The sequence below is a fragment of the Scyliorhinus torazame genome, chromosome 12 (assembly GCF_047496885.1).
Source record: "Scyliorhinus torazame isolate Kashiwa2021f chromosome 12, sScyTor2.1, whole genome shotgun sequence".
NCBI classification, from domain to species: Eukaryota; Metazoa; Chordata; class Chondrichthyes; order Carcharhiniformes; family Scyliorhinidae; genus Scyliorhinus; species Scyliorhinus torazame.
Window position 1 is genome coordinate 25,075,976 of NC_092718.1, and position 144,179 is coordinate 25,220,154.

The 144,179-nt window shown below is 49.2% G+C and overlaps 1 protein-coding gene, 1 long non-coding RNA gene and 5 pseudogenes across 2 annotated transcripts; 3 read left to right on the forward strand and 4 right to left on the reverse strand.

The window, feature by feature from the left end:
- The first annotated feature begins 17,296 nt into the window (after positions 1 to 17,296).
- LOC140387447 (UDP-glucuronosyltransferase 2A1-like) lies at positions 17,297 to 22,519 on the forward strand. The gene is made up of 3 exons (XM_072470566.1): positions 17,297 to 17,373; positions 19,074 to 19,139; positions 19,298 to 22,519. Exons 2-3 carry the CDS (start codon positions 19,133 to 19,135, stop codon positions 20,710 to 20,712), a joined length of 1,422 nt encoding a protein of 473 aa, XP_072326667.1. The 5' UTR covers positions 17,297 to 17,373; positions 19,074 to 19,132; the 3' UTR covers positions 20,713 to 22,519.
- A 12,305-nt stretch (positions 22,520 to 34,824) lies between these two features.
- On the reverse strand, positions 34,825 to 50,071 carry LOC140387451 (UDP-glucuronosyltransferase 2A1-like; annotated as a pseudogene).
- LOC140387452 (uncharacterized) lies at positions 35,792 to 88,607 on the forward strand. The gene is made up of 3 exons (XR_011933873.1): positions 35,792 to 35,952; positions 51,365 to 51,492; positions 86,826 to 88,607. It is a non-coding gene; the product is annotated as an uncharacterized lncRNA (long non-coding RNA).
- On the reverse strand, positions 68,981 to 84,686 carry LOC140387449 (UDP-glucuronosyltransferase 2C1 pseudogene; annotated as a pseudogene).
- A 20,913-nt stretch (positions 88,608 to 109,520) lies between the features above and the next one.
- Positions 109,521 to 112,171, reverse strand: LOC140387446 (UDP-glucuronosyltransferase 2C1 pseudogene; annotated as a pseudogene).
- Positions 112,172 to 129,987: 17,816 nt separating this feature from the next.
- Positions 129,988 to 132,242, reverse strand: LOC140387450 (UDP-glucuronosyltransferase 2A1 pseudogene; annotated as a pseudogene).
- A 10,565-nt stretch (positions 132,243 to 142,807) lies between these two features.
- The window catches only part of LOC140387444 (UDP-glucuronosyltransferase 2A2 pseudogene), a 9,329-nt pseudogene continuing 7,957 nt past the window's right edge, over positions 142,808 to 144,179 (forward strand).

Here is a 144,179-nt window from a genome sequence, read left to right on the forward strand (position 1 = left end):
GCGAATAATTCAGCCGCTTGGGCAGACGTTCCCGAAGGCAGAGCAAAAGTTTCCACTATCTCGAATGGAGTTACTATTGCATAGCCAGCCAGGAGGGTTGTATCATTTGGTCGGTTCGTGGACCCATCAGTAAAAAAAATGATGTCTGGATTTTCAAGTGGGTGACTCAATAAATCAGGGCGAGGGGTTGTGGTGGCTTCAACCAATTGTACACAGTCATGATAAAACAAATGTTCTTCATCCGAGGGCGCGGGTAAGAGTGTAGCAGGGTTGATAGCTGGCGCTCGCTTATAGACAAAGTTAGTCTTCGAGAGGAAAAAACATAAAAATTACTTTGTACCCAGTGTGTCGAGCCGCAGTAAAATGCTGCGTTGCGGATGAATTAAGCAGGAGCAAAATGGATTTTTTTCTACTATGGCCGCTGTGGCTGCTACTGCTCTTAAGCAATTTGGCATACCCTTTACCACAGCACATAGGGCCACCGAGTAATAGGCAAGGGGTCTTTTCCCTCCTCAATGCTCTTGCATCAGGACCCCTGTTGCAAATCCCCCTGCTTCATTCAAATAAATAGTAAAGGGGTTTGCCGAAATTAGGAAGTCCCAAGGCAGGGGCGCTAATCATGGCTTGTTTCAAATTACGAAATGCTTGCTCCCTCTCTGGGATCCAGTAACAACTGAAGGGGCATCCTGAAGGGTAGCCTTTCGCAATGCTGTGTCCATCTCTCTAAAGTCCGGGATCCACTGCCTGCAATAGCCCACCATGCCGAGGAAGGTAAGGATTTCCTTTTTCGCACGCGGAGTTGGAACCCTTGCTGCAGCCTGTGCGCTTTCAGACCCAAGCCTCCGCTGTCCTTGCTGAAGCTGAAATCCCAAATACTGAACTGTCTCCTGACAGAATTGCAGCTTGTCCATTGAGACCCTATGCCCTCTTTCTGCCAGATGTGATAATAACAAAAGAGTATTCTGTTGACAAACAAGCCCTCCCTCTGAGGCTATCAATAAATTGTCATCATATTGAGGGAATGTTGAGCCTGCAGACAACTGGCACTCGTCCAAATCTCTTTTAATACTGTTGATTCCGATATGTAAAGGCAAATAGATATTGACTTTCCGGGTGCAATGGTATGTAGAAAAAGGCTGAGAAAGTATCCGTTGTTGGTGGTATAGAAGACAAATTGACATTTGTGTCCGGCACCAATAGAGCAATAGTGATAACAGTTTTGTTGATGGCTCTAAGATCTTGCACAAACCACCACTCGTTGGGTCTTCCTACCTTTGGAATGGGGCATATAGGGGGGCTATGGGGGCTTTTTGTTCTCTTCAGCACCCCTTGCTGTAATAGTACATTGATCACTCCCTCTATCCCTTTTTCTGTTTCCGGTGCCAACCTGTATAGTTTTAAGCAGGGCAGGGCAACGTTCTTATGTAACTGCACCCTATGCACTGGGCAGAATGTACTTTTCCAACATGATTTTTATGTTGGGCCCATAGATGTGCCAGTACCTGAGCCAGGAATGAAGGGAGTAAATGATGGCTCTCTCGGGGAGGTTGTTGTCTTTCAAATGTAGCGGGCCCTTGCTCCTCTTTCCAGGTCACTTTGCCCTCCTGTTTGCCATAAAATTCTATCAGGCAATTTCGTCCATCCATTTCAATATAAATCGCTTGTATTACTTTTTTCCTTTGGTCTCTTTGATCACTTCTCCTATTTGCTTTGCCTTAGCGGGATGTCTTACGGCCAATGTTAAATGGGGTTCTGAAGTTAAACCCATCCGAAAAAGGTCCCTCTGACTATAGGTCAACTGTACTAACATTCCTAATCCCACAACACCGAAAAATAAAAAGGAGTGACATGCAATGATGTCTGCTGTCCTAAGTGACTTTGTGTTTATAAATTGTATGCGTGCTCATCCTCACGAGCATACCAAGCCGTGCAGTGGGTCACTATGCTCTCTCGGCTGATCTCCATCAGGTGTTTTAATAACTGCACCCAAGGGTCAGTAATCTTTTGCAATGCTTCCTGCAGTTGTTTAAAAATTGTGCTGTAAGGGTTAAAGTCCAGCTGCCAGCAATATAACACAGACACAAAGCGATCTGGCTCTTGGTCAGAAGCTATTAAATTCAACAACTGATGAGCGCGTATTTGAGGCAGTTCCATAAACATGCCTTTGTTCGTGCAATGAATTATTGCCCCTAATTTGCAGAGGGTCTGCCTGCCAAGCAAAGGGAGGGGCGTAGTTTTTGAAATAATCATAGTATCGACCAAGGGGATATCGTCAATTTCCAGGTTAGTCGGGCGTGATAATGGCTCAGTCATGGGAATGCCGGCTACTCCCACAGTGACAATAGAGGGCTCACCGGGGATTAATTCCATGGAGGGGGGCACAGACGACAAAGTAGCGCCGGTATCGACCAGAAGGTCCCAAAGTGATCTCCTATTTTAACCGTTGTCATGGGTTTGTCTCTTATTGAGTCTGATCATAGCCGCCTGTATCACCTTTTCTCCGTGGCACCCCTATTGGTTTTGGTTAGGGTTCGGGTCAGTGTACGTAAATGGAGGTGGGGGAGGGGGCATGTCTCCGAGTGGGGCACATCCTTCCTGGAGATTAAAGTTATAATCACGAGCCCAATGTCCCTTTGCCCCACATCGCCTACATTGATCCTGGGATCTATCTCTTCCTTGCCACTGTCCTCTGCCTCTACCCCAACCTCTCTGCCCCCTGCTGGCCTGCTGACCACAACCTTGCCCACCCTTCCCCTGGTAGAATTGCCCTGTGATTCTAGGCTTTTGATCTTTGGGGGCCGTGAACAGTCCTTTCCGGCCCATGTTCACCAAGGAGGTAACCACTGTCGTTCATGGCTGTGTTTGCCAGGTGAGATTAATCAATTTGTAACTTTGTGCATGCTCTGGTAGCATGCAAGTCAATAATGTCTGCACCTTCCTGGGGGTTAAATGCTCCTTGGCCCCTTGCATGATAGCCTCTCTCCCCCTATTTGTTAACCAGTGTTCAAGGGACTCATTTCCTTCATTTAAATGAGCATCATTGTAAGCCCAGTCCCCGTTTATACCAGGTGGGACTACGATTCCGTCTTTTAAAGCAGGCCAAGATGCAGCATAAGAGTATTTTAAAAGCAGCAAAACATCTCCTGGGAGGAGGCTATAAATAGCACACATTTAAGTCCATTTCCAATGATTGATTTTATAGGCATTAGCTATTCTTAGAGACGTATATTTTTTCTTGTCAATTCAGAAAAGATCAACTGTCTGCTGAAATGGTTAATGTTTCCTGCAGAATCTAAGGGGAGGAGAACTTGGCATGATGCCATTTACGTTTTTTCACGTAATCTAAAAACTTATTCATATTCAATTACTTTCATTCGTAAAGGCACTTTCTTTCTTTTAAACTGATCGTAATTTCCAATGTTTCCGTTCATTAGAGAAAGCTCAACAAAAATCACTTAAGTTATAATCTCTGACTCACAAAGACAGACGATAAAAAATACAACCCACTTCATGCTTTGACTAAAATTAATTGGTTAAACAAAACACACAGATTCTCACAGCTCACAAATATCACAGTTAACCGTTAGCCTTATCTCACGGCTACAGAAAATCTGAATTCCCTTTCTTTCCAGGAACTCATCTGTTACGCTTTTACCTTAATCTTCTATTTACTTTTACTCCCCTTTTTTTTCCCTGAGAGGGGGTCAGCTTCATTAGGTTCCTATGGGGGACATATAGGTTTTCCTATCTCATTCCGTTGCTTTACGATTGTTTCTTTTCATTTTCTTACTCATTTTGACTCCCTTATCTGTCCTCTTTAAGGAGTTCACCTTCTTTCTCGCTCCGGATATCTTTAACGAGGCTTCGGGACGACCTGTGAGGGAGCAGCGAGTTTAGTGCTCATCGTTCCTTCTGCAAAATACTTTAGAACATATGTATAACAATAACAACAACCGCGGAAATTGGAAATCATTTACAAATACTACAGGGAGCGCACACCGGCGTTTATCCTTTCATGAACCTCGAAGTCTTTTTTAAAATTTTAGTCTCTAAGGCACCTTTTTCTTCCCATGCAGCTATCATTAATTTATTAATTAAGCTAACTCTCCTAGCATGAGTCACTGGCCAGTAATTAAGGCTGCCGAGCCGCAGACCCCCCCTTTCAGCTGGGGTCGCACTATGGCTCTCTCCCTTTCAGCTGAGAGAGTCCTGTTTAGAGATCTGTTTCGGGGTTCGCTTCCCGTTAAATTAGTGAAACTGCCGACTACGCCAATTGTTGTGGAAAAAACTAGCCAGCACTTCGAGGTTTCGCAAAAGGTCTTTTATTATAACAAGAAGTTCGTGGAGGGAGTTAGAGTGACCACCGTCCTTCTAATTGTCCCCACCTTACAAGAGTATAGCAGTACTTTATATGGTTTAATAAGCAATATTTAGAAAAAACAAGGCATTCCTTTGATAAGCCCAGACACAGAAAAGCGAGCAGTGTTAAACAACAGGCCTTGAATTCCTAGCCTAAGAACAATAATAATTGTCTACTCTCAGCAAAATGTGCAGCTGTGCACTTGTTTACATAGTCTGACCTTCTGCTTATTACATGCAGAACTTCTTGACTGAAATAAAGCTAATATATCCATCATGCTTTGCCAAGTGCCTATTGCCATGAAATATAGTCAAGCAGCCAGTTAAGAAGGAATACAGGGTATTAAGGCAACTAATCCGCCAACTAAAGTTCCTTCTACATCTGCTAACTGCATTTAAAAGTGGATTGTGACTTGAAATGGTTTTGTTGTTTGAGTGGAAATTAAGATAGCAATTGAGGGTTATAGTGTCATTGTATTAATCAGCATTATTTAAGGGTAATTGTAAGCTTATTTTTGTGTGATGTTAAAGATATTTTAATATTGTGTTAGTAACAAAGTTTGTTTTAATATACCATATAACCTATTTTGTGCGAAATCAATCCTGGGGAGGCATCCTTCCCTCACAGTCTTACAAAATTAAAATAAAATATTGGGGTTTCTGTCCATTATCCTAGCCACTGTTGGAGTCTGGTCCAGGATGGTAATACAAGGATATCAATAGTGGTGGTGTGTTTGGTGTTTAACTGATTGGCAGCTACGAAAATGTCCTGGTGAATAGAGGGCCAAAGGCAAGCCTGCCGTGAATTTGAAAGTGCCTTAGTAAGTGATTCTGGGGAACTTGTTCACGAGTACGAACAGAAGGAAATGTGGTTGGGAGAAAGGCGGGGGAATCGGGATTTGAGTGCAGGTGGATAAAAGAAAGTTATTGGACAAGACCTTATCTATAAATGACATGATGGGAGCAGAGAGGCCAAAGGGGATGACAAGGTTGAGAGGCTGGCCCTGAACATGAATAGGAAAGATCACATGGAGACTGTGATTAAGGGAGAGTAGGAGAACAGTGAACTCGAAGGAGAAAAGGCATGAGGAGTTGAGATGGAGAATTAAATCATGGAGGATGGGCAGTCACTTGGTTTCGAGGCTGAGGGGAGAAAACAGTGGAGATACGGTACCCTAATGAACAATTTGGCATTGTCGTTGAGTGGGTAGTAGAGACGTGAATTTTAAAAGATAAGCACAAGAGGTAGAGCATCTGAGATGCGCAAAAGTGGAGAAGGGGGCAACCAAACAATGTGTAGTTTGGTGATAAAGGCCACAAAGTCACCAAAGCAGTCTACTCAGGGCAAATGGCAGAAACGACAGCCAGATGAAGAGGCTTTGTTGAGAAGGATGGTGATAAATTAAGTTTTCATTGAGTTCATGATGTTGATGCAATCATCCACAATAAACACTTGGATGGCAAGGGCTTTGCTGAGAAATGAATGGTCATTCTGTAGGGTAACCTGCTCTGGGAGGGGTGGGTGGGACAGGAATGGTTATGCTTGGATTCGCCTCCGGTCGGAGTGCTGGACGGGAATACTGCCAAAAAGGTGGTTTGGGGCATCTGGGTTTGGCGTTTGATATGAAGCATCAATGATTGGGGCCCATTGGAGGACACAAAATGGAGGTAAAGAGGAAGGTTGGTGACTTATCTCAGCGTCAGTGAAGCCTGGGTTGATGACAAGATCGTGAGAACGTCAAGTTAGTGAACGGCTGGGGTAGCTACATGCAGGGAGAACAGTAACCCAGACAATAGAAACGAGGGTGTTGCTCTTTTTTTTTAAACCACAGTGTGTATTTAACCCGTATACGGTGGCCAAATGATCACACAAGTTGCTTGGTACAATAATAGTTTATTAACGTACACAAGGTTATTTACTTAATCAATCACACGTTCATGCACATTGGACTATAAACTAATACACTTAAATGACCTTAACTTAACTTCCAGGTGACCTGCAAATACAGAGCAGATATGGCCTTATCTGAATTCTGGTAGTCTGGCAGTGCTGGAGTTCTTGTAGGTGGTCTGTGTCCTCTGTTCTGCTCCCTCTGTGGCTGGCGGGGGCTCTTCTTGGCTGGTGGTGGATTCACCGTTGTTGTTGGCTGTCGATGCGGCAGTCGAGAGAGCGCTGTAGTCGAGAAAGTTTCAGATGTTGTCCAGCGCCTTTTAACCTGCTTGGATTTCCATGCCCCTTTTGTGGGCGGTCTCTGGGTCATTGTCAATCAATTGATCAGGGCTCCATCACGCTGATCGATCAAGTCCAATCAGGGGCTGCCACATCGATTTTGGGGTGGGCACTCAGTGGCCTTGCCTGGAAGTGTTGTGAGCAGGGATTTGGTGCCGCTGTGTCTGGTAGACAATGAGATTGACAGGATAGTTCTATTGTTCCTGGGAAGACCTTTTAATGGCCTTTTTCCTCTGTTAGTTTCTGCATAGGTCTGAGCTACAGCTTTGTATATTTGAAGGCTGCAACCTGTCAGACTTGGGCAAATTTCCCAGCGTTCTTTGCAGTTGGCCATTTTAGATGACCACATGGGGAGATGTGATGATAGGAGTGACGGGCATAAGAGGGGTAAAAAGAAAGAAAGAGGAAAGAGAAATGATAGCCTTAGGTTGAAACGAGAGCCATGAATGAACACAGGGAAACAAAAATTGCAGAACAACACTAGGATAGATTGAGCTGGTAATTAAAGAGAAATAGAGAGGGAACAATAGGATGGAGAACAATGTTCAACTGAAAACAGAAAATGCTGGAAATATTCAACAGGTCTGGCAGCATCTGTGGAGAGAGAAACTGAGCGAATGTTTTAGTCGGCGATTTTGTTGTCAGAACAATCCACAGTGCAGCATATTGATTCATTCCAAATGGTTCACAATGAATATTAAACTATTACCAACTACAAACATATGAACGTAGGAATTAGGAGCATCAGGTTAGGGTTAATTAGCAGAGTTACCTCACCACCTTTTCCTAGTTTCCCATCTGTAATATCCCGCACGGGACCTGCAGGGTGGAAATTATTATCTTCCCCGTGGTTCTCGCGGAGTACGAGCTCCCCTGCTGAGGGGAGGGGAACTCCATTCAGCATTGTATAAAAGGTCAGCCAGTAAGGCATTGACCAGGAAGAGACCCGGTCGGGATCTACTGGAAAGTGTAAATAAATCTATGTTCTTTATTTTACTCAGTGCGGACTCGCCGTGTCCTTATTAAACTATCCTTCCGAAATGTCAAATACCCTTGCACGGTAGCACAAGTGGATAGCACTGTGACTTCACAACGTCAGGGTCCCAGGTTCGATTCCCTGCTGGGTCACTGTCTGTGCGGAGTCTGCACGTTCTCCCCGTATCTGCGTGGGTTTCTTCCGGGTGCTCCGGTTTCCTCCCACAGTCCAAAGGCATGTAGGTTAGGTGGATTGGCCATGATTATTTGCCCTTAGTGACCAAAAAGGTTAGGAGGGGTTATTGGGTTACGGGGATAGGATGGAAGTGAGGGCTTAAGTGGGTCGGGGCAGACTCGATGGGCCAAATGGCCTCCTTCTACACTGTAAATTCTCTGATTCTGTATGTTCCATGTTTTATTCAGGCCCCAGCCATGGTCACCTTGAAGCCATGTCTCTGGAATGACAGTCAGGTCACACATATTTATTTCTATCTGTGCTAACACTTCATCTGTTTTGATATGAATGCTACGTGAACTCAGATACAGAGCCATCAATTCTCTCTTTTTACTGTTTTTGCAAAATCGAACCTTATCCGCTGGTGCAGTCTTTAATAATAATAATAATGATCTTTATTAGTGTCATAAGTAGGCTTACATTAACAATGCAATGGAGTTACTGTGAAAAGCCCCTTGTCGCCACACTCTGGTGCCTGCTCGGGTACACTGACGGAGAATTCAGAATGTCCAATCACCTAACAAGCACATCTTTTGTGACTTGTGGGAGGAAACCGGAGCACCCGGAGGAAACCCACGCAGGCACATGGAGAACGTGCAGACTCCGCACAGACAGTGACCCAAGCCGGGAATTGAACCCAGGCCCTTGGCGCTGTGAAGCAACAGTGCTAACCACAGTGCTATAGTGCCGCCTTTAGTTTATACACTGTGTCCCTTCCTGCTACACTCTGGTTATTGTTACACAAGTTATTGCCCTGAACTAGTGCCTGTCTTTTCCATTTAATTTATTACAATTTCCCTCACTTGATCCCTCCCCCCACTATTCAGATCAAAGCTCTCTTTACTGTTCTCGCTCTATGACATTACAGAACAGTGAGTCCAACACGGTTCAGGGGAAGATGACCCCCATCCAAACATCTCTGAATTTCACCAGTATTGCTGCCAGTGCACCAGTAATCGAAGCTCATTTCTCACACACCAGTCTTTGAGCCACACATTTTACTCTGTAATCTTATTTACCCAATGCCAATTTGCTCATGCCTCAGGTAGTAATCCTGAAATTATTATCTTTTTAATTTAGCCCCTCACTCCTCATAATCCATACGCAGAACATCTCTCCTCGTCCCATCTATCTCTTGGTACTCAGGTGGAATGTGACCACTGGATCCTCCCCCTCCCTCTGCAAGTTCCCCTCCAGCCCTGAGCAGATGTCCTGAACCCCTTGAATTCTGGAACAAAGTGTTCAGGTAACTTTACCCCTCCCTGATTCATCGCCGTTTCCGTAGCTCAGCCTCCAGCTTTGAGCCGTAGTATCTCGAGCTGCAGACACTTACTGATGTGTTGATGCTTTAGATCACACTGGGGTCCACCAACAACATACAGCAGTTGCGTATTTATTGGCCTGCCATCCTTATTTTGTGCTGATCAATTAATTAATTTGAAAATCCCTCTATTCACCAACTACTTATCAACTTAAATCCTACTATTACTCTGACCTTAGTGACACTGGTTTGTTCCAGGAAAAATCTAATCTTAAAATCTAAACCCCGGAATGTAAAGGGTGGCACGGTGGTCAGTACTGCTGCCTCACGGTGTCAGGGGCCCAGGTTCAATTCTGGCCTTGGCTGACTATGCGGAGTTTGCGCATTCTCCCCATATCTGCGTGGGTTTCCTCTGTGTGATCTAGATTCCTCCCACAGTCCAAAGATGTGAAGGTTAGGTGGCTCAACCATGCTCAATTGCCCTTTAGTGTCCAAAGCTTAGATGGGGTTACGGGGATAGGGCATGGGAGCAGGTAGGGTGCTCTTTCGGAGGTTGGTGCAGACTTGATGGGCCAAATGGCCTCCTTCTGCACTGTAGGGATTCAATGATTTAGTGATTTTTGCTGTCATCATAGAAAGTCTTGGGCGGAATGATTAGCATCCCTGCCTCTGGGCTCCATTCCTACTTCAGAACTTGATGCCCAAGGAAGGTGTGCTCATAACAGGGCCAAACAGGGGTATAATCAACCTGTAAATCCTTCTGGCAGGTAGTAAGAGTGGGATGTTCTCCTGGTCAACAATGCTTGATATGGGATGGCACCCTCAGGATGGCAGCAGGCCATGATAAAGTAGCCACGGAAACACATTCCTTGTCTCATGTGCCAATAGCCATGGGAAAGAAATAAAGATAAGAATTCTGATTAACATTACACCTACAAATTACACGTGGAATTAGGAGGGCTAAAAGAGGCCATAAAATGTCTTTAGCAAACATGGTCAAGGAGAATCCCAAGGCATTTTATGCATATATTAGGAGCAAGAGGGTAGCAAGAGAAAGAGTAGGCCCACTCAAGGACAATGGAGGGATGTTATGCATGGAACCACAAGAAGTTTCCGAAATCCTTAATGAGTACCTTGTACTGGTATTCAGCAGGGAAAAGGACATGACTGATGTTGAGGTCAGGGAAAGGTGTGTGAACGATCTTGAGAATGTCAATATAGCAAAGATTTGATTTGATTTGATTTATATTGTCACATGTATTAGTATACAGTGAAAAGTATTGTTTCTTGCATGCTGTACAAACAATGCATACCGTACATAGGGAAGGAAGGAGAGACTGCAGAATATAATGTTACAGTTATAGCAAGGTGTAGAGAAAAGATCAACTTAATACGAGGTAGGTCCATTCAAAGTCTGATGGCAGTCGGGAAGAAGTTGTTCTCGAGTCGGTTGGTACGTGACCTGAAACTTTGGAATCTTTTTCCTGACGGAAGAAGGTGGAAGAGAGTATGACCGTGTTGCGTGGGGTCCTTAGTTATGCTGGCTGCCTTTCTGAGGCAGCGGGAATTATAGATAGAGTCAATGGCTGGTTTGCATGATGGACTGGGCTACATTCACAACCTTTTGAAGTTTCCTGCGGTCTTGGGCAGAGCAGGCTCCATACCAAGCTGTGATACAACCAGAAAGAATGCTTTCTATGATGCATCTGTAGACGTTGATGAGGGTCGTAGCTGACATGCCAAATTGCCTTTGTCTTCGGAGAAAGTAGAGTCGTTGGTGGGCTTTCTTAACTATAGTGTCGGCATGGGGGGACCAGGTCAGGCTGTTGGTGATCTGTACACCTAAAAACATGAAGCTCTCGACCCTTTCTACTTCGTTCCCATTGATGTAGACAGGGGCATGTTCTCCACTACGCTTCCTGAAGTCGATGACAATCTCCTTCGTTTGTTGACATTGAGGGAGAGATTATTGTCGTCACCAGATTCTCTATCTCATTCCTATACTCTGTCTCGTCATTGTTTGAAATCCGACCCACTACTGTGGTATCATCAGCAAATTTGAAAATCGAGTTGGAGGGGAATTTGGCCACACAGTCATTGGTGTATAAGGAGTATAGTATTGGGGGTTGAGGATACAGCCTTGTGGGGCACCGGTGTTGAGGATGATCGTCGTGGAGGAGGTGTTGTTGCCTATCTTTACTGATTGTGCTCTGTGGGTTAGAAAGTTCAGGATCCAGTCGCAGAGGGAGGAGCCGAGGCCAAGGCCACAGAGTTTGGAGATGAGCTTCGTAGGAATGATGGTGTTGAAGGCTGAGCTGTAGTCGATAAATAGGAGTCTGACATAGGTGTCTTTGTTATCTAGGTGTTCCAGGGTTGAGTGCAGGGCCAGGGAGATGGCGTCTGCTGTGGACCTGTTGCAGCGGTAGGTGAACTGTAGTGGATCAAGGCAATCTGGGAGGCTGGAGTTGATTCGTGCCATGACTAACCTTTCGAAGCACTTCATGATGATGAATGTCAGGGCCACCGGACGATAGTCATTAAGGCACGCTGCTTGACTTTATTTGGTACAGGGATGATGGTCATCTTCTTGAAGCAGAAAGGGACCTCAGATTGTTGTAAAGAGAGGTTGAAGATGTCTGCGAATACCCCCGCCAGCTGATCCGCGCAAGACCTGAGTGCTCGTCCGGGTACCCCCATCCGGGCCAGTGGCTTTCCGTGGGTTGACCTTCGAGAAGGCTGCTCTGACGTCTGCAGTGGTGATCTCAGATACAAGTTCATCCGCGGCTTCTGGGGTGAGGGGCTCGCTCTCGCTGACCTCTTGCTCAAAGGCGGCTTAGAATGTGTTGAGCTCATCAGGGCGGGGTGCTTTGGAGCTGACGATTTTACATGCCTTCATCTTGTAGCCCGTTATGTCTTGCAGACCTTGCCATAGACGGCGGGGGTCCGTGTGGCTAGCCTGCGACTCGAGCTTGGTTCAGTACTGTCTTTTGGCGTCTTTGATGGATTTCTTTAGATCATATCTGGCTTTCTTGTGTAGGTCAGGGTTGTCTGACTTGAACGCCTCATACCTAGACTTCAGCAACCAGTGGATATCCCTGTTCATCCAGGGTTTCCAGTTGGAAACATGCGGATTTGATTCTTTGGCACACAGTCTTCTACACACTTACTAATGAAGTCAGTTACTGTAGTGGTGTACTCGTTCAGGCTGGTCGCAGTGATTTTAAATACTGACCAGTCCACTGACTCCAAGCAGTCCCGTCGGAGATCATCCGATTCCTCAGACCAACAATGTACGACTTTCTTTGACGGATTCTCCCACTTCAGTTTTTGCTTATAGGCCGGGAGCAGGAGCACAGCCGTGTGGTCAGATTTGCCAAAGTGTGGGCGGGCGATAGAGCGGTAGCATGTTTGATATTTGTGTAGCAGTGGTCCAGGATGTTTGGGCCTCTGGTGGAACAGGTGACATGTTGGTGGTAACTTGGTAGTATGCTCTTGAGATTGGCCTGATTGAAGTCCCCAGCTACAATGAACAAGGCCTCGGGATGTTTCATTTCAAGGCTATTTGTGGTGGTGAATATTTCGTCCAGTGCAATTTTCACATTGCATGGGGTGGGATGTAAACTGCCGTCAGGATAATGGAGCTGAACTCCTGCGGAAGGTAGAAGGGGCGGCATTTTAGCGTCAGTATTCTAGGTCCAGGGAGCAGAAACTCGCCAGTGTTGCTACATCTAGGCACCAGGAGGGGTTGATTAGGAGGCGGACCCCACCTCCCCTTGCCTTGCCTGAGGCCATCGTACAGTCCATTAGGTGGATTGAGAAGCCCTCTGGTTGTCGGGCACAGTCCGGTGAAGCAGGAGTGAGCCATGTCTCCGTGAAACAGAGCACACAGCAGTCCCTTAGTTCTCTTTGAAAAATTAGTTTGGCTTTAAGTTTGTCTAGCTTGATTTCCAGAGATTGGACATTAGCTCGGAGTAAGCTGGGCAGAGGGACTTTGGGGCCGCGTTGTTTCACTCTCACCTGCAGGCCTGCACGTTTTCCATGCTTCCTGGAGTGACTGGGAGATGGTGATCATATGCAGTGTTAAGGGAATAGTTGTGTCCAATGAGTTTATTCACTCTGGTCAGTGTGTGGATGGAGGATTTGTTGCCTTGCATGCAGTTCCTGCGTCGGTAGGTGGGTCTGCACGATCGAGCGTGCCGGGTCACTGTCGGGCTGCGGTTTGGCTTCACGGATCGGTGGATGTCCAGACCACACTCCGGCGTGGATGGGGTGAAGGCTGGTAAGTGGATGACGTCTCTGGGATCGCGGTTGCCGATGAGGCAATGGCCGGGTCCGTGTGTTGGGGTCCGCAGCGTCCTTTCCAGATCACGGTCTTCCTTCCGAGGACAGAGGATCTCTAGACCTGCAAGTAAATTTAAAAGAGCAGTATTATTGATTGTTAGGCTGTGGGAGTTGATTTTTAGGAGTGTGGGGCGACTGTAGAGGGGGGCGGGGGGGGGGGGGGGGGGGGGAGTCGAAGGAGTGCTTGGGGCCTGCGGGAGGTCGCAGCTCTCCGGGTCAGAGGGGTTGGGAGCTGGGGTGGGGGGGGGGGGGTGGGGGGGTGAGCTGGGGGAGGGCTTCAGCTGCTGCGATGCTGGGCTGGTCCTTGGAGAGCAGCAGAGTGGAGGTCCCGACTTCTGTGGTGTTTTCCAGGTCTCTGGGAGCTGGTAGAGTGAAGGCCTTGCCTTCTAAGGCATTTTCCTGGTCTCTGACAGCCGCTGTAAGGGAATTCCCAGGCTTGGGACTGCAGCTCCGGCAGCTGCTCACACGTGGTCGGCTGGTCCGGCTCGATTTCAGGTCATCAGTTTCAGGTGTCTCCAGTGTCCTAAAGATCGCTAAATCTGTAAGTAATTGAATTAGAACATTGTTTGAGAGTTTAAAAGCGTTAGAATGAAGTTTTAGAAGAATAGAACAAGAGTAAAAGATAGAATTAGAGGGTATACTGGCCACAGCTTGCAAGAAGTCGCCTCGCTCCGGCGCCATCTTAAGGAGGAAGTGTTGAGTATCCTAAATTGCATTAAGGTGGACAAGTCCCTGGGGCCAGATGGGATCTATCCCAGGTTACTGCGGGAGGCAAGGGGAAAAATAGATGGGGCCTTAGCAGATACCTTCCCACCCTCTTTGACCACAGACGAGGTTTCAGAGGACTGGAGAATAGCCAATGTTATTCCCTTTTTTAAGAAAGGAAGCAGAGATAATCCAAATTATAGGCCAGTGTGCCTGACATCAGTGATGGGGAATCTTTTGGAAAAGGTACTGAGGCACAAGATATATGAACATTTGGAGAAAAATGGACTAGTTAGTGACAGGCAAAATGGTGAAGGTCTCATGAACTTGATTGAGTTTTTTGAAGAGGTGGCAAAGAAAACTGATGAGTGAAGGGCTGTGGATGTAGTTTGTATGGACTTTAGTAAGGCGTTTGACAAGGTCCCACATGGCAGACTTGTACAAAAACTAAAACCACATAGGATCCGGGGTGGGCTGGCTAGATGGATACAGAACTGGCTTGGTTATAGAAGACAGAGAGTAGCGGTGAAAGGGTGTTTTTCAGAATGGAGATCTGTAGCTATTGGTGTTCCGCTGGGATCAGTGCTGGGACCTATGTTGTTTGTAGTATATATAAATAATCTGGTGGAAAATGCGGGTGGTCTGATTAGTAAGTTTGTGGATGACACAAAGATTGGCGGAGTTGCTGATAGTGCCGAGGATTGTCAGAGGATACAACAGGATATAGATGGGTTGAAGACTTGGGCACAGAAATGGCAGATGGAATTTAATCTGGACAAATGTGAGTATTGCATTTTGAAGGATCAAATCTAGACATAAATTGTACAGTAAATGGCAGAACCCTTAGGAGCATTAACATACAGAGGGATCTGGGCGTGCAGGTCACAGTACCCTAAAAGTGGCAACAAGGATGGCCAAAGTGATTAAGAGGGCATGTGGCATGCTTGCCTTCTTCAGCCTTGGCATTGAGTACAGGAGTTGGGAAATCATGTTGCAGCTGTATAAAACCTTTTGTGAGGACGCATTTGGAGTATTGCGTGCAATTCTGGGCATCACATTACCAGAAGGAAGTGGAAGCTTTGGAGAGAGTTCAAAGAAGGTTCACCAGGATGTTGCCTGGCCTCAAGGGTGTTGGCTATGAGGAGAGGTTGAATAAACTAGGATTGTTTTCACTGGAAAGACGGAGGCTGAGGGGAGACCTGATAGAGGACTACACAATTTGGAGGGGTATAGACAGGGTGGATAGACAGAGGCTTTTTCAAAGGGTGGAAGAGTCAATTACAAGGGGGCACAGGTTCAAGGTGAGAGGGGGAAAGTTTAAGGGCGATATGCGGGGTAAGCTTTTCACGCAGAGAGTGGTGGGTGCCTGGAACGTGCTGCCAGAGGATGTGGTGGAAGCAGGCACATGAGCAACATTGAAGAGGCATCTGGATGGGTACATGAAGAAGGAGGAAATAGAGGGATACGGGCCAAGTAAGGGCAGAAGATTTTTTTAAAATTAGGACATCATGATTGCCACAGGCTTGGAGGGCCAAACGACCTGTTCCTTGCTGTACTGTTCTTTGCTCTTTATTCTTTGTTCTAAATAAGACAGAAGATTCAACAATTACTTATGTTTCTCCCACTGGCATTTCTTTATTATGATGTGGAGATGCCGGCCATGGACTGGGGTGGGCACAGTAAGAAGTCTTACAACACCATGTTAAAGTCCAACAGATTTGTTTCAAATCACTAGCTTTTGGAGCACTGCTCCTTCCTCAGATAGATTCCAGAAACATATATATAGACAAAGTCAAAGATGCAAGACGATACTTTGAATGGGAGCCGTTGCAGGTAATTAAGTCTTTACAGATCCAGAGAGAGGGGTAACCCCAGGTTAAAGAGGTGTGAATTGTCTCAAACCAGGACAGTTGGTAGGATTTCGCAAGTCCAGGCCAGATGGTGGGGGGGTGAATGTAATGCAACATGAATGCAAGGTCCCGATTGAGGCCGTACTCATGTCTGAGGAACTTGGCTATACATTTCTGCTTGGCGATTCTGCGTTGTCGTGTGTCCTGAAGGCTGCCTTGCAGAAAGTTTACCCGAAGATCAGAGGCTGAATGCCCTTGACTGCTGAAGTTTTCCCCGACTGGAAGGGAACATTCCTGCCTGGCGATTGTCGCGCAATGTCCGTTCATCTGTTGTCGCAGCGTCTGCATGTCCTCGCCAATGTACCACGCTTCGGGACATCCTTTCCTGCAGCGTATGAGGTAGACAACGTTGGCCGAGTCACACGAGTATGTACCGCGAAACTGGGGGGTGGTGTTCTCACGTGTAATGGTGGTACCCATGTCGATGATCTGGCACGTCTTGCAGAGATTGCCATGGCAGGGTTGTGTGGTGTCGTCGTCGCTGTTCTGAAGGCTGGGTAGTTTGCTGCAAACAATGGTTTGTTTGAGGTTGAGCGGTTGTTTGAATACAAGTAGTGGGGGTGGGGGTTGACCTTTGCAAGATGTTCGTCTTCATCGATGACGTGTTGAAGGCTGCGAAGAAGATGTCATCGCTTTTCTGCTCCGGGGAAGTACTGGACGATGAATTCACCCCCACCATCTGGCCTGGGCTTGCGAAATCCTACCAACCGTCCTGGCTTGAGACAATTCACACCTCTTTAACCCTCTCTCTGGATCTGTAAAGACTTACCTGCAAAGTCTCGCATTCAAAGTATCTTCTCTGCATCTTTGACTTTGTCTATATAAATGTTTCTGGAACCTACCTCTTCAGTCACCTGAGGAAGGAGCAATGCTCCGAAAGCTAGTGATTCGAAACAAACCTGTTGGACTTTAACCGGGTGTTGTAAGACTTCTTACTATTTCTTTATTAATTAGGAGGAAACTAATTATGCAAATTAAATCACAATTTTTGTCATGTAATTTTTCATTTAAAAAAAACCCTATTCTTTACACACTCTGATAGCTGCAGAGTCATCAGCTCTTTACACCCACCCTCCCCCCAAGAACAGGTACTTAACAACCAATCCAATGTTAATTTTATTTTCAGCGTCGGGACGTCTGACGTGAGTTGCTGCAAAGTGAATGGTTATTGGCCCTGGCAAAATGCAGAAATAAAGACAGCGTTGACTCCCCCCAAGTCAAATAAGAATTAGTATAATACAATCAGGAACTCACTTAGACCTTGGACCTACAAGCTCAGTGACTGTACTCTTCATTGAAGCTGAAATCTCAGCTCACGGCAATACAAGGCTGACTGCAGCGCACAACTACTTCACCAGTAAGTAAACGATGATAACTTTACCACAAAGAGTTTTATAAGCTACAAGTTAAAATCAATCTTTTAAATGTGAGAAATAGATACCCTCAGGTCAGATATGCAGAAGTGTTTTTAGTTTCTGCAACAATATTGCAGATAGCCTGACTCTAATCGTCCAAAGTTCACGAGTCCAGGAAGTATTCCTCTACATTGGGAAATTGCATGCCAATCCACATTTAAGAAAGGTGAAATAAAAGCGCATTATCCCAGCATATATAGTGAAATTCCTGGGGTGAGAATCTCTGTCCTCCCCGCTCGGCTATCAATGGAATTTCCCATTGATTCCACCCTATCTCGAGGGTTTGGGTGCGCCATCGGCCGGAGCGGAAGATCCCGCCTGTGTGAAACCTGGAAGGTCTCTCGAATTATGCATAGAGGATGGGATTCTCTGGTCCGCCAACCGGCCCGATCGGCAGCAGATTCTCCGTTCCCGCAGCCGACCAATGGGGTTTCCCAGTGTGGCCACCCCACGCCGTTGGGAAACCCACGGGCGTGGGACACTGCTGGCGTACCGGAGGCCCCACCAATGGGAGAATTCTGCTGAGAGTGTGTGAGGAACCTGTTGCTCCTGGTGGGACTTGCTGCTCCCTGCTCATCCAACCAAATGCAACACAATCAGCTTCAACTGTATCCAAAACATTTGTTTCTGTATGAGAAGGCATTCAGCCCACAGGTCAGATTTGTTTAATGTATTGCCAAATACAGACACAACTCTCTATCAGCTGAGGCTGAACTAGTGTCTTATACAAGTTCAACATAACCCCCTTGCTCTTGTATTCTGTGTCGCTATTCAAAAAAAGAAAGCTGTTTGCTTTATTGACTGCTCTCTCAATCTGTCCTGCCACCTTCAATATTTTACGCACATATCCACTCAGGTCCCATTGTTCACACACTCCATTCTGACCAAAATGAAACTCTTCTCATTTCTCTGCATTGAACTTCGTCTGCTCATTCCATCAATTTGTCTATGTCCTTTCGAAGTTACACACTGCCCGCCTCACAGTTCACAATGCTTCCATTTGGATATAGAAATACATTTCATTGAATACCGACAGTACAGAAGGAGGCCATTCGGCCCATTGAGTCTGCACCGGCCCTCTGAAAGTGATCCCCACCCAGGCCTACTCCTTGCAACCCTGTAACATCACCTAACCTACACAACTTTGGACACTAAGGGACAATTTATCATGGCCAAGCCCTCACCGACCCTGCACATCTTTGGACTGTGGGTGGAAACCGGAGCACCCGGAAGAAACCCACGCAAACACTGGAAGAACATGTAAACTCCACACAGTCACCCAAGGCCAGGATCTGGGTTTCAGGTGCTGTGAAGCAGCTGTGCTAACCACTGTCCCACCGCACACTCCAAAAATCTGCAAATGTTGAAATTCTGCCCTGTGCACCAAAGTCGGGGTCATTCAGAGAGGGTTGTGAATGTTTAGGGTTTTCTACATCAGATAGTTGCGAATGTTCAGACTTTGAGGCACAATCAAGACTGTGAAGCAAGGGAAATTGGGATCAGGTGGGAAAGTGGAATTGACGTAGAGCTTCCAGCATGATCTTACAGAATGCCGGAGAAAGCCCCTTCCTGGTACTATTTCTTAAGTTCTGAAGATTTCCAATGAATGTTGTAATACAGATATTTTTGTTCAATTCTTCAGCAGTATCTGGATATCCTTTCCTCTCAATATGGAATATCTTGGATGGAAAAGAAGATTCCATGTTACGTATGTTCTAAGTATCATCATCATATCATTACCAATAACCCAGGGAGCTAATATATTAGTTGTACCTGCTGAGGGAAGTCACTGGGTCAATATGAGAATTCTAATGGAAGAACTGAAACTTCATGGGCACAACATCACTGTGCTTTATTTCTCAACAGCTTGGTATGTCAACGAGCGGCCTGATCTATATCGATCAATCATTGTTGAACTGCATGGAGAACTTGCAAAAACTAGAAGTGAAGACATTATGCGAGGATTTACACAAAAGGCATTGGATATTTTTCAGAATGATTCAACAACATGGGGCTTTGTTAAGTGCCAATATGAACTAATGACTTCTATCCACACCGCTCATATTTATCTGCGAAATCTTAGCCACGCACTTTTTCAAAACAAGAATTTGTTAACCCAACTTGAAAATGAGCACTTTGACTTAATACTAGCAGATCCTTTTTTACCTGTAGGTCCAATACTTGGTTATTATTTAAAACTGCCATTGGTGTATAATGTTCGCTGGCTCTCCAGTGGAGATGCGCATTTTCTCTTTGCCCCATCACCACTGTCCTACGTTCCAGTGCTTGGGTCAGGATTCACAGATAAAATGAGTTTTCTCCAAAGAACTAAAAACATAATCATAAATCTTCTTCAAAGATCTGCTTTAGCATTTATCATTCATCCCATTTACAATGAAGTCTGTCATCAGTATCTGGGCCCAGACACAGATATTGAGATGATTCTCCTGAGGGCAGATGTGTGGCTGATGAGAGTTGATTTTATATTTGAATTCCCGAGGCCCACCATGCCAAACATTGTTTACATTGGGGGATTCCAGTGTAAACCATCCAAACCTCTAGCAGCAGAGTTTGAAGAGTTTGTCCAATCTTCAGGGGAACATGGGATTATTGTGATGTCTCTGGGGACCATTGTCAGCTCTTTGTCAATGCAAATTACAATGAAAATAGCAGAGGCCTTTGCTCAAGTACCTCAGAAAGTTATTTGGAGATATGATGGAAAGATCCCTCCCAACATAGGAAATAATACGCTACTGGCAAAATGGATCCCTCAGAATGACCTTTTAGGGCACCCCAAGACACAAGCTTTCATTTCCCATGGTGGCACCAATGGAGTTTATGAAGCCATCTATCACGGGGTGCCAGTAGTTGGCATCCCTCTGTTTTTTGACCAGTTTGACAATATGCTTAGACTTGAAACCCGAGGTGCAGCAAAAGTGATAAATATTGCAACATTGCAGTCATCAGATCTATTGCAGACAATTAATGAGGTAATAAATAACGCATCCTATCGAGATAACATGCAGAAACTCTCTGCTCTCCACAGGGATCAACCAGAGTCTCCAATGGAGAGAGCCATTTTCTGGATTGAGTATGTTGCTCGACACAAAGGTGCAGCACATTTACGCTCAGAATCTTACCGACTCCCCTGGTATGTTTACCATTGTGTAGATGTGATATTTTTCCTGCTGTCTCTGTTCCTCATTGTCACAATGCTAACTGTTCTACTGTTGAAGAAAGTTTACAACGCTGCTCGGAGAAAAAAAGAAAAAATCCAGTAAGAGTTGTACATTGTACAAGCCAGCTTCACCAAGATCAATCATGTTATCAATCTTATGAAGTTCACACAGCAATCAAATAAACATAGTAAGCCATTTAAAAAAAATTACGGGAAATTTAGCGTGGCCAATCCACCTACCCTGCACCTCTTTGTGTTGTGGGGGTGAGAACCATGCAGATGCAGGGAGAATGTGCAGACTTCACACGGACAGTGACCCGGGGCTGGGATCGAACCCGGATCCTCAGCGGCATGAGGCAGCGGTGCTGAACACTACACCACCGCGCTACCCAAATAAACATAGTCGGAATAAATAATGTCATCTTTTGAATTGGAAAAGAGGCTTTGACTCCTTTCACAATCTCAATGGACATTTTAATCCAGTGTCTAATCCATTCCTTTCCAGGTGACACTGATTTGAATAAAGGATTGAAATGAAGTATCACAGGAGTGGTACGTCAGTCAATGGTGGTCCTTGTGGGTAGATATGGAAATGAAAAATACTTACATTTTATGGAAAAGAGCTGCATTGTTCAACGCGAGTAACCTTTTCTGTTCACATGTCGCAGTGAAGGTAAAAGAGGAATATGAAACATTTGGGATTCACTGACACAGATGCCTGTTTCCCCCCAATTATCAGAACTACCCTCTTAGGGTCAAAGGTTTCCAACCAAGCTTCACTTGGTTTGGCAGTCTGTTTGACCTAATTATTGATTGGTATTGGTAAAGTTCTGGAAATGGGAAGACAAGCTCCCCTTTATTGAACTTCCACACACCTTGGAATATTTCCGATTATCACAACTAAACTCAGATAGGATGGTCTCATTTACTGACAGGCAGATATCACTCGAGCTGAGCACCAATTGCCGTATTACACATGTCGGGCATCCAAGCGACTTATGCAATCACTTCCTTCATTTGGTAGTTTTGAATGTATGATAGGCGTAAGTCGTAGACCTCAAAGACGCTGCTGTGAACTCCATTGAGTGCCGGAATATTATGCACGAAAAGTGTTATATAAATCGGAAAAACAAGGGTATCAGTAATTCTGCTGAAGTCTGTGAATTCAGACAAATTTAATTATGAGAAACATTTTTGCAAAAGAGCATAGGGAGGACAAAGGATCTTCTACACACTGTCTGTTTCCTATCAATGGTCAAAGCTGGAAACATTCGGCTTGTCAAGGTGCAGGGTCATGTTCGTTGAATAAGCCAAAAAAAGCAAACTCACACTGACCACAATTATACAAATCAATAGTAGGTAAAGGTCTGAATAAAGCAATGTTCCTGTACAATGTGTCTGTCTTTGATAATTTTGACAAGTAGAGGTTAACTTTTACAAGCTGCGGCCTAATTAGGAATTGGTAGTATAATTTCGCCTAGTTGACGTAAGGCAATTTTCTTCATCAGATGAAGAGTCTGTTGACTTGAAACATTTCTTTCTTGATAGACGCTGGCAGACCTGTTGAGTTTTTCCAGCATCCTCTGTCTTGTTTCACATTCCAGGATCCACATTAATTTGCCTATTTTAGTTTGTTTCTGAACCTTCTTTTTGTAATTCCACATCAGAATGGAAGTCTTTGAGAGGTTGTATGTTCTGCTTTCATTAAAGTGATAAAAATTCCTTGACTGGATTTTTTATGGTTAAAAATGTGTAAGGAGGTTGTAGTCAAGAAGGTTATTTACGGGTGCACTTTTGACCAAGCACGTTTTTTGGTTCTGTAAGGCGATTTTAACTGTTGTCACTTTCACCTTGCCTACTTAAGTCCTTTTCTTCTTTCCAATAAATCTTTTGCTTTTTAAAACTCAAAATGTGCTACTGGAGTCCTATGCTTTCGCGGTCAGTAGCTCATCCCCTGCACGTTCATAATAAAAAAAAGGTTCATAATCAGTGAGAACTCACTCCGGGGTCTGTCTTCCCAGCAATAACATCTGCAGTGGTTATAACACTAGGAATAAAGCGATATGGGGTAAGAACAGGAAAGTGAAGTCAAAGTAGTAGTTCAATCATGATTGTATTAAATACAGAGCAGACCTGAAGTGGTGGCGGGGTGGTGGTGGTGGTGGTGGTGCTGGTGGGGGTGGGGGTGGGAGGGGGGGGCATTGATGGTTATAGAAATAAAACGGATGTATCAGAAAGCATACATGGAAGAGGAATCTGACTGTATACCAGAATGTTATTACCTTAAAAATGATGTCTTGATGAGAAAATGGAGACCGCTACATATTCATCAAGTGGTATTGCCGGTAGGGTATAGAAAGGAAGTGTTGCAAGTAGCACATGGGGTACCAGTAGGAGGTCATTTGGGAGTAAGGAAAACTCAAGCTAAAATACTAAAACATTTTTATTGGCCTGGACTACATAAAAATTAAAGATCTAGTCAAATTTTGTCGATCATGTCACACATGTCAAGTGATAAGGAAACCTCAAGCGGTGATAAAACCAGCACCCTTAATACCCATTCCAGCATTTGAGGAACCTTTTACAAGGGTCTTAATTGATTGTGTAGGACCTCTTGCTAAAACAAAAAGTGGGAATCAATGGGCGGGATTCTCCGACCCCCCCACCGGGTCAGAGAATCCCCAGGGAGCGGTGTGAAGCCCGCCCCGCCGCTCAGACGGCGGCTGCCATATTCTCCGGCGCCGGTTTTCGGGCGGGGGCAGGGACCACGCTGGTCCGGGGCCATTGGCAGCGCCCCCCCCCGGCAGTTCGCGGGGCCCCAATGGGCCGAGCAGCCGTCGGTTTCTGGCTAGTCCCGCCGGTGTGGATTGGACATGGTCCCACAAGGCGGGACCTGGCAGGTACATTGGCTGGTGCGGTCCTCAGGAGGGAGCGGGGGGTCCGACCCGGGAAGGGGGCCCCCATGGTGGCCTGGCCCGCGATCAGGGCCCACCGATCTATGGGCGGGCCTGTGCCATGGGGGCACTTCTTCCTTCTGCGCCAGCCGCTGTAGGGCTCCGCCATGGCCGGCACGGAGAAGGCACCCCCCTGCGCATGCGCCAGAATACACCGGCCTGTGTGCCCATGGGCTGAACCACTGCTAACTCGCGCAGTCCCTTCGGCGCCGGTCTAGCTCCCGGAATGCAGAGAATTTCTCAACTTCTGGTCGGCCCGACACCGGAGTGGTTTGCGCCATCTTTTATGCCGGCGTCGGGCCATGGCGCCGGAATGGGAGAATCCCGCTTATTATCTTTTGACTGTAATAGATGTGTCTACTAGGTTTCCAGAAGCCATTCCATTGCGCAATATTACAGCTAAAAAGATTGTGGGGGAGTTACTTAAATTCTTTACTCGATATGGACTACCCACGGAAATACAATTGGACCAAGAATCAAATTTTACGTCAAAGTTATTCAGAAAGGTTATGGATAACTTAGGAGTAAAACAATTTAAATTAACCGTGTACCATCCAGAATCGCAGGGAGCATTAGAACGGTGGCAGCAAACGTTAAAGTCAATGTTGAGGGCTTATTGTCAAGATTATCCAGAGGATTGGGATAAAGGAATTCCATTCGTATTGTTTGCAATTTGGGATGCACTTAATGAGTCAACCAAATTCAGTCATTTTGAACTAGTTTTTGGTCATGAGGTAAGACGATCACTTAAATTGATTAAGGAGAAATTGGTGAGTGAGCAGTCTGAAACTACATTATTGGATTACATGTCAAATTTTAGGGAACAGTTAAGTAGAGCAGGTGAATTGGCTAGACAACATTTAAAAGTTGCACAGCATGCAATGAAACAGGAAGCGGACAAGAAAGCAAATGTTTGTAGTTTTGCCAGTGGAGATAAAGTTTTAGTATTGTTACCAGTGGTAGGTGAACCTTTAAAAGCAAGGACCTTATCAGATTGAAAGGAAATTGAGTGAGGTGAATCATTTGGTAAGAACAACATTTAAAAGTTGCACAAAATGTGATGAAACGGGTAGCCGATAAGAAATCCAAAGTTTGTAGTTTTGCCAGTGGAGATAAAGTTTTAGACCATAAGACCATAAGACATAGGAGCGGAAGTAAGGCCATTCAGCCCATCGAGTCCACTCCACCATTCAATCATGGCTGATTTCAACTCCATTTACCCGCTCTCTCTCCATAGCCCTTAATTCCTCGAGAAATCAAGTGTTTTAGTGTTGTTATCAGTGGTAGGTGAACCTTTAAAAGCAAGGTTTTGTGGACTTTATCAGATTGAAAGTAAATTAAGTGAGGTGAATTATGTGGTAAAAATGCCAGATAGAAGGAAAACTCACTGAGTGTGTCATGTGAATATGCTTAAAAGGCATTTTAAAGGGAAGGAGAGCAAAAGGAGGAGGTTTTAGTGATTCTAACTCAAAGTGAAGAACCAAATCCAGATGACTCTGAATTTGAATTTGATATTCCTCAAATTAATTTGGATAACGAGGATGTTCTTAAAAATTGGGATAGATTACTGAATTTCCTTCTAGAGGAAAAACAAACTGGCCTGAAAGAATTATTAATATCAGAGGGGCAAGTTTGTGGAAATAAGTTGGGAAGTACTAAAATGGTTATACATGATGTAGCTGTGGGAAATGCTGTTCCAATTAAACAATCTCCATATAGACTTAACCCTCTAAAATTGACATAGGGTCAAAAAGAAATTGAAAGTATGCTTCAAAATGGCACGATCGAAGTGGGTTGCAGCGAGTGGAGCTCATCCATAGTGATGTGATTGTGTATGGACTATAGAAAGGTTAATGCTGTTACAAAACCAGACTCTCATCCTATCCCACCGTTGGAGGACTGCATTAAGAAGGTGGGACAATCAGCTTTGATCTCCAAACTGAATTTTCTCAAAGGTTACTGGCAGAGACCTTTATCTGAAAGGGCGAAGGGGATTTCAGCTTTTGTGACTCCAAATTGTATATACCAATTCAAATGGGTGACATGGTAGCACAGTTGTTAGCACTGTTGCTTTACAACGCCAGGGTCCCATGTTCGATTCCTTGCTTGGGTCTCTGTGCGGAGTCTGCACGTTCTCCCTGTGTGCGTGGATTTCCTCCGGGTGCTCCGGTTTCCTCCCACAAGTCTCAAAAGACGTGCTGTTAGGTAATTTGGACATTCTGAATTCTCCCACCATGTACCCGAGCAGGCGCCGGAATGTAGTGACTAAGTCCTTTCCACAGTAACTTCATTGTTGTGTTAATGTAAGCCTACTTGTGACAATAAAGATTATTATTAAGTTATGCCATTTGGCATGAAAACACCCCCGCCACATTTCATTGCTTAACTAACAAAGTCATTTCAGGATTACCCAATTGTGCGTTATACATAGATGATCTGGTGATTTTTAGACAGACATGCAAAGAACATTTGAACCATCTGATGGAGTTATTTTTAAAAATATTTAGAGTACCCAATTCATTTTTTTTTACAATTAAGCAGCAATTTAGCGTGGCCAATCCACCTATCCTGCACATCTTTTGGATTGTGGGGGCGAAACCCACGCAAACACGGGGAGAATGTGCAAACTCCACACGGACAGTGACCCAGAGCCGGGATCGAACCTGGGACCTCGGCGCCATGAGGCAGCAGGGCTAACTCACTGCGCCACCGTGCTGCCCTGATGGAGTTAGTTGATCAGCTTCAGGAGCTGGGTTTGGTGGTAAACCTAGTCAAAAGTGAGTTTGGAAAAGCCCAAGTCATGTTCCTGGGTATACAATTGGACATGGCCAAATGGTCCCACGGGATGTGAAATTCAAAGTTATTGGGGAGTTCCCAATACCCTCGACACAAAGGAAAATAATGAGATTTCTTGGCATGAATGGTTTTTACCATAAATCTGTGCCAAAATTTAGCAGTGTGGTTGCTCCACTGACGGACTTGCTGAAGAAGGGTAGCAAATTTCAGTGGATGGCGGACTGTCAACAGGCATTTGATGACCTGAAGGCTGTGTTAACCACTCCAAATTACACAAAACCATTCAAAGTGGCTGTCGATGTGAGTGATGTGGTCGTAGGTGCTGTGCTCTTGCAAGAAGACAATGAAGGAACAGAGTGGCCTATTGGTATTTTTCCAAAAAATTTAATGATCACCAGAGGAAGTATTCAACAATTGAAAAGGAGACTTTGCGCTGGGTGCTGGCTTTGCTCATTTTAACATTTATGTTACCAGCAATTCGTCTGAAACAATTATACACACTGATCATAATCCATTTATGTTGTTGGAGAAAATCAAGAATAAAAATGCCGGAATGTTTCGATGGGGTTTATTAATACAGCCATTTAATTTAAAACTTATACATGTGGCAGGATGAGAAAACGTGATAGCCGATGCTTTGTCACAAATGTGATGAAGAGAAGCCGATTCGATGGTGGAAGGCAAAGAACTAAAATGGACTGTATTATTGCAAATGTTTGCCTGTTTTGATGTTTTAAAATGTATGTATGTTTACTGTCAAGTGTTAGGAATGGGCAAGTGAAAAGGTGAAAAATGAAACCATCTTTGAAGTTGATGGTTTTTTTTTCTTGGGGGAAGGTGTCATGTGAGTGTCCCTTTAAGAAAGATCTGGGGCGCGATTCTCCACTCCCACGCCGACATGGCCGCGCCATCGTGAACGGCGTCGAGGTTCACGACGGCGCGGAACGGCCCCGGTCCCGACTGATTCAGGCCCTGACAATGGGCCAGGATCGGGGCCGCGTCATCCACACGCGCCAGGCCTTGTCGCCCGCGTAAAAGCCAGATGAGGAGAATATTTTTATCTCAGAGGGTTGTGAGTCTTTGAAACTCTGGCTCAAAAGATGATGGAAGCAGAGTCTTTGAATGATTTTAAAGAAGTTAAAGATTACTGGGGTAAATCGGAATGTGGGGCTGATGTTACAATCAGAGGAGCCATGATTTTATTGAATGGTGGATCAAGCCCGAGGGGCAGAGTGGCCTCCTCCTACTCCTCATTTGCATATCCATTTGTGTGATATGGCCGTCCTGCCTGTCCCTCATAACCTTGAACTTCTTTGTTGATCAGAAATCTGGTCTATCCAAAGGCTGACAGAATTTCTAATTGTCTAATATTAGTCCTCACAAAAACACAAGAATTAGGAGCAGCAAGGGGGCTATTCAGTCCTGAGAGCCTGCTGCACCTTCATTTAAATCATGGCTGATCTGATTGTGGCGTCAAAGAGCAAAGAACAATACAGCACAGGAACAGGCCCTTCGGCCCTCCAAGTCTGTACCGGTCATGATATCAACCTCGGTCAAAACCCTCAGCACTTCCTAGTGCCGAATCCCTCTATACCCATCCTATCCATATATTTGTCAAGATTCCTTTTGGACGCCGTTAATGTATCTACTTCCACAATCTCCCTTGGCAACGCGTTCCAGGCACTCGCCACCCTCTGTGTAAAAATCCTGCCTCGCACATATCCTCTAAACTTGCCCCAAGGACCTTCGACATATGCCCCCTGGTGACTGACCCCTCCACCCTGCGAAAGAGTGCCCTACCCTGGGACTGCACTTTCCTATCATCCCCATAACCTTTGACGATCAAAATATATTGAACTCACCCTTGAATATATTCAATGATCCAGCCGCCACGGCGATCAGCGAATATTCAACATCACATGTTCTAATTTGGAATGAGTTTTATCGCAGATGAACAGCATTGTGTCATCAACTGCAATCAAATGGTAAAAGATGCTCGAAAGCATTGAGAGCGTCAAAGTTGTTCAATTCAATCAATAACAGCATTGAAAATACAAGGAAATGAATTACTTCAATAATATCTGAAATTATTAAACACTGTTTATTTAAGCCAAAAGCCCTTCCCACTATACTGTACATGTTTGAGAACTCCCACCAGATCCCCATCTGTTCTTAATTAATTTTACACGCATGGTCCAACCTATCCACCCACCCATCCCAAGCAGGACATACACCCTCTCCCCCCACATTTCCTCCCTCACTTCCACCCCACCCCACCGACACCAGTCTCAGGATCTAAACCCGCCCTCCCCCACCCCAATCTCAGGGTGTAAAATCTTCCCACTCCCCAGCCCCCTCCAGTTTACAAACTCTCACCCCCCTCCATCCCTTCACTCTCATGGCCCTGCCGAACCTCAAACTCTTGAACCTTGAACAGCAGGCCCACCGAACCTTGAACTCCCGACCGCGCCAAACCACGAACTCCGGACCCCGAAGAACCTAAAGCTTCAGGCCCCACCGAACAACGAAATACAGCCCACTGAACCTTGAACTCCAGATCCCACTGAACCTCGAACTCCAGATCGCACTGAACCTCGAGCTCCAGATCGCACTGAACCTCGAGCTCCAGATCGCACTGAACCCCGAACTCCAGATCGCACTGAACCTCGAACTCCAGATCGCATTGAACCTCGAACTCCAGATCCCACTGAACCTCGAAATCCAGATCGCACTGAACCTCGAACTCCAGATCGCACTGAACCTCGAACTCCAGATCGCACTGAACCTCGGACTCCAGATCGCACTGAACCTCGAACTCCAGATTGCACTGAACCTCGAACTCCAGATCCCACTGAACCTCGAACTCCAGATTGCACTGAACCTCGAGTTCCAGATCGCACTGAACCTCGAACTCCAGATCGCACTGAACCTCTAACTCCAGATCCCACTGAACCTCGAACTCCAGATCTCACTGAACCTCGAACTCCAGGTCCCACTGAACCTCGAACTCCAGATCGCACTGAACCCGAGCTCCAGATCGCACTGAACCCCGAACTCCAGATCCCACTGAACCTCGAACTCCAGATCGCACTGAACCTCAAACTCCAGATCCCACTGAACCTCGAACTCCAGATCGCACTGAACCTCGAACTCCAGATCGCACTGAACCTCGAACTCCAGATTGCACTGAACCTCGAACTCCAGATCCCACTGAACCTCGAACTCCAGATTGCACTGAACCTCGAGTTCCAGATCGCACTGAACCTCGAACTCCAGATCGCACTGAACCTCGAACTCCAGATCCCACTGAACCTCGAACTCCAGATTGCACTGAACCTCGAGTTCCAGATCGCACTGAACCTCGAACTCCAGAACCCACTGAACCTCGAACTCCAGATCGCACTGATCCTCGAACTCCAGATCCCACTGAACCTCGATTCCAGATCCCACTGAACCTCAAACTTCAGATCCCACTGAACCTCGATCTACAGATCCCACTGACCCTCGATTCCAGATCCCACTGAACCTTGATTCCAGGTCCCACTGAACCTCGAATTCCAGACCCCACTGAACTTCGATCTTCAGATCCCACTGTACCTCGATCTGCCGATCCCACTGAAGCTTGAGCTTTGGGCCCTCACGAAGGTGAAAGCCCAGGTACTGATGAGCTATTATATTTATGTGCGCCTTCCAGCCGCAAAATACTCACCTCATTGCCAGCGCCATTGCTACTCCCATCCCAGCTGCAAAAGTGAAACAGTGCTGGCTTTGATGTCATTTCTGGTTCCAGACAGGGAGGTGAGGGGCATCTCGCGTATTTGATGGGGAGGCGGAAAGGTGGGTGTGGTGATATGCATGTACATATCAACATATGTAGTTGTTTATCAATGTATATAGTTATCGGATCAACCTCCGACCAGCAGGTGGAAATAGAGATCTATCATGTGACTTGAGACACCCGCCAGTTGGTAGCAAGTCGTACAAGAGGGTAGTTGCACTTAGAATGGCGCCAGGAGAATTCACTGAATTAACTTAGTAGACATCATCTGTATTATAGTCCATTAGTTATCTTTCCACATGTTTGTTTATAAATCATCTTTATAGTTAAGAACATTAGAACTAGGAGCAGGAGTAGGCCATCTGGCCCTTCGAGCCTGCTCCGCCATTCAATGAGATCATGGCTGATCTTTTGTGGACTCAGCTCTACTTTCCAGCCCGAACACCAGAACCCTTAATCCCTTTATTCTCCAAAAAACTATCTATCTTTATCTGAAAAACATTCAATGAAGGAGCCTCAACTGCTTCATTGGGCAAGGAATTCCATAGATTCACAATCCTTTGGGTGAAGAAGTTTGTCCTAAACTCAGTCCTAAATCTATTTCCCCTTATTTGGAGGCTAAGCCCCCTAGTTCTGCTTTCACCCGCCAGTGGAAACAACCTGCCCACATCTATCCTTCAGAATTTTACATGTTTCTATCAGATCCCCCGCTTCCTTCTGAATTCCAACAAGTACAGTCCCAGTCTACTCAACCTCTCCTCGAAATCCAACCCCTTCAGCTCTGGGATTAACCTAGTGAATCTCCTCTGCACACCTTCCAGCGCCAGTACGTCCTTTCTCAGGTAAGGAGACCAAAACTGAACACAATGCTACAAAACTCCATTTGCCTTCTTAATCACCTGTTGCACCTGTAAACCAACTTTTTGCGACTCATGCACCAGGACACCCAGGCCCCTCTGCATAGCAGCACGTTTTAATATTTTATTATTTAAATAATAATCCTTTTTGCTGTTATTCCTACCAAAATGGATAACCTCACATTTGTCAAAATTGTATTGCATCTGCCAGACCCTAGCCATTGACTTAAACTATCCAAATCCCTCTGCAGACTTCCAGCATCCTGTGCACTTTTTGCTTTAAGAAGCCATCCCCTATGGACAAGCGCTCCGTATACACAGGATCTGCTCAGACGAGGAGGAGCGTAACAGACATCTACAGGCGTTGAAAGATGCCCTCGTACGAATGGGATATGACACTCGACTCATCGATCGACAATTCCAACGCGCCACAGCGAAAAACCGCGCCAACCTCCTCAGAAGACAAACATGGGACACAACCGACAGAATACCCTTCGTCGTCCAGTACTTCCCCGGAGCGGAGAAACTACGTCATCTTCTTCACAGCCTTCAACACGTCATTGATGACGATGAACATCTTGCCAAGGTCATCCCCACACCCCCACTACTTGCCTTCAAACAACCGCGCAACCTCAAACAAACCATTGTTTGCAGCAAACTACCCAGTCTTCAGAACAGTGACCACGACACCACACAACCCTGCCATGGCAATCTCTGCAAGACGTGCCAGATCATCAACATGGATACCACTATTACACGTGAGAACACCACCCACCAGGTACGCGGTACATACTCGTGCGACTCGGCCAACGTTGTCTACCTCATATGCTGCAGGAAAGGATATTCCGAAGCATGATACATTGGCGAGACCATGCAGACGCTGCGACAACGAATGAATGGACATCGCGCAACAATCACCAGGCAGGAATGTTCCCTTCCAGTCGGGGAACACTTCAGCAGTCAAGGGCATTCAGCCTCTTATCTCCGGGTAAGCGTCTCCAAGGCGGCCTTCAGGACGCGCGACAACGCAGAATCGCCGAGCAGAAACTTATAGCCAAGTTCCGCACACATGAGTGCGGCCTCAACTGGGACCTGGGATTCATGTCGCATTACATTCATCCCCCACCATCTGGCCTGCGAAATCCTACCAACTGCCCTGGCTTGACACAATTCACACCTCTTTAACTTGGGGTTACCCCATCTCTTGATCTGTAAAGATTTAATCCCCTGCTAATGGTCGCATTCCAAGCATTGTTTGGCATCTTTGAATCTGTCTATATATGTGTTTCTGGAACATACCTCTTCATTCACCTGAGGAAGGAGCAGCGCTCCGAAAGCTAGTGACATCGAAACAAACCTGTTGGACTTTAACCTGGTGTTGTAAGGCTTCGTACTTTTTGCTTTGCCGCTCATCTTAGTGTCGTCTGCAAACTTGGACACATTGCCCTTGGTCCCCAACTCCAAATCATCTATGTAAATTGTGAACAATTGTGGGTCCAACACTGATCCCTGAGGGACACCACTAGCTACTGATTGCCAACCAGAGAAACACCCATTAATTCCCACTCTTTGCTTTTTATTAATTAACCAATTCCCTATCCATGCTACTACTTTACCCTTAAACAACTATATATTCTGTGTACGTCATTATAACGGTCATAACACAGAGCACAACAGTGGGAGAAGAGGGGAGAATGGAAGGAGGCAGAGGTGAGGAAGGGAGAGGGGGCTGGGGGGAGGGGAAAGATGGAGAGCAGGAGGGTGAGTGTTGGTGGAGTGGGACATTGTTGTTCAATATGAGTTATATGTCACCAAGAAAAGCATAAAACCAGCTTCTTAAAATGCATGCTAAAACAGAGTCTCCTTTTTCTGAAATTACTCAGTTTCAGGATGGTTGAAGTACTCGATATTTGGAAATATGGAAAATAAACTCTTGTGAACTATGATTGCTCTTGAGCGCAACAAATGTCAAATAAGTGCAAATGAATGCGGTTGAACGGAGATGAAGTTAAAACGTGCGAATAAGTCTCCTCATATTCCCAGTACTTTTCAAAGCCCATTTTTCTCTTTCAGTCCCTGGAAAAAACTCTCTTCTGAGTCACTTACAACGGCATTTTCAAATTCCCAACTCTCGAGACATCCATTTGCCCTGACAATTTTGCCGATGAGGCATTTAGTGAAGAGAATTCACCTCTGATCAGGAGGTCCAGGCAGAACTTTCAAATTGTCGAGGTAAGACATTCAGGAGGTGACGCAAAGCAGGTTTACACCAAAGGAAAGTGGAAATCTGGATCTCTTTTTGCCAAATAAACTCTTGCAACTGAATGAACTGAATGTTTCATGACTGAGACCGATAGGGTTTTACTTATTCAAAGGTATTCAGGGCTATGTAACATAGCGAATAGATGGAGTTAAGATACAGATCAGCCATGATCTAGTTGAATGAGGAAACAGGTTCAAGCAACTGAACGATTGATCTTATAATAATAATAATCTTTATTAGTGTCACAAGTAGGTTTACATTAACACTGCATAGCAGTTACTGTGAAAATCCCCCAGTCGCCACACTCCGACGCCTGTTTGGATACACAGAGGGAGAATTCAGATGCCCAATTCACTTAACAGCACGTCGTTCGGGACTTGTGGGAGGAAACTGGAGCACCCGGAGGAAACCCACACAGACACAGGGAGAACGTGCAGACTCCGCTACAGGCAGTGACGCAAGTAGGAATCGAACCCGGGAACCCTGGCGCTGTGAAACAACGGTGCTAACCACTATGCTACCATGCTGCCCTATTTCTGTTCATGTGTCCCTGGCAGTGTAGTTACTTAGAAGGAGGTGCTATTAGGGAACACAAAATTCTAAACTACTTAAAACTGTCACAAACCATAGAACATTTTTAAAGCAAAAACCATCAGGGAAGCCATCTGGAACATTACTGGCCAGCATTAGTGAAGATTCCGAAACCTTTAAATGTGGCTGATTTGAATTGTCTGAGAGTAGCTGATCTATAATTAAGTGATCAACACAATATTAAGATGAATGTATGAAAGAGTCAGCCTCGACTTGACAAAATCATCACAGAAGTCAGACAAAATATCCAGCAGCATTTCTTTATTAATGTCTGTGATTGCATAACTAACAGCATTTTAAAATCAGCAAGCACTTTGTTCTTGTTCAAGAAATATAACCCTCCAATTAACCCTGTCGACCCCGCGTGTTCCTAGATCTGATTAACAATGAAAAACTGAAAGTAAGTGTGGAAGATTTTTTGTCTTCACGGCTCTGTTTTAGAACAGTACATAGAAACGTAGAAAATAGGAGCAGGAGAGGCCATTCGGCCCTTCAAGCCTGCTCTGCCATTCATTACAATCATGGCTCATCATCCAACCCCATGTCCTGATCCTGCCTTACCCCCATATCCTTTGATCCCCTTTGCCCCAAGTGCTATATTTAAATGCTTCTTGAAAACATGTAATATAATTAAGACCTTCTGTTATCCCAGATTCGATCAGAATTATTGATGGTTCTGTTTTGCCCAACTTCTACTTACATTTTCAGGCATTTTTAGCAACATTACGTTGTTGCACTACATATAGTTCACTGGTGTATTCTCCATGGCAGAACCTCCACCAATCAGAGTCAATGTGCCAGCCAATCAGCACTCTCCTCTCAGACAGTACACTGTTGCTTCCCTGACATTGGTAATCTTGTCATTGTCCTGATAAGTGCAAGGTGAAAAACTTTGACAAAATGACTGTTTTCAGCAAAGGTCAATTGTTAAATTGAAGGAGTTCAAAGCTCCCTCCCCAATCCAAACACATACATCTTACTGAGTTTTTTGCTTTTTTTTTTGAACGCTGTCACAACATTTTTTCAACAGTAGAACTGTCAGCACTGTAACCATTAGTAACACAGATAACAGGACGATCAACACATCTACACAATAGTAAACATACCAGGGGAGCCGGTAAGATTCTGAGCGTAAATGTGCTGCACCTTTGTGTCGAGCAACATACTCAATCCAGAAAATGGCTCTCTCCATTGGAGACTCTGGTTGATCCCTGTGGAGAGCAGAGAGTTTCTGCATGTTATCCTGATAGGATGTGTTGTTTATGACTTTGTTAAGTGCCTGCAAAAGATCGCTTGACTGCATGGTTGAGACATATATCACCTTTGCTGCACCTCGGATTTCAAGTTTAAATAGATTATCAAACTGGTCAAAAAGCAGAGGGATGCCAACTACTGGCACCCCGTGATGGATGGCTTCATAAACTCCATTGGTGCCACCATGGGCACAAAGACTCGTGTCTTGGGGTGCCCAAGAAGGTCATTCTGGGGGATCCATTTTGCCAATAGCGTATTATTTCCTACGTTGGGAGGGACCTTTCCATCATATCTCCAGATAACTTTCTGAGGTACTTGAGCAAAGGCCTCTGCTATTTTCATTGTAATTTGCATTGGCAATGAGCTGATCATGGTCCCCAGAGTCATCACAATAATCCCATGTTCCCCTGAGAATTGGACAAACTCTTCAAACTCTGCTGCTAGAGGTTTGGATGGTTTACACTGGAGTCCCCCAATGTAAACAATGTTTGGCATGGTGGGTCTCGGGAATTCAAATATAAAATCTACCCTCATCAGCCACACCTCTGCCCTCAGGAGAATCATCTCAATATCTGTGTCTCGACCCAGATAGCGATGGCAGAGTTCATTGTAAATGGGGTGGATGAGAAATTTTGAATTATATATTGGAATAAGATTCACAATGACATTTTGTGTTCTTTGAAGAAAATTCATTTTATCTGTCAGTCGTGAGCCAGGGATTGGGACGTTGGAAGGAGGCGATGGTGCGAGGGGAAAACGTGCTTCTTCACTACTGAGCCATCAAACATTATACACCAAAGGGAGTTTAAAAGAATAAGCAAGAATTGGACCAATAGGAAAAGCAGGATCAGTAAGTACTAAGTCAAAGTGTTCATTTTCAATTTGTTTCAATAAACTATTGTTTTCATAAATTGCAATGATTAACTCTCGAGTCCTAGTGTGACAGATTTGCATAAAATATGTCATTTCAGAATAGAATTGGACCCATGGGGCGTCATTCTCCGCCAGCGGGAGTCTCCGTTCTGCCGGCACCGGGGGGTTTCCCGACGGCGTGGGGCTGCCCCACAATGGGAAACCCCATTGACCGGCCGGTGTTACGGAGACTCCCGCCGGCTGGTCGACGCAGAAATGTGGCGGGGCGGGTAGGAGAATTTCGCCCATGGTATCCAACCAGTCTGGAAGGCATATAGTGCCTTTTCAACCAAACGTTGCACAATATCTTCAGTTGTATTTTTCCCAGCGGATTCTGGCATTTCAACCACAATGGATTGATATAGATCAGGCCTGTCTTTGATGTACCAAGATTTTTTTTTTTTTTAAGTATTTCTTTCCCAAACAACAATTTTTCCCCTCTTACAAAGCAAACGCAACAATAACAATACAGAAATTTTTAACAATACACAAGTAACAAAACCCCATTATCTTTGACTTAAACTAAACTAAACCTCCCCCCCCCTCCCCCCCCCCTTCCCCCTGGGTTGCTGCTGCTGGTCATCTGTCTTCCCTCTAACGTTCCCCTAGGTAGTCGAGAAATGGCTGCCACCGCTTGGTGAACCCTTGAGCCGATCCTCTCAGGGCAAACTTTATCTGCTCCAGTTTAATAAACCCCGCCATATCGTTTACCCAGGCCTCCAGTCCTGGGGGTTTCGCCTCCTTCCACATGAGTCGGATCCTGCGCCGGGCTACTAGGGACGCAAAGGCCACAACGTCGGCCTCTTTCGCCCCCTGCACTCCCGGCTCTTCCGCAACTCCAAATAGAGCTAACCCCCAGCCTGGTTTGACCCGGGCCTTCACCACCCGCGAAATCACTCCCGTCACTCCCTTCCAATACCCTTCCAGTGCCGGGCACGCCCAAAACATATGTGCTGGTTTGCCGGGCTCCCGCCACACCTCCCACATTTGTCCTCCACTCCAAAGAACCTGCTCAATCTTGCTCCCGTTATGTGTGCTCTATGTAGCACCTTAAATTGAATCAGGCTAAGCCTGGCGCATGAGGAAGAGGAATTTACCCTGCTTAGGGCATCAGCCCACATACCCTCCTCTATCTCCTCCCCTAGTTCTTCTTCCCACTTTCCTTTTAGTTCGCCCACCGACTCCTCCCCCTCTTCCCTCATCTCTCGGTAAATCTCTGACACCTTGCCCTCTCCGACCCACACCCCTGAAAGCACCCTGTCCTGTATCCCCTGTGTCGGGAGCAACGGAAATTACCTCACCTGTTGTCTAGTAAACGCCCTCACCTGCATATATCTCAAGAAATTTCCCCGGGGCAACTTATACTTTTCCTCCAATGCTCCCAAGCTCGCAAAAGTCCCATCTATAAATAAATCTCCCACCCTCCTAATTCCCAACTGGTACCAGCTCTGAAATCCTCCATCCATTCTTCCTGGGGCGAACCTATGGTTGTTCCTGATTGGGGACCCCACCAGGGCTCCCCGCACCCCTCTCTGTCGCCTCCACTGTCCCCAGATATTCAATGTTGCCGCCACCACCGGGTTCGTGGTAAATGATGTACCAGGATGATGAGGCATAAAGCACACTGGCAGTGTGTCCACAAAGTTTCAGTTCTTCTATTAGAATTCTCATGTTGACCCAGTGGCTTCCATCAACAGGAACAACCAATATATTAGCCCCCTGTGTAATTGGACAGGACAGGGTGGCAATGATACCTAGAGTGTACGCAACCTGGAACCTGCTTTTCCATGCACGATCCTCCATATTGAGAGCAAAGTGACATCCAGGTCCTGTTAGAGAATTGAAGAGAAATATTGGTAATACAACAGAAATTTTAAGACATATCATAAAATAAAGGAGCTGATTTAGGCCCGGGACCCGGCCTGTGACCCAGCTCTGTCTTTCAATTAGGAAATGGCTGAATTACCTCATCTACACTTTCCCTTAATCCCCTTAGTGCTCCAAAATCTGTTGAAGCCGTTCTTGAATGTATTTGATGCCTGAGCATCCACTGCCCTCTGGCTGGAGAGAATATCAAAGGTTCATAAACCTCGATGAAGAATTTTCTCCATATTCTGATACAAATCCTGAGTTCTCAGTGCTCTAGTGATGAAACAACCTTTCAGCATCTTCGCAGACAAACCCTCTAAAAATGTTGGGCGCGATTTAATGGAAAAGTCTCTCAGTGTGGTAGCGAGCGGGAACTGCCGCGAGCTTCCTGACGCTTGGCCCGGCGAGGCCGTCAATGCTATAAAACATTAATTGGACCACTTAATGAGGCCCCACAGGCTTCATGCCGCAAATGACTGTCCCGCCGGCTGATTCGCCAGGACCGCGCTCACCAGCCGCCTGCTAACAAGGGAAAGCAGCACTTAAACCGCTTCTGCACAGTCAACCCCACTTAGCTCACAGCCATGTCACCAAGGAGACCAGCCCCATGATTTGGGGATGCCAAGCTAGCCAGACAGTTGGACGCAGTAGAGGTCAGACGGGATGTCCTGTTCCCCTGACGTTCTCGGAGGTGTAGCCATCTGGGATGGCCACGTCCCGATTACAAAATGGACACTTGCAAAGAATGCAGGGAAAATTGGACAATGCTAAGAAACGAGCAGGTGCAAGGTCTGTCTGTTGATTAGAACCTTAAGCTCTCAGACAGGACAGAAACTGCTAAGCAATCTACATACTAATGAGCCATCTCCGGGGACAAAAGGGAAACATTTAGATACACAATGTTAAGGCAGACACCGCGGTGCCAGAAGAGACTAAAACAAAGCAGACCAATAGTCACCTAGGACATGCCCAGTGATCAGGGAACCACCCCTCTATTGGAGGAAGATCGATACGAATGATTGGGGAAAGACCCAATTAATTGAGGCCAAGTTCAAGGCCCGCCCAAAAGCGCACAAAGCCCTTTTGAGTATACAAGGTATTCCCCAAGGGAGAATCTTCCGCCTTTGGCTTTGGCTCTCAGTGAAGAGAGAGACCTGCCTAGCAGCTACATCAGACCAAGTAAGTTCCAAGTCAACGCACGCTACGATATAGATGCTCCTAGTTGCTACCCTGTAAACAGCTCAACCCAGCAGCCTCAGAACTGAGCAACGGCCATTGTTCCTCTGACTGAGTGGGCACCCGAAGCTAAGTATAGGCTTTAGTAATAGTGGTAGTTTAGTTTGTAGAGTTTGTGCATGAGTAGATTTGACTGTGTGTAAATAAATGAGCATTGCTTTTGAACTTACTAACTGGTGTATCGAGTCATTGATCAATATTCGGTTCTGAACCTTGTGGCGGTGTCGAAAGATACCTGGCGACTCTTGAGCAAATGTAATTAAACAGAGCTAAATTAAGAAACAGCTAAAGTTAGCAATAGAGGGTCAACCACAGGGAGAGCCAGGGTCACCTGGGAGTTAGTGGCAGCCTCACTCCCCCTTATTCCCCACCCCCTATACTGTCCAACCCCCCACTGCTCCCTATCCCTTCATAATCCCCATTCCCCCCTTACTCCCCACTCCCCCTTACTCCTAGTCCCCTATACTGCCCAGCTCCCCATGCTCCCATTGCCTCTCCCCCCCACCAAAACCCCTACCCTTGCACCGCCGCGATGAACAACGCATCCTGCTTATGATGCCTCCCCTGTGTCCCCGCAAGAGAAGATGGCCCACGACATACTGGAGAAGGCCCAGACGGGCGGCGGGGTGCCGGACATCAGAGTCCTCACCCCCCTATGAGTAATGGGCCCTGGAGGTCACGGGTGGCTGAGGACAGATCTGTCACTGCCGTAGAGGTACGGTGCAGAGCTGAGGTTACACCGGCCCCCATCTAGGTGACCTGCTACACGTGAGTTGTTAATGCCATACAGGCTGACCCATCCCTCCCACTGTCTCTCGCAGGATCCTCAACCGATGGTGCCGGCCCATCTGGGGTAGTTCCCCCCACCCCGCATCCCATGAGAACGCCTCTGAGGGGAGCTCCGAGGAGACCACCATATTCACGGCACAGCTGTCATCCCCACCCTCCACGCAGAGACACGTACCTCGGTGGGCGCCAGCAGAGGACAGGCTTCCGGGGCACAATCTGGTGGCGCAAGGGCAACCAGAACTCAATCCAGCTGCCCCTCTGTCGTAAGGTGAATTCCAGGGCCTTAAAGTCATTGACTGTGAAGAGAGGCTGGATGCCTACCCAGAGCCAGCTTACGGAGTGGGGACGACAGCCACCAGCTCCCCTGATCCCCACCCCCCTGACAGCGTCTCGGAGTCAGCAGCCAGATCAGGGCGGTACGGTAGGGCATGTGCCGCCAGCAAGTGTTCTGGGGCCCTCCGGCCTCAGCGACCCAGAGGACGCCCACCAGAGACATCGAAAGCCATGGGATGCAGTAGGCAGTAGGCTGCCTCCTCCTCTGATGTGCATCCTGGGAACACAACTGTACACAGAGGTAGAGCCCGCAAGGCTAAGCACGTCGAGGATCACTGAGAGCGCACTGGGGTGAGGGGGGTTGGGGGTAAGGGGGGGGGAGGGTGTGATGGAGGGAAAGTGATAGGTGGATGGGTTGCGGGGGTGAGGAGAGTGGGGTGGCGCCATCAGGGGATGGGGGCAGTTGGCGACACATGAGCGCAGCATTACAAAACGTTGCACTTGAGAAATATGACGTTCCGGGGAGTCGCAGCCACAATGACCCTGCCAGGCAAAATCTGTGGGGAATGTCATAGTAAATTTCAGAAAGAACCTTCCTTAGTGATGCCACGGCAGCAGAAGCGTTCCTCGGAGGAAGCCTGGGCATCACAACAAAAGTCGAGGCCGCTGCTAACTGGGTTCCTCCCCTGAGCCTCTCCGTTTATTGCCTTAGGTGTCGCCATCTGGTGGAAATGGTCAAACAGCAGAGTGGGTGCAGAGTGTCATAGAATCAGACCCGACAGTGAAGAAGGAGGGCATTCAGCCCATCGAATCTGCACGGGCCCTTGGAAAGAGCACCCGACTTAAGTCCACGCCTCCACTCTGCCCTCATAACCCAGTAACCCCACCTAACCTTTTGGATACTAAGGGGCAATTTATCAAGGCCAATCCACCTAACCTGCACATCTTTGGACTGTGGGAGGAAAGTGGAGCACCCGGAGGAAACCCACGCAGACACAGGGAAAAAGTGCAGACTCCGCACAGTCAGTGACCCAGGTTCCTGGAGCTATGAGGCAGCAGTGCTAACCACTGTGCCACCGTGCCGTGCTGGTTGTGAAAAGTAATCCCCAGCCACTTGTTTCCTGCCAAGGGTTCAAGGCAACCCTCTCGCTTTTCATTGCGACTTCCATTAGAATTTTCTCTCAGTAATTCAACCATTCTGCTTATCATTTCCATTGCTCTCCAATTGTGTGGTGATTCAGCATTTGAAGGCAATACTAATTTATTCTGAAATGTTTCTATACACAATACATTTATATATGTATATGACATTTAAAAGTCATTGCTGTACCACAATTGATACAATGTTTACACCATTGGAAGCTAATGCTGCTGATGCTGAGGGGAATGATGAACAATACAGATGGGAGCAGAAAGCTGCAATGGGACACCGATAGATTCAGTGAGTCGGCAAAACTGTGACAGATGGAGTTTACGTGGGGAAATTGTGAGTTCAAACATTTTGAAGTTTAAAAAGGATGAATCAGGGTATTTTCTAAATGTTGATGACAAGGTAGGAACTGTGGGGTGTCATGGATTTCAGAGTTCAAGTACAGAAATGGCTGCAAGCTGGGCTTCAGGACGGCTCATTAGTTTGTAGATCCAACTTTTGCAACTCTCTCCTTGGCCCTCTGTGCCGTCCTTTTCCCTTTCACCCCCAGTCTCTTCTGATTCACAGTTTAAGTTCCTCTGGCTCAATCTACAAAGTTAAGCAGTATGTTTCAGGTTACCCGGGCTCATGCCCATTTCCCAGCTACATGCCAACTCTTTGTTTTCATCAGTGAGCACCGGATCTGAACCCACCTTTCACTCCCAAATTCCTGAGGGGCGATTCTCCAATATGGAGCCCAAGTGTTCGCGCCGTCGTGAACGCCGTCGTGTTTCATGACGGCACGAACCGGGCCCGGGTCCGATGGATTCTGGCCCCCATAGGGGTCAAGCACGGTGCTGGAGCAGTTCATGCCGCTCCAGCCTCCTTTCGCGGTGCCAAATGGGCACCGCGCCAACCTGCGCATGGCCAGTTGGGCCGTGCCAACATGCACATGCACGGCGGACCTCTTTAGCGCGCCGGCCTTGACTCAAGATGTTGTCGGTGTGCAGGGGCCCGGCGTGCCAAAATTAGGCCCCGGGGGGGGGGAGAGGCCGGCCCGCCGATCGGTGGGCCCCGATCGTGGGCCAGACTCCATCGGAGGCCCCCCGGTGAAGGAGCCTCCCTCCTCCTCCTCCTCCCCCCCCCCCCCGACCCCCGACCGTACCCGCAGAGTTCCCACCAGCAGCGACCAGGGGTGAATGACGCCGGCGGGACTCTGTGGTATCAGCGCGGCCGCTCGGCCCATCCAGGCTGGAGAATCAGCGGCCCTGCCGATTCCAGCGACCCGCGGGCCAAACGCGCCGACGCAAATGGCGGCGATTCTCCGCACCTCGGAGAATCGCGCGCCGGCGTCGGGGCGTTGGGGCGCGGTTACACCGATTCTCCGGTCCGGCGTGGGGCTCGGAGAATCGCCCCCCCTGGACTTCTGAATGAAATTAAATGAAATGAAATGAAAATCGCTTATTGTCACAAGTAGGCTTCAAAGGAAGTTACTGTGTAAAGCCCCTTGGCGCCACATTCTGGCGCCTGTTCGGGGAATCTGGTATGGGAATTGAACCGTGCTGCTGGCCTGCCTTGGGCTGCTTTAAAAGCCAGCTCTTTAGCCCTGTGCTAAAGCAGCCCCAGTCAAGTCTACACAACTGCTCTGTGTTACACAGTAAACACTGAGCTACTGCGATCAAACTTTTATTCAGTTGTTTAACTTTTATTGTAGCTTTGTCTAATCCACAGCCTACCCTCCACTGCTGCTGTTACCCAATCGAGATAATGACCCTCCTCCTAGTTCGACTGGGTGTTCAGCTTTATTACAATTTTCCCTCAACACATGTGATTGGCCCAGAGCCGGTCACATGGTTCAATGAGGCCACCCCCTTAAAGGGGCTGCCCTACCTCATCCCTCTCCGTTTAAGACCCTTATGGCAACGACACAAAAAACTAAATACAGAAGTTACAAACATTATAAAAGACAACAGGTGCAAGAGGGTTCATCCAAAGTCCATCAGACCGGAGACATCCAGGTCCTTCCGGTCTTCCGCAAACCAATCACCGGCTTGGCAAGCTTTTGGGTGATTGAATTGTCAGCACTCGATGACACCTCAGGAGGCACCGTCTCAATGACAGGCAAACTGGCCTTGCCGGCCTCAACAGATGCAGCTGGTTGAGTAGATTCAGGAACCCTCTGCCCCCCTTGGCCAAATGAAGATACAGGATTGTCTATGATACTGGTAGGACTTAAATTAAGTAGACAGGAAAACACCTTTCCATTGGTGAAGCGATCAATGACCAAGGGTCACAGGTTTAAGGTGAGGGCAGGAAGTTTAGAGGTAATGTGAGGAAATATTTTCACCCAAAGGGTGAATGGAATCTGGAACTGACTGCCTGAAAGGATTAAAAAAAAAAACATTTAGAGTACTCAATTATTTGTTTCCAATTAAGGGGCAATTTAACGTGGCCAATTCACCTACCCTGCACAGCTTCTTTTTGGGTTGTGGGGGTGGGGTAAGACCCAAGCAGACACGGGGCTAATGTGCAAACTCCACATGGTCAATGAGCCAGGGCTGGGATCGAACCAGGTCCTCGGCGCCATGAAGCAGCAGTGCTAACCACTGCGCATCCGTGCCGCCCCCTAACTGCCTGAAAGGATGGTGGAGGCAGAGACCCTCATAACAAGGCATACAAGGCTATGGGCCAAGTGCTGGACAATGGAATTATTGTAGCTGGATGGTTGTTTTTGAACAGTGCAGACATGATGGGCTGGAGGGTCTTTTCAGTTCTTTAGACCTCTATGACTCTACGACTCTATAACTGGAGGTGCGATGACCACATTGCTGGCAAGAAGTGCAGTCCAGAGAGACGTTTTCCCTTTTGAGTTCAAGCTAACATCGTTTGAAAGTGTTCTGTGAACATTGAAAAGCCAAGCCATCATGGAGATGGGTTGAGCTTCAGAAGGTTCTCTGGCTTCAATTTATCGGTGTTCTTGCTGGGAGAGGAGAGTTGGTGCAGTTTGCTCCTTTCTGGCCAGGAACAAGCCTTTATCCTGAGGGGTCTTGACAGGGTGGATGTGGAGACGATGTTTCCTCTTGTCGGAGAATTTATAACTCGGGGCCACTGTTTAAAAATAAGGGGATGGTCATTTAAGACAGAGATGAGGAGAAATCAGTGTTGGGGCCACAGCTGTTCTCTTTATATATTAACGATCTAGATTATGGGACTGAGGGCATTCTGGCTAAGTTTGCCGATGATACAAAGATAGGTGGAGGGGCAGGTAGTATGGAGGAGGTGGGGAGGCTGCAGAAAGATTTGGACAGTTTAGGAGAGTGGTCCAAGAAATGGCTGATGAAATTCAACGTGGGCAAGTGTGAGGTCTTGCACTTTGGAAAAAAGAATAGAGGCGTGGACTATTTTCTAAACGGTGACAAAATTCATAATGCTGAAGTGCAAAGGGACTTGGGAGTCCTAGTCCAGGATTCTCTAAAGGTAAACTTGCAGGTTGAGTCTGTAATTAAGAAAGCAAATGCAATGTTGTCATTCATCTCAAGAGGCTTGGAATATAAAAGCAGGGATATACTTCTGAAGCTTTATAAAGCATTAGTTAGGCCCCATTTAGAATACTGTGAGCAATTTTGGGCCCCACACCTCAGGAAGGACATACTGGCACTGGAGCGGGTCCAGTGGAGATTCACACGGATGATCCCAGGAATGGTAGGCCTAACATACGATGAACGTCTGAGGATCCTGGGATTATATTCATTGGAGTTTAGGAGGTTGAGGGGAGATCTAATGGAAACTTACAAGATAATGAATGGCTTAGATAGGGTGGATGTAGGGAAGTTGTTTCCATTAGCAGGGGAGACTAGGACCCGGGGGCACAGCCTTAGAATAAAAGGGAGTCACTTTAGAACAGAGATGAGGAGAAATTTCTTCAGCCAGAGAGTGGTGGGTCTGTGGAATTCATTGCCACAGAGGGCGGTGGAGGCCGGGACGTTGAGTGTCTTTAAGACAGAAGTTGATAAATTCTTGATTTCTCGAGAAATTAAGGGCTATGGAGAGAGAGCGGGTAAATGGAGTTGAAATCAGCCATGATTGAATGGTGGAGTGGACTCGATGGGCCGAATGGCCTTACTTCCGCTCCTACATCTTATAGTCTTAAATGTTTTCTCTCAGAAAGTCGTGAGTCACTGGAACTCTTCTCCTCAAAAGGCAGGGGAAGCAGAGCCATTGGATATTTTTCAGACAGAGGTAGATAGATTCTTTTTCCTGGACCAGGATGATTTTCCGCTGTTCGTGCCGACAATTCGGCAGTGGGGGCGCAATTCCGGTGAGGCTTTGAACTGCATTACATTGACGGGATGCAAATCAGTTTCACTCCAGCCTCTGGAGGAAATCGCAACCCAGAATGGCGGGTAGGAAACCGATGTTTCAGCTCCCGTCTCAATGTCCCTGCCCCACCCACCCACCATGGGGAGGGGTGTGTGGGAGCGACTAGAAAAATTCCAGCCAACCATTCGAGTTGCCTTCCTGCCTGCTTGTTGTATCTGCATGTTATCTTTATACAACTATACAACTCATGTCAAAGGACACCCAAATACCTGTGAATCCAAACTATCTGCGAGGGGGGGGAGGGGGGGGGGGGTGGCGGAGGAGGGGGGGGTGGTTCATGTGATGTATGCGCGGGTGTGGCTGCATGTTTGTGAGCTCTGGCGGTACTCCCCTTTCAATCCTTTTATTTCATTGATTTCATAGAATGTACAGTGCAGAAGGAGGCCAATCGGCCCATCAAGTCTGCACCGGCCCTTGGAAAGTGCACCCTACTTAAGCCCACACCTCCTCTATCCCCATAACCCAATAACCCCACCTAACCCTTCTGGATACTAACGGCAATTTATCATGGCCAATCCACCTAATCTGCATATCTTTGGACTTGGGACCGCAGCACCCGGAGGAAACCCACGCAGACACGGGGAGAACGTGCAGACTCCGCACAGACAGTGACCCAAGCCGGGAATTGAATATGGGACCCTGGAGCTGTGAAGCAACAGTGCTAACCACTGGGCTACCGACCCGCCCAGTTTCAAACACTGATCCTGATGTACAACCCATTATTATTTAATCCTGAAGTGTATACACTGTGCTATCTTCCTGGAAGATCCTGGTTCAGGTTTTGGGGACAAGGAGCCGATTTAAGTCACGAAAATCCTTGTTTGATTGAGGCGGTCAGTTTGGCCGGGGTGGGGCCTTGCTCGCGACGGCAGTGTTTGCTGATAAGCAGCTTACAAGCATCGAGACGGTGACTGCTGTTGAGAGTAAGGTTGTGGACGACGGCCTTGTCTCCCTGGCACAGATCACTGGCGCTCACATTGATGAACTGCAAAATATCTGTAAGAAAATGGGTGAAGCGGAGATCAGAACCCTGTCAGTTGAGAGCGGAGTTTCCTCGGTGGAGGCTCACCTTCAATCCTTGGAAATCCTGCTGCATTGTGTGTCGAATATCCTGGTTAATTTGAGGAGGTGGGGCCGGAGGAGGAGTGTCCGTGCGCTCGGTCCGTCGAGAGGAGCTGAGGATGAATTCCCGGCTGAATTTGGAAACTGGCTGCCATTCTTTTACAATCTCGCTTCATCAAAAAGGGCTGGAGGCGGCCGGAGGTGACGAGGCCTCACCGTGTGCTGGGGCCTGGGCCTCTCTTCACCGGGTCTTCTGGGCAACGACACGGCGATGGTGCAGAGGCTTCACCAAATTTCTGGCTGGATCCTGCATGTTGCTCGACATTCCTGTCATGGCTTTGGCCATGTTCAAGCTCCGTGGATGACTATATTATCCTGCAGTTCATCTTTAATCCTGAAATATTTCCCCTTGTGATTGAACTCCTGGTTTTATGATGTTGTCTTTTATCCTGACAAGGGTGAGTGATATTCCAGCACAGAGACATATGCCACCTGTTATCCTGCCAATCCTGTTATCCTTTGCAGACCAGGCACGTCTATTTACCTGTGATGGAACTTATCCACTGGTGGGCTGGGTTGGTTTATGCCATTAGGGTTTTGCAAAACTAACCCAGTTTTCTTTTTGTGTGGTAATGCTTACATTTTCATTGAAGGAATATTTTTTCCTGGTGTCCTTTGCTTTGTTTATGGATAAGATGAATACTGCCACAGCATGGTAATGGGCAGGTGGCATGATATAGAGGTGATGGGTATGGCCTGAATATGACCTTATAGTGGGTGAGGAAAGCCCCGTTCGATCTTATGGTGTCACGTCTTTTTTGTTGTACTTTTGTTATTTTGGTGCGAAAGAATCCTTCATAGCCTTCTGTGCAGACAACTGGTAGAGCGAAGGGCTGCGGCTGCTGGGGCGCCCAGGATCGGGAATGGGGGCTGCTTGAAGAGCAGGCTGGATGACACCCCATGAATTGGCGTGTCCTGCATCGGTGGATGTCCAGCTTGCAGTCAATGCCGTCCGTGATCTTAGAATGGTCATGCTTGGCCCAATATCACTCATGGTCTTGAGGAGCACAGAGGTGCAGTAAACTCCAGTCTGAACACACCTCTGCTTGGACAGAATTTCACATTGGCCCCAAGCCCTGAACCCTCCCTCGGAAGGCGGAGGCCCACACCCCGAGCTACATCATGGGAATGCCGTCTGTGCCTTTTAGCACAGTACAGAGCGGTCTGTTCTATGTGCTGCTGCGGCGCACTTTTCACGTTCTTGCCCTCACCCGACACCTGGACATGTCTTATTGCCATCCGGCGGTGACTGTACCTGGTGGGCATCTTTCTATGTCGGAATGCCCCCCTTTATCATTGGGAACCTGAGATCCAGGGTGTTGCACACACCAGTCGCATACAACCGTAGGATGCATTGGTTCATAGATTCCGACAATGTTTACACTTTCTGCAGACTCATGGGGGCCCTGAAACAAACGTCTATAAGTTGTTATGGTCTGCACCTCCTTTTAGTTATATGAAAAATCTTTTATTACAGTTTTGATTGCACTTCAGTCCTACGCTCCTGATCTCCCGACCCCGATACAGAGAGGGGCCGGGTAGGTGCAGGGCCTCCTTGTGAACCTGCTCCTGGGCCTGGCCAAACTCACCATCCTCAGGTCCAGGCAGTGGGCTATCGGGAGTGTTGTCTGGCCTGACTGTCTGACCCTTCTACCGTGGCTACAATCATGGCCTGGTGGACTGGAGGGGGGGGGGCACACTGTGTCTGTTGGCACCATTGAGTCCTTCCAACCCCAATGAGCACCGCAGGGTTTGGCATTGTCCATTGACCCCTTTTGTCACATTTTGGTTTTCATGTTTTATGTTTTCTTTGTGAGTTACTTTTGTTTGAGGGGCTGCTCCTTGAATTTGTTCTTCAGGTTGTTTATTTTGGTTTAATTGGTTCAACCAGAAACAGAATAAATGTTATCAAGTATTACTTTCCTTTCACAAAAATGTTTGCTTTCGAAGATCAACCTGGATTGGAAAGATAAATCTCGTATTCCCTCTCACTACCCAACCTCCCAATCCCGCCCCCACCCCCCACCTACCAAAAGTAAATCTGAGGTGCTCTTGTCATGAGTTCAGCTAACTCTACTGTTTTTTTTTGTGTTTGCAAATACTTAATCATTTCTGGATAATGGAACCCTATTGATTCCTTTATTTCCTATTTATTTTATTTTGTTGCTATCATTTCTGGTCCATGGATCTTTAATGGAGACAAAGCTCTAAGTTGAGCAGAGAAAGTGTGGAACTCAAAAGTTGCAAAATAGTACACTGTGCTATGAAAGTTTTGATTTTGCACAGAAGAACTCAGACTTTCTGGCACCCGAGAGATTGGAGGAAATCAGTTTGATTGGTTGGCTGCTGGCCAATGGATTGGCCAGGGACAGTATCCTGCCCTGCAATAGGCAATGATTGGGTTCTGCCAGGTGGCATTTTCAGAGGACCCAGCAGGAGAAAGCTGCTGGACTCTGAGAGGAGAAGCTGTGTGTTGCTCTCTTTCCCCAATGTTTCCTCATTGCTGTTTCTAAGTCTGCAGGGAAGTCTCTATCTGCAGATAAGTCTCAAGAGCTTGATGAGTCTACAGTGAAAACCATTACAGAATGAAGGCAAAGGTATCATCCAACAGAAGGCCTAGACTGAAAAGCGTATCAAACTGGAAGACATGCATCTGAAACAGAGACTTTTATCCTTAATAATATCAATTTTTTTACATGCCTCTTTCCCCTCTGTGTTTGTTTGCCTTGTGTATGTTTGTTGAGGGTGAAGGCGAGTTAAAGAGGCTGGGAGGTTAGAAATTGTATAGTAGTTAAACAATTATATTTGTTGCCTATTTAATTATAGTTACTGTTAATAATAAAAGTTAATTGTGTTTAAATTTACAAACCTGGTGCCTGTAATTATTGGGCTCCAAAGACCAAAGACTTTGGGTATTTTTAAAAATTAAAGGCTAATTTCAACTGTGCAGCGACTCTGGGTCAGGTGGACCTGGAATTGATGGTGCATTAGCCCAGAGTGTCAGGACAATCATTTATTTTTGTCTTCCCTAACCACGTTCTTGGAATGTCTGTGTATTTGGCATACGCATTTCAATTTCTAATTGCTCTTACCTTTATATTCATCCAGGATGCACCATTATTGCTTAGTTTTCTCTTGTTTAAAGATATCCAAACTAACCTCAGGTGTGAAGTGACAGGAATATTGGATAGCTTACCTCAGTATTTACCGAGGACATGAAGAAAGGTGTGGAGATGCCGGCGTTGGACTGGGGTGAGCACAGTAACAAGTCTTACAATGAAGAAAGGTGGCACAATATTAGAAAAAGAAGATTAAAATTATAATTGTTTACAATAGAAGGCGGGGATAAAGCTGATAATTAATAAACCAGTCAGAAAGATGCAGCACGGTGGTGCAGTGGTTAGCCCTGCTGCCTCACGGCGCCGAGGCCCCAGGTTCAATCCTGGTTCTGGGTCACTGTCTGTGTGGAGTTTGCACATTCTCCCCGTGTTTGCATGGGTTTCGCCCCCACACCCCAAAGATGTGCAGGCTAGGTGGATTGGCCACGCTGAATTGCCCCTTAATTGGAAAAAAATAATTGGGTACTCTAAAATTTAAAAATAAATAAATAAACCAGTCAGACCTGAGGAGAAAACTCTTGATAGGTTGCATCCATGCACCATGTTACAACCACAGCTGATGATATTTGCTGAGCAACCCAAATCCCAGACAGAAACCTGATCATAACCCATTTTTTAATATTCTGAAAACAAGGAGAAATAAACTACTGATCCCAGGAGCATAGAATTCCAGAAACATTTATGGGACTTCATAAAAATTAAAAGTTATTAACAAGAGGAAAATAAAGCTTAACCACACAAGATCAAAGTTAATCACCAAAAGAGTCTCACTAAACAACCCCCACCCCGAAAAAAAATACTTTGTCAGAACACACTTGTATACGGCTTCTGGACAATGCTTCCTAATGGATTTTCAATTGTAATAAAAGCAGTCATATTACTCAAGGCAAAAATTGCTGTCACCTTATCTTTCTCACTCACTTCCATTCTGTTGTGGAAATGCAAGAAAATTCAGAAACACGACTGCTTTCTGAGATAAAGACTTTTCTGGTCTCTGGATGATTGCTTCAGATTTTGAACGTTCTCTCAGAATAGAACTGTTCCAAGGATCATGCCCCCATGCAGCTAACACAATTGAGCTCAACACCTGTTCTTAAATATTATTTTTCCTTTCATATTAGATTCCATTGTCCTTAGCATCTCTTTGAACTTGACTTTTCCAAAAAATAGAATTATTTCCTTTTTTCCAATGGCCTCCCCTTTTGGGTCAAATTGAATAACTTTCCCTTGTTTACTTATGAACCAAAGCAGGCTGTAAAAGTTCTTGACTCCCATTTGAAATGTAACAGCTGAAGAGTCAAGTCCTTTTATCTATCTCCTAATGCAAATTTCTAAACCTAACCTATTTGCTTATAAATCCACTTCACCATGGTATCTTATTAAAAATGTGTGCATTTACCACCTTTATCCCATTCATTTCTCAACTCTTCCAGACACAGGACGGGATTTTCCAGCTCCATATTTTCCTGCGGCAGATGTGACAAGTGGTTGGCCGTCGGAGGAATATTCTGTTACCATCAAAGTCAATGCCTACTTCATGGCTCATCGGCCCTGCCTTCAGGTAATCTGGGAGGCGGTGGGAGGAGCAGGAGGGTAGTAAGGAGGTGGGAGAGGAGCGGGAGTGGAGGGGGGGGAGGGAGTAGACTGGGATTGGAGAGATGGGGAGGCAGGGAATGGGAGATGCGGAGGGGTGGATTGTGAGATGAGGGGAAGGGGAGCAAGGAAATGGGGAGGAGGGGAGAAGGAGTTGAGGGGAAGGGGTGGGGTTGTGGGTGATGACAGGAGGAGAAGGGAGAGGGACAGAGAGGAGGGAGAGGGATGGGGATATTTGAGTATTTGAGGTTTGAATATGTCAAAGATGAGTGTGTATGTGTGAGGATGACATTTTTGCATATGGGGATTAGCACCTGTGGGAGGGGATGAGTGTGTCCGTGTGTGAGGGATGACTGTGTGTGATGGAGATAGATGAGTGTGTTTGTGAAAGAGAAATTGGTGTGTATGTGTGTGTGAGAAGGAGATGAGTGAACGTGTGTTTGGGGATGAGCGTATGTATGAGAGAGATGAGTGAATGTGAGAGGGAGGTGAGTGAATCTGTGAGTGGTGATTGTGTGTGTGTGAGAGGGACATGAGTGTGTTTGTGTGGGAGGGATGTGTGTGTGGGGGGATGAATGCGAGTGTGTGTGTACCTGTGAGGGGTGAGTGTGTGTGAGAGAGATCTGTGTGGGTGTGAGAGAAATGACTGTGTGTGAGAGAAAGAGAAGGGTGTGTCTGCGAGAGAGAAATGAGTGTATGTCTGAGAGAGAAATGAGTGTATGTCTGAGAGAGAGATTAGTGTATGTATGCATGAGGGATGAGCGTATGCCTGAGAGGGGGATGAGTTTCTTTGTGTGTGTGCGTGAGGGATGAGTGTGTGTGTGAGGGAGGGATGAGTGTGTGTGTGAGGGATGAGTGTGTGTGTGAGAGAGGGATGAGTGTGTGTGTGAGGGATGAGCGCGCGTATGTGCGTGTGAGAGATGAGTGTGTGTGCGTGGCAGATGAGTATGTGTGTGTGTGAGAGGGATGTGTGTGTGTGAGAGAGAGAGGCTGTGGGCGGGATTCTCCCGCAACTGGCCGGATGGCCTGACGGCGGCGCTAAGAGCGGCGCGAACCACTCCGGTGTCGGGCTGACTGGAAGGTGCAGAATCCTCTGCACTTCCGGGGGCTAGGCTAGCGGCGGAGGGGTTGGCGCCACACCAACCGGCGCCGAAGGGTCGGGGTGAGTTGGTGCATGCGCAGAACCGCCGGCGTGTTCCTGAGCATGCGCAGGGGGGTTCTTCTCCGTGCCGGCCATGGCGGAGCCCGACAGAGGCCGGCGCGGAAGGAAAGAGTCCGCCCACGTGGACGGCCCCCGTGGGGCCGGATCCCCCCGCGCCCCCTCCGAGGACACACCTAGCCGGCCTACAAGCCAGGTCCCGCCGTGACGGACCATGTCCATTTTACGCTGGCGGGACATTTTACAAAAACGGGAGGCCGCTCGGCCCATTGGGGCCCGGAGAATTGCTGGGGGGGCCGCTGGCGACGGCTCCAGGCCGGCGCAGCGTGATGCACGCCTCCGTCTTAAAACTGGCGTCGGAGAATTCGGCAGCTGGCGTCGGAGCGGCGGGGCAGGATTCACGCCGCCCTCCCGCCGATTCTCCGACCTGGCGGGGGGCGCCCTGTGTGTGTGAGAATCCAGCATTCCAACAGCACTCTTCCCATTTGAACCAAAGGAGCAGCAACACTCCTCCCATTAAAAATGACAAAAGCATAAGATCCAAGTACGTTTTTTTAACAACAGTGTTTTAAAATTATAGTAACGTACACAAATAAGAAATAGAAAACAATGTCATTGTGGTGAACCACTGTAATAGGAGATGTAAGGTAGGACCTGCACTACAGGTTCGCCGGTAGCTCCTGCCGGCTGTCTCCGCTCACGGAGAACTGTATAAATATGCATGACCTCCAGTGCCCTGCTATTTTGCCAGCTGCAGCAGGAGGCCACGCATCTGACTGTAATAAAGCCACAGTTGTACCCATCTTTAGTCTTTGTGCAATTGATCGTGCATCAATTTATTAGTCAGATTTTCCACAGAATGGATATCAGAATTAAGCCTGATCGCCTGCAGCTCGATCCGCACTTGCCCGACGCCAGAAAAGACTTCACTCACTGGCTAGCATGTTTTGAGGCCTACATCAAGGCTGCGGACCCCGAGCCAACGGAGGCTCAGAAGATAAACGTCCTGTACTCCAGACTGAGCTCCAGCGTGTTCCCGTTGATCCAAGACGCCACGAATTACACAAAAGTAATGGAACTCCTTAAGGAACAGTACGCGCAGAAGGCGAACACGCTCTTCGCCAGGCATGTACTCGCCACCCGCTCGCAACTACCTGGTGAGTCCATCGAAGACTTCTGGCGGGCCCTAATTCCACTCGTCCGGGACTGTGACTGTCAGGCCGTTACGGCCGCCGAACACACAAACCTCCTCATGCGCGATGCCTTCGTGACGGGGATTCAAGTCGGACCGGATCCGAGAACGATTACTGGAAGGGCCCACGCTCGAACTGGCAGAGACGAAAACCATGGCGCTCTCCAGGACGGTCGCATCCCATAACGTACAATCACACCCCTCCTGCCGCGCTGCCCACCCTTCTACGTCTTCCTACCCCTCCTGGACCCCGCCGACGACCTCCTCAGCCGGGGCCCTGCCTTCCCAATACGCCTGCGCCGCACGCCGATCCGCGCACCCCGGGGGTCCCCGCTGCTACTCCTGCTGTCAGCAGAAGCACCCCCGCCAACACTGCCCGGCCTGCACTGCAGTTTGTAAATTCTGCAGTAAAAAGGGCTACTTCGCGGCTGCGTGCCAGGCCCACGCAGTCGCTGCGATCGCGCCCGCTATCGCCCCCTCCCCCACGCCAGACGCACAATGGGAGCCGCCATCTTCTCCTCCTGGGTCCATTTGCGACCAATGGGCGCCGCCATCTTGTCCCCCTTCGGCCACGTGCGCCCCATGGGCGCCGCCATCTTGTCCCGAGCCCGCAATTTGTGCACCATGGGCGCCGCCATCTTGTCCCGACCCTGCAATGTGCGCATCAGGGGCACCGCCATCTTGTCCCCCACAGGGTCTCCGGACATCCCGACATCGGACCCACACATGCTCGCCACCCGAAGCATCCAATGGCTACCCGCAGTTCGCTTCAACGATGCTGGACCAATCTCGCCCGCACAACCTGGCCACCGTGTTGACGACGGCTAAAATCAACGGCCACGTGACCTCATGCCTGCTGGACTCCGGGAGCACCGAAAGCTTCGTTCACCCAGGTATGGTAAGGCACTACTCCCTCGCGGTCCACCCTGCCAATCAAAGGATCTCCCTCGCATCCGGATCCCACTCCGTCCTGATCCGAGGCTTTTGTCCAGTCACCCTCATGGTCCAGGGCGTAGAATTTAGTAACTTCCTCCTCTATGTCCTTCCTAATCTCTGTGCTGCACTCCTGTTGGGCCTGGACTTCCAGTGCAACCTCCAGAGCCTCAAATTCGGCGGGCCCTTACCCCCCCTTACCGTTTGCAGCTTCGCGACCCTCAAGGTTGATCCTCCCTCCCTTTTTCCCAATCTAACTGCGGATTGCAAGCCCGTTGCCACTAGGAGCAGACGGTACAGCACCCAGGACAAGACCTTCATCAGGTCTGAAGTCCAGCGGCTGCTTAAGGAGGGTATTATCGAGGCCAGCAACAGCCCCTGGAGAGCCCAAGTGGTAGTGGTTAAAACTGGGGGGAAACACAGGATGGTCGTGGACTACAGCCAGACCATCAATCGGTACACGCAGCTCAACGCGTACCCCCTTCCACGCATATCTGATATGGTCAATCAGATTGCACAGTACCAGTCTCCGCAACAATTGACCTGAAATCCGCCTACCACCAGCTCCCCATCCGGAAATCGGACGGGCCATACACTGCCTTCGAGGCGGACGGTCGCCTCTACCACTTCCTTAGGGTCCCTTTCGGTGTCACAAATGGGGTCTCGGTCTTCCAAAGAGAGATGGACCGAATGGTCGACCGGTACGGTTTGCGGGCCACTTTTCCGTACTTAGATAATGTCACCATCTGCGGCCATGACCAGCAGGACCACGATGCCAACCTCGATAAATTCCTCCGCACTGCCACTCGTCTCAACCTGACTTACAACAAAGAGAAGTGTGTGTTCAGCACGACCCGGTTAGCCATTCTCGGCTATATATTCCAAAACGGACTTCTCGGGCCCGACCGCATGCGCCCCCTCATGGAACTTCCCCTCCCCCACTGCCCCAAGGCCCTCAAACGCTGCCTGGGCTTCTTTTCCTACTACGCTCAGTGGGTCACAAACTATGCAGACAAGGCCCGCCCACTCATTCAGTCCACCCAATTCCCCCTCGCGGCCGCATCAGAGCAGACATCGCCAAGGCCGGGATGCACGCAGTGGACGAGTCACTGCCTTTCCAAGTAGAAAGCGACGCTTCAGACGTCGCCCTTGCCGCCCCTCTAAACCAGGCAGGCAGACCCGTGGCATTATTTTCCCGCACCCTTCATGCCTCTGAAATTCGACACTCATCCGTCGAAAAGGAGGCCCAACCTATCGTTGAAGCTGTGCGGCATTGGAGGCATTACCTGGCCGGTAAGAGGTTCACTCTCCTTACGGACCAATGGTCGATAGCCTTTATGTTCAATAACACACAGCGGGGCAAGATCAAAAATGATAAAATCTTGCGGTGGAGAATCGAGCTCTCCACCCATAATTACGAGATTTTGTATCACCCCGGTAAACTTAACGAGCCCCCAGATGCCCTATCTCGAGGTACATGTGCCAGCGCACAAGTAGACCAACTCCGGGTCCTACATGACAGGCTTTGTCATCCGGGGGTCACTCGATTGTGTCATCCGGTCAAAGCTCGCAATCTGCCCTACTCCGTCGAGGAAGTAAGGATAGTCACTAGGGACTGCCAGGTCTGTGCGGAGTGTAAGCCGCACTTCTACCGGCCAGACTGTGCGCACCTGGTGAAGGCTTCCCGCCCCTTTGAACGCCTCAGCGTGGATTTCAAAGAGCCCCTCCCCTCCACTAGACTATAACACGTACATTCTCAGTGTGGTCGATTAATACTTCAGATTCCCCTTCGCCATCCCATGCGCCGACATGACGTCTGCCGCCGTCATCAAGGCCTTCAGTACCATCTTCGCTCTGTTCGGTTTCCCCGCCTACATCTACAGTGACAGGGGATCCTGATTTATGAGCGATGAGCTGCATAAGTTCCTGCTCAGCAGGGGTATAGCCTCCAGCAGGACGACCGGCTACAACCCCCGGGGAAACGGGCAAGTAGAACAGGAGAATGGGACGGTTTGGAGGGCCGTCCAGCTGGCCCTACGATCCAGGAACCTCCCAGCCTCTCGCTGGCAGGAGGTCCTCCCTGACGCTCTACACTCCATCCGGTCACTATTGTGCACCGCCACTAATAGCACACCCCATGAATGTGTTTTTACCTTCCCCAGGAAGTCCACATCCGGGGTGTCGCTCCCGACTTGGCTCGCTGCTCCAGGACTGGTCCTTCTCCGTAGGCACGTCCGACTCCACAAGGCGGACCCCTTGGTGGACAGGGTTCACCTGCTCCACGCCAACACTCAATATGCCTACGTTGAGTTCCCCGACGGCCGCCAAGATACTGTCTCACTCAGAGACCTGGCACCCTCAGGTTCCACCCCAACACCCCCCACCCCCACCCCCCCCACCAATGCGCCCCCCCCTCACTGCGCCGCCAATATTGACCCCACCAGACCACCCACCCCCTCCCCTTTTCCACACAAGAGGATGAAGAGGACTTCGGCACACTCCCGGAGTTCCCCGATGACTGGCCAGCATCAGCACTGCCACCACCGCCATCGGTGCCACCTCCACCACCGACTTCGCCGCCACCATTACACCGCTCCCAATGAAGCACCAAAACACCGGACCGGCTGAACCTTTGACGGACTCCGGACCGTCAACATGGACTTATCTTTCCCTACCACTGTACATAATTGCACTAATTGTATATAGTTTCACGTCACCCCCGCCGGACTCATTTTTAACAGCATGTGGTGAACCACTGTAATAGGAGATGTAAGGTAGGACCTACACTACAGGTTCGCTGTTAGCTCTTGCCGGCTGGCTCCGCCCACGGAGAACTGTATAAATATGCATGACCTCCAGTGCCCTGCCATTTCGCCAGCTGCAGCAAGAGTGCGAGAGTGAGAGTTTGGTGACCGAGGGAGTTAGGCGAGGAGGGAGTAAGGTGCTCCTTTCATTTTGTTTCCGACATTTCCGCAAAGAGTGAGAAGAGAGCCAGGAGTTTACAGAAAGTGTAGCTGACTGGGAGCAGAGTCGGAGGGCGGAGATCTAGTTAGTCCACAGGGCAGCTATAATCTGTCAGGTAAGAGGGGATGAAGGCTAGGCCAGTTACATGCTCCTCCTGTAGGATGTGGGTGGTGAGGGATACCACCGGTGTCCCCGCTGACCATACCTGCGGGAAGTGCACCCAACTTCAGCTCCTCAAAGACCGTGTTAGGGAACTGGAGCTGAAGCTGGATGAACTTCGGATCATCCGGGAGGCAGAGGGGGTGATTGAGAAGAGTTACAGGGAGGTAACCACACCCAAGGCACAGGACAAGAATAGCTGGGTTACAGTCAGGGGGAAAAAAACAAACAGGCAGACAGTGCAGGGATCCCTCGTGGCCGTTCCCCTTCAAAACAAGTATACCGTTTTGGATGCTGTTGGGGGGGATGACTTACCGGGGGAAGGCCCTAGCAGCCAGGTCTCTGGCACTGAGTCTGGCTCTGGGGCTCAGAAGGGAAGGGGGGAGAATAGAAAAGCAATAGTTGTAGGAGATTCAATGGTTAGGGGAATAGATAGGAGATTCTGTGGTCGCGAGCGAGACTCCCGGAAGGTATGTAGCCTCCCGGGTGCCAGGGATGTCTCGGATCGTGTCTTCAGGATCCTTAAGGGGGAGGGGGAGCAGCCAGAAGTCGTGGTGCACATTGGTACCAATGACATAGGTAGGAAAAGGGGTGTGGAGGTAATAAACAAGTTTAGGGAGTTAGGCTGGAAGTTAAAAGCCAGGACAGACAGAGTTGTCATCTCTGGTTTGTTGCCGGTGCCACGTGATAGCGAGTCTAGGAATAGGGAGAGAGTGCAGTTGAACACGTGGCTGCAGGAATGGTGTAGGAGGGAGGGCTTCAGGTATTTGGATAATTGGAGCGCATTCTGGGGAAGGTGGGACCTGTACAAGCAGGACGGGTTGCATCTGAACCAGAGGGGCACCAATATCCTGGGAGGGAGGTTTTCTAGTACTCTTCGGGAGGGTTTAAACTAATTTGGCAGGGGAATGGGAACCGGATTTGTAGTCCAGCAACAAAGGTAGCCGATATTCAGGACGCCAAAGCATGTAATGAGGCAGTGGGGAAGGGAACACTGACAAAGGAGAGTACTTGCAGGCACGGAGATGGGTTGAAGTGTGTGCACTTCAACGCAAGAAGCATCAGGAATAAGGTGGGTGAACTTAAGGCATGGATCGGTACTTGGGACTACGATGTGGTGGCCGTCATGGAAACCTGGATAGAAGAGGGGCAGAAATGGTTGTTGGAGGTCCCTGGTTATAGATGTTTCAATAAGATTAGGGAGGGTGGTAAAAGAGGTGGGGGGGTGGCATTATTAATTAAAGATAGTATAACAGCTGCAGAAAGGCAGTTCGAGGAGTATCACCCTATTGAGGTAGTATGGGTTGAAGTCAGAAATAGGAAAGGAGCAGTCACCTTGTTAGGAGTTTTCTATAGGCCCCCCAATAGTAGCAGAGATGAGGAGGAACAGATTGGGAAACAGATTTTGGAAAGGTGCAGAAGTCATAGGGTAGTAGTCATGGGTGACTTTAACTTCCCAAATATTGAGTGGAAACTCTTTAGATCAAATAGTTTGGATGGGGTGGTGTTTGTGCAGTGTGTCCAGGAAGCTTTTCTAACACAGTATGTAGATTGTCCGACCAGAGGAGGGGCAATATTGGATTTAGTACTGGGTAATGAACCAGGGCAAGTGATAGATTTGTTAGTGGGGGAGCATTTTGGAGATAGTGACCACAATTCTGTGACTTTCACTTTAGTAATGGAGAGGGATAGGTACGTGCAACAGGGCAAGGTTTACAATTGGGGGAAGGGTAAATACGATGTTGTCAGACAAGAATTGAAGTGCATAAGTTGGAACATAGGCTGGCAGGGAAGGACACAAGTGAAATGTGGAACTTGTTCAAGGAACAGGTTCTACGTGTCCTTGATATGTATGTCCCTGTCAGGCAGGGAAGAGATGGTCGAGTGAGGGAACCATGGTTGACAAGAGAGGTTGAATGTCTTGTTAAGAGGAAAAAGGTGACTTATGTAAGGCTGAGGAAACAAGGTTCAGACAGGGCATTGGAGGGATACAAGATAGCCAGGAGGGAACTGAAGAAAGGGATTAGGAGAGCTAAGAGAGGGCATGAACAATCTTTGGCGGGTAGGATCAAGGAAAACCCCAAGGCCTTTTACACATATGTGAGAAATATGAGAATGACTAGAGCGAGGGTAGGTCCGATCAAGGACAGTAGCGGGAGATTGTGTATTGAGTCTGAAGAGATAGGAGAGATCTTGAACGAGTACATTTCTTCTGTATTTACAAATGAGAGGGGCGATATTGTTGGAGAGGACAGTGTGAAACAGATTGGTAAGCTCGAGGAAATACTTGTTAGGAAGGAAGATGTGTTGCGCATTTTGAAAAACTTGAGGATAGACAAGTCCCCCTGGCCTGACGGGATATATCCAAGGATTCTATGGGAAGCAAGAGATGAAATTGCAGAGCCGTTGGCAATGATCTTTTCGTCCTCACTGTCAACAGGGGTGGTACCAGGGGATTGGAGAGTGGCGAATGTCGTGTCCCTGTTCAAAAAAGGAACTAAGGATAACCCTGGGAATTATAGGCCAGTTAGTCTTACTTCGGTGGTAGGCAAAGTAATGGAAAGGGTACTGAAGGATAGGATTTCTGAGCATCTGGAAAGACACTGCTTGATTAGGGATAGTCAGCACGGATTTGTGAGGGGTAGGTCTTGCCTTACAAGTCTTATTGAATTCTTTGAGGAGGTGACCAAGCATGTGGATGAAGGTAAAGCAGTGGATGTAGTGTACATGGATTTTAGTAAGGCATTTGATAAAGTTCCCCATGGTAGGCTTATGCAGAAAGTAAGGAGGCATGGGATAGTGGGAAATTTGGCCAGTTGGATAACGAACTGGCTAACCGATAGAAGTCAGAGAGTGGTGGTGGATGGCAAATATTCAGCCTGGATCCCAGTTACCAGTGGCGTACCGCAGGGATCAGTTCTGGGTCCTCTGCTGTTTGTGATTTTCATTAATGACTTGGATGAGGGAGTTGAAGGGTGGGTCAGTAAATTTGCAGACGATACGAAGATTGGTGGACTTGTGGATAGTAAGGAGGGCTGTTGTCGGCTGCAAAGAGACATAGATAGGATGCAGAGCTGGGCTGAGAAGTGGCAGATGGAGTTTAACCCTGAAAAGTGTGAGGTTGTCCATTTTGGAAGGACAAATATGAATGCGGAATACAGGGTTAACGGTAGAGTTCTTGGCAATGTGGAGGAGCAGAGAGATCTTGGGGTCTATGTTCATACATCTTTGAAAGTTGCCACTCAAGTGGATAGAGCTGTGAAGAAGGCCTATGGTGTGCTCGCGTTCATTAACAGAGGGATTGAATTTAAGAGCCGTGAGGTGGTGATGCAGTTGTACAAAACTTTGGTAAGGCCACATTTGGAGTACTGTGTACAGTTCTGGTCGCCTCATTTTAGGAAGGATGTGGAAGCTTTGGAAAAGGTGCAAAGAAGATTTACCAGGATGTTGCCTGGAATGGAGAGTAGGTCTTACGAGGAAAGGTTGAGGGTGCTAGGCCTTTTCTCATTAGAACGGAGAAGGATGAGGGGCGACTTGATAGAGGTTTATAAGATGATCAGGGGAATAGATAGAGTAGACAGTCAGAGACTTTTTCCCCGGGTGGAACAAACCAGTATAAATTTAAGGTGAAAGGTGGAAGATATAGGAGGGATATCAGAGGTAGGTTCTTTACCCAGAGAGTAGTGGGGGTATGGAATGCACTGCCTGTGGAAGTAGTTGAGTCGGAAACATTAGGGACCTTCAAGCAGCTATTGGATAGGTACATGGATTACGGTAAAATGATATAGTGTAGATTTATTTGTTCTTAAGGGCAGCACGGTAGCATTGTGGATAGCACAATTGCTTCACAGCTCCAGGGTCCCAGGTTCGATTCCGGCTTGGGTCACTGTCTGTGCGGAGTCTGCACGTCCTCCCCGTGTCTGCGTGGGTTTCCTCCGGGTGCTCCTGTTTCCTGCCACAGTCCAAAGATGTGCGGGTTAGGTGAATTGGCCAATGATAAATTGCCCTTAATGTCCAAATTGCCCTTGGTATTGGCTGGAGGTGTTGAGTTTGGGTAGGGTGTTCTTTCCAAGAGCCGGTGCAGACTCAAAGGGCCGAATGGCCTCCTTCTGCACTGTAAATTCAATGATAATCTATGATTAATCTAGGACAAAGGTTCGGCACAACATCGTGGGCCGAAGGGCCTGTTCTGTTATGTATTTTCTATGTTCTATGTTCTATGTTAAGAGGCCACGCATCTGACTGTAATAAAGCCACAGTTGTACCCAACTTTAGTCTTTGTGCAATTGATCGTGCATCAGTCATGAATTGTTTTTTTGTTTTTTTGTACCTTTTATGTGTGAAAGCAACCATTTCTTCGTGGTTTGGCTCTTCAACACAATAATAATGTTTCTCAGGAGTTCCTTCAGCACTCTTAGTTCAAGAGGGTTCCACGGCTGGAAAAGTTTGGCAAACCCTGTTTTAAGTGATAGGAACAGGACAAGGCCATTTCGCCCCTCATGCCTGTTCTGCCATTTTGTGACATCATAACCTATCTCCATACAACCAACTTTACCCAATATCCCTTCATGAATTTGAATAATAAAAGACTCTCTATTGTAAACTTCTCTTTAATAATTGACCCAACATCATCTACCATCAGTGGGGCAGAGTTTCAAATTTCGCCTCGACGTACCCGATCTGTTCCCATTGTTGTGAACAGAATTTCTGTGTTCCTTTTTACTGCCAATGATCTGTAAATTGCTATGTGACAGGTCTGCGTTTTCTTGCTCTCAGGATGAGTGTCCCATTCAAAATAAATTCCATCAGCAAACCTTTTGTGAAATTCAAAATAAACAAGTTTATTTAATGTTACAGAATTTGCTCAGATTTTAAAATGCAACGTCTCACTCTTTTGTCCTACACACTCACACACAAACACATGAGGATTAAATGCAGATGCAACAATATGTTTGCCACTTGGAATTTTTTCAGTCTTTTTTGTGGCAGGCCTGTAGTTTCTTAGATGAAGGCAATGCTATAAAGCTGAGTGGAAAGTCTGATAAAGCAAAAGAATCTCAATGAACTGCAAGGTTTCTGATAGTGGAGTTCCCAGAGGTTGATTCTCAGGTGAACTGAAATTTGGACAAGTTCGGGGGGGTCTTCCTCAAACTTTAAATGTATTGCTTTTTATTATGTCATGTGAATGTCCCTTTAAGAAAAGTGTGCTTTATCAAATGGCTGCAGTGATGTCATTGTGTGGGTGGAGCTGGGCTCTCCTCTGCTTTTTACTTTCGTTTTGTGCTGAAAGCTGTTTTGGCTCAGTTGGGGAGCTGCATTCAAACCAAGCAGATGTGTGTATTGATCTCTCTCTCTGCAATCTAAATAATGTCTCCAGATCACTTGATGATTTCAAAGTAATACCTGTTTCTGTAAGGAATGCAAACCTACTCTCTTTGTTAAAAAAGGGGGTTTTGATTATGGATGTTGTTTGGAAAGTTATTAAGGGTTATCTATAGAGTACAGTATCTTTTGGGGTTTATCAGGGTTGGTAGTGAAGAAACTGTTTACTGTGTGTTTATAAAATGTTAACTGGATTCATAGAATAAACATTGTTTTTGTTTTAAAATACTTTTGGTTCTCTGTTGCATCACACCTGTAAAGTGGGCCCTTGTGCTCCCCATAAACAAAATCTATTCAAAGTTGTGGGTCAGATGAACTCCATGATATACTTTGGTGTTCGCTAAACCCTGGCCCATAAATAATTACAGTGGCTGTTTGGATGACTTGCAGCTGGTTCGATGACTTTCAGTAGAATGCACTCCCTTCCCGTCTGCAAACAACCGCTGTTGGTTTCAAAGCAGCAACCAAAATGGTTTCTTTTTCCTGTGACTGCCACAAGTTCAAAGTTCATTTGTTCAACCCTTTTTAATTATTTTCTTTATCTTCGGGCTTCTTGTGAATGGGAGTGAGGATCCACAGAGATGAAAAGGAAGACACGTGAAAAGAAAGTGCACACAGATATGTGATTCTCAGCCAAGATGACAGTACCGTGTACAGACTAATAAGGGACCATATTCAGGTAACAAATTTTACAACTTAGAACCATGTTCTGATCTTAAAACACAGGCTCATGACTGAGGGAAAACATTTGACCAAGCACGACTTTAAGCAAGGTTCGCTTTCCTGAAAGTTGCACCTTAATCTTATTTGACACGATTATAAATTTCCTTAGAATTAAAGAGGGCTGTCTTTCAGGGGAAATTAAGCAGCCAAAACCAAATTTGGACTATTGATCAAGGGAACCTCATTACAATTAACAGACCACCCTATACCATTGCCTCAGTATTTACAGTTGAAAATGAAGATAACTTGCCAAAAGTCCTGAAAAAAGTAATAATTGATGGAGGACAGGGACTGAATACAATTAACGTAAATACAGCGCCAGTAACTAGGAAACTAATGGAAATAAAGGTTGACATATCTTTAGGAACTGACGGTTTCCATCCAAAGGTGTTAAAGGAAGTAAGGGAGCACATGATAGATGCCAAACTATAACCTTTCAGAGTTCACTAGATACAGAAGTTGTCCCTCTGGATTGGAAAATTGCACACGTCACTCCACTGCTTCAGGAGGGTAAAAGGAGGAACTCAGGGAATTACATCTGTTGTGAGGAAATTTCTGGAGTCTATAATCAGGAATAGGGTAACTGAACGCCTCAAAAAATTTTGGTGAATTAGGGAGAGCCAGCATGGATTTATGAAGGGAAGGTAAGGTCTGACAAATCTCATTGAATATTTTGATGAGGTGACTGAGGTAGTGGACAGAGGAATATCTATGGACGTTTTTCATCTGGGCTTCCAGGAGGCATTTGATAAAGTCCCACATAAGGGACTATTAACTGAGGTGGAAACCCACAGAGTTGAGGACAAATTCTTGACATGGTGAGGAAATCGATTAAGTGGCAGGCGACAGAGTGTGGGGATAATGGGTAAGTACTCTAATTGGCAGGAAGTGGCTCGTGGTGCATCACGGGAATCTATTTTGGGGCTTCAATTACTCACATTATTCATTAACGACTTGGATGATGACATAGAAACACATATATCCAAATTTGCTGATGATACAAATGTAGGTGACATTGTAGACAGTGTAGATCAAAGCATAAAATTGCAAGGAGTTATTGACAGACTAGGTGAATGGGCAAGATTGTGGCAGATGCATTTCAATGCAAGCAAGTGTGAGGTTATCCATTTTGGACCAAAAAAGGAGAGGGCAGGGTACTTTCTAAATGGGAATAGGTTAAGTACAGTGGAAGTCCAAATAGAATGGGTGGTTCAGATGAGTAGACCTTTAAAATGCCACAAACAAGTGCAGAAAATAATCAGAAAGGCTGATGGAATGCTGGCCTTTATATTTAGAGGATTGGAGTATAAAGACAGGGGGGTTGTACAGCAATTATACAACACTCTGGTTAGACCCCATTTGGAGCACTGTGAGCAGCTCTGGGCACCACATTGTAGGAAGGATATATTGGCCTTGGTGAGAGTGTAAAGTAGGTTTACAAAAATGATACCTGGACTACAGGTTTACATTTTGAGGAGAAATTACATAAATTAGGTCTGTTTTCACTAGAATTTAGAAGGCTGGACTTCTGGTGACGACATGTAGAAAGCAGTTGGCCACGAGATGATTCTCGCCAAAGAACTTTATTTGAGCCTTTTTGCCCAATTTTCGGAGGAGATTCAGGGTGCATCCTGGTCCGTATGAGGTGTTGAGTATCCCACCTCAAAGGAATGTCCAATAAATAAAAAACTAGGCAGCGGAAAAATAAAGAATTGTCGTCAGACTCTCGGAGGCTTCACGAGTTTTGTCTGTTAAGAAAATGGCGGAGGCTCCTGCGTTGGCCACTCCAATAACCGCTGAGATGCTTACAGGCATCTAGATGGGGAAACTTAAGAAACTACAGTGGAATGTCTCTGAGGACCACGAGAGAGCAATTTAGGAAGTGATGTCCACTCATCGAACGGCCTTGGCAAAAATGGATGAAGTGGGAAAGGCGCAGGGCGCAGTGCCAAAGGAGGTGGAGGTGGTCCTTTGAAGGCAAAGTGAACAGATCACCTCCCTGGAATTGCAGATGGCTCGGGTGGCCGGTGACAACAAGACGCTCAGGGCCAAGGTGAACAATTTAGAAAACCGCTCCAGAAGGCAGAACATGAGGGTTGTTGGGTTGCCGGAGGGCTTGGAGCGTCTGAATCTAACCAAGTACATGTCGCAAATATTTGGGAAGGTGGTGGGGCAGGGGGAAATGGCACCCCCTCCCAGAGCTGGTTTGGGACACAGATCGTTGAGGCGGAGGCCCCGTGCTGGTGAGCCACTGCATGCGATCATCGTGTGCTTTCAGAGTTATTAGGAGAACGAAAGGGCCCTGCATTTGGCAAAAGATTATCGAGATTCCAGATGGGAGGCCTATGTTGTAAGGATCTACCAGGATGTTGGAGTGGAGCTGGTGAAGAAGCGTTCAGCATTCAACAAGGCCAAAGCTGCATTTTATAGGAACAATGTTCAATTTGGCGTGGTTTACCCTGCATGCCTCCCAGGGACTTACGAATTGATGCACGATCAATTGCACAAAGACTAAAGTTGGGTACAACTGTGGCTTTATTACAGTCAGATGCGTGGCCTCCTGCTGCAGCTGGCGAAATGGCAGGGCACTGGAGGTCATGCATATTTATACAGTTCTCCGTGGGCAGAGCCAGCCGGCAGGAGCTACCGGCGAACCTGTAGTGCAGGTCCTACCTTACATCTCCTATTACAGTGGTTCACCTCACAAATTTACTTTGAGGCTTCGGAGGAGGAGGCAGAGGCGTTTGTGTAGAAACATGGACTGGGATCAAGATAATTGTCAATTATTTTGGTCGAGAGTTGTCTGTCTGGGATGGGAATGTGAGTTTTGAGACTTGGTGGGGTGTTTATTGGGGGTTTGGGAGTTTTGTACTTGGATTTTAACTGAGGGATCTATGGGATGGGCGCTGTTCTTGTTTCTATTTTTTCTGGAACAATTAAAGTTGGATTTAGGCGGGCGTGCTGGTTGGCGTGACGGTTTTTTTCTTCTGTTTTATCACTCTGTGTGGGGGCCGTCCTGCTCGCTGTGTAGTTAGTGAACGGGAGCAGAAGAATGGGGCTATCTGCAGCTCACATTGTGGGATTAAGATTTTTGTTTTAGTTTTGGTTGGGTGTGGGAGGGAGAGGGGGAGGGTAAGAGTTTTTGTTTGCCTTGTTGCTATTTGCTGGGCTATTTGGGTGTGGTATTGATGGGAGGTGGGGGGGAGGGTTAGTTCTCTGATGGTGGCTTTATACTTTTATTTCTCTGTTTTGATGGAGGATTTGGTGGCTATCTTGGGTGGGCCTGGTGCCCACTCTCTTCGAGTAGTTGCTGGACTGCCCCACTGGGTAGGCATGGCTGACTCTGGGTCGGGCGGGGGCGGGCTAGACGACCCCCTATTCAGCTGGTAACCTGGAATGTGAGGAGATTGAATGTCCCGGTAAAAAGTCCTAAGATGTTTGCGCACCTTCGGACTTAGAATGCTGATGTGGTGCTGTTGCAGGAGAACCACTAGTGGTTTGTAGATCAGACAATGTTACGAAAGAGCTGGTTGGGGAAGTATTTCAATCGCAATTTGACAGTAGGGCCCAGGGGCCAAGATTTTGATTAATAAGAGAGTATCTTTTTTGGCGGCTAAGATTTTAAAAGACCTGAACAGGAGGCATGTAATGGTCAGTGGGTCATTGGCTGGTATCCTGGTAGTCTTAGTTAATATATATGCACTGAACTGGGATGATACAGCTTTTGTCAAAAAGTTGCTGGCTACTATTCCTGATCTGGACTCACACCAGCTAATTCTGAGTGGGGAACTTTCATTGTGTCCTGGACCCTGGGATCAAGGCCTAAGTCATTTAGATGTGAAACTACATCTGGAGTACTTTGCAGTACTGCTCTCCTTACTGAAGGATGTAAATGCATTGGAAGCAGTTCGCAGAATGTTTACTAGACGAACACCAGGAAGGGGTGGGTTGTTTTATGAGTAAAGGTTGGACAGGCTAGGCTTGTACCACTGGAGTTTAGAAGAGGAAGAGGCAACTTGATTGAAACATATGAGATCCTCAGGAATCTCAACTGGGTGGATGTCTAGCAGACGTTTCCTCTTGTGGGAGAATCTGGGGATCATTGCTTAAAAATTAATGATCACCCATTTCAAATAGTGATCAAGAGAATATTTTTCTCTCAGAGGGACATGATTCTCTGGAATTTTCTTCCTCAAAAGATGGTGGAAGAAGAATCTTTGATTAATTTTAAGGTAGAGGCAGACAGATGCTTGATAAGCAAGTGGGTGAAAGGTGTTCGGGGGTAGACAGGGATGTGGGGTTGGGCTTACGAGCAGATCAGCCACGATCTTGTTGAATGGCAGATCAGGCTTGAGGGGCCGGCTGCCGGGACGGAGGATGCCGCTGCCGGTGGGGGCGAGCTCCCCCAGAAAACGGGTGCGGCGGGACGGAGAATCCTGCCCCACATGTTCTAATTTGGAATGAGTTTGAACGCAGAGCAACAGCGTTCTACCATCATCTGCAATCAAATGGTAAAAGATGCTCGAAAGAATTAAGAGTGTCAAAGTTGTTCAATTCAATCAGTAACCTGCATTGAAAAATACAAGGAAATTAATTGCTTCAATAATACCTGAATTTATTAAGCTCTGTTTATTTTGGCCAAAAGCCCTTCCCATTATACTGTACATGTTTGAGAACACCCACCAGGTCCCCATCAATTCTTAATTAATTTTACTCTCAGATTCTATACTTGTCACCCACCTACCCCCAAATCCCAGGGCTTAAACCTTCCCCCACACCACCCAGACGAAGGGCCCAAGCCCTCTCCTTCCCTATTTCCCCCACCTTCAATCTCCCCAACTCCAGTATCAAGGTCTAAACCACCACCTCCACCCCCCCTATCCCTACCAAAAAACACCTCAGTCTCAGCATCTAAATCTTCCCCCCTCCTCCCCCACCCCACATTCCAGTCTCAGGATCTAAAATATGACATCCCCCAACCCCCTCCAGTCTTCAAACTCTTACCCCTCTCTCTCCCTCCAGTCTCCGTGTCTGTGTGGCGGGGAGGGGGTGGATAAAGAGGTGTGAGGGAGGTGGGAGTGGGCAGTGGGGTAGCGTTATGTTGTATACAAGTTATACATTACAAAGAGGAACATAAAATAACCTTCTTGAAACATATGTTAAAACAGAGTCTGCTTCTTCTAAAGTTAATCTAAAGTTAAGATATTTGAAGTTGTCGATATTCAAAAATATTTAAAACTCTGCTGAACTATGTCTGCTTTTGTGCGTAATTGGTATCAAATGAGAGCTAATGGAGTCTGTTGCAAGCAGGTGATGTTAAAATCTGAGGGTAGGCTCTCCAATCATATTCCCATTCCTCCTTAAAGTCCATTTTTGTCTGCCAATCCATGAAAAAAACCTCTTCCTGAGTCACTTACAACGGCATTTTCAAATTCCCAACTCTATTTGGCCCTCGATTTGCTCTGATATTTTTGCAGATGGGGTAGTTAGTAAAGAATATTTCCTTTTGATTAAGATTTCAAATTAGAGGTAGGATATCCAGGGTAAATAATTCAAAGCCCTTTTCCCAGCAAAAGCAAATACCTTACTGAATTTTTTGCTTTTTCTTTCGAGCAAAGTTACAAAGTTTTTTCAACAGTAGAACTGTCAGTACTGTAACCATTAGTAACGCAGATAACAGGAGGATAATCACATCCACACAATAGTAAACATACCAGGGGAGTCGGTAAGATTCTGAGCGTAAATGTGCTGCACCTTTGTGACGTGCAACATACTCAATCCAGAAAATGGCTCTCTCCATTGGAGACTCTGGTTGATCCCTGTGGAGAGCAGAGAGTTTCTGCATGTTATCCCGATAGGATGTGTTGTTTATGACTTCGTTAAGTGCCTGCAAAAGATCGCTTGACTGCATGGCTGCGACATTAATCACTTTTGCTGCACCTCGGGTTTCAAGTTTAAATAGATTATCAAACTGGTCAAAAAGCAGAGGGATGCCAACTACTGGCACCCCATGATAGATGGCTTCATAAACTCCATTGGTGCCACCATGAGCAACAAAGGCTCGTATCTTGGGGTGCCCCAGGAGGTCATTCTGGGGGATCCATTTTGCTAGTAGCGTATTATTTCCTAAATTGGGAGGGATCTTTCCATCGTGTCTCCAAATAACTTTCTGAGGTACTTGAGCAAAGGCCTCTGCTATTTTCATTGTAATTTGCATTGGCAAAGAGCTGATAATGGTCCCCAGTGACATCACAATAATCCCATGTTCTCCTGAGGATTGGACAAACTCTTCAAACTCTGCTGCTAGAGGTTTGGATGGTTTACACTGGAATCCCCCAATGTAAACAATGTTTGGCATGGTGGGTCTCGGGAATTCAAATATAAAATCTACCCTCACCAGCCACACATCTGCCCTCAGGAGAATCATCTCAATATCTGTATCTGGGCCCAGATAGCGATGGCAGACTTCAGTGTAAATGGGGTGTATCATAAATTTTGAACTGGATGTTTGAAAAAGATTCAGAATGATATTTTGAGTTCTTTGAAGAAAACTCATTTTATCTGTCAATCGTGAGCCAGGGATTGGGACGTAGGAAGGAGGCGATGGTGCGAGGGGAAAATGAGCTTCTCCACTACTGAGCCATCGAACATTATACACTAAAGGGAGTTTGAAAGAATAAGCAAGAATTGAACCAATAGGAAAAATAGGATCAGTAAGTAGTAAGTCAAAATGTGCATTTTCAATTTGCTTCAATAAACTTTTGTTTTCATAAATTGCAATAATTAACTCTTGAGTCCTAGTGTGACGGGAGTGCATAAAATGCACCATTTCAAAATAGAACTTAGCCCATGGCATCCAACCATTCTGGAAGGCATCTAGTGCTTTTCCAACCAAACGTTGCACAATATCTTCAGTTGTATTTTCCCCAGCGGATTCTGGCATTTCAACGACAATGGATTGATATAGATCAGGCCTCTCTTTGATGTACCAAGATGGTGAGAAATAAAGCACAGTGATATTGTGTCCATGAAGTTTCAGTTCTTCTATTAGAATTCTCATGTTGACCCAGTGGCTTCCATCAACAGGAACAACCAATATATTAGCCCCCTGTGTAATTGGACAGGACAGGGTAGCGATGATACCAAGAGTGTATGCAACCTGGAACCTGCTTTTCCATGCACGATCCTCCATATTGAGAGCAAAGTGACATCCAGATCCTGTTAGAGAATTGAAGAGAAATATTGGAAACACAACAGAAATTTAAAAACCTATCATAAAACAAAGGAGCAGACTTCGACCTGTGACCCGGCCTGTGAAATTGACCCTATGACCCAGCTCTGTCTTTCAATTAGGTAATGGCTGAATTACCTCAACTACACTTTCCCATAATTCCCTTAGTGCTACGGCTGACAGACCTTCTAAAAATGTTGTACTTTTCAATTAGATTATATTTTAATATTCTGAACTACAGATAATATCAGTCTATTCTGCTCAATTGTTACACATAAGACAATTCTCTTAACCAGGAGTCCAACTAGCGAGGCTTTCTTGCATGTGGTATTATCATATATGAAGGTAATGTAAGGGTTAATGAAATGTGTACAGACAGCCACTGGTGGGAGCAATCCTAGAAGTATATAAGGGATGATGCTGAACTTTGTGGGACAGAAGGTTGGAGTAAGTGGTAGAGCAGGAGCTGCTTAGGATACTGAAGATAGTGAGAGAGCACGAGAGTAGTTTTAAAAAAAATTTAGAATACCCAATTCATTTTTTCCAATGAAGGGGCAATTTAGCGGGGCCAATCCACCTAGCTAGCACATTTTTGGGTTGTGGGGACAAAACCCACGCAAACACGAGGAGAATGTGCAAACTCCACACGGACAGTGACCCAGAGCCGGGATCGAACCTGGGACCTCGGTGCCGTGAGGCCACAATGCCAACCCACTGTGCCACCGCGCTGCCCTAACACGCAAGTAGTTAATGAGTTAGGGAGTTAGATGTTAGATGAGTATAGTTTATGTGTGTTTAATCAACTGTTAGTTTCTTAGGAATAAGTGTCGAATCCAATTGTAGTGTTAAATAAATAATTTTGTGAGTTTACCAGACTCGTTCTCTGATCAACGCTACACATCAAAGCCATCTGGTTGGAGCAAGTCAGAGAAAAACACATTGCACACACTCTAAGGAAAATTAACATACCTTGGGTAGGCAGACTAACTATACAGTTCTTAAGGAATGGTTCCTGCAAAGTCATGAATAGTCTGGTGCAAACACAATGGGCCGAATGGCCTCCTTCTGCACCGTAACACTTCTGTGATACTGTGAGATAATCGCACCAAAGCTTCCTTTTTCCTGTACTGCAACCCCCTTGCAATAAAATGTAACAGACTATTTTCCTTCCTAATCACTGGTTGTTCCTGCATGTTAACATTGTTGTTGTTTGCTAACACAAATCCCCAAGAATTAAAACATTTGCAAGTCTCTCTGCTTTGAAAATATTGTGCTTTTCCAAGCCTGCCAAAATGGATAATTTCATACACATCCGTGAGCATTTCAGATAAAATTATATCTATGCAGGGCATTACTTTAATGAAGTAAGACCTTTGGGCTCAATGACTTCTCATGTGCAACACAATTTTGGATGATGTGGAGATGCCGGCGTTCGTGAGTTGGGCTTCCCCCAAGTAAGAAGTCTCACAAGTTTGGATACCATCAAAGGAGATGAAGATGGATTTGGGGATGATGAGCAGGGAGCAACCATTCCAGGCACAGGTCGGTAAGCAGCAAGCTCTGCAAGTTCATCTATAAAGACCATTTCCAACATATCTGCAGCCTCTACCACTGTGGCACCATCGATTACACACGAGGCGAGACGTAGAGAACTTAATCGAGGCTTTATTGAGCAGACTTGTTCCCCAGCAGCTCAGGTACAGAATGCGGCTGCTGGGAGAACCTGGGTTCTTATACCCCGCCTTTCTGGGTGGAGCCAAGTAGGCGGCAGATCCAATCAGGACCCAGTATCTGTCCACCAATAGCCCCCCGGCATCATGGTGTACTGTATTACCCCTAATACATACCACCATATTCACCCCTTGTTAAAAAGGAACCCAGCGCGGTGGTGGATGGTATGGTGGTAGGGGTTTACCGGGTCGGTATGGTGCCTTAACCATTAACTATGTACAACAATGCCGCTTTTACTGGGCCACTGAATTATTTACATTACTTAAACCGATTCGATGAGCCGAGAGGGTGCACTGGTCGGCCTTTCCGATCGTCTCAGCCCGGGTGGTGGTGGTGCTGGCTCGGGTCCGGCCGACTCTGGGAGCATCGCGCTGTCCATCCCTGTTTACTTACTCCTGGGTGGGCCTGGGAGGAGAACCAATCCCCCCGGGAAGGGGGTGGCTGTGGAGTGCACCGGCGGGAGTGAGGGGGTGGTGATTGGTGTTGGGGGGTGTGTGGGGAGCTCCGGCGGGCGCCAGGTCCCGCAGAGAGACCTTGTCCTGTTGGCCGTCGGGGTACGCCACGTAGGCGTACTGCGGGTTTGCGCGGAGGAGATGTATCTTTTCCACCAGCGGGTCTGATTTGTGCGCCCGCACATGTTTCCGGAGCAGGATGGGTCCCGGGGCTGCCAGCCAGGTCGGAAGTGACGTTCCAGAGGCGGACTTCCTAGGGAAGACAAGGAGGTGCTCGTGAGGTGTTTGGTTAGTGGTGGTGCACAGCAGGGACCGGATAGAGTGAAGGGCATCCGGGAGGACTTCCTGCCAGCGGGAAGTTGGGAGACTCCTAGACCGTAGGGCCAGTAGGACGATCTTCCAGACCGTTCCGTTCTCCCTCTCTACCTGCCCGTTCCCCCGGGGGTTGTAGCTGGTTGTCCTGCTCGAGGCTATGCCCTTGCTGAGCAGGAATTGACGCAGCTCGTCACTCATGAAGGAGGACCCCCTATCGCTATGGATGTAGGCGGGGAAACCGAACAGGGTAAAGATGGTGCAGAGGGCTTCAATGACCGTGGCCGCGGTCATGTCGGGGCAGGGGATGGCGAAGGGGAAACGGGAGTATTCGTCAACGACGTTAGGAAAGTACGTGTTGCGATCGGTGGAGGGGAGGGGGCCTTTGAAATCCAAACTGAGGCGTTCAAAGGGACGGGAAGCCTTTATCAGGTGCGCTCTATCTGGCCTGAAAAAATGCGGTTTGCATTCTGCACAGATTTGGCAGTTCCTGGTGACTGTTCGGACCTCCTCGACGGACTACGGGAGGTTGCGGGCCTTTATGAAGTGGTAGAAATGAGTGACAATCGGGTGGCAGAGGTCCTCGTGGAGGGCTTGGAGATGGTCCACTTGTGCGTTGGCACATGTGCCACGAGATAGGGCATCGGACGGCTCGTTCAGCTTTCCGGGACGGTACAAGATCTCATTATTGTAGGTGGAGACTTCGATCCTCCACCGCAGGATCTTGTCGTTTTTTATCTTGCCCCGCTGTGCATTATCGAACATGAAGGCTACCGACCGTTGGTCAGTGAGGAGAGTGAATCTCCTATCGGCCAGGTAATGCCTCCAATGTCGCACAGCTTCCACTATGGCTTGGGCCTCCTTTTCTACTGAGGAGTGGCGAATTTCTGAAGCGTGGAGGGTCCGGGAGAAAAAGGCCACGGGTCTGCCCGCTTGGTTGAGAGTGGCCGCCAGAGCTACGTTGGATGTGTCGCTCTCGACTTGGAAGGGGAGGGACTCATCGATGGCGCGCATCGTGGCCTTTGCGATATCCGCTTTGATGCGGCTGAAGGCCTGGCGGGCCTCTGTCGACAGGGGAAAAGTAGTGGACTGGATTAGTGGGCGGGCTTTGTCTGCGTATTGGGGAACCCACTGGGCGTAATAAGAAAAGAAGCCCAGGCAGTGTTTCAGGGCTTTGGCACAGTGGGGGAGAGGGAACTCCATGAGGGGCGCATGCATTCAGGGTCGGGGCCTATCACTCTATTACGCACTACGTAGCCCAAGATGGCTAGACGGTCGGTGCTGAACACGCATTTTTCCTTGTTGTAGGTGAGGTTCAGGGCGTTAGCTATCTGGACGAATTTCCGGAGGTTGGCGTCGTGGTCCTGCTCATCGTGGCCGCAGATGGTGACGTTGTTGAGGTACGGGAATGTGGCCCGTAAACCGTGCTGGTCAACCATTCGGCCCATCACCCGTTGGAAGACCTAGACTCCGTTAGCGATCCCGAATGGAACCCTTAAAAAGTGGTATAGCCGCCCGTCTGCTTCGAAGGCAGTGTACTTGCGGTCACCGGGGTGAATGGGGAGCTGGTGGTAGGCGGACTTAAGGTCCACGGTGGAGAAGACCTTGTACTGTGCAATCCAATTGACCATGTCGGATATGTGGGGAAGAGGGTACGTATCTAGCTGCGTGTACCTGTTGATGGTCTGACTGTAGTCTACGACCATCCTCTGCTTCTCCCCGGTCTTCACAACTACCACCTGGGCTCTCCAGGGGCTATTGCTGGCCTGGATTCTGCCTTCCTTCAGCAGCCGCTGGCCTTCGGACCGGATAAATGTCCGGTCCTGGGTGCTGTATCGTCTGCTCCTAATGGCGACGGGCTTGCAATCCGGGGTGAGGTTCACAAACAAGGAAGGCGGTTCAACCTTGAGGGTCGCGAGGCCACAGATAGTCAGTGGGGGTATAGAACCGCCAAATTTGAATGTTAAGCTCTGGAGGTTGCAATGGAAATCCAACCCCAGGAGGGTGGGAAAACAGAGGTGGGGGAGGACATACAGCCGGTAATTTTTGAACTCTCTCCCCTGCACCATTAGGTTTGCGATGCAGAACCCTTTGATTTCAACGGAGTGGGACCTCGCCGCCAGGAAAATATTTTGGGTGCTTGGACGAATTACAAGGGAACAGCATCTTACCGTGTCCGGATGAATAAAACTCTCCGTGCTCCCCGAGTCGATCAAACACGGCGTCTCGTGGCCGTTCACCCGCACCTTCGTCGTTGCTGTCTGGAGCGTCCGGGGCCGCGACTGGTCCAGGGTCACCGATGCCAAACGTGGTTGCTGCATCTGGTCATTGTCTTCAGGCAGCGTGGGGCCGTCCACGCTGGGGTCCTTGCCTGTCAGCCAAGATGGCGGTGTCCATGGATCGCACGCGGTCGGACAAAATGGCCGCTCCCATGGATCGCACGCGGCCGGGGTGGACAAAATGGCCGCTCCCATGGATCGCACGTGGCCCGCGGGTAACAAGATGGTGGCACCCGTCCCCCCATCGTGGCGCCCGGGGTCTAAAATGGCGGTGCCCGTTGGCCGCACATCGGACACTGGGGGTGGTGAGTCCGTGGTCCCGTTTCTTCCCCGGAGATAGTGGCGACCCCCCGGGACTGGCACACCTCTGCGTAGTCCCCGTTTTTGCCGCAGATTTTACAGGTGGTCGAGCGGGCCGGGCAGCGCTGGCGGGGGTGTTTCAGCTGCCCGCAAAAATAGCAGCGGGGCCCCCCCGGGTGGTCTGGGGTTCTGGCCACGCATGCTTGCCGGGGGGTGTGGGGTGCCGGGGGGTCGATCGCGGCGGGGGTCCACGGAGTCCAAGGGGCTGTAGCACGGTCGGGGGCATAGGCGCGGGTGTTTTGGGAGGCCACGTCGAGGGAGGCCGCAAGGGCCCATGCCTCTGTGAGTCCGAGAGAGTCTTTTTCTAAAAGTCTCTGGCGAATTTGCGAGGATGCCAAACCTGCTACGTACGCGTCTCTGATCAGGAGCTCGGTGTGCTCATTCGCCGTTACAGCTGGGCAGTTGCAGTTTCTTCCCAGGATCAGTAGAGCATTGTAGAATTCATCTAGCGATTTCCCGGGGATTTGTCGTTTCATCGTGAGCTGATGGCGTGCATAGACCTGGTTGATGGGCCGAATGTAGGTCTCTTTCAGCAAGGTGATCGCCGCTGGGAAATCTTCCACGTCCTCGATGAGTGAGTAGATTTCGAGACTCACCCTGGAATGTAGGACCTGCATCTTCTGGTCTTCTGTTGGTCTGCCGGGGGCCGTTCAGAGGTACCCCTCAAAGCACGCCAGCCAGTGGTTAAACGCCGATGCTGAGTTAGCTGCTTGGGGGCCGATTCGCAGGCACTCCGGGGCGATCCGGAGCTCCATATTCCTTTTTAAGTCTGCTCAATAAATTGTGGCACCAATAGCCCCTCGGCATCATGGTGTACCGTATTACCCCTAATACATACCACCACAACCACCGAAAAGCAAAAGGAAGCTGATGCAGGGGTACCTCAGTTCTTCCCGCAAGTTAAACACCATCCAGACTTGGAACTATATTGACAGTCCTTCACTATTGCTTGGGCAAAACCTGGATTCATCTTCCAACAGCACCGTGAGTGTATGTACTCCACAAGGCCTGTAGCTGTTCAAGTCAGCAATTCGGCAATGCCTTCCTCAAGTGGACAACAAATTCTGGTCTTAGGCAGTGACACTCACATCCCGTGGACAAATAAAGGAAAGCAAATTTAATTTGCACCACAGTGGCCTTAGGATTACCATCTTATTGCTCTGAGTTTCCTCCAGGTGCACCGGTTTCCTCACACAGTCCAAACATGTGCAGGTGAGGTGGATTGGCCATGCTAAATTGCCCCTTAGTGTCCAAAAGGTTAGGTGGGTTTGCTGGGTTATGGGGTAGGGTGGAGGCGTGGGCTTAAGTCATGTGCTCTTTCCAAGAGCCGGTGCAGACTCGATGGGCCAAATGGCCTCCTTCTGCACTGTAGGAAGTCCATGATTCTATGATAAGAAGAGGCACACAGACTCAAAACATTAACTCTATTTTGTCTCTCCATTGGTCTGCTGGGTATTTCCAGCATTTTCTAATTTTGTTTTGCTCGCGGATTTAAGGGGCTGGATTTCCCGTCCCGCCGCGCCAGATTTCTGGTTCAGCACGCAGGCGGGCTTCTCCGTTTCACCGGCTGGTCAATGTGGTTTCCCATTTGTTGGGCAGCCCCACGCTGTCGGGATACCCTCGGGCTGCCGGCAAAACGGAGCACCGCGAAGGCGGAGAACCCAGCCCAAGGTTTGTCCTCACCAAGTAAGAGCGGAAAGCAGCTGAGCCACTGAAATTGCACTACGCACAGGTTTGGTGGCTAAGATTCCAGCTGACCAGTTGTGATTAACTTTTAGAAAAGACTTTCCTTAGTGATGCCATGGCAGCAAGAGCGTTCCTCGTAGGAAGTCTGGGTATCATAACAAAAGTCAAGGCCTCTGCTGCCTTGATTCCTCCCCAAACCTCTCTGTTCATTCTCTTTGCTGTCGCCATCTGGTGGAAATGGTCAAACAGCAGAGCAGCTGCAGAGTGCTGATAGTTGAAAGTAGCCCCTGACTTCCACTCCCACAGCAGTTTACTGTTGACGCCCAGCCACTGGCCCCCTGCCAAGGGTTCAAAATCAGCCCTCTTGTTTTTCATTGCTCCTCCCTTTTGAACTTTCTCCCAGTAATTCAGATATTCTGTTTGTTGTTGCGTTGATTTCCGACATCCCCAAACAATATCTTGAACCGTTACAGGAATAGGAAAGCCATTTAGTAACTCAAGTCTGTTCCACTGTGCACTGTCCTGCAACTTATCTCCATATAATCCCCGTTGCCTGATATCCCTTAATGCCTTTGATTGAGAAAGGACAATCATAGAAACATCGAAACACAGAAAATAGGAGCAGGTTTGGTGGGCCATTCAGCCCTTCGAACCTACACTGCCATTCAATATGATCGCGCCTAGTCCTCTATCTCAACACCAGACACCCGCATTCTCCCATACCCTTGACAGCTGCAAGTCTATCTATTTCATTCTTAAATATGATGTGGAGATGCCGACGTTGGACTGGGGTGAGCACAGTAAGAAGTCTTACAACACTCGGTTAAAGTCCAACAGGTTTGTTTCGAATCACTAGCTTTTGGAGCACTGCTCCTTCCTCAGGTGAATGAAGAGGTAGGTACCAGAAACATTTATATAGACAAAGTCAAAGATGCAAGACGATACTTTGAATGCGAGTCTTTGCAGGTAATTAAGTATTTATAACTGGAGAGAGGGATAATCACAGGTTAAAGAGGTGTGATTTGTCTCAAGCCAGGACAGTTGGTAGGATTTCGCAGGCCAGATGGTGGGGGGTGAATGTAATGCGACATGAATCCCAGGTCCCGGTTGAGGCCGTACTCATGTGTGCATATATCTCTTTCAATATATTCTGCAACTTGGTCTCTGTAGCCTTCACCATCCTCTGAGTGAAGACGTTTCTCCTCATCTCAGTCCTAAATGGCTTACCTTGTATCCTGAGACTGTGACTCCCTTGTTCTAAATCTACCATCCAGAGCAAACATCATCCTTGCATCCAGTCTGTCCAACCTGTCAGAATGCCCTACATTTGAATTAGATACCCTCTCATTCTTCTAAAGTCCAGGGATTACAGGCCCAGTTGACCCAATCTCTCCTCATACGAATCTGCCAACCCTGGAGTCAGTCCGGTTAACCTTCCCTGCCCGCCTTCTTTGGCAAGTATATCTTTCTTAGGTCAGGAGACCAAAAGGCACACAATACTCCAGCGAATGGCCAGAGAATCCCACCACGGGTGCAGCCTCACCAAGGCCCTATGCAGCTGCAGTAAGACAGCCTTGCTCCTGTACTCAAGTCCTCTTGCAAAGAAGGCCAACATACCAAACAACAAAGAACAAAGAAATGTACAGCACAGGAACAGGCCCTTCGGCCCTCCAAGCCCGTGCTGACCATGCTGCCCGACTAAACTACAATCTTCTACACTTCCTGGGTCCGTATCCTTCTATTCCCATCCTATTCATATATTTGTCAAGATGCCCCTTAAATGTCCCTATCGTCCCTGCTTCCACTACCTCCTCCGGTAGCGAGTTCCAGGTACCCACTACCCTCTGCGTAAAAAACTTGCCTCGTACATCTACTCTAAACCTTGCCTCTCTCACCTTAAACCTATGCCCCCTAGTAATTGACCCCTCTACCCTGGAGAAAAGCCTCTGACTATCCACTCTGTCTATGCCCCTCATAATTTTGTATACCTCTATCAGGTCTCCCCTCAACCTCCTTCGTTCCAGTGAGAACAAACCGAGTTTATTCAACCGCTCCTCATAGCTAATGCCCTCCATACCAGGCAACATTCTGGTAAATCTCTTCTGCACCCTCTCTAAAGCCTCCACATCCTTCTGGTAGTGTGGCGACCAGAATTGAACACTATACTCCAAGTGTGGCCTAACTAAGGTTCGATACAGCTGCAACATGACTTGCCAATTCTTATACTCAATGCCCCGGCCAATGAAGGCAAGCATGCCGTATGCCTTCTTGACTACCTTCTCCACCTGAGTTGCCCCTTTCAATGACCTGTGGACCTGTACTCCTAGATCTCTTTGACTTTCAATACTCTTGAGGGTTCTACCATTCACTGTATATTCCCTACCTGCATTAGACCTTCCAAAATGCATTACCTCACATTTGTCCGGATTAAACTCCATCTGCCATCTCTCCGCCCAAGTCTCCAGACAATCTAAATCCTGCTGTATCCTCCGACAGTCCTCATCGCTATCCGCAATTCCACCAACCTTTGTGTCGTCTGCAAACTTACTAATCAGACCAGTTACATTTTCCTCCAAATCATTTATATATACTACAAAGAGCAAAGGTCCCAGCACTGATCCCTGTGGAACACCACTGGTCACAGCCCTCCAATTAGAAAAGCATCCCTCCATTGCTACTCTCTGCCTTCTATGGCCTAGCCAGTTCTGTATCCACCTTGCCAGCTCACCCCTGATCCCGTGTGACTTCACCTTTTGTACTAGTCTACCATGAGGGACCTTGTCAAAGGCCTTACTGAAGTCCATATAGACAACATCCACTGCCCTACCTGCATCAATCATCTTAGTGACCTCCTCGAAAAACTCTATCAAGTTAGTGAGACACGACCTCCCCTTCACAAAACCGTGCTGCCTCTCGCTAATACGTCCATTTGCTTCCAAATGGGAGTAGATCCTGTCTCGAAGAATTCTCTCCAGTAATTTCCCTACCACTGAAGTAAGGCTCACCGGCCTGTAGTTCCCGGGATTATCCTTGCTACCCTTCTTAAACAGAGGAACAACATTGGCTATTCTCCAGTCCTCCAGGACATCCCCTGAAGAATGTGCCTTCCTCACTACTATCTGAACCTGCTCGCCGATCAATCTCAGCTTTAACATTAATAATTGGCTCTACATCAAATATCATTCGCAGGATTGAGGCGTCCATTGCAGCTGCACAGTGGCACAGTGGTCAGCACTACTTCCTCACAGCTCCAGGGTCCCAGGTTCGATTCCAGCCTTGGGCCACTGTCTGTGTGGGGTTTGTACATTTTCCCCGTGTCTGTGTGGGTTTCCTCCGGGTGCTCCAGTTTCCTCCCACAGTCCAAAGATACGCAGGTTAGGTGGATTGGCCATGCTCAATTGCCCCTTATTATACAAAAGGTTAGGTGGGGAGAGGGTGGGGCATTAGCCTAGATAGGATGCTCTTTTAAAGAGTCGGTGCAAACTTGATGGGTCGAATGGCCTCCTTCTGCACTGTAGTGATTCTATGATCCCCCCGCACCCTCCACACCGTGTTTTGCAGCAGTGGAAACGGCCAGCCATTGGCCAGTCGCCAAACTTCTTCCACCCTTTGTGCACATAATGTTTGAACATCATTTCTAAAAGGCCTGGCTCGAACACTAATGGTTTTCTATCTAGCCGAGACTCAGTGACTCACTGAAATAATTTCTTCTTATCTCTCCTACCTGTTTGCATTAATATGTTGAAAACATTGATCAAATTACCCTGTCACCATCCAAATTCCAGCAAAACAACTTGTTTGTGGAATCTCTCCTCACACTGTAACACTGGGGGTCCTTGGGCGGGATTCTGTGGTCACCGACGCTGAAATCGCGTTCGGCAATTGACCGGAGAATCAACGTTTGCGCTAAAATCGTGTGCGCCGCCGCTTTCGCGATGCTCCGCCCCTCCAAAGACGCATCCTCTAGGAATACGCCGCACGCCGTATCGACGGCCTCAGGACGTTGTCTGAGGCCCTCCTTCCGATGCTCCGCCCCCGACCGGCCGGGTTCCCGACAGCGTGGGTCTCTCGTGCTATTATTTGTCGGGAACTTGGTGTGGCGACTGCAGACAGAGTCCAGCGCCGCCACAGTCGGGGGAGAGCCGATCCGCAGGCAGGGGGGGACTTTGGCAATGACTGGGGGCACTGTTGGGGGTCACGAGCCGGCCAAAGGGGAGGCACTATTTGGCAGGCTGTGTCCGCGCGCGGCCGACGCCATGGTGCAAGGCACTACCGATGCAGGCCGCCGCCATGGGCATGAGCGGCCACGGACCCGGCAATTCTCCGGTTGTATCGGCAGCTAGAGCCGGGTGGTCTACGCTGCCTGCCTGCTAGTCCCCCACCAAACGGAGGATTAATGGCCATTTTGCGCTGAATGTTTGGTCGTAAAACGCCACCGTTCCCACACCGGCATCAGGATATAGCCTGAAAATCTGGTAAATCTATCTCCGCACAGCTTCCAATGCTGGTTTGCCCAGAACTGAACACAGTACGCCGGATTTACTCTAACTAGAGGTTTGTCACTTTGACTTTGCAGTTGCTGCAGCATAACGTCAGCTCTCTTGGGCGGGATTCTCCGCAATCGGCGCGATGTCCGCCGACCGGCGCCAAAAATGGCGCGAATCAGTCCGGCATCGCGCCGCCCCAAAGGTGCGGAATTCTCCGCATCTTGAGGGGCTGAGCCTTCACCTTGAGGGGTTAGGCCCACGCCGGACTGATTTCCGCCCCGCCAGCTGGCGGGAAAGGCCTTTGGTGCCCCGCCAGCTGGCGCGGAAATAACTTTGCCGTGCGGCGCATGAGCGGGAGCGTCAGCGGCCGCTCACGGCATTCCCGCGCATGCGCACTGGAGGGGGTCTCTTCCGCCTCTGCCATAGTGGAGACCATGGAGAAGGCGGAAGGGAAAGAGTGCCCCCACGGCACAGGCCCGCCCATGGATCGGTGGGCCCCGATCGCGGGCCAGGCCACCGTGGGGGCACCCCCGGGGCCAGATCTCCCCGCGCCCCCCCCAGGACCCCGGAGCCCGCCCGCGCCGCCTTGTCCCGCCGGTAAGAGGGGTGGTTTGATTCTCGCCGGCGGGACAGGCATTCCAGCAGCGGGACTTCGGCCCATCGCGGGCCGGAGAATCGCCGGGGGGGGGTCCGCCAACCGGAATTCGGCAACCGGCAGGGGCGGGATTAACGCCAGCCCCCGACGATTCTCCAACCCGGCGGGGGGTCGGAGAATCCCGCCCCTTATATTCCACTTCTCTCAAATTAAAGGACAAAATTCCATTGGCCTTTTTCATTTGTTTTCTGAAGGTGGGATCTACCGGTCGCATGGTCCTGAAAAGCAGCGCGGCATGATGCAATGTGACCGCTGGGTGTCGGGAGATTCCATTTCTGGGATCTACCCGTCTTGGCATGCTCACGAGGTCTAATGCGATCACGCGAGATGTTGCAATGTGAATCCCAACCAGTGAGAGAGCTAGTCTCACTCTAATATGCATTCCTGAGAACTAACCAAGGTGTGGGGTCTAACCCTCTCGCTTTAGAGACCGCGGGCGAGGTTTAATGCTGGTCTCCCAGCAGGTTGGAGGCCCCCAGGTGCTTGTCCGCTGGGCAGTGTGTTACCAAGGTGCCAAGCTGGCATTTTCTGTGTGGTGGTGATCAGGCCGGCTTGGGAGCTCGAGAGTTCGAGATGCCATTTAAAAATGCGGTCCCGATCTCTCGCTGCTCTCAGGAATACCGGCGAGCAGAGCTCCTCAGCGCAGAAAATGGGGCTAAGTGCGGAGTCGTCGGGGAGTTCCCTGATGAGGCCCCCAATCTATCTGGATTAATGTTAAGAGTGCCGGGAAACATCCAGCTAACCTCGCGAGCTGCGGGACTCAGTCCCCATTCGGGGAGATTGCGCCCTGAACCTTTCCATGACATTTTAATAAACTGTGGACTTTAACCCTTCGTCTATTTGAACCTCCACTATTTCATGGTTTTCACCATTTGGAAAGTACGCTGTTTCATCCTTTTTAACTCCAAAGTGGATAACCTCACACTTGTCAATATTGAATACATAACCATCTGTTTAAATCGATTTCCGGCTCTAACAGTCCCCGCCTCGCCAGAGTGACGGCGTTAACCGCGTCCACTCACTTTTCATTTCTAAGCGGTTCCCTTTTTCCCGCCGGCACTGGCACTTTGACATTTTTGGGTCAGATTCCACCTTCATTCTTGATTAAAGCTCTACTCATTTCCCGCCATTTCCCGGATACTGGCTAACTGTTCAATTATTCTCTCATTTCGCAGTCCAACCTTTCAGAACCACGGAGAGACACTTGCAGTTTATCCAATTCAAAGGAGCGGTTCCTGAATCAAGGGAACTTTGGAAGGTTAGATTTCAGACATCTGCAATGCCGGTGTTGAGAAACTCAACGCACTGCTGCATATCTGACCCCCCAGCTCACTATTCGCCACAACTGAAAAATTAGTTTCGACTTGTAATTTATGAAAAAGTTTCATCGAGAAATTATAACCTTTCACTTACTGATAAAGAACAAATGAAGTGTTGTACCAGCTCTTGTATTCCTGGCAGCTGATATTTCAACTGCAGTAAGAGTGTACTTTATTACAACTCGTCAGTCCAAAGTCCAAATGAATTTTTGATTGTGTAATATTAATCCACATGTGATCAACTATTCACCTTTGACGATGATCTTTCTGTGGTCATGCCCCCTATACAATTTCAGATTTTCTTTTCATTTAAATAGCTGTTATGTATTCAAAGTCATCAGCATTTTTAGAATTAACCCATGGATTCTGAATTCCTGAATGGGTTTATTCCATGGAAATATGTAATAAACGTCGGAATATTTGCTCATTGAAAAACTTGTTTCTGTCTCTCTCGGAGACAGTGGGCTGGATTCTCCGTTCCCCCAGCCGCATGTATCCCGGCGACGCGCCGTTTCGCTGGCGGCGGGATGCCCAACTACTGCTGCTTGTCAATGGGATTTCTCATTGAAGCCAACCCACATCGCCGGGAAATCCCCGGACAAGGATGCACTGCCAGCGGGAACAGAGAATTCCAACGGCCGGGGAATTCGGGCCAATAAAAATAGCAAATTGGAAGACTTGAGCTAGCCTGGGGATATGCAAAGGCGATGTAGAGGAGAGGTGGGTGAAAGTTACAATTAGTCTGAACATCAAAATGAGGTTAAGTTTAAAGATAGAGCTGGGATGCGTGTCATGCTTAGCTTAGTCTTGTATTGTACAGTAAGAATTCTCACAACTGAAGAAGGAGCTGCGCTCCGAAAGCTAGTGATTTGAAACAAACCTGATGGACTTTAACCTGGTGTTGTATGACTTCTTACTGTGCTCACCCCAGTCCAACGCCGGCAGCTCCACATCTTGCATTGTAATGAGGGCGACATTATACACTTAGAGTCGATTGCAGGCAGGAGTTGGAACAATAAGAGTCTGTGGTCTGTTGGAATAATGTTTGAGCTACCTCCATGTCGGAATTAGGTTTTTGATTTAATTTGATTATCAGGATAGTTTGGGATGCCGGGGAAAACTGGGTTCCAGCTGATGCAGGAGCTGATGGTCCCTACTCAGTGGGTTAATTTGTTAAGAGCTGATTCTACAGAAATACAAGCAAATTCGGGGTGGGCAACACAGGCCCTGCTCAGACATGGAATCTCAGATGGTCATCATCTCAATCGTCCTGAGTGCTCATATTCAGGGATCAAATCAGCCAAAGGGACAAGAAAGGAGGTTCGGCCAAAATATATCCAGGTGATGGGAGGCTCTCACTGACACATCTTACGTTAACAATTGTATTTGGGCAAATTGATAGGGCATCATGGTAGCACAGTGGTTAGCACTGTCGTTTCACAGTGCCAGGGTCCCAAGTTTCTTTCCCGGAATTGTCTGTGCGGAGTCTGCACGTTTTCCCCGTGCCTGCGTGGGTTTCCTCCGGATGCTCCAATTTCCTCCCACAAGTACCAAAAGACGTGCTGTTAGTGTAGCCACCTAAATTGGCCAGCTTCCGATTTAAAATGGCGAACGGCAAAGGCTGATGGGAAAGTCAGCCAACATAGACAGAAACCAGCAGCTGCAGGTTTGCTGTGCATATACCTCTGAAAAGGCCAGACAACATCGATACCAGCGACCATCAGCATAACAAAGTAGCAGTCATCTGCATATGATGAGCAATCCCCAGGAACAATAAGTAACATTTTGGACACACAAAGCAAAGCCAGACTCCTCGGTGCCAGCAGGAGCCAACACAAAGGAGGTGAACGAGCACCTCAGACCGCCCATCGATCAGGGAACCGCTCCAGCATTGGAGAAAATCGAACCAAGCGATTGGAACAAAGTCCAATCACTTGGGACCAGGTACAGGGCCCGCCCCGAAAGGCGGGAAGCCCCTGGGGACTATAAGAATTGAGCCCCAAGTTCAAATCGCTCTCTCTTCACCTCTGCGTCCTGCCCGGGTCACCCAGCAACACAAACCAACATTGACCGTGACCGGTGCAGTGACCTCCGACAAATTCAACGCTCGCTACGAGATACCATCCTTTACCAAGATGGCGCCGGAGCGAGGCGACTCTCTGCGAGCTCTCACAAACAGATCCACTTTTTACTTAACTTATACTCGTTCTAATCTTTTAAAATTTAATTCTAAACCTAACATTATTACTAACCTCTCTCTTTTATCCTCTCTTGCAGGCTTGAACATCCTCCGAGGCCCTTGGAGACCTTTTGACCCGACCCGACCTGACCTCCGCGACCTGGAAGAAGATTGGGCCCAAACCGGAAGTGAAGCCCCGACCTCGATTTGGAGCCGACAAGGACCTCGGAGCTCCAAATCCGGCCTAACTACCGACGTCAGCCCCCGGATCGCCTGGCCCAGTCCCCGGAGCTCCCGACCCGACCCCCGACGGCAAGACCCGGCCCAACGCGACCCCGAGAGACCCGCCCAGCGACCCGACCCCGAGAGACCCGCCCAGCGACCCGACCTACCTGGTGATGGAAGAAAGAAAAATCCACGTGGAGGCTCGACCGGGCCTACTTCAAGATCCGACCCCAGGAGCGCCCAGGGAAGGAACAGACCATGGGACTCAGCCCAACCTGCCTCAGGAAGCCCTTGCCCACGACCCAGGACCCCCGAAACGGCGGAGACCCCGTGCGAGGACCCGAACGCGCTGCAAGGTATTCCCGCGCCCGCAGAACGCCGGGACCCATCCGGACCGCAAACATGTCCCCCTAGCAACCCCTCTACCTCAACCAGTGCCCGGGACCCTGCCAGACGCGACCCCAGATACGTAAACAGTGCCCTGGTTCCCGCCAGCGCCCTGGACCCCGCCAGACGCAACCACCTACCGTCCACAAGAGCTGACATCGGCCATCGGATCCCAGGATCATCCAGCAGCAGCCGCCAACCGAGGAAGTGAGGGAAACATGGCGGTCTGCAGGTTAGACTGAAGCAACACGGTTTCAAGACCCCTCTCCCCAGCATACTCCTGGCAAACGTCCAAGCGATCGAAAACAAGCTGGATGAACTTAACGCCAGACTTACCTCTCAGAGGGAAGTAAGAGACTGCTGTGTGCTCTGTTTCACAGAGACATGGCTCACCCCTGCCTCACCGGACTGTGCCATACAACCTGAAGGCTTCTCAATTCACCGGGCGGACCGCACGGCATCATCAGGCAAAGCGAAGGGCGGAGGGGTTTGCGTCCTCAACAATCTCTGATAGCGACAACAATCTCTCCCTCAATGCCAGCAAAACTAAAGAGCTGGTAATTGACTTCAGGAAGCAAAGTACTGTACACACCCCTGTCAGAATCAACGGGGCCGAGGTGGAGATGGTTAGCAATTTCAAATTCCTAGGGGTGCACATCTCCAAAAATCTGTCCTGGTCCACCCACGTCGACGCTACCACCAGAAAGCACAACAGCGCCTATACATCCTCAGGAAACTAAGGAAATTTGGCATGTCCACATTGACTCTTACCAACTTTTACAGATGCACCATTGAAAGCATCCTATCTGGCTGCATCACAGCCTGGTATGGCAACTGCTCGGCCCAGGGCCGCAAGAAACTTCAGATAGTCGTGAACACCGCCCAGTCCATCACACGAACCTGCCTCCCATCCATTGACTCCATCTACACCCCCCGCTGCCTGGGGAAAGTGGGCAGTATAATCAAAGATCCCTCCCACCCGGCTTACTCACTCTTCCAACTTCTTCCATCGGGCAGGAGATACAGAAGTCTGAGAACACGCACGAACAGACTCAAAAACAGCTTCTTCCCCACTGTCACCAGACTCCTAAATGACCCTCTTATGGACTGATTTCATTAACACTACACCCTGTATGCTTCATCCGATGCCAGTGCTTTTGTAGTTACATTGTATATGTTGTGATGCCCTATTATGTATTTTCTTTTATTCCCTTTTCTTCTCATGTACTTAATGATCTGTTGAGCAGCTCGCAGAAAAATACTTTTCACTGTACATCGGTAGACTTGACAATAAACAAATCCAATCCAATCCAATCCAATTTGTTAAGAATATCTGGTTCATTGTGCATATTAATAGTTTAGAGGTGATGTTTAGTTCTGGGAAGATTATTATTGTCAAGCTAAGATAATCAAAATGCTGGGCTTCAGAGATTACCATAATACCTAAAAGCAAATGGCAACACGAAGGTTATCCATATTAGTTTAATAGAGCCAGAATAGAAGAGATGGAACCATAAACAGCAAATTGGATTACTTCGGTCGAGACCGAGAGAAATGGACCGGGATTCTCCGATATCACGGCCAAGTGTAGATGCCGGCGTCAAAACTGGCGCGAGCGACGGCAGCGTCAACAGGCCCAGTAATTCTCCTGTTCTTCGGGGGCTAGAACAGCGCCGGAGAGCTGTGCGCTGTTCCGGCGCTGAAAGCCGACCCTGCACGGCCAGCGCAGGTCCACGCATGCGCGCGATGGGCGTCTCTGCGCCAGCGCGGAGCAACATGTCGTGACCGAACAGCGGAGCCGAACTGAAGGAGGAAGGCCCCGCCCAGATCGTTGCCGCCCGCCGATTGGAAGCCCCTGATCGCGGGCCTGGACCCCGTGGAGGCCCCCCCGGAGTCAGACCCCCCACCCCCTGCTCCCCACCAGGACGTCCACCTTGGCTGCAGGTCCTGGCTCCCGCCGGGTGGTATCAGGTTTGAACCACGCAGTGGCTCTCGGCGGAACTCGATGGGAGTTCGGCCCATCACCCGCGGAGAATCGCCGTGGGGGCCTATTTCAGCGGACCCCGACTGGCGGCTCGGTGACCGGGCGATTGGGGCCGATTCTCCACCCAGTGTGGGATCGGGGAATCCCAACCATGATGTCTACATTGCTTGTAAAAACTGCAGTTAAGAGAGATGTTTTGCCTTTGCTAACGTTTCTCAAATGCATTCAGTGAACCCTGAAAGGCTACGCCATCAGGAAGATGAGCGTTGCTTAAGAAGGTTCTCTGGTTTCAATTTATCTGTGTGCTTGCTTGGGGGGGTTCATTGCAGTTTGGACCTCACATGGTTTGCAGCTGAGAGAAGCCCTGGGAACTGTTAACAGACTCCAGGTAGTTGGGTCTCAGAAATGTCCTCGGGAGCTAAGAAGGAAGCTACCTGCCAGGCAGGTAGAGCTCAGAGAAGTCCTGGGAGTCATTTATAGCTTGGTGCAGCCAGAAGACTGGAATTTACAGAAATCCAGGGGCAGTGTCAGCTAATGAAGCTAGTGCTGTGCAAAAGAGTTTCAAGTGTGCTGATAATTAGAGGCAGAAATGCAAATTTGTCAATCCAGTGAAACAATGGCCAGGATTTTCCAGCTACAGAGTGGTGGGACCTGCTGCGAAAGGATCGGTCAAAGGTCCATTGACTTTCAGTGGGACCAGATTATTCCAGTGCCAGGTGCGGCTGGAAAATCTTGTCCGCCATCTCAGGAGGAGAGCTTCAACATCAGGAGGTGAGCAGTCATTAGTCAGTCTGTGTCGGAGCAGTGTTTGAGGAAGTTCAGCAGCTAGACATTCGACAGTGAAGAGTTGAAACAAAGTTTTAAGGAGACATTGTGACACACAGCGGTCACTGACATCTGGGTCACATCTGCCTTGGTTCGCATCTGCCACAGTTTACCTGTTAGTTCATACTTACCTGATGGTAATTCTGAATAATATTTTTTACTTTCTTTTTAAATTTAGAGTACCCAATTCATTTTTTCCAATTAAGGGGCAATTTAGCGTGGCTAATCCACCTACCCTGCACATCTTTGGGTTGTGGGGGCGAAACCCAGGCATACAAGGGGAGAATGTGCAAACTCCAAAAGGACAGTGACCCGTGGCTGGGATCGAACCTGGGTCCTTGGCGCCGTGAGGCAACAGTGCTAACCACTGCGCCACCGTGCCGCCCAATTCTGAATATCGGAGTCTAAGATAGATATTGTGAATTGTTTTACTTTTTTGACTTTGAATCGTAAAAGTTTATTTTGTTTGTTTAAAACCATAGGATCTTGTGGCTTTATTCTCTTAGTAAGTACCTGGGATATCAAACTTTGCCAACTTTAAACAAAAAGTTACCGATCGCTAACCGGACAGTAGGTTTAACTGGATCACAATTTTGACCCCAGGTCACTTCTGTTCCCAATATTTTTTAACGGACTGTCTCTGCTGTATGTCTCCTCTAATTTCTCAAATAATGAGAACTGATCTACACCCCGCACATCATAGATTATCATAGAATTTACAGTGCAGAAGGAGGCCATTCGGCCCATCGAGTCTGCACTAGCTCTTGGAAAGAGCACCCTACCCAAGGTCAACACCTTCACCCTATCCCCATAACCCAGTAACCCCACCCAACACTAAGGGCAATTTTGGACACTAAGGGCAATTTATCATGGCCAATCCACCTAACCTGCACATCTTTGAACTGTGGGAGGAAACCGGAGCACCTGGAGGAAACCCACGCACACACGGGGAGGACGTGCAGACTCCGCACAGACAGTGACCCAAGCCGGAATCGAACCTGGGACCCTGGAGCTGTGAAGCAATTGTGCTATCCACAATGCTACCGTGCTGCCCAACCTTCATGCTCCCCATTTGCTGATTATTGGCCCAGTCAAAACTGATTCTTAGATAAGACGACAGCTTCCCCCTGCCAATGTGAAGCCCAACAAGACACATGTTGCTGCTCTTGTGTGTGCAACAATCACAAGGGCCCCATCCTATTTTCTCATCAATCTCTATGTGCCAAAGATATCAAAGAAGACACAAATTGCACAGAAACATTTCTTTATTAAGACTTGTGACTATATAACTCACAGCATTTTGAAATCAGGATGTACGAGTACGCTGTTATCTAGTTCAACAAACGCACCCTCTATTTAACATTAATAAACCTTGGGGGGGGGGGGTCACGTGATGTGAGTGCAGGAACGATCATGTTTCAATGAGCTCCAGCTCTGATCATTCTTTAATCCATCGATTTTACTCTGCCTGCACACTTCATATTCGTTTTTTTCTGGGTTACATGGCGTGCACTGTGTTCCTGCAAGTTCTTGACTGGAGGTGCTGTGAGGAAGAGCCGAGGTAAAATGTGAAAACCCTTATTTCTCCATGGCTGTCGGGGTGAACTGGTGGGTCCCAGCTGGAAGAGGCACAGTTGCTGCTGAGCGGGATGTCACCTTGGTGGTGCTGCATGCATCGGATGGTGGCCGCCATCGCAGTTGTCGTTTCAGCTGGTGATTTTGGCCTGCGGTGTAGGTCATTATGGGTGACATGGTAGCACAGTGGTTAGCACTGTTGCTCCACAGCACCAGGGACCCTGGTTCCATTCCCGGCTTGGGCCACTGTCTGTGTGGAGTCTGCACGCTCTCTCCATGTCTGCGTGAGTTTCCTCCAGGCGCTTCCGTTTCCTCACACAAGTCCCGAAAGGCGTGATTGTCAGGTGAATTGTGTTGTGTTATGCTTCTTCATGCAGCATAAGCTGCTTCCTTGATGTGTACTCTGACAAAGGAAGGTTCAGACTTGAAATGAAAAATGCTTATTGTCACAAGTAGGCTTCAAATGAAGTTACTTTGAAAAGCCCCTAGTCGCTACATTCAGGCGCCTGTTTGGGGAGGCTGGTACGGGAATTGAACCGTACTGCCAGCCTGCCTTGGTCTGCTTTAAAAGCCAGCAATTTAGCTCAGTGTGCTAAACACATTTATTGAACAGTTAACAATTCTCCTACTTGAGTTCGACTCTCATCTTGCTATTGTAACTCAGTCTAACTAACCAGTCTGCTCTAAGCCATGCGGTGGGTGTGATGCTTCTGATCTGCCCCTGTCCTACTCTCTGAGTGTTGCCTTTGGAAAGAGAGAAAGAGCATGTGTGCCCTGTCCTTTTATATGGGTTGCCCCCTTGTGGTAGTGTCAGCTCTGGATGTCTTGACTGCCCATTGGTCGTGTCCTATTCTATGTGTTCATTAGCTGTATGTCTGCATGTCATGATGTCTCTGGTGCTCCCTCTAGTGTTTACTTAGTCTTAGTGGATTTACAGTGATGCATATCACCACAAATTGGACTTTCTGAATTCTCCTTCAGTGTACCCAAACAGGCGCCGGAATGGGGCGACGAGGGAATTTTCACAGTGACATCATTGCAGTGTTAACGTAAGCTGACTTGTGACAAAAGATAATAATAATTATTATAAAGCTCACTTTGAAGAATTGCGGGGTACTTTTTTGGGAGCAGCAGAGTTGCATGAGAAGCTCCTTGCACTCGAAAGAGCTTTTTTCCTTGGGGAGGACTCACCTTTGTGTTGTCAAAATCCTACTGCATGCTGTGTTGTTTATCCTGTCTGGTTCAGGAGATGGGGGACCGGGTGCAATGTTCCCCGGAGCTCGGTCCCTGCCAAGAAGTGGGAGGCCAGTTCCCCATTGAGCTCGAAAGGTGCTGCCATACTTTGGTAATTATGATTTGGAGGCTGGGCGCAGCAGATTCGAAGAAGGACAATCTATCCTGTCTCTGAGGCCAGGAGTCGGTCTGGCCCGCCAATCACTTGTACTTTGTTGTCCTGTTCTCGATGCCTGTTATGAGGCGATGGGAGTGACCGAGCCCATTGAGGCTTTCCCCTTGGCCAGGGCCCAGGTTGTGGACCGTCTGGGTGTCAGAGAGATGGCATGGCAGAAGCGATGGTGTCCCATGCTTCAATCGCTGGAATCCTTGATGTTGGGCGGGATTCTCCTGCAGCTGGCCGGATGGCCCGACGCCGGCGCCAAGAGCGGCGCAAAGCCTCCGCACTTCCGGGGGCTAGGCCGGCGGCGGAGGGGTTGGTGCCGCACCAACCGGTGGCGAAGGGCCGGCGCGAGTTGGCGCATGCGAAGACCCGCCGGCATGGTGCCGTGCATGCGCAGACCGGCCGGCGTGTTTCCTGCACATGCGCAGGGGGGTTCTCCAGCCATGGCGGAGCCCTACAGAGGCCGGCGCAGAGGAAAGGGTGCCCCCACGGCACAGGCCCGCCCGTAGATTGGTGGGCCCCGATCGCAGGCCAGGCCACCGTGGGGACCCCCCCGGGACCGGATCCCCCCCCTCCCACCGAGGACTCACCTAGCTAGCCTACAAGCCAGGTCCCGCCATGATGGACCATGTCCATTTCACGCCGGCGGGACTGGCCAGGAAACGATGGTGCTTGTCCCATTGGGGCCTGGAGTATTGCCGTGGGGGGGCTGCTGCTAATGGCCCCCAAAAACCAGCGCCGGAGAATACAGCAGCCGGCGTTGGAGAGGGATTCACGTCGCCGCCCCGGGGATTTTCCGACCCAGCGGGGGTCAGACAATCCGCCCTCAATCTATCTTTTCTCTATCTGGAATGATTTTGGTTCTGTCTCGGGCCTGGATTGTGGTTTTGTTTTTGGAAGCATGAATGAAAATGAAATGAATCTGCTCTTGGCTTCCACATGGGTGAAGATGGGTTTGGCATCCAAAGAAAGGAGGCTGCGATGGGTCGGTGGTGTATTTGGCGCTGCTGGAGTCAAGGGGGATGTATGTTGGTGCGCACCCTACCATGGCACGGAAAACCCATCCTGTTTTTTCAAGGTAATTGCAGGCCTGAGGGAGTAGGGGGGTGGGGAAGGGTGTGCACCATTTTGTCATGTTTTTATGACTTCATCCTGTCTCTCCCTCGGTCTCTTGTGGCGGTATAGGACTGCATAATCCTATCTAATAATTATATGGAACCGATTATGGATGCACTCATGTATGTGAAGCCGTTTTCTTTTCTTCTTCCGACTTTCGGGGATATATTATTTTGTAACTTTGTTGAGTAACACTTTAAAATGTAAAATCTCAATAAATATACTTTTTTTTCTTAAACTTTAGAGTACCCAATTCATTTTTTCCAATTAAGGGACAATTTAGCGTGGCCAATCCACCTACCCATGAAAACACGGGGAGAATGTGCAATCTCCACACGGACAGAGACCCAGGGCCGGGATTGAACCTGGGACCTTGGCTCCGTGAGGCAGCAATGCTAACCACTCTGCCACCGTGCTGTCTTATACTTTAAAACAAAACCTTAACAACTAGAATGTTTTTCATTCTGGCCACTGAAGGAAACCTGCGTGATGAGAAAATGCTCACAAGGTTCAACCGAATACCAATCAATGAGCCAATACACCGGTTAGTTAGTTCAAAGTCAATGATACTTTATTTACACACAGTATGATTTACTCATGCACAATAACACTACAGGCTAAACTATGTCTATCACTAACACCTATACTTAACTTCGGGTGCCCACATAGGTCAGAGGAACAGTGGCCGTTGTTCGGATCTGAGTCTGTTGGGTTCGAAGAGGTAACAGGAGTACAGCTAAGGTCGTCCGTCTGGTAGCGAGCGTTGAACTTGAACTTACTTGCTTCTGGTGGTGCAGGTGGAAGGGTCTCTCCGCTTGAGAGCCAAATCCAAGAGACTGAACCTTTGGCGGGGGTTTCTTCTTATACTTCGCTTTTCGCGCACATTTAGGCGGGCCTTAAACTTGGTCCCAATTAATTGGGCAGCTTCTCGATCACTGCCATCGATCTGAGCCAATAAAGGGGCGGGTGTCTTGATGGCTGGGCGTGTCCTAAGTTGGCGTTGGCCTTGCTTTGTTTGTATCTTCTTGCTGGGGTAGTGGCGCCAGACTGTCTGGGACAGGATCGGCTACATGAGCACTAGTTCTTTGTTTCCCGGAGTGTTGCTCTTATTAGCCTTAGTTTTATTAGCTCTAATTATGTCACCTTTGCTCACGAGTCGCCAGGTATCTTTCTGACACCGCCACGTGGTTCAAGCTCTAGTTATGATTAATAAGACAGCACACCGCTTAGTAAGATTGAAATCAACGGTCATTTATTATGTACAGCAATAAATACTTACACAATAATCCTACTTTCTATATCACTACCTACCACTACTGGCCAATACTTAACTTTTGGGAATGGCCCACCAGGTCAGGGAAATGAATGGTTTATCGAATTGGGTCTGGCCTGCGGGATTCAAAAGGCTGATACAGGTCGATGGCTAGGAGTCTCTATCGAGTAGCGATCGCTGGAGTCAAACTTACGGTTGCTGGTCGATGGTTCTTGCGAAGGTTGCGAGCAGGAGAAGAAGAGAGAGAAGGGTCGATCTGAACTTGGCCCCTATCTTTATAGGTCCTAGGGGCCTCCCGCCTCTTGGGGCGGACCTTGACCCTGGTCCCAAGTGATTGGACTTGTTCCCAATCACTGGGTTCGATAGGCTCCAATAATGGGGCGATTCCTTGATCGGGGGGTGGTCGTTCACCTGTCTTTGTCTTGGCCACTGCTGGCGCCGAGAGGTCTGGCCCGGCATTCAATTGCTAATATGTTGCAATTGTTCCCGGGGATAGCCGATTAAACTGCAGATGTCTGGGTTGATGTGCTGCTAATGGTGGCAGGTATCGATCTGGGCCGACTTCCCCAGAGCCGAATACGCTATTCTGTCTGCAGCTGTCCGTTTGTGCCCTGTTGGCTGCTTTTCCCATCAGCCTTTTCGGTTAGCCATTTTACATCGGGTTTTGGCCAAATTAATCGGGAATCAGCCATTTTAGGCGGCTACAATCCCTACTTGTGATCCTAACGCGAAGCGTGAAGGATCACCTAAATTTTGGTCTTTCTGTTCCCTGACCGGGGGGGACTCCTCCTACATGGCCACTACTCTGACCCTAGCTATGCACAAAAATTTTACCTAAACAATTCTAAGGGCGCTAGGTCAGACAGGGGCATGCATCTACAAAATAAAAACTTGGAACCTCTAATTTTACCTAAATACACTATACTCACCAAACATTGCATTATTCTATCTTCCTCAAACATACAACAACAATCATAACATTCAATATACTCTTTCTTGGCTTGGCAGTCAAGCTCAGGATCATACATTTTTTTGTTAATGGGGGTTTTGTACATTTTTTTATTTGCAGAAAAACGCAAGTGCATGTTCTTTATTATTGTATTATAGGTCGCGGGGGTCGGGGGTCTGGTCATACCCGAATATAGGGGATAGGATCCGATATACCGGGGTTCGAGCGCGGTACGCTCTCCTTCTCCATTTGCGGCGGCGCATAGTCTGCACTGCACAGCAGAGTATCGCCAACGCTAACAGTGCTTCAATCACGTAAGACAGGGAGTACCAAGTTATGAACCTGGCGCACCAGGAAGATGCAGTGCCGCTGGTGACTGGGCTTTGGGTACTGCGGGGCAGTGAAACATTAACGGCAGGGGGGTTTGGAGTAATGGGGTCTGCGTTCCCGCGCAACCAAATGTCCAAAAGGAAGATTTTGATCACGATGAAAGAAGTCCTCATGGCTGTCCTCTTTCCTTTTCCTTCTTGTGTTCTTTTGTTTTCTCCGGTCCTGGAGCTTCTGGAGTTTTGTGAAAACAAGCATAGTATCTGTAACGACCTTGGTATAATATCCGGTATGTTAGTGTGTCTGTCCTTTTTGGGGCAAATTATACCCTGATAATTGGTCACTATGTGTGACTCCCTCATTTTTTTTTCAAAACAAATTTTAGGACACGGCACACTTCCCAGTGAGGGACCAGTGCTGATTTACCATCCCAATGTTCTAGGATGTAAATAGCATATGGCAGCAACCTAAAGGTCGCCCAAAAAAAAAACTTTTTTGAAATGAAATGTCAAATGAGGTGCGTATGGGCCGTGACGGGTAAGATTTGGATGGAGTCCCCGGGTAGGATGGCTACCAATGCTGTATCTCCCCTAGCCGAGCGTGTTTGACCAACGGGGGGGTCCCCAGGCAGGGCGGGTCTCACGCCGTTTCTCCACTGCTTGAGCAACCGACAAGAACGGGCAAAAATACATCATGGTGAGGTTGCTGCTGTGATTCTACCCTCAAATCAGAACGGGCGTCTGACGAGAAGCTAGTTTCTCTGAACGAGCATGTGGTCTGTTGACCAGGTATCTGTGGACAAGTTAGTTCCATTGAACAAGCGTCTGGTCTGTTGACCAGGTATCTGTGGACAAGGTGGTACCGCTGAACAAGCGTCTGGCCGCGGTGGGTGTCTGTGGGAAAGAGCTCAAAAGTTTCAGGTGAATGTGTGTGTGACAGTGAGAAACATTCTCCTGTCGGACGAACAACACTTAAACAAACATACGAACAACATAAAACATCCTGCAGGTTCCATCAGGAAGGACAACACTTCTCCCAAGTGTCTCCTTTAAATCATCATGTGGACACCTCAGTTCTCTGTTGCGAACAGGGTCGCAAAGGGGTTGGCGGATTGGGGGTCCAACTCGAGGTCGTCCCCTTCTCCCGGGTGGCAAACTCTGGAGTGAATTAATGTTGAGAGGGCTGCGTGGTGTGAGTTGGGGTTGCTTTTGTCGTTTCGGACGAGTCTGTAGGAGTTGTCCCGGTGCCAATGGGTTTCGTCGAGTTGTGTGGGGACAAAGTCGGGGTCGTCCGTGTGGTTTGGTGGTCGGTGGTGTGGTTTGTTTAGGAAAGTGATCATGAAGGGATCACTGGAGTCGAAATCGGAGTCGCTGGGTGTGGGTCCGGGTGTATGGGGATAGTAGGGAGGCGTGCTGTGGCTATCGTCAGGGTCACAGTCGCTGTCTCTGCTGCTGCAGTCTGTGGGCGTTCCGGGGCGGAGTGTAGATGTTGGGGGTGGAGTCGGGGGCGAGTCCGTGTCTGGGCTGGACGTGGTGGGGGTTGGTCTGGTTGCGTTGGCTGTGGGTGGGCTTTGGTCTGTTGCGTCAAGCATGACGTGGTGGGCGCGGTTTGATTGGGCTCCATAAGCCTTTAACTGGTTTATGTGAAACCACGCAGTCTTACCATTTGGGTGTTTGATTTTATATACCGATGGGCTTACTTTATCCGTAACGAAGTACGGACCCGAGTGTTTTGGAGTCAGAAATGTGCTGGGGTTATACACAGACAACATCACTTGTTGTCCTATATCATACTCCGTTGCATGTACTGCCTTATCAAAACAGGCCTTGCTCTGTCTCCTTTTGGTGCCCAATTTAACAGCGGCTGCTAACTGAGCCGTTTTTAAATTCGCAACTAATTGCTCAATGGCTTTCTCGTGGGTGAGGGCCGTAACTTCAGGGCTGGTCAGGTCGAAACCTAACAAGTACTCTGTCCCTTTCATGGGGCGTCCGGTCATGAGGGTGTGTGGGGTGTAACCTGTGGAGGTGGAAACAGTGTTACGCAAAAACATCAGCGCAAAGGGGAGGACAGAATCCCAAGTGGTGTTGTTTTGCTGGACCATTTTTCACAGGGTGGTTTTTAGGGTCCGATTCATGCGCTCCACTATACCACTCGACTGTGGGTGGTACGCAATGTGAAATTTTTGGGTTATGCCAAATATCGTGTGGACATTCTGCATGACCCTTCCCGTAAAGTGAGAACCTTGGTCCGATTCAATACTGCGGGGGAGTCCCCATCTTGTAAAGATGTGGTGGGTTAGGATTTTGGCTGTGGTTTACGCGGTGTTGGCGCGGGCTGGAAATGCTTCCACCCACTTTGTAAAAGTGCCTATGACCACCAGAACATATTTATAGCCAGTCCTGCAAAGGGGCAATGGACCTATAAAATCGATCTGGAGGTTAGTCCAGGGGCCGTTAACGGGTCGGGTGTGGCTGAGTTGTGCCTTTTTGGCATATCTATCTGGGTTGTTCTGTGCGCAGTTGAGGCAATTCTCAACGTAATGGGATACATCGTCCTTGAGACTTGGCCACCAACAAAACTGTTTGAGGTGGGCTGCGGTGGGATCGATTCCCTGGTGTCCATGACCATCATGGAATAAACAGATTAATTGGTTCCTATCCTGCTCAGGAACTACATAAAGGGTGTCCTTTAACACCACACCGTCATGTGTGGTTATTGTATTTCTGTACCTCTCGTATGAGGCTGGAAACTTCCCTTTCACGATCTCAGTGAGAGCGCTATCCTGCTTCTGGGCCTCTACTAGATCTAGTCTGCGTGACCTGAACTGCACTCACTGGCGCACTCGCTGGGGCGCTTTTGGGGGGCTTCCAAAAGTACCCATGCCTGGATCGCAGCTGCCTTAGCCAGTGCGTCGGCTTTTACATTTCCAGGGGGGGAAGAACGATGGTGGCTGTGGACTTTTATAATGCCAAAAGTCCTGTTCTTGGCTTTTTGCAAAATATGGCGGAGTAATGGGGCTGAGGGGAGGGGTTTCCCATCTGCGGAAACAAATCCTCTTGTTTCCCAGAGGGGCAGAAATTCGGTGAGGCTGTTGCAGACGTATAGGCTGTCTGAATATATGTCTGCTGGGCTGGGGAAGGAATCTGGGTGCTCTATAATGTAGGCGATGGCTGCAAGCTCTGCTGCCTGCGCGCCAAAGTGTCCGGGTAATTTTCATGCGATTTCCTCGAGGGCGCGTCCCTGCGTGTCCTCCACATAAATCCCATAACCTGTTATGCGTTGCCCATCCAGGACTGTGGAAGATCCATCCACATAGATCCTGATGGGATCACACGTGTCCGGGTGAGGGGGGCTCTGAGATGGAGTGGCTAGTTTTCTGGGGGGTGTTTTAGCTATAAAGGGGCCTGTATTATGTTGTGGAGAGATGATTTCACACTCATGGAGGGTTCCGGGGTACTGTAAATTGTCCGCTAAGCATGTGTGAGTCTTGGTCCGTTTGACTGTTATGTCCCGTCCTTGCAAGAGAAGGGTCCACCTAGCAGCGCGGATTTGGCTGACGGTACCGTCTTTAAGTCGTCCGTCTAGTAAAAGTTGGGTGGGGGTGTGCTCGGTCAAAATGGTGATGGGGTTCAGTCGGTAATGTATGAAAAGTACTGGACTGCCCAGAAAACTGTGAGCAGGTGCCTCTCACAGGCTGAAAATCCCTGCTCCACAGCATCTAAAATTCGGGAGGCATAAGCCACGGGTCTTAGCTGGTCGTGCCGTTCCTGCAGGAGCACGGCTGAAAGGGTGCGGTCTGTGGTCGCTACCTCTATGGCGTAAGGGGAAAGCGGGCCTGGAACTTGTAGTGCGGGGGCGGCTATGAGCACCTGATTTAATGATTCCACAGCATCCGTCTGCTGCGGAAGCCATTCCCAGGGGGCTCCTTTCTTTAAGAGGTCTGAGAGGGGCGCTGCCTTGCTGGCGAAACCGTCAATGTGGTTTCGGCAGTAGCCAACCAGTCCTACAAACGACCGGAGATCTGAAACATTTTGGGGAAGGGGCAATTTAGCGATCGAGTCAATTATTTTGTGCACGATCTCGCGTTTGCCGTGTGTGATAATAGTACCCAAATATACCACTTTCTCTTCCAATATCTGGGCCTTTTTGGGGTTGACTTTACATCCAATGGAATGTAGTAATTCCAGGAGTTTGGACAAAAGCTCAATGTGCTCTTCCTTCGTGTCTGTCTGCGGTAGTAGATCATCTACATACTGTACCAGGCATTCGGGGCGAGAAAATTTCGCTCGTCCATTTGCCAGCTGTCGGTGGAAAATGGAGGGGGAGTTGTGGAAGCCTTGTGGCAGGCATGTCCACGTGTACTGCTGCACTCTGAAAGTGAAGGCAAATTTATACTGGCACGCCTTTGCCAATGGAATGGACCAGAATCCATTACTGACGTCCAAAACCGTGAAATATCGGGCATGGAGTCCCTGTTTGAGCATGGTCTCGGGACTTGTTGCAACGGTGGGGGCTGCTACGGGGTGACTTTATTGAGTTCCCGATAATCAATGGTCAAGCGCCATGATCCGTCGGGTTTCCTCACTGGCCAAATCGGGGCATTATTAGTTGAGGCTACCGATCTTAGGACGCCCTGCTCTAATAAGCTTTCTATAACCTTTAGGATTTCTCCCTCTGCTTCTAGGGGGAATCCGTCCTGCTTTTGGGGTCTAGGGTCCGGTCCTGTTATTTGTACGGAGCCAGTCATCCGTCCACAGTCGTGCTTGTGGGTCACGAATGCTGTCCTGTTCTTTTGCAGGACTGCCCGACCCACAGAACGTAGGAGGAGGCACCCTTGCAGAAATGCAAGGGTGCCCACACATTGGGCGGTCCGTGCTGAGTGTGGTGGGGTTGAACCAAAACTCGCCTACTGCGCTAATTTTGTTCATATAGTCCCCAATGTTGAACGTTGCGGCGGCTTTAGCGGATTTCGCCATCTTCCAGACACACTGGTTGACTGGATCGAAAGAGAGGTGGTGGGAATTCATGAAGTCGATTCCCAAAATGTGTTCTGCTGTTTGGGGCAGGTCGACTAAGACTACGGGGTGTTTTGTGTTAATGGTTCCGATTTGGATGGGTACAGGGGTTGTGATATGTCCCTGTTGTGAATGGCCTGTGAAGCCGCTGAGGGTGATAGTGGCTGTAGTGGGCCACGTGTCCTTACCAAGGGTGGAGGAATTTAAGGTGGTGTGGGACCCTCCTGTGTCCCAGAGAAGCTCGATCGGCTGTCCCCGAATTTTCGCTGCGACTACGGGTCGTCCTGACCTATCCCAAAGGGTATCGCAGACCCAACTGGGGGAGCCTGTACACCGTCAGTCCGTTCCGGTCAAGTCTGTCTGATCCGACCGGGCGCTAACGCTATGTATGGGCTCTGCCTTTTTCTTAGGGAGAGTGCCTCTCTGTTGGGCTCTCTGTGTTTTTTTAGGGGCATTGCATTCTTTGGCAAAATGTCCCAACTGTCCGCAGTTGTAGCATTCTTGCGGTTTTGCTGGGGGGGTGCTCTTTCCCTCGTTTACCCAGGCGGGGTTGTGGAGAGTGGTTCTTACTGCCTGCATGTCTGCGGCGGCTTGCTTTTCCTCGGGGGTTTTAGCGGCAGGTTTATTGTGAGCAGACTGTTCCCAAACGCGGGACAATCTTTTTACCACCCACTTGTCATTATGAGCCTCCTTCAAGGGGTCATAATTACTACAGACATTCTGTCCTGCTTCGGTGGCATGGGAGATAAGGGTGTGGGGCCATTTGGCCATATTGTCTGAGGACAAATGGACACGGAATACGTTTCCGAAAACGGCTTCAAAGTGAATCCACAAGCGTCCTGCGAACGCTGTGGGGTGTTCAGACTTCTTCTGTCTGCACTCATTTAGGCCATCCACGGGGTCACCCCGGTTATACCCGATCGCATCCAGGATCGCGGTATGCATTTCTGCAACGGTGCCTCCTCCTATGTTCTGTGGGTCAGGGAGGGCTGCTACCGATGGGTCTAAGCTTAGGACCATGAGCTTTACCTGCTCTTTCTCATCCAGGCCGTATAAGGTCACCTGGTGTTTGACGGTGGCAAAGAAATGGTGTGGGTCTGATGTGGGGAGGAACGGTGTGCTTTTCGCACACGCATCCCGTAATTAGGTCACTGTGAGGGGGGTGGAATATAGGAATTCCGCCTCGTCTGCCGTGGCTGTGCGGTGGGTTGTTACAGGGTTCGTGGGAGCCTGAACTACCTGCTGAGTGGGGGGTGGGGGTGCTCTCCTCCTTTGGGGCTTTCCCTGCGCACATGTTCCCTGAACATATCTCTGCGCTGTCTCCTGCAATTCTTCCCAATCAGGGCCGTCTTCCTGTTCTAAACTTTCCCCAAGGTTTCTTGGAATCCCTTTTGGACAGAAAGCAGTGATTGCAGGTCTGCAATTTGCTTTCGGCACTTCGCATGGTCTATGGTACTCTGCCTTTGTTCCGTGGTTGCAGCGTGGAGCGCTCTCAAGGCTGCCTTGAGATCACTATATCACTTCTGTAGCGTCTCCACTTGCTTCTCTGTCTCTATCTTTACCAGGACTGCACGCTGCGTGTCCTGATAAGCCTTCTCATACTGGGACTGGAAACTACTCAAATGCGCCAGACAAGACTGGTGACCCCGTTTGGCGTCAGCCACCTCTTCGTCCTTTGCCGCTAATTTCCTTTTCAATTCCAGGTTCTCTTTCTCAACCTCGCATACATCGATTTTACTCATACGATGTATGCCTTCTATTTCTTTCCGGAGCGTCCTGATGACCTCCTTTGTGCCTCGCAATTGTGCCAGACAGGACGCAATTGCCATCGGCTTGCGCGCTTTTGCTCAGCTCTTATGGATTTCTCTCATGTTCTCCCACCAAGTATGCCCTATACTTCTGGGACCTGAGTCGTCATTATTGCAGAAATCATTCCACACGGGCCATCCTTTGCCCTGTAGAAATTTCTGAATTTCCACTTCCCAAATGGGACACTGTCCATCTTTAATGCTGCTGATCGCTGCGACCGCAAATTCTTCGGGATTCATGAGGCGTTGCATTGCCTGCATGGCCATCTCTCTTATCTGCTTGCTTTGTTCGAATTCGTAGATGCGGGTACGGCTTGCGCTAATTTCCGAAAATACTGACTTCCGACAGTTTTGACGCAACAAAATCTATCAGTTTTACCTTATAACCCTGTTAGTTACGCATGCATACACACACTTCCGAATTGTGAATTATTAACCAGAACCGCTTGAACACTTGTGTTTTTGTTTTGTTTCCAATTGGATTCTATTCAAATTTCTGGGGTTCTCCCGGAGTGGTTTTCCACTTCTATATCGGCAGAGTCGCCAATTTGTTACTCTTATTAGCCTTAGTTTTATTAGCTCTAATTATGTCACCTTTGCTCACGAGTCGCCAGGTATCTTTCTGATACCGCCACGTGGTTCAAGCTCGAGTTATGATTTTTTTTAAAAATAAATATTTTATTGAAAATTTTTGGTCAACCAACACACAATATGATAACAACACAAATAACAATGACCTATTTTATAAACAGAAAATGAATAAATAATAAATAACAAAAATGAAAACTAACCCTAATTGGCAACTGCCTTATCACAAGTAACACTCTCCAAAAATATAATTTAACAGTCCAATATATAATTATCTGTAGCAACGACCTATACATATTATACAGTATATATTAACAACCCTGAGAGTCCTTCTGGTTCCTCCTCCCCCCCCCCCCCCCCGATCCTGGGCTGCTGCTGCTGCCTTCTTTTTCCATTCCATCTATCTTTCTGCGAGGTATTCGACGAACGGTTGCCACCGCCTGGTGAACCCTTGAGCCGACCCCCTTAGAACAAAGTTAATCCGCTCTAGCTTTATAAACCCTGCCATGTCATTTATCCAGGTCTCCACCCCCGGGGGCTTGGCTTCTTTCCACATTAGCAATATCCTGCGCCGGGCTACTAGGGACGCAAAGGCCAAAACATCGGCCTCTCTCGCCTCCTGCACTCCCGGCTCTTGTGCAACCCCAAATATAGCCAACCCCCAGCTTGGTTCGACCCGGACCCCCACTACTTTTGAAAGCACCTTTGTCACCCCCCTCCAAAACCCCTGTAGTGCCGGGCATGACCAAAACATATGGGTATGATTCGCTGGGCTTCTCGACCACCTCGCACACCTATCCTCCACCCCAAAAAATTTACTGAGCCGTGCTCCAGTCATATGCGCCCTGTGTAATACCTTAAACTGAATCAGGCTCCTCAACACCTCCCACAAATAATCCCACTCCACTCTATCAAATGCTTTCTCGGCATCCATCGCCACTACTATCTCCGTTTCCCCCTCTGTTGGGGGCATCATCATTACCCCTAACAGCCTCCGTATATTCGTGTTCAGCTGTCTCCCCTTCACAAACCCAGTTTGGTCCTCGTGGACCACCCCCGGGACACATTCCTCTATTCTCATTGCCATTACCTTGGCCAGGATCTTGGCATCTACATTTAGGAGGGAAATAGGTCTATAGGACCCGCATTGTAGCGGGTCCTTTTCCTTCTTTAAGAGAAGCGATATCGTTGCTTCAGACATAGTCGGGGGCAGTTGTCCCCTTTCCTTTGCCTCATTAAAGGTCCTCGTCAATACCGGGGCGAGCAAGTCCACATATTTTCTATAGAATTCGACTGGGAATCCATCCGGTCCCGGGGCCTTTCCCGCCTGCATGCTCCTAATTCCTTTCACCACTTCTTCTACCTCGATCTGTGCTCCCAGTCCCACCCTTTCCTGCTCTTCCACCTTGGGAAATTCCAGCCGATCCAAAAAGCCCATCATTCTCTCCCTCCCATCCGGGGGTTGAGCTTCATATAATTTTTTATAAAATGTCTTGAACACTCCATTCACTCTCTCCGCTCCCCGCTCCATCTCTCCTTCCTCATCCCTCACTCCCCCTATTTCCCTCGCTGCTCCCCTTTTCCTCAATTGGTGTGCCAGCAACCTGCTCGCCTTCTCCCCATATTCGTACTGTACACCCTGTGCCTTCCTCCATTGTGCCTCTGCAGTGCCCGTAGTCAGCAAGTCAAATTCTACATGTAGCCTTTGCCTTTCCCTGTACAGTCCCTCCTCCGGTGCTTCCGCATATTGTCTGTCCACCCTCAAAAGTTCTTGCAGCAACCGCTCCCGTTCCTTACTCTCCTGCTTCCCTTTATGTGCCCTTATTGATATCAGCTCCCCTCTAACCACCGCCTTCCGCGCCTCCCAGACCACTCCCACCTGGACCTCCCCATTATCATTGAGTTCCAAGTACTTTTCAATGCACCCCCTCACCCTTAGACACACCCCCTCATCTGCCATTAGTCCCATGTCCATTCTCCAGGGTGGGTGCCCTCCTGTTTCCTCCCCTATCTCCAAGTCTACCCAGTGTGGAGCGTGATCCGAAATGGCTATAGCCGTATACTCCGTTCCCCTCACCTTCGGGATCAACGCCCTTCCCAGCACAAAAAAGTCTATTCGCGAGTAGACTTTATGGACATAGAGGAAAAACGAGAACTCCTTACTCCTAGGTCTGCTAAATCTCCACGGGTGTACACCTCCCATCTGCTCCATAAAATCTTTAAGTACCTTGGCTGCTGCCGGCCTCCTTCCAGTCCTGGACTTCGACCTATCCAGCCCTGGTTCCAACACCGTATTAAAATCTCCCCCCATTATCAGCTTTCCCATCTCTAGGTCCGGAATGCGTCCTAGCATCCGCCTCATAAAATTGGCATCATCCCAGTTCGGGGCATATACGTTTACCAAAACCACCGTCTCCCCCTGTAGTTTGCCACTCACCATCACGTATCTGCCCCCGTTATCCGCCACTATAGTCTTTGCCTCGAACATTACCCGCTTCCCCACTAATATAGCCACCCCCCTGTTTTTTGCATCTAGCCCCGAATGGAACACCTGCCCCACCCATCCTTTGCGTAGCCTAACCTGGTCTATCAGTTTCAGGTGCGTTTCCTGTAACATAACCACATCTGCCTTAAGTTTCTTAAGGTGTGCGAGTACCCGTGCCCTCTTTATCGGCCCGTTCAGCCCTCTCACGTTCCACGTGATCAGCCGGGTTGGGGGGCTTCCTACCCCCCCCCTTGTCGATTAGCCATCCCCTTTTTCCAGCTCCTCACCCGGTTCCCACGCAGCTGTATCTCCCCCAGGCGGTGCCCCCCTGCCCATCCCCTCCCATACCAGCTCCCCCCTCTCCCCAGCAGCAGCAACCCAGTAATTCCCCCCTCCCACCCCACCCCACCCCCCCGCTAGATCCCCCGCTAGCGTAATTACTCCCCCCATGTTGCTCCCAGAAGTCAGCAAACTCTGGTCGACCTCGGCTTCCCCCCGTGACCTCGGCTCGCACCGTGCGACGCCCCCTCCTTCCTGCTTCTCTATTCCCGCCATGCTTATCATAGCGTGGGAACCAAGCCCGCGCTTCTCCCTTGGCCCTGCCCCCAATGGCCAACGCCCCATCTCCTCCACCTCCCCTCCTCCCCCCTTCACCACCTGTGGAAGAGAGAAAAGTTACCACATCGCAGGATTAGTACATAAAACTCCTCTTTCCCCCCTCTTCGCCCCCCACATTCACCCCACCACTTTGTTCAAACGTTCTTTTTAATAACCCGCTCATTCCAGTTTTTCTTCCACAATAAAAGTCCACGCTTCATCCGCCGTCTCAAAGTAGTGGTGCCTCCCTCGATATGTGACCCACAGTCTTGCCGGTTGCAGCATTCCAAATTTTATCTTCTTTTTATGAAGCACCGCCTTGGCCCGATTAAAGCTCGCCCTCCTTCTCGCCACCTCCGCACTCCAGTCTTGATAAACGCGGATCACCGCGTTCTCCCATTTACTGCTCCGAGTTTTCTTTGCCCATCTAAGGACCATTTCTCTATCCTTAAAACGGAGGAATCTCACCACTATGGCTCTGGGAATTTCTCCTGCTCTCGGTCCTCGCGCCATCACTCGGTATGCTCCCTCCACCTCCAACGGACCCGCCGGGGCCTCCGCTCCCATTAACGAGTGCAGCAGCGTGCTCACATATGCCCCGACGTCCGCTCCCTCCGCACCTTCAGGAAGACCAAGAATCCTCAGGTTGTTCCTCCTTGCGTTGTTCTCCAGTGCCTCCAACCTTTCCACACATCGTTTCTGATGTGCCTCATGCGTCTCCGTCTTCACCACCAGGCCCTGTATGTCGTCCTCATTCTCGGCTGCCTTTGCCTTCACGACCCGAAGCTCCCGCTCCTGGGTCTTTTGTTCCTCCTTTAGCCCTTCGATCGCCTGTAGTATCGGGGCCAACAGCTCTTTCTTCATTCCCTTTTTGAGCTCTTCCACACAGCATTTCAAGAACTCTTGTTGTTCAGGGCCCCATGTTAAACTGCCACCTTCCGACGCCATCTTGGTTTTTGCTTGCCTTCCTTGCCGCTGTTCTAAAGGATCCACTGCAATCCGGCCACTTTCTCCTCCTTTTTTCATCCGTATCCAGTGGGTATTCCCTTCTGGTTTACCGCACAGTGTATTTAGCCGTCAAAATTGCCGTTGGGGCTCCTATCAAGAGCCCAAAAGTCCGTTTCACCGGGAGCTGCCGAAACGTGCGACTCAGCTGGTCATCGCCGCACCCGGAAGTCAGCTCGAGTTATGATTAATAAGACAGCACACCGCTTAGTACACCTGTGTTTCCTAACTTACAACGGTGACTACACTTCATAACGTGTTCCGACGTGTTCAGGGTTATAGAATAAAATGGGTAAATGAGTTAGAATATAGATCAGCCGTGATCTAATAGAATGGCAGATCAGGTTTGAGCGGCTGAGCAACTTGTTCCACTCTCCCCAGCAGTGTAGTTACATAAAATAAGTGCTATAATTAAGTTAAACAACAATTGTCCGTAAGCTGACAAATCTATTCACTTCTTAAAATAATTATAAACGATAGATAATTTTTAATGCAAAAGACATCAGGGAAATCATCTGGAAAATTACTGGCCAGCAATAGAGAAGCACCACATGCATAGATTTGGTTTACGTGAACCGTCTTTTAATAGCTGGTCTAAATTACACAATCAACACCCGATGAGGATACTTGTATGAAAGAGTTAAGAAGGCAGCCAGATTGCACAGAAACATTTCTTTATTAATGATTGTCATTACATAACACCATTTCAAAATCAGATAGCACATGTACTCTGTTCTTATTCAAAAAATAAGACCCTCCATTTAACCGTGACATCACCGAGTGTTTCTGGACCTGACCAACAATGAAAAATCGATGATAAGCGTAGAAGATCCTTTGTCTTCACAGCACTGTCTTAGAACAACACACAATTCTTATAATTGACACTTTATTTGCTCAAAGACCCCAGCAGTATTCTCCCTGTTTCACCCAACATTTATTTACATTTTGAGACTCAGGACGGAACCTTACTAGAATTTGCCACACAGACCAATTCTCTTGAGCGTTGGAATCTTGAGCCTCTGAGAGAAAAGGAAATGAGTGGGTGTGGATTACTCCGTCACTCTGGCAGGGGAGAGACTCATACACTGATCAGCATTGCATCTTAATGTCCCCAAGCGCTACAACAGAGGTGCAGGGGGCTGTCCCCCACACCCAAAAGTCCTTGCCGGCATACTCAACACCCCCCACTGGACTTCTCTCTCCCCCCCCTCCCCCCCCCAACTGGGAAAATCCTCACAGGTATTACAACATTCCCAACCCTCCACTAGATGCACAAGGCACAGCCGGCACTCCTTCTCCCCCCTGTCCATCAGACATCGACAGAAAACCCACTCCGATCCACGGGCAGGGGTGCACATTTTTCGGGGCTGCGGGCACTGCGGTCCGAGGCGCGCGAGCCGGCCGAAAGGGGTGACTATTTTGTCGGCCATGTTCCGCAAGCGGCCGCCAACGTCCGCATGCGCGGCCACGGACCTGGCAATTCTCCGGGGCATATCAGCAGCTCGAGCCGGGTGCTCTATGCTGCTGTCCTCCTAGTCCCCAGCAAAACGGGGAATCGGTGGCCGTTTTGCCGCAGTTATTCTGGTGTAAAACGCCACCATTCCCACGGCGGCGCGGATACATAGCCCCAGAATCGGAGAATCCAGCTCGCGGTCTCTCCCATGTGAATCGCATTTCCTGATTCCGGCGAGACTTTCCACCGCCGATCCTGTGGGCAGTAAGTGTGGGCTCAAGACGGTGCCCATGATATTGTGGCACGATCTGAACTTCACAGCAGTATGACTGAGGTCAGCTCTTTGTGCCTATTTTGCGATGGAGCCCAATGTCACTCAGCAAAGAGAAACTTCCCTGCAAATTGCCAGGATATGGCTGACACAAATGGAGGGGGACATCGAGGCATCAAACATGCTGAGAGACGCTGGAGAGCTTTGGCTATAAAAGAATGGATGCAATGGTTGGGGTGAAATGGCCTTTCTTGCCAGTGAATCCCAGATGTCTCACATTCATATTTTATGTTCTTGATCACATGCCAACGAATAGGATGATTAGTTTTGAATAATGCTTGTAAAGTACTTCTTTACTATCGAATGTGACACAAGAAGAGCATTTCCCTGTTAGTATCTACTATTATCTGAAAAGCCATTCTTGTGATTCCTCCATGAAAGCCGTCATTACAAAGTCATGACATTCAGACAGGAATGTATTAGATACTGGATTAAAAGTATCTATTCTTAAATTGAAATGCTTCAAAGCTCCAATTCAAAAGCAAATATCTTACTGAATTTTTTGCTTTTTCTTCCAAGTGATGTTACAAAGTTTTTTCAACAGTAGAACTGTCAGCACTGTAACCATTAGTAACACAGATAACAGGAGGATCATCACATCTACACAATAGTAAACATACCAGGGGAGCCGGTAAGATTCTGAGCGTAAATGTGCTGCACCTTTGTGTCGAGCAACATACTCAATCCAGAAAATGGCTCTCTCCATTGGAGACTCTGGTTGATCCCTGTGGAGAGCAGAGAGTTTCTGCATGTTATCCCGATAGGATGTGTTGTTTATGACTTTGTGAAGTGCCTGCAATAAATCTGATGACTGCATGGCTGCGACATTAATCACTTTTGCTGCCCCTCGGGTTTCAAGTCTGAGTAAATTGTCAAACTGGTCAAAAAGCAGAGGGATGCCAACTACTGGCACCCCGTGATAGATGGCTTCATAAACTCCATTGGTGCCACCATGGGTAATGAATGCTCGTGTCTTGGGGTGCCCTAGAAGGTCATTCTGAGGGATCCATTTTGCCAGTAGCGTATTATTTCCTATGTTGGGAGGGATCTTTCCATCGTGTCTCCAAATAACTTTCTGAGGTACTTGAGCAAAGGCCTCTGCTATTTTCATTGTAATTTGCAATGGCAAAGAGCTTATAGTGGTCCCCAGAGACATCACAATAATCCCATGTTCCCCTGAGGATTGGACAAACTCTTCAAACTCTGCTGCTAGAGGTTTGGATGGTTTACACTGGAATCCCCCAATGTAAACAATGTTTGGCATGGTGGGTCTTGGGAATTCAAATATGAAATCAACCCTCATCAGCCACACATCTGCACCTTGGAGAAGTGTCTTGGCATCTGTGTCTGGGCCCAGATATCGATGGCAGAGTTCATTGTACATCGGGTAGGTGAAAAATTCTGAAATGAATAGTTGAAAAATACGATGGAGTACATTTTGTGTTCGCTGTAGAAAACTCATTTTATCTGTCAGTCTTGAGCCGGTGATTGGGACATAGGACAGTGGCGATGGGGCAGATAGTAAATGAGCTTCTCCACCACTGTGCAAACGAACATTATTAACTACTGGGAGTTTTAAATAATACCCAAGCATTGCACCTGTAGTAAAAAATGGATCGGTCAGTATTAAATCAAAATTTGCATTTTCAAATTTCTTCAACAAAGTTTTGTTTTCAAATATCGCAATATTAAATTCTCGTCCCCAAGTATGACAGCTGTGCATAAAAGCTGCCATTTCATATTGAAACTTCACGATGGTCCATGGTGTTGTGTCTTTCTGGAAGACTCCAAGTGCCTTTTCTACAATACTCTTTATGAATTCTTCATTTGTATTTTTCCCAAGGAACCCTTGCATTTCAACCACAATGGACTGATAGAGATCAGGACTCTCTTTGATGTACCAAGATGTTGAGAAAAAAAGCACAGTGATGTCATGTCCATGAAGTCTCAGTTCTTCTATTAAAATTCTCATATTGATCCAGTGGCTACCCTCGATAGGCACAACCAAAATATTAGCGCCTTGGGTAATGGGACAAGACAGGGTGATGATGATACCAAGGGAGAATGCAACCTGGAATTGACATTTCCATCCAAGACACTTCATTCTGGGAGTAAATGGTATTGAGACTCTGTTGAAGAAAATGAGAGAAATAGAGCATAATTATGGTAAAATAACATGTAAAAAAAGGAGCAGGCATAACCCATTGATTGCCTTACACCTGCTCAAACCTTCAATTCGGTGGCTGCAATACCTCAACTCTCCCAGCATATCCCCTGATTTCTTAAGTGCCCAAAAATCTGTTGATTCCATTTTTTTTCCAATTAAGGGGCAATTTAGCGTGGCAAATCCACCTACCCTGCACATCTGTGGGTTGTGGGGGTGAGAGACCCCACTGTCACGGGAAGAATGTGCAAACTCCACATGGACAGTGACCCGGCACCGGGATCAAACCAGGGTTCTTGGCGCTCTGAGGCAGCAGTGCTAACCACTGCGCCAACGTGCCACCCCGTTGATCCCCAGCTTGAATGGACTCAATGACTGAGCAACACAGTTCTCGGGGATAGAGGGCGATATTCTCCGACCCCCCCGCCGGGTCGGAGAATCGCCGGGGGCTGGCGTGAATCCCGCCCCCGCCGGTTGCCGAATTCTCCGGCACCGGAGATTCGGCGGGAGAGGGAATCGCGCCGCGCCGGTTGGCCGGCCCCCCCCCGCGATTCTCCGGCCTGGATGGGCCGAAGTCCCGCTGCTAGAATGCTTGTCCCGCCGGCGTTAATTAAACCACCTACCTTACCGGCGGGACAAGGCAGCGCGTGCAGGCTCCGGGGTCCTGGGGGTGGCGCGGGGCGATCTGGCCCCGGGGGGTGCCCCCATGGTGGCCTGGCCCGTGATCGGGGCCCATCGATCCGCAGGCAGGCCTGTGCCGTGGGTGCACTCTTTTCCTTCTGCCTTCACCACGGTCTCCACCATGGCGGAGGCGGAAGAGACTCCCTCCACAGCGCATGCGCGGGGATGCCGTGAGCGGCCGCTAACGCTCCCGCGAATGTCATTTCCGCGCCTGCTGGCGGGGCACCTCCGCCAGCTGGCGGGGCAGAAATCAGTCCGGCGCGGGCCTAGCCCCTCAAGGGTTGTTCAGTTCTGGTGCAGGAAGGAATAATAAAGAAAGGGAATAAAAGAATGGAGAAAAAGGGCGGCGCAGTAGCACAGTGGTTAGCACGATTGCTTCACAGCTCCAGGATCCCAGGTTCGATACCCGGCTTGGGTCACTGCCTGTGCGGAGCATGCACGGTCTCCCTGTGTCTGCGTGGGTTTCCTCCGGGTGGTCCAGTTTCCTCCCACAAGACCCGAAAGATGTGCTGTTAGGTAATTTGGACATTCTGAATTCTCCCTCTGTGTACCCGAACAGGCGTCGGAATGTGGCGACTAGGGGCTTTTCACAGTAACTTCATTGCAGTGTTAATGTAAGCCGACATGTGACAATAAAGATTATTAATATTATTATAAAGAGGATCATAAGTATAGGAAAAATGTAAAATTCAAGGTTTGACCATCTGAACCTTTCTTTTTTTAAAAATATGTTTATTCAAAGTTTTTCGAACAACAATTTTCAACCAGTTAAACCCCCCCCCCCCCCCCCCCCCCCGTAACAGAAAAGAAAAAGACAAAAGAGCAAAACAAAACATAAACATATCAAGCAAACATAGTACAGAACTTATACAATGGGTTTCTCCCGCACATATTAACCCTCCCATCTGTTTGTACAAATACTACCTGGGAAAAAAACCCTCCCCCACCCACCCAAATATCCACCCCCCCGAAAGAAATACCCCCCTCCCCTCCCCTCCCCCCCCCTCCCCCCCTCCCTGGGTTGCTGCTGCTGCTGACGAGCTCCTTCTAGCACTCCGCGAGATAGTCTAGGAACGGTTGCCACCGCCTGAAGAACCCCTGCGCAGACCCTCTCAGGGCAAACTTTATCCTCTCCAGCTTAATGAACCCTGCCATGTCATTTATCCAGGCTTCCACACTGGGGGGCTTTGCGTCCTTCCATAATAGCAAGATCCTCCGCCGGGCTACCAGGGACGCAAAGGCCAGAATGCCGGCCTCTTTCGCCTCCTGCTCGTCTGCCACCCCAAATAATGCCAGCCCCCAACTTGGTTTGACTTGGACTTTCACCACCTTGGACATAGTCCTCGCGAAACCCCTCCAGAACCCTTCCAGTGCCAGGCACGACCAGAACATGTGGGCGTGATTCGCCGGGCTTCCCGAGCACCTCCCACATCTGTCCTCCACCCCAAAGAACCTACTCAGCCTCGCCCCAATCATATGCGCTTTGTGAACAACATTAAACTGTATCAGGCTGAGCCTGGCACACGAGGAAGAGGAATTAACCCTACTCAGGGCATCCGCCCATAGACCCTCTTCGATCTCCTCCCCCAACTCCTCCTCCCACTTGCCCTTCAGCTCCTCTACCAAAGCCTCCCCTTCTTCTTTCATCTCCTGATATATCGCCAAAACTTTGCCCTCTCCGACCCATGCACCCGAAATCACCCTGTCCTGGATCCGCTGTGCCGGGAGTACGGGAATTCCCTCACCTGCCGCCTCACAAACGCCCTCACTTGCATATACCTGAACGCATTTCCCGGGGGTAACCTGTACTTCTCCTCCAGCGCCCCGAGGCTCGCAAACGTCCCGTCTATAAACAGGTCCCCCATCCTTCTGATCCCTGCCCGATGCCAGCTCCGAAACCCCCCATCCATCCTCCCTGGGACGAACCGGTGGTTCTCCCAGATCGGGGACCACACCGAGGCTCCCATCTCACCCCTATGTCATCTCCACTGCCCCCAGATCTTTAGCGTTTCCGCCACTACCAGACTCGTGGTGTACCTTGTCGGGGAGAGCGGCAGCGGTGTCGTCACCAGCGCCCTCAGGCTCGTTCCTTTGCAGGATGCCATCTCCAACCTCTTCCATGCCGCCCCCTTTCCCTCTATCACCCACTTACGGATCATCGCTACGTTGGCTGCCCAATAATAGCCCTCCAGATTCGGCAACGCCAGCCCTCCCTGTCCCTACTATGCTCCAGAAACCCCCTCCTTACCCTCAGGGTCTTGTTTGCCCACATAAAGCCCATGATGCTCCTACCTACCTACTTAAAAAAGGCCTTGGTAATCCTCATAGGAAGGCACTGGAACACGAAAAGAAACCTCGGGAGGACCGTCATTTTAATTGACTGTACCCTGCCCGCTAGCGAGAGTGGCAACACATCTCATCGTTTGAAGTCCTCCTCCATCTGCTCCACCAGCCGCGTCAAATTAAGTTTGTGCAGGGCCCCCCAGCTCCTAGCTACCTGGATCCCCAAGTACCGAAAGCTCCTTTCCGCCCTCCTCAACGGTAGGTCGTCTATCCCTCTTCCCTGGTCTCCCGGATGCACCACAAAGAGCTCACTCTTCCCTACATTGAGCTTGTAGCCCTAGAAGTTCCCAAACTCTCTTAGGATCCGCATGACCTCCACCATCCCCTCCACTGGATCCGCCACATACAGCAACAGGTCGTCTGCATACAGCGACACTTGATGCTCCTCTCCCCCTCGGACCACCCCCCCTCTCCAGTTCCTGGACTTCCTTAATGCCATGGCAAAAGGCTCAATTGCTAATACAAACAACAGGGGGGACAGGGGGCACCCCTGCCTCATCCCTCGATACAGCCGAAAATACTCCGACCTCCGCCGATTCGTAGCCACGCTCGCCACCGGGGCTCTATATAGGAGCTTAACCCAACTGATAAACCCCTCCCCAAATACAAACCTCCACAACACTTCCCAGAGATACTCCCACTCCACCCGGTCAAAGTCCTTCTCCGCGTCCATAGCTGCCACTATCTCCGCCTCTCCCTCCACCGATGGCATCATAATCACGTTTAGGAGCCTCTGCACATTGGTGTTTAGCTGCCTGCCCTTTATAAATCCCGTCTGGTCCTCATGAATCACCCCCGGGACACAGTCCTCAATTCTCATAGCCAGCACTTTTGCCAGGAGCTTCGCGTCCACATTGAGGAGCGAGATCGGTCTATATGACACACATTGCAGTGGGTCCTTGTCCCGCTTCAGGATCAGAGAAATCAGCGCCCCGGACATTGTCGGGGGCAGGGTCCCCCCCTCCCTTGCCTCATTGAAAGACCTCACCAGCAACGGGGTTAACAGGTCCGCATACTTCCTGTAAAACTCAACCGGGAACCCATCTGGCCCCGGGGCCTTCCCCGCCTGCATGCTCCCCAGTCCTTTAACCAGCTCCTCCAACCCAATTGGCGCCCCCAAACCAGCCACCTCCTGCTCCTCCACCCTCGGGAACCTCAGTTGATCAAAAAACCTTTGCATCCCCTCTTCCCCCGGTGGGGGCTGAGATCTGTACAGCTCCTCATAGAAGTCCTTAAATGCCTCATTTACTTTCACCGCACTCCGCACCGTAGTTCCCCTGCCATCCTTGACTCCACCTATCTCCCTCGCTGCCATCCTCTTACGGAGCTGATGTGCCAGCATCCGGCTCGCCTACTCCCCATACTCGTACGTGGCCCCCTGTGCCTTCCTCCACTGTGCCTCTGCCTTCCCCGTGGTCAACAGGTCGAATTCCATCTGGAGACTTCGCCGCTCCCGAAGTAGTCCCTCTTCAGGGGTCTCTGCATATCTCCTGTCCACCCTTAGGATCTCTCCCACTAGCCTCTCCCTTTCCCTGCCCTCTCTCTTCTCCCTGTGAGCCCTGATGGAGATTAGCTCTCCCCTGATCACCGCCTTCGGCGCCTCCCATACTACCCCCACCTGCACCTCCCCATTGTCGTTGGCCTCCAAATACCTTTCAATGCACCCCCGCACCCTCCCGCACACCTCCTCATCCGTCAGTAATCCCACATCCAGACGCCACAGCGGGCGTTGGTCCCTCTCCTCTCCTAACTCCAGCTCCACCCAGTGCGGGACGTGGTCTGAGATGGCTATGGCTGAGTACTCCGTTCCCTCCACTTTCGGAATCAGCGCCCTGCTCAAAACAAAAAAATCTATCCGGGAGTAGGCTCTGTGCACGTGAGAAAAAAAAGAAAATTCCCTGGCCAGGGGCCCAGCAAATCTCCACGGATCTACTCCCCCCATCTGGTCCATAAACCCCCTAAGCACCTTGGCTGCAGCCGGCCTCTTCCCCGTCCTAGATCTGGAGCGATCTAATGCTGGGTCCAGCACTGTGTTGAAATCCCCCCCCATTATCAAGCTTCCTGCCTCCAGATCCGGAATCCACCCCAACATACGCTTCATAAATCCAGCATCATCCCTGTTCGCTGCATAGACGTTCACCAATGCCACCCACACCCCCTGTAGCCTACCACTCACCATCACGTATCGACCTCCATTATCCACTACAATATTCTTGGCCTCAAACGACACCCGCTTCCCCACCAGTATTGCCACCCCTCTGTTCTTTGCATCCAACCCCGAATGGAATACCTTTCCTACCCATCCCTTTCGTAACCTGACCTGGTCTGCCACCTTCAAATGTGTCTCCTGAAGCATGACCACATCTGCCTTCAGTCCCTTTAAGTGCGCGAACACTCGGGTCCTCTTAACCGGCACATTCAGGCCCCTCACATTCCAAGTTATCAGCCGGATTAGGGGGCTCCCCCCCCCCCCCCCCCCCCTCCCCCCCCCTGCTGACTAGCCATCTCCTTTTCTGGGCCAGTACCGTGCCCGCGCCTCCCACACCCTCCAGTCCCCCAGGCTGGGGACTCCCGTCCCGACCACCTCTTCTGTTTCCAGTTCCCCATCAGCTAATGCAGCAGCAACCCAATATCCCCCCCCCCCTCCACCCCCCTCCCCCGCTAGACCCATGTCTAGCTCTTTTGCTCCCCCATAACACTCCCGTAAGTCAGCTGACTCCTGCTGACCCCGGTCTCCCCCACCATCCCATTGACCCCCCCCGTGTGGGAATCCCCCCATCCCCTCCTCCCCAGCAGTCAGTGAGCGCTCCTCCACCCCCACCCCTCCGTCTTTCCCTAACGCGGGAAAAAGCCCGCGCTTTCCTAAGCTGGCCCCGCCCCCTCTGGCGCAGCTCCTTTTGCGGCCTTATCCCAATTCCCCATCCCCGGGCCTCCCCCCTCTCCAGCACCGACGCCCACATTCGCTCACAATCTCCCCATCAGATCTCTTCCCCCATCCCCATCCATCACCCAACCTGTGGAACATTCCCGGCGCATAGTTAAAACCCTGTATACATCCGACATCCCCCCTCAACCACAGACCCTCAGTTTGAGTCCAACTTTTCAGTTTGTATAAAGGTCCAAGCCTCCTCAGGCGTTTCAAAGTAGTGGTGTCGATCCTGAAACGTGACCCACAATCGCGCTGGCTGCAGCATTCCGAATCTCACACCCTTCCGATGGAGCACCGCTTTTGGCCTGGTTAAAAGCAGCTCTCTTCTTTGCCACCTCCGCGCTCCAGTCCTGGTAGATTCGGATCTCCGTATTCTCCCACCTGCTGCTCCGCTCCTTCTTGGCCCATCTCAAAACACACTCTCTATCCACGAGACGGTGAAACCTCACCACCACCGCCCGTGGCTGATTGGCCTTGGGTCTCCTCGCCAGGACCCGATGAGCCCCATCCAGCTCCAGGGGACTCGGAGAGGCCCCCGCTCCCATCAGCGAATTGAGCATCGTGCTCGCATGTGCTCCAGCATCGGCCCCCTCCACTCCTTCAGGGAGACCCAGAATCTGAAGATTCTTCCTCCTCGACCTGTTCTCCAGGTCCTCGAATCTTTCCGCCCACCTCCTGTGCAACGCCTCGTGCGCCTCCACCTTCACCGCCAGGCCCTAGATCTCATCCTCATTCTCTGTGGTTTTCTCCCGCACCGCCTGGATCGCCGCCCCTTGGGCCTTCTGGGTCTCCACTAACCCCTCGATTGCCATCAGCATTGGCGCCAGCACCTCTTTCTTCAGCTCCTCAAAGCAGCGCCTGAGAAACTCCTGCTGCTCCTGCACCCATGCCGCTTGATCTATGCCCGCCGCCATCTTGTTTTTTCTCCCTCGCACTTTTTGCTGCTCCAAAAACGCTTTTTTGACCGCTCCACCCCTGGTCCAGTCCATATACTATGGAGGGGGGACCTTGCTCACCTTCCCACACTGGAGGTTGTCGAAAAAATTGCCGTTGGGGCTCCTCAAGAGAGCCCAAAAGTCCGTTTTAGCGGGAGCCGCCGAATGTGCGGCTTAGCCCCGCATAGCCGCAACCGGAAGTCCATCTCAACCTTTCTTAACGATTCACAATCTGTGACTCCACATGTGTAATCGTTCACCTTCTGGGCAAAAGAATTTGTTTAACAATCATTAAAAATGATCACATTGTTAAAAGTGTACACATCACATAAATATGTGTGACAAATTTAATTGGCAGTTCCTGTAACTTCCTCAAAGTGGCATTCTCTGTCCGATTGCCGTTCTGGATGAATTTGCCCTCGCAGTAATTCCAAACCCTTCTGTTTCGCCCAACCTTCCTCACTAAGGCTGGGTGAGACAGGGACAGCGAAGCACACTTCTGGCTGCATCGGCCTGGAGTAACTGGGGCACAGGGAGGGAAGGAGCGCCCCCTTTTCACAGCGCTTGCTGCCAGCAAAGGAGATGTTTAAAGAGACAATTCAAAGGGAGCAGGTAGGTTTCCAGGGCAAGTGGTTCAGGCAATCAGGAGGCAAAGGACAGGGGGACAGTGGGAACAGACCAGAAAGGGGGGGTTGGGAGACCGGGAGGAGGAGCGAGATAGGATTCGGTGGGGGGTGGGATCGGGGGGAGAGGCGGGGCAGGGTGGACCAGAGGCGAGGGAGTGGGGCGGGTGGACCAGAGCTAAGGAGGTCGAATGGATAAGAGGGGTGGCTAGAGGAGAGGGGGGCAGAGAAAGGGAGGGCAGACCAGACTGGGGGGGATGTTCGGGAGTGGTGGGAAGGGGGTCAGGTCAGAGCAGACAGGTAGGATCGGAGATGGAGGGGGTCAGACTGGAGGATGGGTCGGACCAGGAAAGGTGGGTGGTAGGTTAGGGCCTGCGTGGGTTGGATCAGGTGGGGGAGTCGGGTCATTTGGGCCAGACCTGGGGAGTTGGGTCGAGCCGGCAGGGAGATGGCTGGTGGGATCGGGTCAGGTTAGCTGGTGGGTGGGGGATTGGGTCAGGCTGGTCGTGGTCATGGTCAGACGTGCGGGGGAGAAGGGGCCTTGGGGGTGTGGTCGTGTCAGGTTGGGGATGGTGTGGTCGGTCCCCTGGGGGGGCTGTGTGTGTGCGCAGGGTGTCCCATGTGAGTGAGGTTGGGTCTGGATGGACTCTCCAGCATATCATTGGGACACTCCCTATATAATCTTTATTGTCACAAGTAGGCTTAAATTAACACTGCAATGAAGTTACTGTGAAAATGTCCTCGTCGCTACGTGAATGTACCTGTTCAGGTACACTGAGGGAGGATTCAGAATGTCCAAATTACCTAGCAGCACGTCTTTTGGGACTTGGGGGAGGAAACGGGAGTTCCCGGAAGAAACCCATGCAGGCACAGGGAGAACGTGCAGACTCCGCATAGACAATAACTCAATCTGGGAATCGAAACTGAGACACTGGCACTGGGAAGCAACGGTGCCAACCACTGTGCTACCATGTCGCCTGTTATTCACATAATTATTCACATTATATTCCATCTGTCATATTGCCCACTCAATTAGCCTGTCAAAATCCCTTTGAAGCCTCTTTGTATCCTCCACACAACTCACATTACCACCTAGTTTTGTGTCATTGGAATATTTGGACCCCGTATCCAAATCATTTATAGAGACTGTCAACAGCAGTGGCCCAAAGCATGATCTGGTAACCAATAGTCACAGCCTGCCATCCTGAGAATGATCCGTACTCTCTGCTCTCTGTCTGATATCCAATTCTCAATGCATGCTACTGTAATATCCCAAATCCCATGTACTGTAATTTTGTTTGGGTTATCGAGAGTGAGATGCCTCTGTGGTGAGTTGGTAAGTAGAAGGCAAGTATCAAATAATGGGGGAGAGATTAGGAGAGGTGTTCACTTTGTTCCCACAGAGCTATAATTTTAACACCAGTGGTTTTGGTAACATCTGAGGATCCCATTAGACTCCAGTGGAGGCCATTCAGGGTAAAAGGACAGATATAGGATCAGATGGAATTTGTGCCCTTTCCCCACTGAGGGGGCGGAAGACCCCCTCGGCCCTCATTAATGAGCCCTATGGCGTTTATTACAGTGGGGCTGTGCAGTATTAAGTCGGTTAGTTGCTTGTACCCTCCCTCCATATTATTCAGCCCAGTTTCTCTGTCCACTTTCTGTGTTCTCTTTAATGTCTTTAAAACGTCTATCAAATATTTCTTCAAACATCTAAATTCCTGGGAATACAATGTTAGCTTGTGTAATAAAAGCAGAAAGTTGTGGAAAAGCACAGCAGGTTTGGCAACATTGTTAAAGAGAGGAGCAACATTTCAGCCCCAACTTGATTCTTCTTTCAAACCCATATCAGACTTGAAACATTCACTGTTTCTCTCTCTATCGATGCTGCCACAGTTTTTCCAGGACTTCTTGTTTTTATTTCCAAATTCCAGCATCTCGAGGTTTTTACCATTTAGAAAGTGCTCCGATCTATCCTTACTAGATCCAAAGTGAATGGCCTCACACTTGCCGACATTGAAATCCGTCAGCCAGTTTAATGTATGCATATATCTGTGTAATTTTTTATTTCCATTTACTCTTTTACAATGCCATCTATTTTTGTGCCATCAGCAGATATGGACATCGCTTTCTCTCCCTGCCATTTCAGTCATTAAGAAATACAGCAAAAGCCCTGATTCTTGTCTGCTGGTAACATCCTGCCAATTAGATACCTGCTCCTTTTCACTGCTATCTATCTCCTGCTGCTCAGCCAACTTCTGAACAAAGTCAATAATTTGCTTTCAATTCCATGAGTTGTAAACGTAGGCGGCACAGATGCACTGTGGGTAGCACTGTTGATTCACAGCGCCAGGGTCCAAGGTTTGATTATCGGCTTGGGTCACTGTCTACGCGGAGTTCTCCCTGTGTCGGTGTAGGTTTTGTCCGGAAGCTCCGGTTTCCTCCCACAAGTCCCGAAAGACTAGCTGGTAGGTAATTTGGACATTCTGAATTCTCCCTCTGTGTACACGAACAGGTGCCGGAGTGTGGCAACTTCATTGCAGTAAGACTATTTATGACATTAATGTAAGACTACTTATGACAATAAAGATTATTATTAACAATACAATCTTTTTTGAGCACCTTAAATAACATTCCTTGACACGCCACTGTCCACTATTTTCATTGTCTCCTCAACAAATCCAATCAGCTCTGTCAGTGTGATTTTGCCTTTAGAAATCTCTGCTGGTTCTCACTGATCAGCTGGAAGTTGGAAAGGTGTCTGTCACACTCTCTTTAATAAGGGACGTTAGTAGTTTACCAGTATACTTCCCGAGTATTATTTTCCGGTACCCTCTCTCATCTTTCTTATGCCATTTTAAATCTAAAAGAACGGTTTCTGAAACAAGAGAACTTTGGGAGGTTGTAGTTAGGATGTCTGCAGAATTTATGTGCAGAAGATAAAAACCTGGGTATGAATCTCACCCCAGTCTGTCTATTCACTTTAGGGCTGAAATATTACTTTTAACTTGTAGCTTATAATTTGTCTTGTCATGAGATTGTAATCATCCACTTACTAATGAGGACAAACCAAGCGCTGTAGTAAACCTTGTATTCTGCAGTCGGTGAGATATGAACGAATGTAAGTGCATTGTACTTTAATCCATCAGGCAGGCCAAAGTCTAAGTACGTTTCTGATTGTGTAATATTCTGTTTAATAATTGTGTAAATTGTCAAGTGACCTGTTACTCATGTTTTGCGATGATGTTTCTTTTGGCATGGAAAGCATATAATTCAAGTGGTCCTTTTCCCCTGAGTCCTCACTGCCTTTATAATTAAGTAAGAAGTCTTACAACACCAGGCCCCGAATGTCATCCAAGCACAATGCAACACCATCCGCGCTCTCAAGACCAACCGCAACATCGTCATCAAACCAGCAGACAAAGGAGGGGCCACCGTCATACTGAACAGAACGGACTACTGCAAAGAAGTGTACTGACAACTCAATAACCAGGAACACTACAGACAGTTACCTGCAGATCCGACCAAGGAACACATCCTCCAACTCAACAGACTGATTAAGACCTTGGATCCAGACCTTCAGAGCACCCTATGTGCTCTCATCCCACGTGATCCCCGCATTGGAGAGCTCTACTGCCTCGCGAAAATACACAAGGCCAACACACCAGGCCGTCCTATTGTTTCAGGCAATTGGACCCTGTGTGAGAACCTCTCTGGCTACATCAAGGACATCTTGAAACCCATCATACAAGGTACGCCTAGCTTCTGTCGCGACACGACGGACTTCCTACAGAAACTCAGCACCCATGAACCAGTTGAACCAGGAACATTCCTCGTCACAATAGACGTCTCGGCACTCTACACCAGCATCCCCCATGACGACGACATTGCTGCCACAGCCTCAGTACTCAACACCGACAACTGCCAATCTCAAGACGCAATTCTTCAACTCATCTGCTTCATTCTGGATCACAACGTCTTCACCTTCGACAAGAAGTTCTTCATCCAGACGCATGGAACAGCCATGGGGATCAAATTCGCACCTCAATATGCCAACATCTTCATGCACAAGTTTGAACAAGACCTCCTCACCACACAGGACCTTCAACCAACGTTATACACCAGATAATCCGATGACATTTTTTTCCTTTGGACCCACGGCGAAGAATCACTGAAACGACTACACGATGACATCAATAAGTTCCATCCCACCATCAGACTTACCATGGACTACTCTCCAAAATCAGTTGCATTCTTGGACACACTCATCTCCATCAAGGACGGTCACCTCAGCACTTCGCTTTACCGCAAGCCCACGGATAACCTCACGATGCTCCACTTCTCCAGCTTCCACCCTAAACACATTAAAGAAGCCATCCCCTATGGACAAGCCCTCCATATACACAAGATCTGCTCAGACGAGGAGGAGCGTAAAAGACATCTACAGAGACTGAAACATGCCCTTTGTACGAACAGGATATGGCGCTTGACTCATCGATCGGCAGTTCCAATGCGCCACAGCAAAAAATCGCACTGACCTCCTCAGAAGACAAACACAGGACACAATCGACAGAATACCCTTCGTCGTCCAGTGCTTTCCCGGAGCGGAGAAACTACGACATCTTCTTCGCAGCCTTCAATATGTCATCAATGAAGATGAACATCTTGCCAAGGTCATCCCCACACCCCCACTACTTGCCTTCAAACAGCCGTGCAACCTTAAACAAACCATTGTTTGCAGCAAACTACCCTGCCTTCAGAACAGCGACCATGGTACCACACAACCCTGCCATGGCAATCTCTGCAAGACGTGCCAGATCATCGACATGGATTACACGTGAGAACACCACCCACCAGGTACACGGTACATTTTTAGGACTTTAATCTGGTGTTGTAAGACTTCTTACTGTGCTCACCCCAGTCCAACGCCGGCATTGCCACATCATTTAGAATTAACCCATGGATTCTGAATTCCTGAATGGTCCATTTTCATTGGAAGTGCAATGCAGATTAGTAGTGCAAGGGCAAACTCTTTAATAATAATAATCTTCATTGTCACAAGTAGGCCTACATTAACACTGCAATTAAGTTACTGTGAAAAGCCCCCAGTTGCCAAATTCCGACGCCTGTTCGGGTACACAGAGGGAGAATTCAGAATGTCCAATTCACCTAACAAGCTCGTCTTTCGGGACTTGTGGGAGGAAACCGGAGCAGCCGGAGGAAACCTACGCAGATACAGGGAGAACGTGCAGACTTTGCACAACAGTGATCCAAGCCGGGAATCAAACCCGGTCCCTGGTGCTGTGAAGCAACAGTGCTAACCACTGTGTTGCCGAGCATCGTTCCTTCACTGTCAGGTCAAAATCCTGGAACTCCCTCCCTAACAGCACTGTGGGTGTTCCTACAACAAATGGATTGTAGCGGATCAAGAAGGCAGCTCACCACCACCTTCTGAAAGGAATTAAGAATAGACAATAAAACCACTGACACCCACTTCCCTTGAACGAATAAAAAAAATCCTGAATCATTTAGCCTTTCAAAACACTAACGTAAGTATCCTTTGAACAAATTATTTGAAATGTTTCAAGGTGGCTCCACTGTTGAGCAGCTCCACCTTTTCTTTTTTTTCTCCCAGTTTCCTTCTGTCCATTTTTAAAATTCTCCTGGCTCTATCTCATTCCAATTTCAAGCTTCAAGTCACAAGTTACCTGTGCTCAGTGTCCAGCTGCCAATTATGCTGCAGCCGCCAATCATGAGTTCATATTCCTGGACCTCTGCCGTTAAGCCCATGCTATTCCACTGGACGACTAAGATTGAGCTGTGGTGGCGATGCACTTCCTCACGTTTTTGCCGAGTCTACTACCAAAACCCCACCATTGCAGTTATCTGCTCAGCTATTTGGAATCTATATGAGTGACTTTATATGAGGGAAGTGAGTACATTTCAGCCACATCAGCTGACAATACAAAGATAGTTCAGGAAACAAGTTCTAATAGGACACAAAGCCTTTGCAAAGGGGTGGAAATATGGCCAATGAGTGAGCACAAATTTGGCAGATGGAGTATAATGTGGGACCATGTGAGTAATCCACTTGGGTAAGAAGAATGGAAAGTCAAAATATCATTGAGGTGGAGAGAGGGTACAGAATCCAGGGGTAAAATCTGGGGCAGGATTCTCTGAGCCGAAATCGCGATCGGCGCGGGGCGGAGAATGGGCATTGACGCCGAAATCCGGTGTGACACCGCTCCCGCGATTCTCCAGTCCCCGGAGAATCACCGTGAATTGTGAGCACGGGGCCTACGCGGCGCGGGTAGGGGGCCATTGACAGAGGCCCCCGCAGCGATTCTGTGAGGACAACTGGCCGTGTTCCCGATGGCATGGTTCTAACCACGTTTTGCCTGTCGGGAACGGCCGCCCTGGTGGGGACGGGGGGATCCTTCACCGTGGGGGGAGGGGGGGGGGTCTCACAGATGGCCAGGGGGGTGATCGGGCGGCACTGATCCGTGGGCGCGCATGATCTCGGGGGGACCTACATTTTTGGTGCCACTCCGCGGTCTGAGTGCCGTGCGCATGTGCGGACTCCTGACCAGAAGTGCAGGGCCCTATATCCACAACCAGAGTTGCGAGAAGCACTCCGGGGGCCTGCTAGCCCCCTGCAAATTGGAGAATCATTCTGGACTTTCTTAAGGAAAGTCCCGAGTAAACACCAGTGTTTTGACGCTGGCGTGGGGACGGAGTCCCATTATTGGAGAATCCCGAGCCAGATGTGCGGTTGTCCTCATAAATGAAACATACAGGACAGGATTTTTTATTTTTATTCAGAATCCCGGGGCTGGATTTTCTGCAGCCCCGTGCCTAAATTGCATTTGGCACGGGGATGGAGAGCCCAATTTCACGGTGAAATTGGGCACGCCGCCAGTCTGGCGATTCTCCGGGACCTGATCGGCATATTCGCCGAGTACTCCGCACGGCTGGGGGGCCATTGCCAGCCAGAGGCCCGCCCAGCGATCCCCCGCACCTGACCGGCCGAGTTCCCGACGGTGTGGTTCTAACCACCTATCGCCGTTCGGGAAGCACACATGGCGGCTGTGGACTCAGTCCGCGACAGCCCTGGTGGGGGGGCGGGGGATTGTACACCGGGGGGGGGGGGGGGCCACCCTATAGTCGGCCAGGTGACAGATCGGGGCGGTCGGATCTTCGGGCGCGCAGCCGATCAGGGGAGGAGCCTACATTCTTCATCTGCCTCCGCGATCCGAGTCCGTCATGGCACTCGGCGCGCCCGCTGGAGGCAGCCACCATGCGCATGCGCAGACTCAAAACCGGAAGTGCGGGGGCCCGTATCCGCAGCTAAAGCTGCGTGAACTACTCTGGCTCCCTGCTAGCCCCTTGCAGGTCAGGAAATCAGCTCATCTTTTTCCAAGGAATCTTGAGGGTAAAACGTCAGCCTTTTTACGCCGGCGTGGGTATATAGTCCCATTTTGGGAGTATTCAACCCCGATGTCCAGAATTGGGATCAAATTCAGGTTTCTACTTTGTACGGGAAGAGTTCCCAATCATGTTTGTGACTTGTTTGGTCAATTGTTGGCCAAAAGACATATTTGCCATCCAATTAAGGTTGGCAGGCAGGCTCCCGAGGGCCAATAGGAGTCTTGTCATTGTTTCAGCCTTAACTGAACCTTAGTTAAGCTTGAAGCTTTCCCCTCAGCCTCTCTTGGCATTGTCCGAAAGGCACGACGAGGTTTACATCTCTGCCCCTGAGTTCCAGGTTCAACCATGAAAGGCAAACATCCTCTCATCATTGACCTCAGAAACTTGGCTCATGTGTGATGTCCCAGGCCTTCTTAAGGAAGCCTTGACACCGGCTATGCCTTCTACCATTTGCCCAATCCAGAGTGGGATGGGGCCGATGTGGCCCTTATCACAAAGATCCACCTTGATTTGACCTGATACTCCTCTGGCACCTCCTGCTCCTCTGCTCTTGATCCCACCTTCTCCAGCCCCTCATCTCACCGATAAACTTGATGTTCTCTTCCGCCCAATGACTGACCATGGCAAATTGTTCACACAGGTGACTTCACTACTTTCCTCCCTGAGCCTCTTGCACTGTGACTTCTAGAACTATAGAATTTCTGCGGTGCAGAATGAGGTCATTCATCGTGCCTTCACCGACCTACTGAAAGACCACCCTACCTAAGCCCCCCACCATCCCTCCCCCTACAATATCCCCATAACTCTGTCTAACCGACGCATCCTTGGAAGCTAAGGGGCAATTTAGCATGGCCAACCCACTTAACTGGCACATCTTTGGACTATGGGAGGAAACTGCAGCACCCAGAGGAATCCCCCACAGATACAGGGAGAAAGTGCAGACACCACACAGTCACCCAAGGCCAGAATTGAACACAGGTCTCTGGCGGCGTGAGGCTGCAGTGTTAACTACGGTGCCAACTTGCCACCCATCCTCAATCTTCGCATCCTCAATGATTTCAGCCTTCATCTGGGGCTGGTTTAGCAACCTGGGGCTGGTTTAGCACACTGGGCTAAATCGCTGGCTATTAAAGCAGACCAAGGCAGACCAGCAGCACGGTTCAATTCCCATACCAGCCTCCCCAAACAGGCGCCGGAATGTGGCGACGAGGGGCTTTTCACAGTAACTTCATTTGAAGCCAACTTGTGACAATAAGCGATTTTCATTTCCTTTTTTCATCTCAACTCATCATGCCCTCCATCCTTCGAGATGACTGTCCTCCTTTCCTCCCTTAATCTCTCCTTCCATACAATCTCCTTTAACCCTTGTGCGTATCCATTCTCTTGACCTTGTCATGCTTTGAGTCAATCAGAGTTGAGACCATTCCTGATCACTTCCTTGCATTGCTCTCCACTCATTATCCAACTTCCTTCTCCAAATACCATTTCTTTCTCTGCCCATCCCTGAAAAATAGGCCGGGATTCTACGAGCCTCCGTGCTGAATTGGTGCTCGGCGCCAGAGCGGAGAATGGGGCCTCAGACCCGAGATCGGTCCGACCCTGGGACGCGATTCTCCGGGGACCGGAGAATCGGCGGCAGTCGCGCGCGGTCGACGCAGCGCCGGTCGGGGGCCATTGAAAGAGGCCCCCGCGGCAATTCTCCGCGGTCAACCAGCCAAGTTCCCGCCGGCGCGGTTCACGTAAGGTTCCACTCAGCGGGAGCTCGGCTTCGCGGCCGCAGTGGCGTCCTGGTGGGGGAGGGGGATCAGTCACCAGTGGGAACCTCCACCACGGCCAGGCCCATGATCGGGGGCCACCAATCGGCGGGGGCGCGCCATCTTGTGCGTACAGCTGCTGGAGCAGCGTGGAGCACTCCGGTGGGCCACGGAATCGCTGGGCCAAGAGGCCCGTAGACGCCGGCGTGAAACACTCCGGTGTTTACGCCGCCGTCAACACTTAGCCCCTTTTTTGGATAATCCTGGCCCCCAATCTCATCTAATTGCTTGGCCCTTGACCCTCTGTTCACCAATCTGCTCAGCCTCACATTCACTTTTGATACCCTTATTCCCACTGTTCCCTCACCTTGGTCATTCTGTGGTACCCAGAATTGGTCACAATATTCCAGTTGGGGTTGAACCATTGTTTAATAAAAGTTCACCATAACTTCCGTTTTTTCATTTGTTCATGGAATGTTGCCATCGCTGGCTGGGCCAGCATTTATTGCCTATCCCTGAGGGCATTTAAGGGTCAACCACATTGATGAGGATATGGAGTCACATGTAGGCCTGACCAGGTAAGGTTGACAGATTCCCTTCCCGAAAGGCTATGAGTAAACCAGGTGGGTTTTTACGACAATATACAATGGTTTCATGGTCATTATTAGACTTCTAATTCCGGGTTTATTTTTTTTATTGAATTCAAAATGCACCATGCACCATGGCAGGATTAGAACCTAGGTCCCCAGAGCATGGCTCTTCGTCTTTGGATTACTAGTCCAGCAACAATACCACTGCACCACTGCCTCTCCTATTCTTTCTCAACCCGACCTGCACGTTCAAGGATTACAAATCCCCCCCCCCCCCCGATTCCTCTGCTTCTGCCACCTACTCTGGAATTGTAACCTTCATTTTATATTGCCTCTTTTATACCTCCCAACAAAATGCTTACTGGAACTGCCTGAATCAATTGGTCCAAATTACACTAACAACTCCCTGTTACGATCCATGTGTGAAAAAGCTAGCTTCTACATGGCAAAATCATCAAAAGGCAGACAGACAAATCATGCAGTAACATTTCTTTATTAATATCTGTGACTATATAAGTAACAGTATTTTACAATCAGATAGTAAGGGTATTCCGTTCGTGAGCAATGAGGGGATAACACCCAAGATGAATATCAAATGATCCTGGCAGCAGCTGAGGAAATGTTTCCTGGCTATGGCATGGCTCACTAACTCACCAAAACCAATGGGACATTTGGTAAAGAAACCAAACACGTTGACAAACCCACGGTGAGCTGTGGTGGAAATCGTTGGCAATTCGAGAGCGGGGGTTAAAATCATTGTGGGGGAAGAGGGGGTCTGTCAGTGAATCCCAGAAATTTCACATTCTTACATTATATTCTTGGCCACACGTGAATTGATGTGATGATTAGCTTTGAATAATACCTCAGAAAAAACATGTTGTTCTTTCATTTAAAATTGTATGTAAGTACAGCATTTCCATGTCAATAACTGTACAAAGGACTACTATTGACTGACATACTGATATCCTTTGATATTTTGTTTGTTAAAATTCATGATAGAGTATCTAGAAAAGGCATTCCATGTATTTCCTGACTGCATTAAACTCTCACTGTATAATTGGAGGAACTCAAAGAGGCGCTCCCAATTCGAAATAGTCAATCTTACTGAATCTTTTGTTTCTTCTTCCGAATGATGCTAGAAAGTCTCTTCAACAATAGAACTGTCAGCACTGTAACCATGAGGACCAGAGACAGCAGGAAAATCATCACATCCACACAATAGTAAACATACCAGGGGAGCCGGTAAGATTCTGAGCGTAAATGTGCTGCACCTTTGTGTCGAGCAACATACTCAATCCAGAAAATGGCTCTCTCCATTGGAGACTCTGGTTGATCCCTGTGGAGAGCAGAGAGTTTCTGCATGTTATCCCGATAGGATGTGTTGTTTATGACTTTGTGAAGTGCCTGCAATAAATCTGATGACTGCATGGCTGCGACATTAATGACTTTGGCTGCCCCCCGGGTTTCAAGTCTAAGCATATTGTCAAACTGGTCAAAAAGCAGAGGGATGCCAACTACTGGCACTCCATGATAGATGGCTTCATAAACTCCATTGGTGCCACCATGGGAAATGAAAGCTTGTGTCTTGGGGTGCCCTAGAAGGTCATTCTGAGGGATCCATTTTGCCAGTAGCGTATTATTTCCTATGTTGGGAGGGATCTTTCCATCGTGTCTCCAAATAACTTTCTGAGGTACTTGGGCAAAGGCCTCTGCTATTTTCATTGTAATTTGCATTGGCAAAGAGCTGATAATGGTCCCCAGAGACATCACAATAATCCCATGTTCCCCTGAGGATTGGACAAACTCTTCAAACTCTGGTGCTAGAGGTTTGGATGGTTTACACTGGAATCCCCCAATGTAAACAATGTTTGGCATGGTGGGTCTCGGGAATTCAAATATAAAATCAACTCTCATCAGCCACACATCTGCTCTCAGGAGAATCGTCTCGATGTCTGTGTCTGGGCCTAGATACTGATGGCAGAGTTCATTGTAAATGGGCTGAACAATAAATCTTGAAGCAGATAGTTGAAAAAGATTTAAGATGACCCTAAAGTGTTCTTTGTAGAAAACTCATTTTGTCTGTAAATTGAGATGCGATGATTGGGATATAGGAAGGTGGGGATGGGGCAGAGAGGGAATGAGCTTCCCCACTGATGAACCATCGAACATTATATACCAAAGGGAGTTTTAAATAATAAGCAAGAATTGGACCTGTACCAAAAGCAGGATCAGTAAGTAGCATGTCAAATTTTGCATATTCAAGTTGCCTCAACACTCCTTCGGTATTGAAAATTGCAATGGTGAGCTCTCTAGCACAAGCATGGTATGAATACAAAGCAGACCATAGCTCATATTGTAGCTGAACGAAGGCCCATGGCATCAGACCATTGTTTAAGACTGCCAATGTGTTTTGTAGATATCTTTGTATTACTTTTTCAGTTTCATTCTTGCCAAGGCATTTTTGCGTTTGAACCACAATGGATAAATAGAGATCAGACCTCTCTTTGGTGTACCAAGCTGTTGAGGAATGAACCACAGTGATATTGTGTCCATGAAGTTTCAGTTCTTCTATTAGAATTCTCATATTGATCCAGTGACTTCCACCAACAGGAACAACCAATATATTAGCCCCCTCGGAAGACAGGGTGATGATGGTAAGAATACAAGCAGCCAGTAATTTAGTTCTCCATCCAGAAGACTCCATACTCAGAAGGACAGATATCCAATTCCTATTGGAGAATCGAATGTAAGTATCAGTGACACGGGAACACATTGGAATTAATGTGACATTCCTGTTGTTTCCATTCCTTTAATACCAGAACAGTGTTTTGCTTAAACAAAATCAGGCTTGAGGCCCGGACAGCTTTCGCATGTGGAATGAACATTTTTCATACCATGTTGGTAAATTGTGTTGGAGTTACAGCTTGTGACAAGAGTTTATCAAGTTTCTTCAACAGCACCAACAATTTATACTTAAATCGCACCTACAACCTAATAATACGCCCCAAAGTGCTTCACAGGAGCATCATAAAGCAACATTTGACACCGAGTCATATTAGATGATTTTAGAGCACGTGGCCAAAAGCTTAAAAACATTGATTTTAAGGAGTGTCTTAAAGGGGGAAAAAGGAGGTCGAGTGGACGGTTGTTGAGGGAAAGAATTCCACAGTTTAGGACCTGGCCAGCAATGACGCAGTAATTAAAATTGGGGATAGTCAAGACCAGAATTAGCAGATATTTGAAAAGGTTGTTTAACCGGAGGAGATCACAGAGAAAGGGAGGAGCTTGAAAATAAGGACGAGAATTTCAAAACCACGGCATTGCTTGTCCGGGAGCCTTTGAGTACCGGGGTGGAGGGGTGAATGGGATTGGGTGAGAGTAAGAACAGGGGTGGCTGAGTTTTGTGTGACTTCAAATTTACAGACAGTAGAAGATGGGAGGCTGACCAAAGGTGCGTCGGAAGAATCAAGTCCACAACAAAGGCATGGACGAGGGTTTCAGCGGCAGATGAGGTGAGGCAGGGGCGGAGTCAGGCAAAGTTACAGAGGCTTTCTGAATAATGGCATGGGTGTGTGGTCGGATGCTGGTTTCAAGGTGATATATGACACCAAAGATGTGGACAGTCTTGGCCAGCCTGAGACAGATGTGAGGGAGGGAGCACCGAGTCGGTGGCTGTGGAATGGAATTTGTAGCCGGGGCTTTAGTCTTCCGAATATTTAATGGTTGAAATTTCAGCACAGCTCACTGGATGTCGGTCAAGCAGTCTGACTGTGGTCTGACTGTGGAGGGGATGGTGACTGTGGAGGGTTTGGGAAAGGCTGTGGTGAAGTACAGCTGGGTGTTGTCAGCATGTCAGTGTGTGAAAGTAATGCTGTGCTTTCAGATGATGTTGCCAAGGGGGAGTGTATAGGTGGGAAGCGGGAAGGGGGTCAAGGATAGTTCCTTGGGGGACACCAGGGATAACAGCATGGGAGCAGGAACAGAAGCCATTACAAGTAAGACTCTTGCCAAAGTTAGATAGATAAGAACGGAAACAGGCAGGTCCAGCCTCACCCAGCTGGACAAGTGTGGGGAGGCTCTGGAGGAGGATGGTGAGACCAACCGTTGGGAAGGACAAGGAAGGACTAACGTCCCCCTCACCGTCTTTTTTAAAAATATTTTTATATCTGGTGAAGAGAAATGTTTGAAGAATATGACAAAAAATATCTTTTTAATGTTGCAGTTTTTCCCAGGGTTGCACACAGCGGCGGTGTCCGAGAGATTGGCATTCAATTCCTGGAGACTCCAGGTCATTCTTAGAAAATGAGACGCACAAGTTATTCACTTACTTCGTAAAACATATTATTCAACCAGCGGGTGGGGGTTTCACGACTCGGGTTGCATAGCAGTTAACAACTGCATCACCATGTCGCACCCTTACATTCAAAATTGCTCCATTCTCATGATGCACAAAGCAATTAAGTAGTTCTCCAGGAAAAGAGGACAGTCTGTAGGAGCAGAAAGACTGAATTAGAGGAGGAATGGCCAAGGCTGGGTGGGAACTAACTGTTGGGGGATTAGCTGTGTGAGTAACTGCAGTAAGCTTCAGAGAGTAGCATCCCCGTATTTCTGATCAGGAATAAATATAAGCTTTCAGACTTCTGGGCTGCTCTTTGTGCCATTACTACCCCCTTCAGTCCTGTACATTTTAGTTACCCAGTTTAGTCTTCCAGCTGTCGCTGACCTTCCGTTGTTCATCAAATCCCTACTGTGCAGAAAGAAGGAGGCAATTCGGGCCCATAGAGCCTGCACGACCTTTTGAAAGAGCACTCCACCCAGCTCACTCCCCCACCCTAGCCCCGCAATCACACAAAACCTTTTGGACGCCAAGGGACAATGTGCGTATGGCCAATCCACCTCACCTGCACATCTCTGGACTGTGGGAGGAAACCGGAGCACCCAGAGGAAACCCAGACAGACACGGGAGAACATGCAGACTCCACACAGACAGTCACCCGAGGTCGGAATCGAACCCGGTCCCTGGAGCTGTGAGGCAGCAGTGTTAACCACTGTGCCACCACACCTTTCCATTTTCACTTGCTTATAACCGGTGCATGGTGACTCTGCGAGCTCTCTCAACCAGACCTTTTTCTTTTATATCTTATCACCGTTCTGACCTGAAGCTCTTTCCCACCTCATCATGCATTGCTTTGTTTGGCCCTTGTTTTGCACTGTAACCAATCACTATTTGTTGATGTACCATTTGCCAAAGTCATCTGTTGATTATTCTTTTGCCTACAATGTATGTGCTGTGTACGTTCCCTTGGCCGCAGAAAAATACTTTTCACTGTTCCTCGGTACACGTGAAATAAATATCAATCAATCAATAGAACTTTTCCATTTTCTCCCAGTCCCAATGAAAGACCACTGACCTGAAACAGACCATAGCTTCCGGGTTCGCCAGGGTAGGATTTGGGGGGTACCCCAATTATGCTCTGGGGAGTTCCAAGGTAAGGGTTTACTCGGCAATTGCCCAGAAGGGATAACTTACCCGGGACAATTGCGGTGGGCTGAGAACCATCCGACAAAGTGACTCAAATCGCTCACTCGGATGTTTTGCCAGTTTTACGCTCATAGTTACTCTGAAAGAGTTAGAAAGAAATAAAGTATCTCTAACTTCAGAGTAGCTATTTTAACCACCCACAGGACACCCCCCACACAGGACACCTTGCACAGGACCCCCCCCCCCCCCCCACACTCCCGACCTTCAAGGGAACCCCTCAAACCACCCCCCCACTGCCAAACTCCCAGAGGACTCCCCACACCCACCCCACCAACCAAGCCCCTCCCCAGCCAAACTCTCCCACCACTGGTGAGTGCCACTCTGAGGACGATACGGGATTAAATGTTGTCTCTCCCTCCAGCTTCAGATTTCAGTACTTTGCTTCTGTCCTAATTATAAATATATTGGGCAATCACTGTTGGCAAGTGCTGAAATATGCAGTAAAGACGACTGGTTAACTATTAACTAATTCCTAACTCCCACTTGCCCCCACCTTCTACACACACATACACTAACAAACACACACACAAGACAGACAAACACAGAGGGGTGGAAAGGGATAAAGTCATAAGTGAAACAAGTCTTTGTTTCAGATGATGGTTTTGGCACACTTTCATAACATTTGGACATAAGATAAAGTATTAATGGTGCCATTAGGGATGATGAGTGTTGGGACTTCCAGTGGTGGAAGTCCCACATTGGGTGGCTCCCGCTTGAGATGCATTTTTAAGAGGTTTGCAGTACAGACCCGGGGATGATTTTTGGAGGATTGAAGAAGGAAAGACAAAAAGTTGCTAAAAGATGCGAAAAGTGCTGCCGAGGAGCAACTGGAAAGACGTGAGGAAACGCGGGTTCGCCGTTGAGTGAGAGGACCAGCAAAAGTGCTGACAAGATGGCGGATGCCGCCCCGCATGGTGGGGCCGCACTGCTTACGGTGGAAAAAAATGACCGAGGTGATGGCTATGGAGCAGGAGAAGCAGTTTGTGAGGCACATGGAGGCATTGAGGAAGGAGATGGTGGTCGCACTGAAATCATTGGTGGAGGAGGCAATCGCCCCGGTGAGGGTAGCTGTGGCAAAGGCATCGGCGGGGGTGAGAGAGCAGAGCGAGAAGATGAATGAAGTGGAGGAGGCCATGTCGCAGCACAGCGACCAGCTCATCTTGATGGGGGACGAGCTGCGGAGGGTGGTGGAGGCCAACCGAGGGCTTTGAGCAAAGCTCAAAGGATTGGAGAACGCTCGAGACGGCACAATCTGAGAATCATGGTCCTGCCCGAAGGGGCAGTGGGCCCGAGGCCAACAGAGTACTTCACTACGATGCTGGCGGAGTTGAGGGGGAGGTTGAGTACCCCACCCGGTATGAACTGGACCGAGCTCCTCGATTGTTAAGGCTGAACTCAAAGTAAATGAGCCACCAAGAGCAATAATTATCTGCTTCCATAAATACCACGTAAAGGAGAGGGTGCTGATCTGGGTGAAGCAGGAGCAAGAGGTACAATGGGCTGGTGCTGGAGTTCGAATAAAGCAGGTGTGGTAATACCAGGTATTGCAGTACCTGAGAGGTGAATGAACATTGACTAGACCTAGGGGTCTACCATTGGATAATGTACATAGCCCCGCCCTGAGAGGTGGGGTATAAGAACCGATGCCGTCCCAGCAGCCTTCACTTTCTGTATCATCGCTGCTGGGTACAGTTCTAGCTGATTAAAGCCGATTAGATATGACTCCTCTTTGTCTCGAGAGTATTGATTGTGCATCACCAGGACCTGACGATGGAGTTGGCGTAGAGACGAGCGGTGTTCGGCCGAGTAAAGGCGACACTGTACAACAAGGGGGTGCGATTTGGTATGGTGTACCCGGCGAAGCTGAGGGTGACGTGCAACACCAAGAATTTTTGTTTTGAAACGGTGGAGGCGGCTGAGGCTTTCGTGAGGGCGAAAGGCTTGGGACAGCAGTAAGGAGGGGAGCTGGAAGAGAGGTCGTGGACTGTGATTGAGGAGCTGGAAAATGTATAAATGTTATAACTTTCTCTTCATTGACCTGTATTGTAATTTACTTGATTTCACATTGTTATAGAGTTTAAGTTTTTGTTTGGTTTGATTGGCATTTTTTGTTGCGACGATAACATGTTACTTCATTGCGTTGTATGGGTTGGATTATTTTTCTTTTTCCTCTGGGACTGGGTGGGAGGGGAAGGAATGCCTTGGGGGGGGGGGGGGGGGGCACCCGGGGGCACCCGCACTAGCTAACTAAAGTCGGTTAGTGAATGGGGGTGAGGTGGGAGGAGGGTCGCGGATATTAGAGCCTGGTTAGCAGGTTTCGATGGGCAATGGATAGGGGCGGGTCAGGCTCAGGGGGCAGGGCCCGGTGGTATGATAATGGTGGATAAGAGGGGGATTGGTGAGAGATTCCCAGTTAGGATCGTAACGTGGAACGTGAGAGGGCTGGGAGGCCCAGTGAAGAGGTCAAGGGTGCTCGCGCATCTTAAAAGCTTGGAGGCTGATGTAGCAATGCTGCAGGAGATTCACTTGAGGGTGAAGGACCAGGTGAGACTTAAAAAGGGCTGGGTTTGTCAGGTGTTTCACTCTGGATTTGACGGAAGGGCTCAAGGGGTAGTGGTAATGGTTCGTAAAAGGGTACGGTTCCAAATAGAGACGGTGGTTGCAGATCAGGGGGGTAGATATGTGATTGTGATAGGGGCGCTGGAGGGGAGGTTGTTGGCGCTGGTAAATGTATATGATCCCAATTGCGACGATGTGGGATTTGTGAAGAAGGTGTGTGGGGCCATCCCCGCCTTGGACCCACACAAACTGTTAGTGGGGGGGACTGGAACTTGATGCAGGAGCCAAGGTTGGACAGGTCATGGCCACGCTCGCTGGTCCCGTTAGGGGGGGGTGAAGGCATTGGCTGGGCTAATGGTGGAAATGGGAGGGTTGGACCATTGGAGGTTTCTGCACCCGAGAGAGCGGGAGTACTCGTTTTTCCCAGCGGTCCATATGGTATACTCGCGGATTGACTTTTTTGTGGTGGGGAAGGCTCTGCTGGCTGGGGTTAAGGGATCGGAGCACTCGGCAATTGCAAATCAGCAAATCAGATCGCGCTCTGCATTGGGTGGATATGGTACTGAAGAAGGGGGTAGTACAGAGGTCGGGGTGGAAATTAGATGTGGGACTATTGGGGGACCGAGGGTTCTGTGACAAAGTTGAAAAACTAATTGAGGAATATGTAGGTTTCAACTGTATGGGAGAGGTGTCGAAGGCGGTTGTCTGGAAGTGATCTTGTTTAAGGCTAGGGTGGACAAAGAGGAGAGGTTGGAGCGTCAGAGGGTAATAGATGAGATGTTGGAGGTAGATAGGAGTTATGCAGAAGATGGGGACCCAGTGAAGTTGGAAAAGAGAATGGACAGCACGATAGCACCGTGGTTAGCACAGTTGCTTCACAGTTACAGGGTCCCAGGTTCGATTCCCGGCCTGGGTCACTGTCTGTGCGGAGTCTGCATGTTCTCCTCGTGTCTGCGTGGGTTTCCTCCGGGTGCTCCGGTTTCCTCCCACAGTCCAATGATGTGCGGGTTAAGTGGATTGGCCATGCTAAATTGCCCTTAGTGTCCAAAAAGAAAAAGTGGGGTGGGGTTGCTGTGTTACAGGGATAGAGTGGAGGTATGGGCTTGGGTAGGGTGCTCTTTCCAAGGGACGGTGCAGACTCGATAGGCCGAATGGCCTCCTTCTGCACTGTAAATTCTATGACTTCTAAGATAACAACAGGAGAGTTTTGACCGACTATCCATCAGGGAGGCGGTGCGCCAATTGAGGCGAGCAAGGGGTGAAGTGTACGAGCATGGAGAGAAGGCGGGGGAGTATGTTAGCGGGTCAACTTCGGAGGGAGGCGGCGGTAAGGGGAATTATTCAGGTGTGGAACAGGGCAGGGAAGTTGGTGGTGGCTCCGGGTCAGATTAATAAGGTTTTTAAAGAATGCCGATGGTTCGACCATTCTGGTGGTTCAATGCAGTGCACCCAGCGAGGGTCGCCCGCTTTGTGATGGTCTGTTGTGCTGTCCGCAACCTGGCACATCATTGCCCATATCCCCTCCTCCCCCCAGCCAGGTGGCATGGACCGCATGGGTCCAACTGTTGGAGACTGGCACCTGGCCAGGTGGACCAACTCACTTGCCCTCGCATCCCCCTCCCTGGCACGGACCCCCCACCCCCCTCCCCGGCACGGACCCCCATCCCCTTCCCCGGCACGGACCCCCCCCCCCCCCAACCTCCACCCCGGCACGGACACACCCCCCCCAACCTCCACCCCGGTACGGACCCCCCCCCCAACCTCCACCCTGGCACGGACCCCCTACCCAACCTCCACCCCGGCACGGAACCCCCCCCCAACCTCCACCTTGGCACGGACCCCCCCCCCCAACCTCCACCCCGGCACGGACCACCCCCCCAACCTCCACCCCGGCACGGACCCCCCATCCCCCTCCCCGGCACGGACCCCCCATCCCCCTCCCCGGCACGGACCCCCCCCCAACCTCCACCCCGGCACGGACCCCCCAACGACCTCCCCAGCACGGACCCACCATCCCCCTCCCCAGCACGGAACCCCCCCCCCAACCTCCACCCCGGTACGGACCACCCCCCCAACCTCCACCCCGGCACGGACCCCCATCCCCCTCCCCGGCACGGACCCCCCATCCCCCTCCCCGGCACGGACCCCCCATCCCCCTCCCCGGCACGGACCCCCCCCCAACCTCCACCCCGGCACGGACCCCCCAACCCCCTCCCCGGCATGGACCCCCCATCCCCCTCCCCGGCACGGACCCACCCCAACCTCCACCCCGGCACGGACCCCCCCCAACCTCCACCCCGGCACGGACCACCACCCCAACCTCCACCCCGGCACGGACCCCCCATCCCCCTCCCCGGCACGGACCCCCCATCCCCCTCCCTGGCACGGACCCCCCCCCCAACCTCCACCCCGGCACGGACCCCCACCCAACCTCCACCCCGGCACGGACCCCCATCCCCCTCCCCGGCACGGACCCCCCCATCCCCCTCCCCGGCACGGACCCCCCATCCCCCTCCCCGGTCCCCCCCCAACCTCCACCCCGGCACGGACCCCCCAACCCCCTCCCCGGCACGGACCCCCCATCCCCCTCCCCGGCACGGACCCCCCCCAACCTCCACCCCGGCACGGACCCCCCCCAACCTCCACCCCGGCACGGACCACCACCCCAACCTCCACCCCGGCACGGACCCCCCATCCCCCTCCCCGGCACGGACCCCCCAACCCCCTCCCTGGCACGGACCCCCCCCAAACTCCCCCCGGCACGGACCACCCCCCCAACCTCCACCCCGGCACGGATCCCCCATCCCTCTCCCCGGCACGGACACCCCCCCCCCCCAACCTCCACCCCGGTACGGACCCCCCCCCCCCAACCTCCACCCTGGCACGGACCCCCTCCCCAACCTCCACCCCGGCACGGACCCCCCCCAACCTCCACCTTGGCACGGACCCCCCCCCCAACCTCCACCCCGGCACGGACCCCCCCCAACCTCCACCCCGGCACGGACCCCCCCCCAACCTCCACCCTGGCACGGACCCCCCCCCATCCCCCTCCCCGGCAAGGACCCCCTCCCGGCACTCCCCCGGAGCCCAGCCTACTCTAACCACCACCACCCCCCCCCCCCCCCCCCCGCCGCACACACACACACACACAACCCGAGACACACCTCACGCATTCAGACTGCGGCCAGGCCATCGCCTGCCCAGAGCCAACCCCCCAGGCCGTCACTCACCTCCACGCTGGTCGGCGTGAACCTGGAGCACAGGGTCACGCCGATGAAAAGGAGGTTTAATTTACGTCGACGTGAACGGTCATCACGTCGACGGGACTTCGGCCCATCCGGAAGGGAGAATATCGGCAGGCCGAAAATCGGCTGCCTTGCGCAGACCCGTGACATTCTCCGACGGCAGCGGCGACATTAACGCCCCGCCGACTTTTCTCCCTTCAGAGACTTCGGCAACCGGCGGGGGCGGGATTCACGGTGGCCAACGGCCATTCTCCGACCCTCTGGGGGGTCGGAGAATGACGCCCCTAGTTTTCCCCGGCATCCCAAACTATCCTGATAATCAAATTAAATCAAAAACCTAATTCCAACATGAAGGTAGCTCAAACATTATTCCAACAGACCACAGACTCTTATTGTTCCAACTCCTGCCTGCAATCGACTCTAAGTGCATAATGTCGCCCTCATTACAATGCAAGACCAAGCTAAGTGTGCCCTGCATCCCAGCTCTATTTTTAAACTTAACCTCATTTTGATGTTCAGATTAACTGTAACTTTCACATCACGTCTCCTCTACATCGCCTTTGCATGTCCCCAGGCTACCTCAAGTCTTCCAATTTGCTATTTTTATTGGCCCGAATTCCCCGGCCGTTGGAATTCTCTGTTCCCGCTGGCAGTGCATCCTTGTCCGGGGATTTCCCGGCGATGTGGGGTGGCCTCAATGAGAAATCCCATTGACAAGCAGCAGTAGTTGGGCATCCCGCCGCCAGCGAAACGGCACGGCGCCGGGAAACATGCGGCTGGGGGAACGGAGGATCTAGCCCATCATCTCCGAGAGAGACAGGAACAAGGGGCGGGATTCTCCCATTCCGCGGCAGAGTGTCCAGTCCGTAGTAAACACCGTCGTGTTTTACGATGGCGTGAACGGGCCGCTGCCAGAAGTAACTCTGACACCTACAGGGGGCTAGCATGGCGCTGGAGCGGTGTGCGCCGCTCCAGCTGCTGATCCCGGTTCGAACTTTGCGCCTCGGGATCCGCGCATGCGCAGAGGCCGCCTTCAACGCACCGGCCCCGATGCAACATGGCACAGACTACAGGGGCCGGCGCGTAGGAAAGGAGGTCCCCAGCTAGAGAGGCCGGCCTGCCGATTGGTGGGCCCCGATCGCGGGCCAGGCCACATCGGAGGCCCCCCCTCCCCGGGGTCGGCCCCCCACTCCCCCCCCCCCCACTCCCCCCCCCCCCCCCCCCCCCCACAGGCCGCCACCCGACCCTTCAACGCCGAGTTCCCGCTGGCTCAGAGCAGGTTAGAATGGCTGCTCGGCTCATCTGGGCCGGAGAATCGCAGGGGGGGGGTGGAGCAGCGTGGAGTGGCCCGCGACTGGCACCGCGCAACCGCGCCGGCGCCAATGGCGACGATTCTCCGCTCTGCGGAGAATTGCGTGCCGGTGTCGGGGCGGCGTGGCCCGGTCGCGGGAATTCTCCAGCCCGGCCCAGGGCTGGGAAAATCCCGCCCAAGTTTTTCCGTGAACAAATGTTCTGACGTTTATTACATACTTCCATGTAATAAAACCATTCAGGAATTCCAAATCCATGGGTTAATTCTAAAAATGCTGATGACTTTGAATACATAACAGCTATTTAAATGAAAAGAAAATCTGAAATTATATATTGGCCATGAACGCAGAAAGATCATCGTGAAAGGTGTATAGTTGAATGAAATGAAATGAAAATTGCTTATTGTCACAAGTAGGCTTCAATGAAGTTACTGTGAAAAGCCCCTAGTCGCCACATTCCGGCCCCTGTTCTGGGAGGCTGGTACGGGAATTGAACCATGTTGCTGGCCTGCTTTGGTCTGTTTTCAAAGCCAGCAATTTAGCCCTGTGCTAACCTGTGATTAATATTACACAATCAAAAGTTCATTTGGACTTTGGACTGACGAGTTGTAATAAAGTTCACTCTTACTGCAGTTGAAATATCAGCTGCCAGGAATACAAGAGCTGGTACAACACTTCATTTGTTCTTTATCAGTAAGTGAAAGGTTATAATTTCTCGATGAAACTTTTTCATAAATTACAAGTCGAAACTAATTTTTCAGTTGTGGCGAATAGTGAGCTGGGGGGTCAGATATGTAGCAGTGCGTTGAGTTTCTCAACACCGGCATTGCAGATGTCTGAAATCTAACCTTCCAAAGTTCCCTTGATTCAGGAACCGCTCCTTTGAATTGGATAAACTGCAAGTGTCTCTCCGTGGTTCTGAAAGGTTGGACTGCGAAACGAGAGAATAATTGAACAGTTAGCCAGTATCCGGGAAATGGCGGGAAATGAGTAGAGCTTTAATCAAGAATGAAGGTGGAATCTGACCCAAAAATGTCAAAGTGCCAGTGCCGACGGGAAAAAGGGAACCTCTTAGAAATGAAAAGTGAGTGGACGCGGTTAAGGCCGTCACTCTGGCGAGGCGGGGACTGTTAGAGCCGGAAATCGATTTAAACAGATGGCTATGTATTCAATATTGACAAGTGTGAGGTTATCCACTTTGGAGTTAAAAAAGATGGAACAGCGTACTTTCCAAATGGTGAAAACCATGAAACAGAAGAAGGGTTAATGTCCACTGTTTATTAAAATGTCATGGAAAGGTTCAGGGCGCAATCTCCCCGAATGGGGACTGAGTCCCGTAGTTCACGGGGTTAGCTGGATGTTTCCCGGCACTCGTAACATTAATCCAGATAAACCGGGGGCCTCAGCAGCGAAGTCTCCGATGAGTCTGCAGTTCACCCCATTTTCTGCGCTGAGGAGCTCCGCTCGGTGGCACTCCTCGATGCATCGAGAGATCGGGACAGCATTTTAAAATGACATCCCGAACGTTCGAGCACTCAAAACCCCTTCCAAGCCCCAACTCACTTGAGGGTGGGTGCCCCTCCCCCTCCCCCACCCCCATGCAGGGCATCTTCCAGGCCTGATCACCACCGCACGAGAGAAATGACAGCTTGGCATGAAACCTGCCCAGAGGCAAGCAGCTGGGGGCCTCCAACCCCCTGGGAGACCCCCATGAGTGCCGTTCCATCTGGTCTGCATTAGTTGAGACCAGCACTGAGCCATACTAGCCCGAGATCGCCAAGGCGAGGGGCTTAGAACCCACGCTTTGGTTAGATCTCGGGAATGCACATTACAGTGAGACTAGTTGTCTCACTCTAATATGTAGATTTGGCAGAAAGTGATCCATGCACGATGAGCGGGATTCACATCGCGACTTCTTGCGCGATCGCAGTAGATCTTGCAAGGCGTGCCAAACCGGGTAGATCCCAGAAATGGGATCCTCAGAAAACAATTCAAAAAGGCCGATGGAAA